Source organism: Salminus brasiliensis, chromosome 16 (assembly GCF_030463535.1).
Source record: "Salminus brasiliensis chromosome 16, fSalBra1.hap2, whole genome shotgun sequence".
NCBI classification, from domain to species: Eukaryota; Metazoa; Chordata; class Actinopteri; order Characiformes; family Bryconidae; genus Salminus; species Salminus brasiliensis.
This window is the reverse complement of record NC_132893.1, coordinates 34,406,656-34,549,430: the sequence shown is the minus strand read 5'-3', so window position 1 is coordinate 34,549,430 and position 142,775 is coordinate 34,406,656. Positions and strand designations below refer to the sequence as shown.

General features: G+C 41.6%; 10 protein-coding genes across 15 annotated transcripts in view; 5 read left to right on the top strand and 5 right to left on the bottom strand.

Annotated features, from left to right (window-relative positions):
• Window positions 1–540, bottom strand: part of ggcx (gamma-glutamyl carboxylase) — a 13,494-nt gene extending 12,954 nt beyond the window's left edge. Inside the window, exons 1-2 of the mRNA XM_072659196.1 lie at window positions 361–540; window positions 1–37 (exon numbers count right to left, since the gene is read on the bottom strand). The exon at window positions 1–37 is cut by the window's left edge and continues 179 nt beyond it. Coding sequence (XP_072515297.1) covers window positions 1–37; window positions 361–394 — 71 coding nt within the window. The 5' untranslated portion in view covers window positions 395–540. The remainder of the gene's footprint in view (window positions 38–360) is intronic.
• Window positions 541–2,137: 1,597 nt separating this feature from the next.
• gmcl1 (germ cell-less, spermatogenesis associated) lies at window positions 2,138–12,235 on the top strand. 2 transcript variants are annotated; one of them, XM_072658498.1, is made up of 15 exons: window positions 2,138–2,441; window positions 3,739–3,935; window positions 4,536–4,659; window positions 5,485–5,581; window positions 5,792–5,889; window positions 6,677–6,789; window positions 6,879–6,944; window positions 7,069–7,153; window positions 7,944–8,034; window positions 8,131–8,271; window positions 9,015–9,084; window positions 9,690–9,765; window positions 9,873–10,018; window positions 10,167–10,254; window positions 11,448–12,235. In XM_072658498.1, exons 2-15 carry the CDS (start codon window positions 3,760–3,762, stop codon window positions 11,586–11,588), a joined length of 1,512 nt encoding a protein of 503 aa, XP_072514599.1. In that variant the 5' UTR covers window positions 2,138–2,441; window positions 3,739–3,759; the 3' UTR covers window positions 11,589–12,235. The 2 variants fall into 2 exon arrangements, with proteins under 2 accessions (XP_072514599.1, XP_072514600.1); XM_072658499.1 differs by having other exon boundaries at window positions 2,138–2,480.
• A 476-nt stretch (window positions 12,236–12,711) lies between these two features.
• On the bottom strand, window positions 12,712–15,597 carry fam136a (family with sequence similarity 136 member A). Its single transcript, XM_072658931.1, has 3 exons — window positions 15,257–15,597; window positions 13,890–14,030; window positions 12,712–13,077 (listed from the first exon to the last, which is right to left on the bottom strand). The coding sequence occupies exons 1-3, from the start codon at window positions 15,341–15,343 to the stop codon at window positions 12,889–12,891; spliced, it is 417 nt and encodes a 138-aa protein (XP_072515032.1). The 5' UTR covers window positions 15,344–15,597; the 3' UTR covers window positions 12,712–12,888.
• A 1,513-nt stretch (window positions 15,598–17,110) lies between these two features.
• Window positions 17,111–26,573, top strand: pcyox1 (prenylcysteine oxidase 1). Of its 2 annotated transcripts, none has more exons than XM_072658597.1 (7): window positions 17,111–17,178; window positions 18,170–18,305; window positions 21,126–21,332; window positions 22,315–22,489; window positions 25,197–25,408; window positions 25,524–25,676; window positions 25,820–26,573. In XM_072658597.1, the coding sequence occupies exons 2-7, from the start codon at window positions 18,203–18,205 to the stop codon at window positions 26,488–26,490; spliced, it is 1,521 nt and encodes a 506-aa protein (XP_072514698.1). In that variant the 5' UTR covers window positions 17,111–17,178; window positions 18,170–18,202; the 3' UTR covers window positions 26,491–26,573. The 2 variants fall into 2 exon arrangements, with proteins under 2 accessions (XP_072514698.1, XP_072514699.1); XM_072658598.1 differs by having other exon boundaries at window positions 17,117–17,211.
• A 6,181-nt stretch (window positions 26,574–32,754) lies between these two features.
• LOC140537002 (prenylcysteine oxidase 1-like) lies at window positions 32,755–45,204 on the top strand. Of its 3 annotated transcripts, none has more exons than XM_072659143.1 (8): window positions 32,755–32,842; window positions 32,971–33,014; window positions 35,601–35,736; window positions 36,676–36,882; window positions 39,954–40,128; window positions 40,917–41,119; window positions 42,531–42,674; window positions 42,787–45,204. In XM_072659143.1, the coding sequence occupies exons 3-8, from the start codon at window positions 35,634–35,636 to the stop codon at window positions 43,455–43,457; spliced, it is 1,503 nt and encodes a 500-aa protein (XP_072515244.1). In that variant the 5' UTR covers window positions 32,755–32,842; window positions 32,971–33,014; window positions 35,601–35,633; the 3' UTR covers window positions 43,458–45,204. The 3 variants fall into 3 exon arrangements, with proteins under 3 accessions (XP_072515244.1, XP_072515242.1, XP_072515243.1); XM_072659141.1 differs by having other exon boundaries at window positions 42,531–42,677; XM_072659142.1 differs by lacking the exons at window positions 32,755–32,842; window positions 32,971–33,014 and having other exon boundaries at window positions 33,156–35,736; window positions 42,531–42,677.
• Window positions 45,205–48,360: 3,156 nt separating this feature from the next.
• On the top strand, window positions 48,361–61,610 carry LOC140536994 (uncharacterized). The gene is made up of 17 exons (XM_072659128.1): window positions 48,361–48,496; window positions 49,867–49,920; window positions 50,050–50,079; window positions 51,237–51,290; window positions 51,402–51,431; window positions 51,726–51,779; window positions 51,906–51,935; window positions 52,712–52,753; window positions 52,873–52,902; window positions 53,862–53,903; window positions 54,014–54,037; window positions 54,491–54,523; window positions 54,650–54,673; window positions 54,832–54,942; window positions 58,304–58,336; window positions 59,346–59,381; window positions 61,485–61,610. Exons 1-17 carry the CDS (start codon window positions 48,442–48,444, stop codon window positions 61,496–61,498), a joined length of 696 nt encoding a protein of 231 aa, XP_072515229.1. The 5' UTR covers window positions 48,361–48,441; the 3' UTR covers window positions 61,499–61,610.
• Window positions 61,611–64,069: 2,459 nt separating this feature from the next.
• slc20a1b (solute carrier family 20 member 1b) lies at window positions 64,070–86,595 on the bottom strand. The gene is made up of 11 exons (XM_072658433.1): window positions 86,330–86,595; window positions 80,711–81,469; window positions 80,210–80,350; window positions 79,949–80,034; window positions 79,536–79,632; window positions 72,902–73,021; window positions 70,566–70,784; window positions 69,814–70,360; window positions 69,160–69,345; window positions 67,932–68,016; window positions 64,070–67,136 (listed from the first exon to the last, which is right to left on the bottom strand). The coding sequence occupies exons 2-11, from the start codon at window positions 81,057–81,059 to the stop codon at window positions 66,978–66,980; spliced, it is 1,989 nt and encodes a 662-aa protein (XP_072514534.1). The 5' UTR covers window positions 81,060–81,469; window positions 86,330–86,595; the 3' UTR covers window positions 64,070–66,977.
• Window positions 86,596–92,374: 5,779 nt separating this feature from the next.
• stard7 (StAR related lipid transfer domain containing 7) lies at window positions 92,375–105,724 on the top strand. The gene is made up of 8 exons (XM_072658972.1): window positions 92,375–93,477; window positions 94,209–94,375; window positions 95,132–95,181; window positions 95,477–95,587; window positions 96,491–96,573; window positions 97,004–97,103; window positions 98,822–98,906; window positions 100,928–105,724. Exons 1-8 carry the CDS (start codon window positions 93,029–93,031, stop codon window positions 101,089–101,091), a joined length of 1,209 nt encoding a protein of 402 aa, XP_072515073.1. The 5' UTR covers window positions 92,375–93,028; the 3' UTR covers window positions 101,092–105,724.
• Window positions 105,725–126,270: 20,546 nt separating this feature from the next.
• Window positions 126,271–135,305, bottom strand: drg1 (developmentally regulated GTP binding protein 1). Its single transcript, XM_072658500.1, has 9 exons — window positions 135,108–135,305; window positions 133,478–133,601; window positions 132,030–132,205; window positions 130,622–130,691; window positions 130,367–130,536; window positions 129,778–129,908; window positions 128,884–129,051; window positions 127,690–127,812; window positions 126,271–126,697 (listed from the first exon to the last, which is right to left on the bottom strand). Exons 1-9 carry the CDS (start codon window positions 135,144–135,146, stop codon window positions 126,598–126,600), a joined length of 1,101 nt encoding a protein of 366 aa, XP_072514601.1. The 5' UTR covers window positions 135,147–135,305; the 3' UTR covers window positions 126,271–126,597.
• Window positions 135,306–140,288: 4,983 nt separating this feature from the next.
• kcnn2 (potassium calcium-activated channel subfamily N member 2) overlaps window positions 140,289–142,775 on the bottom strand; it is a 73,338-nt gene continuing 70,851 nt past the window's right edge. The window contains exon 9 of one of the 2 annotated variants that reach the window (XM_072659032.1): window positions 140,289–141,263. In XM_072659032.1, coding sequence (XP_072515133.1) covers window positions 141,003–141,263 — 261 coding nt within the window. In that variant the 3' untranslated portion in view covers window positions 140,289–141,002. The remainder of the gene's footprint in view (window positions 141,264–142,775) is intronic. The other variant, XM_072659031.1, reaches the window with a different exon arrangement.

Below are 142,775 nucleotides of genomic sequence, written 5' to 3'. Positions count from 1 at the left end.
CTTCTCACCTTTTTGGCCTTCTGCACATACGGAGCACCTGTGAAAGTGCTGAATATCAGTCATCTTAAGCTTCAATTCAAACTATGCAAACAAAATAAAATAAAATATATAAATATTCAATGTGATTGATCAGCTTCACCTCTCCAGTCACAAAGCCCACCCTTACACACCTGATTCAGGCCACAGGTATCTGATCATGAGTTACTGTGATGCTTTAGGTGCTAAGAGATCACATATCAGTATATTTTACTATTTCAGGTAAGAAGCTAGACACACACACACACACACACACACACACACACACACACACCTATGCACGTTACCATTATTAACTGGTGGATAAGGTGCGCTGCTGTTTACCTGCTGCAGCTGCATCGCACGAGCCTCTTTCCATACTTCACAGGTATGAAGCTCTGCCCCAGACGTCTAAGCAGCAGTGTCCCCTCACTGCGGACAGGGTGGACGGGGTAGCTCTGGACACGTAAACAAATGGATACGTGTCAAACACTGGCACACCGATTTCAGCCAGCACACTGGAAGTAGAGGGGATCCATTTCTAAACGCTCATTGGCTGATTCAAGCCACAAGATGACGCCCACTCTCTCTCAGCAGCGCCTGCTATTGGCTGAAAGAGGTAAATAAATATACTTATATATATATTTATAAAAAATAAAAAATAGATTACATTAATATCCAGAATACATCTTTGTTCTCGATGTATCAATAATTGAATTATTGTCCCCAAAATATATGTGCAATTTATACAGTACTATAATACATAACAAGTGATTCCAGACTTGACCATAATTTATTATTATATTAATAATTATATGAAATAAATTCATTAATTAAATATATTTGCAGGGTGCTTCAGTGATTTTGGTTCTCTAAACATCTCCTTATGATATTATACATTATTACAGAATATTATAGAATTAAATATTGCATCATACATATTTATATTACATCATCGTACAGTTTTATATACAATAGGTTGACATAGATGTGTAAATAATATTTTTTGTTTATCTTAATATTGATGTATTTTCAATAATGTTTTATTTATTCATTTATTTTCAAATATTACTGAATATAGATTTAAAAGGTATGATTAATTATTTTGCAAATTCTTCTTGTTCTTAAAATACCATGGAAAAAAATAAATATATATACATCTCGTCGCTGTACATATAGTCATCGACTCATTTATTTTATATTTATACATATTTCTAATTTAAATAAACACTGTATGTAATCGTTGTGTGCACAATAAAATTATTTAGTAGTAATTTAGTACCGGTCCATAATTAACATTATATGAAATAAATAAATTAATTAAATATATTTGCAAGGGACTTTAATGATTTTGGTTTTCTAAACATCTCCTTATGATATTATACATTATTACAGAATATTATAGAATTAAATATTACATCATACATATTTATATTACATAATCTGACAGTTTTATGTACAATAGGTTGACATAGATGTGTAAATAATATTTTTTGTTTATCTTAATATTGATGTATTTTCAATAATAATTGTTTTATTTATTCATTTATTTTCAAATATTACTGAATATAGATTTAAAGGGTATAATCAATTATTTTGCTGATATATATATGTATATATATATATATATATATATATATATATAGTCGACTAATTTAAATATACACTGTATGTAATCGTTGTGTGCACAATAATATTATTTAGTAGTAATTTAGTACCTGTCCATAATTTACATTGCATTAAATCAAATAAATCAAATAAAATCCATACTATATATTTGCAATATATGCACATAATTATTCAGTATTGTCATCTGTGTGCTGATACCCACTCCTCTGGCATATAATAAATTCCTCCTGGTTCAAATGCAGATTGATGACTTTTATTCTATATATTGTTATTATTGTAATTATTGTATCGCATTGATGTGCTGTATTGTGGAATTGCTATTATCTACCAGTTGCTTATGCTGTGTATAGCTATATAATATTGTTTAGTTTGTATATTATGATCAAGATTTATTATTAATCGTTATTAATCGATCATAGTAATATTGAACATAGCGAAGCTCCAATACAACAGGGGGCAGCACGTGTCTAAACGCAGCTCTACAAAATAAGAGTTCGGAGCTGAGGCTGAAAGCACTGTTCCGTTTGGTGTTTTTGGTGCAGAAAGCGAGATTTGATCTTTCAGACCTGTTTGTTTAAATAGACAGAGAGATAAACATGTGATGGTGTGATCGCAGGCGGCTGTGTGTGCGGGGAATGGGTAGCTTTAGCTGACAGGGTGTGTCTTCGTGTTTTGGGTCTTGTGGGGAAAGTCGGTAGATTCGGCTTGTTGGCTCGGTTGGTTTGGACGAAAGCCGGGTTGTTTACCTCTCTGAGATCCTCTGTGAAGTGTGGATTAAACCCCGGTGGGTTAAAGAGGTGAGAGTGGCTTTACAGCACAGTGTAGTCCTTAGCCAGGTAGGTAGATGGCTACTGTTTACGTTTCGGAGGGTAGACAGTACGAGATGTGTCCACCTATGGGGGTAGTAGCTAAATATAGGTGATTTTAGTGTTGTAACTTAATATAATTTAAGGTACAAATGTAATAATCCATGTTTCTTATATGTAATATTAATTTTCTTCCAAATATAATCTCTAAAGAAGCTGGAATTGACATGTTTTTGGAATTGTCCGTTCCACCTTAAATAGTGCAGCAGTTACATTCGGGCGCCCCTGGCGCCCGAATGTAACTGCTGCACTATTTAAGGTGGAACGGACAATTCCAAAAACATGTCAATTCCAGCCTCGTTTGCCATCAGATAGAGCTCCTGGACGTTGGTTAAAAATGATAAAACAGCGAAACACCAACAATTAAGTTAACCTCGTCTTAACACACTATTAAGCTCTTATTAAGAGATGTAAGCTCTTTATGAAGGAGGCCTGTGCGTCATTAAAGGGGCCATATGCAATATTTTTCTTTTAGTTTAGTTTTGTTATTTTCACTTTTTATAATTGTGTGTTTATTCCTGGTGCCCGAATGTAACTGCTGCACTATTTAAGGTGGAACGGACAATTCCAAAAACATGTCAATTCCAGCCTCGTTTGCCATCAGATAGAGCTCCTGGACGTTGGTTAAAAGTTATAAAACAGCGAAACACCAACAATTAAGTTATTTAAAGTATTTAAAATGCATACATATCTCTAAATATATGCTATCTTAAGTAGCTAGCTAACCCTACCCCTCAGAAAACGGTCGACTAACTAGCTACCTAGGGCTATATCGATGTTTTCTAGTAATATCACACCTCTTCTTCAATTTGATCAAACTAGGCTTTTAACCTCGTTTTAACACATTATTAAGCTCTTATTAAGAGATGTGAGCTCTTTATGAAGGAGGCCTGTGCGTCATTAAAGGGGCCATATGCAATATTTTTCTTTTAGTTTAGTTTTCTGTTATTTTCACTTTTTATAATTGTGTGTTTATTCCTCATGTTTATGACCTTAATAACTCAATTCATAAAAAAATGGCAGCTTAATTTTCATGTATACAATATAGACTGGGTGTGAAATGTGCAGGGACTCCACCCCTCAGCCAACTCCTGAATGAGCCTGACATTAACCCCAGGATGTAAATACTATGGAATATTATTTTTGTAGATGCTGGCTATGTTTGAGAGCTTTGTGGTTTATACAGTATGTACGGGATTGCTCAGTAGCTGTTATTTGTGTTGACCAGGCTGAAGGGAGCTGAAGGGTGATGGGGTCTCTCGGAACCCGTTTCCAGGCTGCTCCCCAGAGCCCAGAGCCGGCTGTGGAGGGACATTGTTCGGGAATCAAACACAGCTGCGAGTGCAAAAAGAGGAAAAGAGTGCCACACTGTGAGTGTGATAGTGAGCCAGAGGAAGACGACAGCCTTCTGGACACACCTCGCAGGTTAGGCTCACACATATGTGTATACATGTGGACCTCCCAATAAACCTATACCTACCTAACCTTAAACACTAATAATAACACTCCTACAGAAAGTGGTGGTGGTTCTCCATCACTGTGTTCATCATTAGAACATCTCCAAAGTTCTCCTCTCTCATGGAGTCTAGTATTATTTAGAGTTCTCCTCAGATCAACACCTGGTTTGGTGGTAAATCAGGGCTTAATGATGGTAAATCAGGTGAGCTGCTGCTGCTGCTGCTGCTGCTGATGGAGTTGAACACATCCTCCACGCTGTGCTGGCTGGACTGGGGGGTGTCCAGGAGAAACCTGGAGGAACCGAGCTCTGTTCTTCAGATTAGCTCACCGACAAGATCTCACTACTTTCTTTCTTCAGAATGAGAAGCTCTTGTTTCTCCTTTTTACTGGATTTATGTTCTCCTGCTTTATCTGATCTGATGAGATCTGGGGCTTCTGCAGTAAACTCTCTTACTGCTGAGAGACTGGGTTTGGAGGGATGGGATCAGGTGTCTTAAACATCTTTATGTAAAATGCGATCCGGAGCCGAAAAACCTGAGTCATACTTTTCTTGATTTTCTCTTGCAGGAAGAAGCTCAAAAGCACCTCTAAGTATATCTACCAGACTCTGTTTCTGAATGGAGAAAACAGCGACATCCGCATCTGTGCGCTGGGCCAGGAGTGGAACCTGCACAAAGTTTACCTGTGCCAGGTAGGGCTCCACATGTCACACTGGATAAACATAAGGACAGTTGTTGCCAGTGCAGTTAGTAATAATTGTCAGAATAGGCAAAATAAATAAATACTCAATTCTTTATTTATTATACAAAACATCACTTTTTTTAATGTAAGAGATCATGCAGAGCTATATCAATGTTTTCTAGTAATATCACACCTGAACTTCTTCAATTTATTTAAACTAGGCGTTTAACCTCGTCTTAACACATTAATTAAGCTGCCAAATATGAGACATGTAAGCTAGCAGGTTTATTTTGCATCAAAATGCTGTCAAGATTCTTTGTGAAGGAGGCATGTGCTTTATTAAAGTGCCCATATGCAACATTTTTATTGTATAGTTTTCTCAATTATTTTCACTTTTTATAATTGTGTGTTTATCCTTCACGTTTATGACCTTAAGAACTCAATGAATTTAAAATGGGCAGCTTAATTTCCATTTATACAATATAGACTGGATGTGAAAGGTGCAGGGAAATAAATAAATACTCAGTTCTTTATTTATTATACAAAACATCACTTTTTTTAATGTAAGATCATTAAAATGCTCAGTCTGCCTCTAATAAAGCACCACTGTTTCTATAGAGCATGTTTTGTGTTTGTGCAGTAAAATATCCTTATGCAAATGACTTTGAATTATGATTAAATTATAAGTCAGTTGATTAATAACCACACTCTCAGCATATGATATAATATGTCACAGTTATGCTGTTTATGCTCAAATTTGCAGAGTGAAAATGTTTTCTGCAGAATAAACATATATAAAGTGTGTGTTCTTTTCCGTGTTGTTTGGTGTGTGTAGTCGGGATATTTCTCCAGCATGTTTAGTGGCTCCTGGAAGGAATCTAATATGATGGTCATCGAACTGGAAATCCCTGACCAGAATATTGACACAGAAGGTAAGACTGTTTAAAAGGTACAGAAAACATCTGTATTCATTCATTTGATCCCTTTTATTAAATGTCATGAATGACTAGCATAATAATGCCAATACATTATCCCCACTGGTGGCATTTAGCTTGGCACGTCTGACTTAAGTATCCCTGTAACCTATAGCCTATATGTTCCACACCCCCCCCTTCTATTTTGTAACGTTTTTGTGTGTGTAGCCCTGCAGGTGGTATTTGGCTCCCTCTACAGAGACGACGTCCTGATCAAACCCAGCAGAGTTGTCAGTATCCTGGCTGCTGCCTGCATGCTTCAGCTGGTCAGTGCAACAGCTAAGGCCTAATTTTCAGACTTCAGATATATAGATCATTACCATATTACCACCAACTTCTACACTGATTTCTCGGTCAGGTACTTGACTTTAGCACTGTTCCCATAGGGCTGAATGCAATCAAATCCTAACGTTTTGTTCCACAATCATGTGGAAAGCCTTCCCTGAGTAATAGAGAAGTTACTGTAGCAAAGGGGGGCAAGCTTATTTGTTGTAGTACAAATATAGGTTCTGGGGGAAACACTGGATGCGCAGGTGTCCACATATTTTTGGCAATATTATGTGCTTATATGCAGTTTGGTTTCTAGCAGATAAAAAGCAGCACAGTCTTTTCAGTCATGTCCCAATGCGTCCGTAATCACTGAAGCCCTGATAATTAAATTACCTTATAATGACAGAATAATTACTAATTACTGTATAAATGCAGTATATTAAAAACATAATAAATTGATGAAGGCTTGATTCGTTGGTAAATATTGCTGAGTTTAAAGATTTAGTCTGCATTATTTAGACTAAAATTGAGTGCCTTGATTAGTCTGTGGCAGAAAAGTGATGTGATTGGTCAGAATTTGGTCAGCAAAAGGGGAGAAAACTTGCATTTCAATGGAAGTCATTATCATCACTTTATCATCACTCCAAGTCATTTTGGAGCAATTTCTAGTGGAGCTATTTCTATTAAAATGTCATTGATCATGACATGTAGAAATGTAAAAAGGGACAAACTAGCTACTAGGGACAAATCACAAATCAATGTGCTGTGTTTGTGTTTCTGCAGGACGGACTGATCCAGCAGTGTGGAGAGACCATGAAGGAAAACGTCAGTGTTAAAACCGTGTGTGGCTACTATGCTGCTGCTAACATGTACGGCCTGGACTCCGTCATGAAGAAGTCAGTGTGTTTTCTCTCTCTTCTGGCTGTGACGAACTGCTGGTTTTGTCCTGCATCGTGATTCCTGAGTGTTTCTCTGGGGTTCACAGGTGTCTGGAGTGGCTCCTTAATAACCTGATGACCCATCAGAACGTGGACCTGATGAAGGAACTAGGGTATCTCTCTCTCTCTGTGTCTCTCTCTCTCTTTCTCTCTCTGTCTATTGATCTCCCTGAACGGTTCTTCGGAGCGTGATGTTGAGGATCTGTGTTGACTTTTTTGTTGTTTTTCTGTTTAAAGAGTTGAAGTCATCGAACAGCTGATTCAGTCGTCCGACCTGTTTGTTATGCAAGTGGAGATGGACGTCTACACTGCGCTGAAGAAGGTAGCTCATCTCACAGGGGTGTAAAGATGCATTGATTTGGGTGATTGATTGAAAAATTGATTTTTTAAAAAACTGATGCAGTTTAAACAGGCTTGCTGTGTTGTTTCCTGGCATATTTGTGGAAAGTTTATATATATTATTATTATTTATTTATTTATTTATTTAATCGGTGATTGACACCAAAAGAAGCAAATTAAATGGGCCGAGGCTTGTATTTATTACAAAGCTGCTGAAAATGTACCCCATGCTAAACTTTCTTGTAGCACAACTACTACTGAAAGTGACCGTCTGATCACAAAGAATAACAAGATAAGACAATATAAAATGTACAATAGTTCAAAATAGAAAAAAAATGTATATGAAAAAGACCTATAGCTAGATGGATAGAGAGATTCATAGAGAGCGAGAGATACAAATAATATACAGAAAAACACCCATCAGCATAACATTAGTACCACCTGCCCCCCTTGTTTCACCACAACAGATCTGGCCATTCGAGGCATGGAGTCCACAAGACCCCTGAAGGTGTCCTGTGGTATCTGGCACCAAGAATAACGTTAGCAGCAGATCCTTTAGCGAAGTCGCCCATGAGGATCACCAAAACATTAGGTGCACATGACCCAGTCACCTTTTCACTGGTTACCCTTCTTTGGAGCATGATTGGTAGATACTGATCACTGCATATGAGGAACATGTTTTGGAGGTGTTCCTCATGTTTCTGACCCAGTCGTCTAAAACATCACAGTCTGGGTTGATGTACACTACATGTGCTTCTGTCTCTGTCCTGCAGTGGATGTTTCTGCAGCTCAATCCATCCTGGGACGGCCCCATCAAGCAGCTTCTGGTAGATGCGGACACGTGGCTCTGTAAAAGAAGAAGTGGTTAGTTCTGGAAATAATCAGTTATCTAGATATGTTCCATTTTTGGTGCCTGGGCGAAGGGGCATGTGTGACCGAGCCTGTGTGTTATCAATGCAGAGCTGGGAGAAGATGAGCCGTTTCTGTGCACAGAGCAGGGGCTGCCCTTCACCCCCGTCTTCAGGCACGTTCGTCTGCAGTACATCATCAACGACCTGGCCTCTGCCCGCATCCTCGAACGGGACAACATCATTCCTCCGGGTGAGATGCTGCACTCAGATCAAATGAGCCAAGGTCTTAGTTCCTTTATTCCTTAGAAATAAACAGGCTGTTTATGTCCAAATGTTTGTGGACACCCCTTCAAACATTTGGACATACAGCTGAATGAGGTGCAAATGCTTGTCCAGTCCCTGTAGAGAAGTACTGCCAATAGAATAGGACTCTCTGGAGCAGATAAATAAACATGAACCTATTGGCACCATGCTGCCTAATGCCAGGCGTGGGCTAGTAGAGGGGTATAAAGCCCCCCAGCATTGAACTGTGGAGGAATTGTGTTCTCTGGAATGATGGAGCTGCTCTGTCGTACTTTTGGGATCAGTTTGGGAGTTGGGGGTGGGGTAGGGTGGTGATCATCCAACATCCTAACCTCCCTAAGGCTCCTGTTTCTGAGTGCAATCAAATCCCCACAGCAATTCTCCTCCAAAATTTAGTAAAAAGCATTTATCCCTGGACAGTAGAGACAGTTACTCCGACAAATGCAGGATAAAGCCCTTGATACCTTTGCGGTCAGAAGAAACGGGCAGAAATGAGCAGGTGTCCCAATACTTCTGTCCCTGCTGTGTATTGTTTTTCTTACTTAATCAGAGAGTTCTCACTTTATTCATTAAGCTATTTAGTTTAATTGAGTGTGGTTCTGCATTGTTAGAAAGTGCCCTGAAGGGTTTTCTTGAGGCTGTGCTGTGAATGACCTCCTGTTTCTGTCTTCTGTGCTTCTGTTTCTTCAGACTGGTTGTCTAGTATATACAAGCAGCAGTGGTTTACCATGCTGAGGACTGAACACGACAATGACAACGGGTGCGTGTGATCAGACCCTGTCATTTTCTCACACAGGGAATTGGATCTGTGTACAATCATTCATAAGTTTGGAATCAACAGAAAACCATTTTATTTCATGGTTTAAATGATGATAATATGATGTTGTGTGATGTTGGTGCTCAGGAACCAGGAGAGCTACTGTACCTTCCTGCAGATTTCTCCTCCAACCCAAATCTAATACCTCATTAAGTCAATCAAGAACCTCTGAAGGCAGTACTTTCTTGAATCAGTTAGAGTGGATTAGGCTTGGATCCTTTCTGCTGGAAGGTGGCTCTACAGGAGCAGGGGTGGATACCAGTGCTGTAGATCAGCGAGTCCCAACAATGCTCCTGGAGGACCCCTTGTCCTGCACATTTTGGTGGTTTCCTGCTCCGACACACCACCTTCAGCTCAGGAAGGGCTTTTTAATTAGCTGATGGGTTGGATCAGGTGGGTTGGACGCAGGGTAAGCGGGTAAGTTCCTCCAGGAGCAGGGTTGGTAAGCTGTCATTGAATTCAATAAATAATAAATGTGATCAGTAATTGATTTTATGCAAGACGATGTCATTATGTCTGATATGTCTGTATCTCTGGTCATGTGTTAGACCGCAAGAGGCCAATAAGGATGAGTTTGAGCGGAACAGCATGCGCTGCGGCCGAAAGCTGAACAAAGATGGAGACGTGGGTCTACTAGTTATTAATACTTCATCCTTTCTGACTCCGTGTTGCGCTCACTGGCGCAGGCTGCTCAGTGCAGTGTGTGTGACTGTTCGTATGTCTTCCTTCAGTACTGCTGGAGATGGACCGGCTTCAATTACGGTTTCGATCTGCTGGTCACCTACACCAACCGCTTCATCGTCTTCAAGAGGAATACCCTCAGCCAGCCATGTGGGGGCGCTGTCAGCTTACAGCCTCGACGACACCTTGCATTCAGGTGAGCCACCTTTCACTATGCACTATGGGGTCACACACAGGGTATTGTAATGCATATATTCCTAGGACAATACGTCCTGCTTTCAGCCGCTCGCTTATTAAAAGGATCTGTGCTGTCCTCCTGGATTGTTTCTCCTCCTGGTTAACAGGTTACGGCTGGCTTCGTTTGACAACAGTGGAAAGCTGATTTGTAGCCGGTCTACAGGCTACCAGCTTCTGACTCTGGAGAAGGACCAGGTCTGTAGTTTAAGTCATTGCTGTTTTCAATTTTTTTTTAATGGGTATTGATGGGAATTCATGAGTTGTGGCATGGCACCACAACCAAGACTGGAGTGCATTATTTCTAATAAACCTACAAAATAAATAAATAATAAATACATAAATATGTATTAGTAATATTTAATTATGTATTATTAATATATATTAATCAAGGTCGCTGATGGGTGAACTCACTATTTTACCTAGTTGAAATAAAATAATAAGGCTGAGAGTTAGAAACAACTCCTTACATGGTTATCTTTTCGGCCGTTTTTAAAATTTTCGATCTTTTAGGAATGGCTGGTTATGCAGGTGCTGCTATATGATCATTACATATTACATCTAATGTTTTAAAAATACAATCACCTTATTAGAGCAAATGAATATAGATTACTCTTATATATGTGAGAGCAATTTATATTTTATAATCTATTACATTATATTATTTATTTTATTTTATTTTTTTTTTTTGTTGATAATTCAGTTTTTGTTAAAACAATAATGTAATAGTAATGTAAAACTGCAGAAATAATATAATGGTCTGATACTTACGTAGTGTAGTTTCTGCAGTTGTATTTGGGGGGTGGGGGAGGACCCTTGTAATCTGCCATTTTAAAGACTTAGATATTGACTTCAAAAAGTAAAAAATAAACAAATAAATACCGTATTGCTATGGTTACATAGCTGTCTTGTATTTTTGTCCAGTATTTCCCAGTTTACTTAGATAACCAAGCTCATAAAACTACTAACACCTTGATCCTCTGAGCAAATGCAGCACCTTTCACAACCTTCCCTGCTGACCGGCCTCTGCTTCACCAGCAGACCATCAAGCTCTTTAATGAGGCGACTCGTACTAACCTGACCAGCCCCGTCATAAATGACCTACTCACTCCTGATCAGCTGACACGCCCACAGATTAACATTGAGACATCAGCGTTTCCACCTCACACACTTTTCCCATTTATTTATTTATTTATTTATTTATTTATTTATAATCTACACCCTGGTAAGCGTCCCTGGTAAGCTAGTGGCAGTTACTGGGTCAGTTGACTGATAGATGCCCTTGAGAACGACTACTGAGTCCAAGTCGATCAGTTGGATCACCTGAGCTGACCTCTGTCTGTCTGTCTGTCTGTCTGTCTGTGTGTGTGTGTGTCTGTGTGTGACTGTAGGAGTATGTGGTGATGAACCTGGACAGCCGCCTCTTGTCCTTCCCGCTGTACGTGTGCTGTAACTTCCTGTACACCTCGCCCTCCGCCGAGCGGCGGCCCGACGCCGGAGAACCGGAAAGCAGCGCCCGCAGCGTGTCGTGAACCAACAGCCACTGACCTCCGTCTTCATCCTGTGACATCATCATCACTTCCCACCAACTCGGCAGCCCAGCCTTGAAGAAGCCTCCTTCTTTTTACTGTCCATTTTTGTATGCCTTATTTTTTTACATGTATATTAATTATTAATTATGTTGTTTTTTTTTATTTTACTCCTCTATTTATTACTGAATAGTAGAGTGAGACTTTTTTATGATTTTGCTGTAATTTTCCACAGAACACATCAGCACAGAGACGGTGTGAGCAGCTGTTATGGTTTTACTGTTTTTGTGAAATTGATGACATTTTATTTTGTATAAAAGTTCATGTTTAGTTTTTTGGTTTCTGTATAGTCTCGTTTTGGCTCATACTGTACACTGCTCTGATTGTCATGCATTCCTATTTATTCAGTGTTTTCTACTCTAACAAAACTGGTGCTGGCTTTTAAAAGGTCGTCTTGATTCCTAACCAGTGTTCGCCAGTGCAGCTCCATTACCGGGGCAAAACTGACAGTATTGGTTTTGAGCAGCTGGGCATTTCATATACATCATGGATCCATAACTGTAGTATATTAGATTTAGAGTATTTATACATCAAAGAAGAATTTCATTTTGGACCAAAATGACACGGAACAGAAATAAAACGACGCAGAAGAAAGACTCACTCTGATGTCCCTCGTTTTTGTCCTTGCTTTGAGTTGCGCATTTAAAGAGTGTAGATGCTATGCGTCCAAATACTTGTGGACACCCCTTCTAATGAATGCATGTAGCAACTTTCAAGTTGCAGCCATTGCTGATGCAGCTTATCTAGTCTCAATTTTAGGATGAATTGAGGATGAACTGGGAATGGAAAAGGTGCATGGGAGTGATCATCCAACATCCTAACCTCACTAATGCTCTTATGGCTGAATGCAATCAAATCCTCCTCACATTTCAAATCCAGGAGAAAACCTTCAACCTTTTTTTTTTGTGCCCTTGATTTTAGAAGAAACCATGAATTAGCAGGTGTCCCAATACTTTTGTCCAAATGCATGCAGTGATCAGCACATTTTTGAAGCTTTACCCATGTTTTCCACGCTCACTGCAATTAAGCGCCCCCTCCGTGCCGCAGCAGAGGTCGAACAGGACAGTTTTGTTTGATTAATGGTTTTATTTCCGTACAAAAACAGAAACAGCAGTCGAGCAAAGACAAAATCACATCACAAATAAGTCACAGTACGGCGTCAGTGATGAAGGGGACCGGCTTTACCAGATGAACAGAAGTCAGAGTCCATCATGAATCTCCAATGGTATTTCGTCACGTGTGATCACTGAGGTATAGACTGCAGGCTTTCCTTCAACTTGCGGGTCATGCTGGGCAGCAGGCTTAGGTGGTCGTCCACACAGCTGCCCACACACTTCTCCATCAGCGAGCGCACGGCTGCCTCCTTCCCCCCGGAGTCAAACAGGTCTTTGGCCTTGTCGTTGCAGTGCATTGTGCATCGCGTCAGGCGATCCTGAAAACCAATGGTAACTGCAGCTGTGATCACATGATAAGCTTTCATTTGAATTAAAAACACATTTAACCCAACTGTGGCAGTGAACACACACACACAATCCGAAGTCCTAAGCCTAAGCCTAAACCGTTCACTCAGGGGCTCTGATAGTCTGAAGCTCTTCCGACTGAGCGATCACTGTTCTACCTGAGCTACCAAGCTTTGTAGGCCAATCAGAGCAACATGAACCAGTTGGGAAGTTGGGGATGATGAGGCGGTGACCATCACCCAACATCCTTGCCGTTGAATACAATCAAATCTAGTAGAAAACCTTCTTCTCTGGACAGTAGTGACCGTTACTCCAACAAAAGCAGGATCAGCTCTTTTTAATACTCTTGATTCCAGAAGATACAATAAATGAGCAGGTGTCCCTTTACTTTTGTCCATTTAATGCAGGACCATCATAACCCACCAGAAGCATGGGCCTAGGAACTGGAACTCTCAAATCCCCAGTGTTTAGTCCTCTCCATCTTTCCAGAACGACTTACTGGGAGGGTAGCTCCGGTCACACAGCCCTCCCAAGTTAAGAGGGTCATAAGACTGTTAAGCTGTCATTAGTGACCCCTAGGCTTTGAGGGTCCAGCTCAAGCTTTCTCCTTCTTAACCGACCCCACGGACATAAATAAGCACTAATGCTAACGACTGCAGACATGGAACTAACTAACTAAATAAATAAATAAATAAATAAACAAATAAATAAATCAAATTAAAATAAAATAAATAAAAATGCCAAACCGTGGCCGAATCAGGGAATCAGGGACGAATCTACTGACCTGAAACTGTTCCAGCTCGTTGGTGACGAGGCCCTGGGCCTTGGCCAAAGGTGTGTGGCAGACTTCTATACACTGGTGTACCTGACTCATAGAGTCAGTGCTGCGGTCACAACAGTCTGCACTGCATCGGAACATGCGTCCCTAAAAAGGACATTAAAAGACAGTATTAATTGGACAGTATTAATTACCATAAAGTAGTACATCAAAGTAATAATGCCCATCAATAATAACCATTAATACCATAACAACCACACAGCAACCCCTTAGCAGCACTATAACACCCATAACTGTCACCCTGCAGACCATGTAGGAACAACCTGGGAATATATTCATATTCATATTAATGTTTATATGGTTACATGATTGCATTCAAGATGATAATAATAACAATAATAATAATAATCATCATCATCATCATCACAACAAACTGTATATTATATAATTAACCTTAAAATATTAGGTTTTATTTAAAAGAACAATAAAACAGGCATAAGGAAAAAAGAAAAGTAAATATAAAATGATGTGTTTTGTTTTATTGTATTTTCATATTTTTTTATTTGTATTTCTATATTTCAAATACATAAAAAATTAATATATATATATTTATAAATATTCTCTATATATAAGCAGATATATATGACATACTTAGATAAAAACGTTATACATCTGTAATAATAATAATAATAATAATAATAAAACGTTGTTATACAATTAAGCTTACAGCTTATTTAAAATAATGTATAGAAAAAATACAATGATAAAATATGTATTTTCATAGATTTTTTAATTTTGTATTTCTATTTTTCATAAACATATAAATACTCTCTGTATATATAAGCATATATATATGTACTTACTTAGATATATAAAAAAACAGTAATCATAATTATAATAATACACTGTATTATATAATTAAGCTTAAAATATGATGTTTTATTTAAAATAATGTATAGAAAAATACAGTTATAAAATTATGTTTTTACTATGAAGTAGTACATCAAAGTAATAATAACCATTAATACCATAACAACCACACAGCAACCCCTTAGCAGCACTATAACACCCATAACTGTCACCCTGCAGACCATGTAGGAACAACCTGGGAATTTATTCATATTCATATTAATGTTTATATGGTTACATGATGGTATTTAAGATGTTTGAGGGCATAGATTTGACTTTATTAATATCTGTAACTAGTGCAGCATTAAAAATAAGCCAAGTTGGGCTGTTGTTGGAATTGTCCGTTCCACCTTAAATGGTGCAGCAGTTCCATTCTGGCGCCTGAGGCGCCAGAATGGAACTGCTGCACCATTTAAGGTGGAACGGACAATTCCAACAAGTCAACCCCAGCTTTACGAATTTACCTGCATTTTTCGGATATGCTCCCTCTCCAGACCCTGCACCATCTCCTCCACCGCCTTCTGGACCCTACCCTGCTGAGCTTCTGCCATCTGTCCTGGACTTCAACCACAGTTACGAGGAAAAAACACCGGAGGAGGAAAGACTCACTAACTGACCACAGCCTTAATCAAAGCTACCAGGCCATAATCAACCCCACACACAACCTACGGGACAGGCATCCTCCGTACACTCGCTTTTAAGCCTGTGTGTGTGTGTGTGTGTGTGTGTGTAACTGACAGCAGTGTGTGAGATGCGTGTGGTGGTGTGTAAGGTGACCCTCTCGCAGACACCAGAAGCATGGGAGACGGAGAACACACGCCGCTTCCGCCTCCGCGCGTCACTTCCTGTGAATGACGTGCGGACTTTTATCACTTTTATTTAGTTTTTAGTTTAGTTTTAAATGTGAAAATAAACAAACAAATCAATAAATTAATATATTTTTTAAATACATCTAAGTATGTGCGTATTTATCTTATAATATTTTAAATATTATAAGTTAAATATTGTAAACTTAATTATATGACATAAAGTTTATTATTATTATTATTATTATAATGTATAGAAAAAAGATTTTTTAATTTTGTATTTCTATTTTTCATAAACATATAAATATTCTCAGTATATATATATAAGCAGATATATACGTACTTACTTAGATATATAAAAAAACAGTAATCATAGTAATTATAATATTATTAATACACTTTATATTATATAATTAAGCTTCAAATATTATGTTTTATTTAAAATAATGTATAGAAAAATACAATTATAAAATTATATGTTTTTACTATGAAGTAGTACAACAAAGTAATAATAACCTTTTTTTTCAACTATTATTATTATTATTATTATTACCGTTTTTTATATATCTAAGTATATACGCATATATCTGCTAATATATACAGAGAATATTTATATGTCTATGAAAAATAGAAATACAAATTAAAAATATATATGAAAATAGATTTTAAAAGTGTATTTTTCTATACTTCTTTTAAATAAACCATAATATTTTAAGCTTAATTATATCAAATAAAGGTTATTAATATTATTATTATCATTATTACCGTTTTTTCTATATCTAAGTATGTACGTATATATCTGCTTATATATACAGAGAATATTTATATGTTTTATATATAAATTTAGAATTGTATTTTTTTACCTTCTTTTAAATAAAACATAATATTGTACGCCTAATTGTATAACATAAAGTTAATTATTATTATAAGTATTATTACTATTACCGTTTTTTTATATCTAAGTATGTACGTATATATCTGCTTATATATAAAGAGAAAATTTATATGTATTTGAAACATAGAAATACAAATTAAAAAAATTATGAAAATACTATAAAACACAACACATATCGTTTTATATTTAGTTTTCTAATTTCCTTACACCTGTTTTATTGTTCGTTTATTATTATTATTATTATTATTATTATTATTATTATTATTATTATCACCGTAATTATTAATAGTAGTAGTAATACTTATAGACGTAGGATTTATATAAAACTGTTTCTGCTTACAATGTAGATAAAAGTCCTGTGCAGATATTTGGCTTCATTTTAGCAGAAAGCAGATGATGCTGGTAGCTAATTAGCTATTTTCCCTCAGTTTAATTAAAGCGTCTGAACTGAGGGAACACTTTATTAAGTTGGTGTCTAAAATCATTTGCTACATTTCTACTCTCATAATTTCTAAATAATGTCAATGTACGGCCGGAAACCTGGCAAAGAAAAAACCTTTATTTTGAAATCTAGAGTAAAAGTCTCCAAGGCTGCTGCTGCCGGATTCAGAGTGCTGTGGCAGGCAGGGTGGAGGAGCTGAGCTACAGTCTGCTAACAGCTCCAACCTCTACATCTCTGAACACGGTGAGATTATCTCCTACAGCACAAGAACTGAGGGTGAGGGTGAGGATGAGGATGATGAGGGTGGTGAGGATGATGATGATGATGATGATGATGATGATGATGGCTTCTGCATGATGTTAGACAGGTGATTTAATAGTTAGATGGTTTAAAGTTTGTGTTGTTATTTAATATTATTATTTACAGGGTTTTAGTCATAGTAATATTAGTAATATTTAGTAATATTGATTACTGTAGGTGTTTATGGTGACAGTCAGTGTTTGCATCTCTGTTAAAATGATAAAATTAGTTTCTCAACAGTTTGATATTTTAACGAAGTGTAATTTACAGCGGACTAAATTATATTTATCATTTTTAATTATGCTTTCCCTGCAGATAGATTAATAATAATAATAATAATAATACTTTGGCTATGTAACATCTTTGTAATAAAAACAATACAGGAGAAGACAAACAGCTCCTTCACTTTCAATGGAGTCAATTCTGTCACTTATTCCAGGTCATTTTGGAGCATTTCTATTGGTCCATTCATCCTTAAACACAGATACAGTATAAAGAACAACTGACAGATTTACATTTACAATAAAAGTGAAAAACAGCAAAAATGGAGATGCAAGGTTTTTGCAGGTAGGCGACGGAAAAAAAAAGAGGAAACATTATTACAGTATGTTCTAAGAGCCACGTGCAAAAGCCTGGGTTTAGGCTGATTGACCCCATTACCTGACCCTCACCTGAGGCATTTCAGCATATGGCTGGACATGAGTTACTGTACGTTATACTGTACGTCTGTGTCTCCTTGTTAGGTGACCTTTGGATTGATCTAAACAAACATTAGCCTGCAGAGATAGTGTGTGTGTGTGTGTGTGTGTGTGTGTGTGTGTGTGTGTGTGTGTGTGTGTGTGTGTGTGTATTTTTGTATTTCCCAGCAGACACTGCGTCTGACTCCTGAGCTGCACGGCTGTAACTTTGCTTTGTTCATTTCCTTCCTTTCCAGATGTCCGAGCCTGTGAAGAACTGAGCGTCCACAATGTCTCTGAGTAATCTGTCAGTCAAAGCCCTTCTGGTCCTCGGGATCTGTCAGGTCGGACGTAGGAGCCTGACCTCTGCCTCCGAGCCGCCTAAGAAAATCGGTAAAGTCAGATTACTGTCTGATCGCACAGTCCAGTGCGCCACAATTCACAACACACACACACACACACACACTGTCCGGTTCGATATAATATCTTCCTAGTGTTAAAATACTGCAAGGACGATGCCACAGCCATCCGTCTGGATTCCTAGAGAGCATAAGCAGATAGCCCCTCCCACCCCTCCTCAGCATCTGTTAAGCTGGAGTTACACTATTCCACCTTAGCCCTGATTCTCAGTCTGGATGAGTCTGTGCTGGTTGGCTCTAGAGTGCAGATGTTTCATCAGTCAGGGTCGACGGTTGGAGCGGGTTAGGGATGGAGTAGTGTGTATGTGTGTGTGTGTATGTATGTGTGTGTGTGTGTGTGTGTGTGTGTGTGTGTGTGTGTGTGTGAGGAATGCAGACTTAGATTTTTAGCCTCCCGATCACATCTCGACCCGACTCTGAGTGTAATCTAGTCGTGTTTACTGCTGTTGGGTCATTTTCCACAGCATTACTAACGTACACCCATGTGAAGACTCCCGGTCCTAATGGATGACTGTAAAATCTTCAAAAGATGACCCGTCATAAATCTAAAACATATTAAAATGTACTTGAGAGTTCCCTCTAGCAGGGGACGGGCATCCTCCATACACTTGCTTTTACTGACAGCAGTGTGTGAGATGCGTATGGTGGTGTAAAAAAATTATTTATATATTTTTTTATTACAATTTGTTTGTTTATTTTCACATTTAAAAACAAACTAAATAAAAGTGATAAAAGTCCGCAGTGCATTCACAGGAAGTGACGCGTGGAGGCGGAAGCGGTGTTGTGTAAGGTGTTGTTGTTGTTGTTGTTGTTGTGGTGTGTAAGGTGACCCTCTCGCAGTCACAGACACACGCCGCTGTGAATGCTGTGTGGACTTCACGTTTGTTTTATTTGTTTTTAAATGTGAAAATAAACAAACAAATAAATTGTTCTTTTATTAAATACATCTAAGTATGTGTGTATATATCAGTTTATATATACAGATAATATTTATACATCTATAAAAAAAAAGAAATACAAATAATAAAAATCTATGAAAAGACTATAAAATAAAAATACATAATATATCATTTTTTAATTGTATTTTTCTATACTTAAAAATAAAACATAATATTTTAAGCTTAATTATATAATATAAAGTTTATTATTATGATTACCAGACACGCAGAGGCATGGGACACGGAGAACACACACCGCTTTCGCCTGCGCGCATCACTTCCTGTGAATGCTGTGCGGACTTCACTTTTATTTTGTTTGTTTTTAAATGTGAAAATAAACAAACAAATACATAAATTGTTTTTAATACATCTTTTCAATACATTTTCAATGCATATTTATCTGCTTATAAATACAGAGAATATTTATGTCTATGAAAAATAGAAATACAACTACAAAATAAATATATGAAAATATGATAATATAATTGTATTTTTCTACACATTATTTTAAATCAATCAATATTTGAAGCTTAATTATATTGACAAGCTTATTATTATTATTATTACTTTTATTATTATGTATATATCTATGTACGTATATATCTGCTTGTATATACAGAGAATATTTATATGTATTTGAAACATAGAAATACAGATTTAAAAAAGTAAAACAAAAAAATTAAAACAAATAAAAAAATAAAAACAACTTTTTAAAAATAAAACAAAATGTTAAGCTTAAAGCTAAAGTTTATTATTATTATGATTACCGTCATTATTAATAGTAGCAGTAATAGTTATAGTATTTAACTGTTTCTGCTTGTAGATAAAAGTCCTGTGCAGATCTTTGGCGTCATTTTAGAAGAAAACAGAGGAGCAGGCCGATAGTTTAGGCTTACAGAGATTAAAAAGAACCAGAAATAAAAAGAGAAAGTAAAATCGAGGAAAGTTCAACAGGTCAGCAGAGAGCATCCCCTCCTGAACCAACACACACTTCGCCCAGGCCGCTGTACCTTTATGTAAATTATATGTTAATCAAAGTGATCAGATACACATCTCATTAGTTTGAAAAGGTGGAGGAGGCTTTGAGGAACCTTTTTCTTCTAAAAAAACTTTTCTTGAAGGTTCCTCAAAGCACCTTAAGCACCTCCATAGTTCCTCAAGAATCGTACACTTTTAACAGTGTGCTTCCATGTTGAATCTACGGCTCCTAGGTAAGGTGAAGGTGTGTTTTAGGGGCGGCTTCAGCAGCATTTTATCATTCACCATAAAAATCAGCCGAACTCCACCAGGAGCATAATCGGCAGTAACTGTTCTCCTTCAGGCGTGTTGAACCTTCCTGCTAGCCTTCACCTTCTCAGTGCTGGTAGCATGGGGGAGTCCTTGCTAGAGGGTGGGAAATGGAAATGACTAAAATTGGGGAGGAAATTAGATCTTGGCGTGACTAAGCTTACAACAGAGATCAGCATTGCAGGGAAACTCCATGTCCATGATTGTGAAACGCAGATCCTGATGACTAATCTGGGTGGAGTTTCAGAGAACCTGGCCCGTCAAGGCATGGACTCCACAAGACCTCTGAAGGTTGTAATGTTATGGCTGATGGTTATGGTGTATTCTTTACATTTATAAAAGATTTTATTTCAGCTAGTTTGACACCATTTATGTTGGGCCTTTCATCGTGAGTGAAAAGAGCAAATAATTAAATAATTAATAATAATTAAATAAATTAAATAAGTAAATAAAAACTGTATGAAATTGTTAATTTAAAAATTATGACCACGTTTTACTGGGACACTCAGAATTTAAAATGATTCATGATACAGCTAAAATGTTCACTATTCTATTCTTTACCCCTGCAGCCGTCATCGGAGCTGGAATCGGAGGATCATCAGCCGCGTATTTCCTCAGGCAGGAGTTCGGGCCGTCCGTCAAGATTGATGTATATGAGGCAGGAACTGTCGGAGGACGTCTGGCTACTGAGAACGTTAAGGGTCATGATTATGAAACTGGAGGATCCGTAATACACCCCCTTAATTTGCATATGAAGCACTTTGTGGACAGACTAGGTGAGTTTCTGTATGGCCAAAAAAATATTCAAAAGTATTGGGACACCTGTTCATTCACTGTTTCTTCTGAAATCAAGGGTATTAAAAGAGCTGATCCTGCTTCTGTTGGAGTAACTGTCTTTACTGTCCAGAGAAGAAGGGTTTCTTCTAGATTTTGGAGCAGAGCATTGCTGTGAGGATTTGATTGCATTCAACAACAAGAGCGTTATTGAGGTCAGGATGTTGAATGATGATCACTACCCCACCTCATCATCCCCAACTCACTAGCTCATCCCAAAAGTACTGGATGGAGCTCCCCCACCATCCATCATTCCAGAGAACACAGTTATTCCACTGCTCCACAGCTCAATGCTGGGGGGCTTTATACCCCTCTACTAGCCCATATAACCTGACATTAGGCAGCATGGTGCCAGTAGGCTCATGTTTATTTATCTGCTCCAGAGAGTCCTATTCTATTGGCAGTACTTCTTTATCTACAAGGACTAGACGAGCTGTGTGTGTGCATTTACACATCTGTATCAGCAATGGATGCAACTTAAAATAGCTGAATGCATTTATTTGAAGGGGTGTCCACAAACATTTGGACATGAGTCACAAGGCCAAGAGTCTGGAGGTGATGAGCTGACGTCACTGTTTTGCTTTAGTGGGCGTAGACTCTGCCCATTTTCCAGCTCTGCTTTGGTTCTGCTGGCTGTTCTTTGGACGGAGGAACAGCAGTTACTCACAGTCAGCAGTCTGCAAACAAAACATACTGTAACTGCAATATACCCAAATGAATCAGTACTGAATTGAATTGAATTGAATTGAATTGAATTGAATTGAATCAGAATCGGAATCGAATCGATCCAGGAAATCAGTGGTGATCCCCAGCCCTAGTCGGACTGTTCCCACAGCGCGAACAGCTCCTGTTTTTATCTGCTGATTAAAAAGTTCAAAGGTTTGTGATGATCTTTGGGATTTTTTGTGTTGTCCTCTCCATCAGGTTTGTCCGTGCGTACTAATGTCCCCTCCAAAATGGCCATCTTCAACGGGAAGGAGCTGACCTTTGAGGAGAGCGACTGGTTCATCGTCAACTTCCTGCGCATGTTGTGGCGCTACGGCCTTAACTCCATCCGCATGCACATGTGGGTGGAGGGAATTCTGGACAAGTTCATGAGGTGAATGCGACTGTTACAGGGTAAAGGGTGGATTCTGACTGTGCTGATATTGGGGGCTGTGGGACGAGGATGTTTGCCAGTTGATGACACATAAAGTTATATAAACTTGGGACCAGAAATTGGGAGCAAACCCTCCTGGGTCAGATTTATATGGAAACAGAACATGTATAAGTATTGGTAGACACTCTGCTCTTCTGGACTTCAGTAAGCACATCAGCACACATCAGCTTCAGATTTCACACACGTCATTTTAGTTTTTTTATTATCACTTATTTGAAACTGATATTACTCTGATATCCTCATGCTTCACTGAGGGTATGTTCTGTACTGGGATTCCAGTCTTGTCTTGTCTTGTCTGGCCTTGGGAACATCATTTGTCCTTTATTAACCCGTATTCCCACCAGCTCTGCGACTTTGTAGCTATATTTAGGGACTTTTCAGCCTTTTTTTTTTTTTAAAGCGACTAGAGACAAATCTAGCAACTTTTTTTGGTGTCATTGGAGACTTTTGGAGACGCTTGTTTTTCAGTTGCTGTCCTCAGCAGCGGGTGCTGCCGTGAGCCCCGTCCCACAACACTCACAGTGCTCGGCCTCACAGTCAGAGCCGACCCACACCGCTCCACGTCCACACTGCGTATGAACTGCGCAAAGCCGCCGCTGACCCCGCCCCCTATTTACAGAGCGGGGTGTAAATATAAATGCGTCTTCAGAGAGACACGAAAATACATCTGCATTTATCTAACTTTCTCAGACACTCACTCACCTCAAAACTAACAAAAAACTCGGAACTCGGCCAAACCGTCTCTTTTAGGGTCACATCGCCGGTCCCAGGCCCGGATAAAAGAGGAGGGTTAAGCGTAGAGTAGCAGTTCCACCCCACATAACAGTCTTGATTAAATTTGATATGCTAACATTTAACAACACAGGACAAAATTGATTTATGTAATTTACGTAAAAATGATTTATGTAATGTGGGTCGAGACGAAGCATTAAAGTCATGAAGTTATTTTGAGAAGCGACGGCCTATTTCAAAGGAAAAATTATTAAAAAATAATCAACAGAAGAATTTATTGATTTATTCATTAATTCAGTTCATTTGTAGTTCTACCACTTTTAGTTATCTCTTTATTCCACAGCTTCAAATACAAGCAAATGAACAGTTATGCAAATTAGGCGATGATGTCATTTAGCGACTTTTTGGACAGCCAATAGCTACTTTCCTTACTGAGGAGTTGGCAACACTGATTGCCATAACTAGCAGAGTCTGTTGGTGATGAGCTGACGTCACTGTTGCGCTTTACCGTTTCACCAGCTTTGACTATGGCTTTCTGTAGTGGGCGTGGACTCGGCCCATTTTCCAGCTCTGCTTTGGTTCTGCTGGATGTTCTTTGGACGGAGGAACAGCAGTGTTTGAGTGTTTCACAGTTTTGCTCACATCTTCTCACCTCTTTATTATGCAACCATACCAAGATAAACACAGTTTAACATCCTGACACCTGATTTTATTCTAATTCATGTTTGTATTTCATCATTAAGTCCTAATTCGATGGTGATTTAATTGGGGCAAGGCCTAGTCAAGCCATATCTGCTGTGGCATGGCTGACCCTTTGTATCAGGGCTCTAAACATGTCTGTAGAGGACCTTTCTATGCTGATTCTGTATCGGATCGGTGCTCATATACCAGCACCTAAAACCAGTATCAGTATCGGCAGTGGACACCTTATCAGTATCGGTACAGTATGATGCATCATCGACAGAGATCACGATACATCGAAACGTGTGGGATTATTTTACACTTGAGCCAAGCAGGAGCAAAACTGCTCGCAAAAAAACTGTAAGTCCGGTATAGTGAGGGTAACTGACCTGAAAATGCTGTTAAACGACTGCAGCAATCTGGCTGCTATTCTCACATATTAATTGGTGGTGTAGCTTAGTGGGTAACAACGGCGTTGCCTTCCCTGAGGCAGCCCAGAGCTGGATTAAGCCCACCAATCTACACCAATGACGACTCCTCAGGCAAGACCTCCAAATCTACATTCTCTCACTAGCTGCTGTGCTAACCCGGCTATTTCGAGCATTGATTTAGAGCAACCCTGGTCCTGGAGGCACCCTGCCCTTTGCATTTTAGTGGACATCCCGCTTTAACACACCCCTCTAGCTCTGAAAGCACTGACTCCCTCAGTTTCATCAGGTGTTTTGGGAGCAGGAAAAGTCCTGAAATGTGCAGAACCAGGGCTGAGAGTGTTGTTGGGCTCCACATCCAAAGAAGAAGAGCTGTTGTGTCTATGGTTGAAGGTGCTAAATTTAAAACATCCACCCAAACTAAACTAAGTGTCTCAGTGGTCTGCTCTTACCGTTTTGGGAGGAGAAACTCCAGTGTTATGAGGCACCAGTGAAGCAGGCGCTCCATGTGTTCGTTAAGACTTTAGCCTAAGAGTTAATTTCGCTAAGATCCTCACTAGCATCCACTGGAGCTGCACCTGAGGCTGAGGCCTGTCCTATTGGGTAAGGATGTTCTAGCGTTGGCTTCCCCTCCACAGACTGATAAGAGCAGATGCACGAAGCCACAGGTGCAGGTTGACTACGTCGGTCCCACAGCACTCCCATCTTCTTATGCTGTGTTAATCACGCTGTTGTTGTTGTTGTTCAAGCTAAGTTCTCCTCCTCTTCCACCTACTGTGACTAACCTAACCGGATTTATCTGACAGGATTTATCAGTACCAGCAGTTTGGGTACTCCTTCTCAAGCGTGGAGCAGCTGCTGCATGCCATGGGTGGAGACGGCTTCCTCACACTGCTCAATCAGACACTGGAGGAGGCTATGCTGGCCGATGGCTTCTCCCAGGTCTTCATCAACGACATCGTGACCGCAATCACACGTGTTAACTACGGCCAGAGTGTTCGTCTGAGCGCTTTCGTGGGTACGTTTCAGCAGTGCTTCTGTTTACATATTTAATTATTTAATTAATAATTAAATAAAATTTAACTGTTGTTGTTATTATTATTATTATTATTATTATTATTGTTTATCTACAGGTGCCGTATCCCTGGCTGGGGCTGACTCGGGCCTGTGGGCGGTGGACGGAGGTAATAAGCGGGTTTGCTCAGGGCTTCTGTACAACAGCAAAGCTGAACTCATCCAGGCCCGAGTGACTGCAGTTTCTACAAAGACAAGGCCGTCCAAAAGTGGTACAGCATTCCTCTATTAGCTACATAATCGCTGCATTATGTGACATCAAATAATAAGTATGACATCAAAGCTACAAGATCTGAAGTGATCATAAATATATCTCTGTCTGTCTGTGTCTCTCCTCTCCCTCCGTGTGCATCAGGCACTGTAGCGAACTTTTACGAAGTGAACTACATTGGTGACTCTGGCCCCGCCCACTCTCTGTATGACATTGTGGTTGTAGCCACACCCCTTCACCAGGGCCTCTCGGACATCAACTTCTCTGGATTCTCTCCTCCGATCCCATCTCACTTCCCTGGCCTCTACCACCAGACGGTAGCCACGCTCGTCCTGGGCCGGCTCAACGTGTCCTACCTGGGGACCAATGTCAAACCGGCCGACATTGTCGTGTCGGAAATTCTGACCACTGATAATGAGGCGCTGGCTATCAACAGCCTGAGTTTGCTGGACCCGATCAGTATTCCCCTGGACTACAACCGGCCACCGGCCGGCGAAAGTAAAGTGTGGAAGATATTTTCTCCAAAGCCGCTGTCCGAGGAGCAGCTGGGGGCTATTTTTGAGTCACGGGAGAGAGTTTGGGTGAAGCCCTGGCTGGCTTACCCTTCCTACACCCCGCCGCAGCGCCGCATGCCTCCGTTCATCCTCCACGACCGCCTTTTCTACCTCAACGCCATCGAGTGGGCTGCCAGCTGCATGGAAATGAGCGCCCTCGCTGCTCGCAACGTGGCACTGCTCGCCCACCATCGCTGGCACGGCCAGACGGCCAAAATCAACCAGGAAGACCTGCACACCCGCCTCCGCGGAGAGCTGTAGAGGCCGGTCCTGGAGGGTCACAGCACTGCAGAGTTTAGCATCCTACCTCACATTGCACTGATTTCTGCAACACGTCTACATAATGCCCGTCATTCGGGGGGGTGGGGGGGTAGACCAGCTAAGCTCTTGACCAGCATGGTGTACATATTGTCATTCATGTTTGATAAACTAGTCTACCAACCTGAGCAATCTGGTAGTACAGCTGGTTGACCAGTTGGGCTGTAATCATTCTGGTCATGGTGGCCAACCAGCTTGGTTGCCTGAGCTTAGTCAGGTCGACCAGCCTTAGGTCTTCAAATCTGGACCTTGAACCCAGTTTCCATCCTTTTTTTTTTTTTTAGATCTTAGGGCCAGATTTGAAGACCTAAACTATCAAACTCACCCCAAAACACCCTATGCTGATCAAAAGCTCAGATGGTCAACCAGTTTAAACTATCTTACCTAGTTGTACTAGCTATATCTGGCCAGGCTGTCCACACAGTGTAAAATAGACATTATGTGAAGACAGATTTAATAAGAAGTGATCTTAATACAAGATGGTGCGGTACATTAAAATTTGCAAAGCAATGTGGGTTCGTATGTCCTTTTACTTTAAGGACCATTTTGCCTAAAAACATCCCACACAGCTACCACTCCACTATTGTTGGACTTTATAAATACATTTTGGCCCAAAAGCCCTATTATTTTTTTCTTAAGCACCAAGAAGTGTATTTTTAAGCATCCACTAAGGGACCTTTTAGAGGCCTTAAACCCTCAGTTTAAACCCTCAGTCTCACACCTAACCCCCCAAACCCACTAAACCCCCACTCTGAATCACTCTGGTCATTTTTAACCCTGTTTTTATGCAGAAATGTTGGGAAATAAGCAGAATTCCCCCTTTACACGACTTTTATCAACGTGTCTGGGAAGTAGTATTGCGTCTGTCATCCTAAAATCGTTCATGTTGACGTCTGTTATAAATTAAGAGTCTTTTCTGCTTGAAGTTGTCTGTATTCTGGAGATACAGGGTTTGGATATAGGGTTTAGGAGAGGGCAAACACTACCCTTCCTGTCCACTTTATTAGAAGACCCCGGCTCTAGGGGTTTCTGAGGGAGTGTAGCAGAGACATGGATGGACTACAAAGTTGGGGGTTCTAATAAAGTGGCCAGTGAGTGGAAGTACAAGGTAGGGGTTTGTAATGAAGTAAAATCTCTGTAGGATTATGGCCTTCCAGGATCTGAGTTTGAGGTGTTCACAAAAGGAGAGATGGAGGACAACAGATTTAGCAGTGGCCGTTTGGGAAAAACAATATTTGGTGGATGGATGTTATTAATTCATTGATAAGGTAATGCTAATCTGGGTCTTTAGGTTCTAAAAAGCTTTGTGGTAGCTGCCGTTTAATAAGTTAGTGCTTCTTAACATTCTAGACATTTATTTTCCGATACTTTCTTAATTATCTGATCTTTATAATTTGAGAGCACATTTCTGACACCACAAGCAGGATAAGAAATGTAGTGAAGGCCAATAGCTGCTACATAACATGCTTGATTTGCTCATTAATGCTGTACTCCGACTCTGTGCCCGAATTGGCACCATTCAGTGTTTTTGTTAACTTGTTACATCAACCTAAGCTGGTCTTTGTTGGCCAAGGTGGTCTACCAGCTTGCCAACCACTTTGGTCTTCAACGCTGGTAGTCCAGCTAAGTGCTTGACCAGCATGCTGTATATATTTTCATTCGAGTTTGATAAACTAGTCTACCAACCTGAGCAATCTGGTAGTACAGCTGGTTGACCAGTTTGGCTGTAATCATTCTGGTCATGGTGGCCAACCAGCTTGGTTGACTGAGCTTAGTCAAGTCGACCAGCCTGAGGTCTTCAAATCTGGACCTTGAACCCAGTTTCCAGTCAGATTTGAAGACCTAAACTGTCAAACTCATATGATGATTCTGATCAGGAGCTCAGATGGTCAACTAGTTTAACCACATTGGCCATCAAAGCTGGTAGACCAGCTAAGCTTCTGACCAGCATGGTGTGACCATGGTTGACCAGTTTGGCTGTATTCATTCTGGTCATGATGGCCAACCAGCTTCGTTGACTGAGCTTAGTCAAGTCGACCAGCCTAAGGTCTTCAAATCTGACCTCTTAGGGCCAGATTTAAAGACCTAAACTTTTAAACTCACCCTAAAACACCCTTTGCTGATCAAAAGCTCAGATGGTCAACCAGTTTAAACCATCTTACCTAGTTGTACTAGCTATATCTGTCCAGGCTGTCCACACAGTGTAAAATAGACATTATGTGAAGACAGATTTAATAAGACGTGATCTTAATACAACATAGTAAATTTGCATCCCATTAAAATTTCATTTTCTTTCACGTGTTTGAAGAAAAGCAATGTGGGTTGGTATGTCCTTTTACTTTAAGGACCATTTTGCCTAAAAACATCCCACATAGCTACCACTCCACTATTGTTGAACTTTAGAAATACATTTTGGGCTATTATTTTTTTCTTAAGCACCAAGAAATGTATTTATAAGCATTCACTAAGGGACCTTTTAGAGGCCTTAAACCTTTTAGACGTCTTCAGACATTCACCAACACCAGCACTTTGATTATGCAGTGGAGTGCTCTTTTAAAATGAAGGCGAACAGCAAGCAATAAACACATAAGGTTCACATTTGTGTAGCTAGCATCAGCTTTGTGCCTTTGGGGAAGCCTAGCAATAATTAGAGATGCGAGGAAGCATCTGGAAAGACCAAAGAGGGATCAGATGGGAGAGGTTTTGATAAGGTTCGAGACTATAAAACTTTTAGTTGGGCTGGCGTTTCTGTGCAGGGGGTTGGTTTTGGCTTCTTATTCTAATTTTCCGTTCCACCTTAAATAGTGCAGCAGTTCCAGCACTATTTAAGGTGGAACGGAAAATTAGAATAAGAAACCAACGTTAAAGTTTTGTACTAATTTAAATTAATTATTCCAACCCAAAATAATTTAAGTTTTCTCCCCTAAGGATTTAATATCACCAACAAATCGATATTTACTCCAACAAAATCTGAGAAATGTAACGTTTTTAAGTCTCAGTTCATTTTCAGTTGATCATGGATGAGCAGTTTTGACTGTGTTTATATTTTTGTGAGATTTGTACTAATTTTGCAACCTTTTTGACTTTCTTAGAACTGAAAATGTGTTGAGTGTTGTTTACATGCAATAAAACTGTAATGTGTTTGTGTGTTGTGTTTTTAGGACAGATGTGATGGTTTTGCTGTGTGTATATTGATCACTTTCACCATATCCACTCTGATCCCAGACCTGATACTACTGTGCACCGTTTAATTCAGCGTAACCACAAATAAAAGAGCTGAAACTGTACTATAGTGAAAGTATGGTACTGTACCCCAATCTAACTCAATTAAAAGAGCTGAAACTGTACTATAGTGAAAGTATGGCACTGTATCTCAATCTAACTCAATTAAAGAGCTGAAACTGTACTATAGTGAAAGTATGGTACTGTATCTCAATCTAACTCAATTAAAAGAGCTGAAACTGTACTATAGTGAAAGTATGGTACTGTATCTCAATCTAACTCAATTAAAGAGCTGAAACTGTACTATAGTGAAAGTATGGTACTGTACCCCAATCTAATTCAATTAAAGAGCTGAAACTGTACTATAGTGAAAGTATGGTACTGTATCCCAATCTAACTCAATTAAAGAGCTGAAACTGTACTATAGTGAAAGTATGGTACTGTATCTAACTCAATCTAACTCAATTAAAGAGCTGAAACTGTACTATAGTGAAAGTATGGTACTGTACCCCAATCTAACTCAATTAAAGAGCTGAAACTGTACTATAGTGAAAGTATGGTACTGTATCCCAATCTAACTCAATTAAAAGAGCTGAAACTGTACTATAGTGAAAGTATGGTACTGTACCCCAATCTAACTCAATTAAAGAGCTGAAACTGTACTATAGTGAAAGTATGGTACTGTATCCCAATCTAACTCAATTAAAAGAGCTGAAACTGTACTATAGTGAAAGTATGGTACTGTATCCCAATCTAACTCAATTAAAGAGCTGAAACTGTACTATAGTGAAAGTATGGTACTGTATCCCAATCTAACTCAATTAAAGAGCTGAAACTGTACTATAGTGAAAGTATGGTACTGTATCCCAATCTAACTCAATTAAAAGAGCTGAAACTGTACTATAGTGAAAGTATGGTACTGTACCCCAATCTAACTCAATTAAAGAGCTGAAACTGTACTATAGTGAAAGTATGGTACTGTATCCCAATCTAACTCAATTAAAGAGCTGAAACTGTACTATAGTGAAAGTATGGTACTGTATCCCAATCTAACTCAATTAAAGAGCTGAAACTGTACTATAGTGAAAGTATGGTACTGTATCCCAATCTAACTTAATTAAAAGAGCTGAAACTGTACTATAGTGAAAGTATGGTACTGTATCCCAATCTAACTCAATTAAAGAGCTGAAACTGTACTATAGTAAAAGTATATGTGAGGTGTGTGTGTGTGTGTGTGTGTGTGTGTGTGTGTTTGCAGGTAGTAGCACTCTACTGGCTCTGCTGGCTCAGTTTCACTCAATGTGTGGACTTGTTAATAATTAACCCACATTGGGAAACAGCCCAGTTTACTCTATATTGTGGTATTGGTTCATCCGTCTCCTCATTAGGCGACCTTTACCCAGAATTACTTTGACCTAAATGAACTTCAGACAATAGTAATACAGTGTAATTAAACTCCGCCTACTGAGTTCAATTACAGATTAAAGCCGGAAGCTAAATTCCATCTGTATCCAACACTGATGGTAAATATCAGGTCAGGATGCTGGATGATGATCAACATCCCACCTCATCCCAAACTTCCCACCTCATCCCATCCAAAGTACTGGATGGAGCTCCACCACCATCATTCCACAGAACACAACTCTTCCACTGCTCCACAGCTCCTCAATGCTGGGGGGCTTTATACCCCTCTACTAGCCCACGCCTGGCATTAGGCAGCATGGTGGCAATAGGGTCCTGTTCTTTTATCTAATCCAGGGAGTCCTAATCTATTGGCAGTACTTCTCGGCAGGAACTAGGCAAGCTGCGTCTGCAATGGGTTCTGCGTAAAGCAGCTGAATGTGTTCATTAGAAGCCTTCCTAACGTTCAGTAGAAGGCATTTTGGAGCATTTCTATTGGCCCATTCGTGATAAAGGTGTCACTTAATGTAAAAAGTAAATAAATAAATAAAAAATCAGATTCTAATAAAGTCAAAAAGTGCAAAACTGCACATCTGATGAAATACATCATGATGATCACAGTCTATTGTAACAACCACATCCACAGCTACACTCCTAGGTTTTGTAAAAGCCAAAGGGGTCAAAAGTATTGCCATTCATCACTCAGGTAGAAGTGAGTGGAGATACGAGGGTTTAAAAGACTTCTATAGAAGCTGAAGTATCAACTGAAGCTTTTTACTCCAGTAAAAGTGTAAAAGTACTGGTTTCAGAACCACTTCAAGTAGAAAAGTAAAAGTAATGGAAGGAGAACAAAGGCCGAAAGCTTAGGCCGCACCACAGGGGTCTATAGTGCACTACCCTACCCTACGTGTGCAGGTGTGATGGATCTCTTATAAACCAATAGGGAGTCAGAATGATGTCTGTTTATACTTCTCATCCAATCAGGATCAGACTCTCACTTTCCGGATGGAGAGATTTATCTGGAGAGGGTTTTTATTGATGACGAGCCGGAATGAAATCAAAGGGAAATGAAATAGGAGGAACGAGGCTGATTTTAAAATGTAAGGAGGAGAAAGTTCAGATAATTGGGGGAAAATTTTAGATAACCAACATTTCTACTTAATTAAAGTAACGAAGTATTTGTACTGCATTACTTCACACCTCTGGAATAAGAAACAGCACTGCAAAGGGGGGGCTATAAAACATGGTGTTTCTGACCTGACCAGTTTAGCTATATTAAATTCATTAAAAAAAGATTAGTCCATTTAACACTAATTTTGACTCTGCATTTGTCTCCTCTGGTTTGCTTAGGACACATCCTGATGATTTCACAGTGCTGATGTGGATTTAATACTTTGGCTTCATATTAAAATATATATTCCAGGAGACTAAAATGCAAAAATAAATAAATAAATAAAAATATCACATCATGCTGACTCACTAAATCACCTTGAACACGTTTCGTATAGGACAAAAAAAAGGCTGATCTTTGAACCTTTATTTTGATATGTGGTGTTTATATGGCCCAGCCTGCTGCTGCTGCTGCTGCTGGATTCACAGTGCTGTGGCAGGCAGGGTGGAGGAGCTGAGCTGCAGTCTGCTAACAGCTCCAACCTCTACATCTCTGAACACGGTGAGATTATCAGGGATTATGATGATGATGATGATGATGATGATGGCTTCTGCATGATGTTAGACAGGTGATTTAATAGTTAGATGGTTTAAAGTTACTTAAGCTGGATTCTGTGTGTGTTTTTGCAGGTGTGTGTGTTTTTGCAGGTGTGTGTGTGTGTGTGTTATTGCAGGTGAGTATTATTTACAATTATTTACTTTATTAATTATAGTTTAATTATTATCTTCAGTATGTAGTGGTGGCTGCTTCTCTGGTCTGAGGTTCCAATGATCTGATGTTGTTGTTGTTTATTTTTACAGTTTAACGTTAAATTTTTTAATAATTACAGCAGATTTATTCATCTAATTTAATTAATGAATGCACTTTTATGCATTATACGTTCTCTCTAGATTAGTGCTATACTAATTTATGCTACTTGCTGTAGTTTTAATAAATCAGTGGCAGTGGCAGGCTGCCACTGTTGGGCCCTTGAGCAAGGCCCTTCACCCTCTCTCTACTCCCCGGGCGCTGGGGTTGGCTGCCCACTGCCCTACTTTATGTGTGTGTGTGTGTGTGTGTGTGTGTGTGTGTTCACTACCACAGATGGGTCAAATACGGAGGACACATTTCGCAGTACACAGTACAGTGACAAATACTTGCACATTCACCCTTGCAGTCATACCTTGTATCTCCAAAATGCTTCACAGTAGAAGGGAAAAATTGAATGTAAACAAGCTGGAGCATTTCTATTGGTCCGTTCAAAGGGAGATGCAAGGTTTTGCAGGACAGTGACAATATGCATTAGAACTGTTACAGTCTAGGGCTGCACAATGTATCGTTTCAAAGTTGATATTACAGTGTGCGCAGTAGTCGCACCGCAGGATGTGCAGTGGTGTTGCAATTTCCAATTAGATTCAATATTTATTTGTCACACATTTTAATAATTATAATAAATTTAAAGCGGGCAAAAACTGCAAAGGTGCGTCCCTGTGTGTGAAGCAGTGGTCCTACACCGCGGGGCAGTAGTTAGTTTAGTGCATTAAAACTTATAAAAAATGTCCTGCCATGGTGCACTTTCCTGACCACTGCATACCGGCAACACCCCGCAAGACCTGCCTGATGTTTTGGAGATGCTCTGACCCAGTGGTCTAGCCGTTCTTGCTGCCTAACATATCCACCCTTTGACCGGTGCCAGTGGAACCTTTGGATAGCACTGGATCAATGCTGTTCACTTCACCTGGCAGTGGTTTTAATGTTATGGCTGACTGGTGTATTTTAATTGGTCTGTACTAGTTGTTTATTTTGAGGTTGAGGTTATTTGCTTCTCACACACACACACACACACACACACACACACACATCTCCTTTTCCATGATGGATCTATGAAACAGAGTGCACTCTTAATATCTTAATATCTTAATATCACGACATGTTGAGTGAGTAAAAGATCGCAGAACAACAAAGTATCGTAAAGTCAATTTTTTCCAACATCGTGCAGCACTATTACACTCTATTATAACATGTAGTCTAACATCCACTCCTATAAGCCCAGGTCTAGCTTAGGTTTAGCCTAATTCACCCTGAAAACCTGAACCCCAGGCATGACCCTGTACAGCTGGACATGTTTGTCATACGGCCGAGAAAAATTGTTGACCTTTAAACCTTTATTTTGATAAGTAGTGTTGAATCATTCTGACTGTTGCTGCGTCATTTAATAATGAACTGGTATTCAGGAAGATCCCAGTTTGCTCTGTATGATGTTATGGGTTCATATCAGGTCAGCAGGTTGTAAATGAACCACATTAGATGACCTTGGCATGAATTCACCGATCTAAATATGCTGCAGTCTTCAGTTATACAGTGTAAATATGCTCAGCCTTCTGTTCCACTCAGAGGCTCGGTTGTCCCGCTTTAGGGGACGGGTTTGGAGATGTGGGGGAGAGGGTTTATTGGGTTTGGAGATGTGAGACAGGTCTTGGAGAACCTCAGCCGGGCAGAATGTGCGGAGAGTTCTGGGTGGTGTTACAGCTTCAGTGTAGTGGAATTATTTGAAATTTTGAGGGAGAATCAGTAACTACAGATGGCTAAAACTGATGAACTGATGAACTTTGTAATTCACAGCAGCTTCATTATTGTTCAGCTTTGTGCGTAGTTCTGCGTTCTCTGTGTGATGGATATGATCATATAAGCTATGTAATGTATTTCTAATGAAACGACGCTGTCGCAGAATAAACCTCGCATCTCTAAAACAGCAGCTTTACAAGAGCAGGAAAAACCTTCTTAACTTTCAAGGGAAGTCAAAGGAAAAAGAGCATTTCTGTTGGTCCGTTTATCAGGAAATAATAATATTGATATAATATAAAGAACAGCTGCTGGATTCACATTATAGAGAAAAATAATGAAAAATGGCCAGATTTGAGATACAAGTTTTTTGCATGACCGTGATTATATGCATCAAAACTATTAAGGTCTATGGTAACATGTAAAATCCACACATATGAGTGTTTATTATATTATATATATAATTATTTACTGTATATTGTATTAGTGAGTCTTGTCACTAACCCCATTAGGGAAATAATCTGAATTTGGCCTAAAATAATCTGAATTAATCATCTAAATTAATACAGATCAGAATGAATACAGTTAAACAGTGTAAATACACTCTGTTTTATTACAGTTAAATATTCTGTTGTCTCACTTTAGAAAATATTATATTGTGGAACAGTCCTGAGCTGCACGGCTGTAACTTTGCTTTGTTCATTTCCTTCCTTTCCAGATGTCTGAGCCTGTGAAGAACTGAGCGTCCACAATGTCTCTGAGTAATCTGTCAGTCAAAGCCCTTCTGGTCCTCGGGATCTGCCTGGTCGGACGGAGGAGCCTGGCCTCGGCCTCCGAGCCGCCTAAGAAAATCGGTAAAGTCAGATTATAGCTCTTTATATCTCTTTTCAACTGTAGTCTGATCACACAGTCCAGTGCTGCCCAGTCCAAACACACACACACACACACACACACACACACACACACACTGTCAAGTTTTTACAGTATCTTTAATCTCAATATATATATATATATATATATATAGGGCCTCAGTGCTCTCCTCCGAGCATGTTGAGCTTCAGGGACATTTTGGACACTTGAAGAAGGCATATGCTAAGCCTTCACTCGCTCAGCCCTGGCTGTGTGATGGCGGGAGTCCTTGCTATGGCTATGGTGGGGATGTAGTACACAGACTGGCTTGGTTCAGGTAAATAAATAAATAAATCAATAAAATATATTATAAAATAAATATTAAATAATTATAAAAAATTTAAAGCGAGCAAAAAACTGCAAAGGTGCGTCCCTGTGTGTGAAGCAGTGGTCCTACACCGCGGGGCAGTAGATAGTTTAGTTTAGTGCAGTTTAGGGTTCGAGTAAACAGTGATCCAGATGGCTACTCTAAGGTAAAGCCTGGGAGTCGTCTTAAAGAGAACCTCACAGTTCACTCAGGTCACCTCTAAAAGCTGAATTACCATGATAAGGTTTTAATATAACCATATATAACTTGTATGGCGTTTTAAATATGATCTATTTGTGTTTCTAATATATAAAGATAAAAATAAAGACAGATCCAAGATTTTCTTAAGTAAAATCTTACTTTTTTTTTTTTTACTACATTTATGAACAGTGTGAATCTGGCTGTTGTTCTTTACCTTGTATGAGGTAGAGGTTTTTACATTGACTTCCATTAAAAGTTATTATGGTGAAAAATACTTCAGTAATTAAACCTGAGAAAATGGGTAAAAATAAGAGGAAAATTAAAAAGTAAACTTTTCTATTCCTGACTGAAAGTGGCTGTGCTCTGACCCCTGCAGCCGTCATCGGAGCTGGAATCGGAGGATCATCAGCCGCGTATTTCCTCAGGCAGGAGTTCGGGCCGTCCGTCAAGATTGATGTATACGAGGCAGGAACTGTCGGAGGACGCACGGCTACTGAGAACGTTAAGGGACATGATTATGAAATCGGAGCTGCTGTTATACACCCCCTTAATCTGCATTTGAAGCACTTTGTGGAAACACTGGGTGAGTTTCTCCACGTACACATGAGTCACAGGTCACTAAAACACTAACAATGATTGGACAGTCCTTAAAACATTATTCACAAGTAAGGAGGTTCTGGGTGAGAGTGGCGGATAAACGCTGTAAATCTGAACGGAAATATGATGCAGCACGTTTTGCACATCCACAGATATTACAGATACAGTGTTGAGTGAAGGTTGGATGTAATAAACCCCTTGGGATACCATAGGAACCACCTAGCAACTCCATAGAGGCCTTATAGCAACATCATAGCAGCCACCTGGGATCATGCACTTAGCAACGCAAGCTAGCAACATAGTGCCATAGAAACCAAAACCAGCTTGCAACACCATAGAAACCCCTTGGGATACCATAGCAACCACCTAGCAACACCATAGTGGCCTTCTAGCAACATCATAGCAGCCACCTGTGATCATGCACTTAGCAACACAAGCTAGCAACACAAGCTAGCAACATAGTGGCGTTAAAACCACAACCAGCTAGCAACACCATGGAAGTCCCTTGGGGTACCATAGCAACCACCTAGCAACACCATAGTGGCCTTCTAGCAACATAATAGCAGCCACCCGTGATCATGCACTTAGCAACACCAGCTAGCAACATAGAGCCGTAGAAACCACAACCAGCTAGCAACACCATGGAAACCCCGTGGGATACCATAGGGACCACCTAGCAACACTATAAAGGCCTGCCAGCAACATAATAGCAGCCACCTGGGATCATGCACTTAGCAACACAAGCTAGCAACATAGTGCCATAGAAACCACAACCAGCTAGCAAAGTGTCAGTGTCACTCTAGTGACCACATGGCAAACAGCCTAGCAACTTCCTGGAAGTGGGAACCACTTACATCAGGTCTCGGGTCTCTGATCGTCCAGACCCCAGTAGGGTTTTTCTACCTCTGTCTCCTACTTTAGGAGCCCAGCCCAAACGAGGACTACCAGAACCTGTGAAGGTTGAATGTGTGAAGATGTAATTGCTCTTTATCTTTATTATTAGGAGTTAGCATAGCATGCTGCTCTTATCTATAGCTTAGAATAATAAACAGTGCAGACCAGTGCATTCAACTGCAGGGTGGTTTAAGGTCACTCAGCTACTCCGTGTCCTGAGTGACCGGATACAGTTGGACAGTGAATAAAGAAATGAGGGTAATGAGGGTTTTTTAAACACAAGCTGATCTGACCCGAATCATCTTAGTGTAAAATCCTATAGTATTACTCTACCGCCTCAGTCCACATGCTTCTCAACCTAACCATGTACGTGTACAGCTAGCTGTCCATGAGGGGGCGCTCAAAGCATGATTTGTATTCACTGCAGTGGAGTAAAAATTAATTACGTTTAGCCCAGGAGCAAAAAAATAACAATTTTCACATACTGCTGCTTTAAAAACACTATCCAATCCTATCCAGAGTGCCCATATGATGGGGCATTTGAGGTAGGAGGCTAAACAGGGTAGGAGTTTATGAATTGCCCCACACCCCAACAGAGCACTCCAGCAGCTGAAGCCAAGTCTGCAGTCGGGAGCGGCTCTTGGGCAGCGTGCAGCACGACTGCAAATGAGGAGCTCAGAGCACGGCTGCCAAATATCTTCGCTGTCCTTAAAGGGGGGTCAGTATGAGCAGCAAATCCGTTAGCATTCCCAGAGAGCTCATCTAAGAGGACGAAGTGATGACCGTTTGCACTTTTAACCCTGTGGTCATTCTGTCCTCTTAGGCCAGGAGTGTTGAGCCAGAAGCACAGCAATGAGGAGTCTGTGTCTAAATACTTCTGGAGCTTGTTGTGCTCGCTGGCTTCTTGGGCTGATGCTATTTAAAGAGCAGAGGCCTGTCAAGCTTTCCGCCCACTGTACATGACCAAAAAGGGACCTGTGCATTCTCTCACTCCCTCTCCTTCTTTTGCAGTGAATTTATTTAAACATGCATCATCGCTGTTGTAACTTCATGCATTAAAGCAGCATTATGTAGATATTCTACCTTAAATCAGCAGCTTCAGGAACATGCTGATGCTCCACTGACTGTAACAGGGAGAACGGCGTCTCCGTCATTCCCACTCCGGGCCGGAGCGCTGCTGCTGCTACTGCACTATGGAGCTTTGGTGGTGGAGCTGCAGGAGGAGAACCTCTCTCCAGAACTGCTGCTGTGTAACACTGCAGAACCCATGGAGTCATATTAGTGTAAAATCCTGTAGTAGTACTCTACCACCTAAACTCACATGCTGCTGGGGTTCACTTCATAATCAGAGGAACAACAATACAGTCAACAATACATTTATGTTTATATATGGACAAAAATATTGGGACACCTGCTAATTTAATGTTTCTTCTGAAATCAAGGATATTAAAAAGAGTTTCTCCTGCTTTTGTTGGAGTAACTGTCTCTATTGTCCAGGGAAGACGGCTTTCTACAACTGGAGAAGCATTGCAGTGAGGATTTGATTGCAGAGATGCATCAGCATCCACTGATATATACATAAAAACCATCAGATATCAGCATCAGCCCATGTTATCTTCATGAACCTGTACTGAAGATGCTCTCAAGCAGGCAACATGACCTGTATTTCATACTGGGCCAGTTTCCAATACCTAGATTAAGTCTAGACTGCAATTTAATCCAAGACCAGGCTCAATCCATGTCTGGGAAACCACCACACTGCGTATTATCAGAGTGTATCCAGCGACACCTACTGGTAAATGTTCTGTTTCTCTGTAATGCTGATCCAGGTGGTTCCAGTCCCAATTTCTACACATCATCAATGTCCTTAGTAGTATTACTCTACTGCCTCTGTCCACATGCTGCTCTTACCCTAACTTTAATTGGACAAAAGTATGTGTACAGCTAGCTGTCCATGAGGGGGCGCTCAAGGCATAATTTGTATTCACTGCAGTGGAGTAAAAGTGAATTACTTAACACAACAATTTTCACATACTGCTGCTTTAAAACACTAGATTTTACTCAGATTCGTCCGTGGAGGAACATGGCTCTCGTGTTTAAGCGCTGTTAAAACAGTTACGTGGTGTTAATGGTTGGGATGTTGGGATATTTCCTCTCCATCAGGTTTGTCTCCGCGCGCCGAGGTCAAGACTAAAATGGCCATCTTTAACGGGAAGGAGCTGACCTTCGAGGAGAGCGACTGGTTCATCGTCAACTTCATCCGCATGTTGTGGCGCTATGGCTTTAACTCCTTCCGCAAGCCCGGGTGGGTGGAGGGAATTCTGGGCAAGTTCATGAGGTAAATCCGACTTCTTTTCTGTTCATCAGTTAGAAGATAAAGGATGATTCACAGTGTGTTTTAAAGCAGCAGTATGTGAAAATTGTTGTGTTAAGTAATTCACTTTTACTTCACTGCAGTGAAAACAAATTATGCCTTGAGCGCCCCCTCATGGACAGCTAGCTGTACACATACTTTTGTCCAATTAAAGTTAGGGTAAGAGCAGCATGTGGACAGAGGCAGTAGAGTAATACTACTAAGGACATTGATGATGTGTAGAAATTGGGACTGGAACTACCTGGATCAGCATTACAGAGAAACAGAACATTTACCAGTAGGTGTCGCTGGATACTCTGATAATACGCAGTGTGGTGGTTTCCCAGACATGGATTAAGCCTGGTCTTGGATTAAATTGCAATCTAGGTATTGGAAACTGGCCCAGTGTGAAATACAGGTCATGTTGCCTGCTTGAGAGCATCTTCAGTACAGGTTCATGAAGATAAAATGGGCTGATGCTGATATCTGATGGTTTTTATGTATATATCAGTGGATGCTGATGCATCTCTGCAATCAAATCCTCACTGCAATGCTTCTCCAGTAGTAGAAAGCCGTCTTCCCTGGACAATAGAGACAGTTACTCCAACAAAAGCAGGAGAAACTCTTTTTAATATCCTTGATTTCAGAAGAACCATTAAATTAGCATGTGTCCCAATACTTTTGTCCATATATAAACATAAGTAGACTGTATTGTTGGCTATATTGTTGTTCCTCTGATTATGAAGTGAACCCCAGTCCTCTCACCCTGACAGTATCTATCAGTACCAGAAGCTTGGGTACTCCTTCTCCAGCGTGGAGCAGCTGCTGCATGCCGTGGATGCGGATAAGCTGCTCAATCAGACGCTGGAGGAGGCCATGCTGGCTGACGGCTTCTCTCAGGTCTTCATCAACGACATCGTGACCCCGAACACACGCATTAACTTTGGCCTGAACGCTGGCCTCAACGCTTTCGTGGGTAAGTCTCAAAGTCCACAATGCCTCTGTTAACATAGCCAAATATGTCTGGCCCCTCCCCCCCTCCCAGCGGCCTGTTCGGCAGGGGTGTAAATCTTTACCCACCCAGTGGTTCGATTAAATTACAGTCCTTTAACAGCAGTTGTCTGACACTTTTATTCAGAATAGGGCAGTGAAGTAAACAGACGAGGACGAGTAAACAGAATAAACAAATCAAATCAACAGAATAAACTAATAAAAATAAACAAATCAAATAAACAAATCAATGCAATTTGTTTATAAAACATTGAAGAATTTTGTGGGTGATTAGTGTGACTAGACTCTTATTATTTCTGAATTTCCAATAATGGAAATATGCTGCTTTAGAAGGTGTTGAATCATATGGCTGTTATATTAAGAGCAATAGCGCCATCTTCAGGATAGAACTGCACTTACGGTGTGTGTTTTTTTTTTTTTTTTTTTAAGCACAGTTGTAAAGGTACAGGTAAAGGTGCACGTATTTGTGGGCAGCCAACTCCAGCTCCCGGGGAGCAGAGAGGGTAAAGGGCCTTGCTCAAGGGCCCAATAGTGGCAGCTTGCCGAGCCCGGGAATCGAACCCACAACCCTGTTATCAATAGTCTGGCGCTCTAACCGCTGAGCCACCACTGCCCACCAAGAAATTGTTCCCATACCGGGAGTTGAACCCGGGCCGCCTGGGTGAAAACAAGTTGTGGATTCAGAGTCACAATAATCAAAAAAATTAGCCTGCAAGGTTTAAAATATATAAAAATATACACTACTATTCTAAGGTTTATCATATTTTACTTTTTATTCAATACAGTATAGATTGTAATATTACAACTGAGACATGGTGTACTGTTAGACATATAGACATTCTATATTTCCACAGTTTTGGGGACTGAAAATACATTTTTCTGCAGTAAATACACTATGTCCAAATGTTTGTGGACGCCCCCTCTAATGAATGCATAAGCTGCTTTTAAGTTGCACCCATTGTTGATACACCTTGTCTAGGTTCTGCAGAGAAGTACTGCCCATAGAATAGGACTCTCTAAAGCAGCTAAACATCATGAACCTATTGGCACCATGCTGCCTAATGCCAGGCGTGGGCTAGTTGAGGGGTATGAAGCCCCCCAGCATTGAGGAGCTGTGGAGCAGTGGAGGAACTGTGTTCTCTGGAATGATGGTGGTGGTGGAGCTCCATCTAGTACTTTTAGGATGGGATGAGTTGGGGGGGGGGGGGGTGTTGAGGTGGGGTGGTGGTGATAATCATCCAACATCCTGACCTCACTAACGCTCTTGTCGCTGAGTGCAATCAAATCCTCACAGCAATTCTCCTCCAAAATCTAGTAGAAAGTCTGCTTCCCTGGACAGTAGAGACATGGCTGATGTTGGTGTTTCTCCTCTGCAGGTGTCGTATCCCTGGCCGATGGTACCTCTGGCTTGTGGACAGTGGAAGGAGGCAACAAGCGTATGAGCGCTGGGCTTCTGGAACTCAGCAAGGCTGAACTCATCCAGGCCCGAGTGATTTCTCTGAAGACGAGTCCGTCAAAAAGTGGTACAGCATTCCTTTATGAGCTACGTAATCGCTGCATGGATAAATAGCTACAGGATTATAAATCATCTGTCTGTCTGTCTGTCTGTCTGTCTGTCTGTCCCCCTATCAGGCGCTGCAGCAAACCTCTACGAAGTGAACTACGTTGGTGACTCTGGCTCCTCCCACTCCCTTTATGACATTGTGATCATAGCCACGCCCCTTCACAAGGGTCTTTCTGACATCAGCTTCTCTGGTTTCTCTCCTCCAATCCCATCTCACTTCCCCGGAAACTTCCAACAGATCGTAAACACGCTGGTCCTGGGCAAGCTCAACATGTCCTACCTGGGGACCGACCAGAAAGCGTCCGACTTTCTCATGTCCGATATTCTGACCACTGATAATAAGGCGCTGCCCTTCAACAGCCTGGCCTCAGTGGGCCCGGTCAAGGTTCCCCAGGGCTATGCCCTGCCACCAGCCAGCGAAAGTAAAGTGTGGAAGATGTTTTCCGCACGCCCGCTGTCCGAGGAGGCGCTGGGGGCTATTTTTGAGTCACGGGAGGGGGTTTGGGTGAAGCCCTGGCTGGCTTACCCCTCCTACACCCCACCTCTGCGTCGCACACCTCCGTTCGTCCTCCACGACCGCTTGTTCTACGTTAACGCCATCGAGTGGGCTGCCAGCTGCATGGAAATGAGCGCCGTCTCCGCCCGCAACGTGGCACTGCTCGCCTACAATCGCTGGCACGGCCAGACCCACAAAATTGACCAGGAGGATCTGCACACCCGCCTCCGTGGAGAGCTGTAGAGTCTTTTCTTAGCCAATTTCTGTCCACTTTATCAGAAACACTTCCATTGCAACTCTGATGTTCAGTTAGAGGCTGTAGCTCGTCTGCTGGACTTGTGCTGGCCGTCCTGTCACCCAGCGGGCACCAGTTTTATCTGCTCGAGCAGAAACACTCCTGAGGTCAGCTCCTGCCTGGTTGGAATGAAGACCTCCAGCTGCAGTGGCCTTCTGTGGATAAAAGTGGTGACCCCTGCTAAAGCACTTCATGGGGGGTTTCTGAGATGGTGTACTAACTCTTAACCTAGCAGAGACACTGATGGGCTACAAAGTAGGGGTTTCTAATAAAGTGGCCAGTTTGTGGAAATGTGAGTTAGGGGTTTTTAAGAAAGTGGCCAGTGATTGTAATCTCAGCAGGCCTATGGTCCTCCTGGACCTGAGTTTGACCTGTTTAGGGGTATGGCTTCAGACGTGTTCACCAAGGGAGGGATGGTAGACACCAACTTCACTGACTAATTACTGGATGGATGTTATTAATTAGTAGTTGGTAAGGTAATACTAATCTGAGCCTTTAGGTGTGAAAAAGCCCTGTTCAAGCTGTAGTTATTCAGTTTGTCGTCATGCTTTCTAACAGCCTTTATGGATTTATTAAATTTGGCCTGATTTAATTTGCACTATATTGTTAGCATCCAATCAGAATTAGCATTTTTAGCATTTTCATTTGTTTTTTCTTTGCTTCTTCATTGGGGATAGTTCATTATGAATTAGCCTGATGTTGGATGGATGTTGGGAGATGGGGATGTGTTCCTTTCAGTGCAGCTATACTGGAAAATCCAGTGCCTCCTCAAGTAGTTGGTGGGTTTTTGGCTCCTATCAGTGCCAACTGTCCCTTCCACTGTCCGAAATGCAGCGTTGTAGATCTAATGCATTTATTGAAAGGAGTTTAGTGTTTGTTTATTTGGTTTATTTTGAGTTTTGTTTGTTTTTTGCTTCTTAATTGAGGATAATTAATGATGATTATGATGTTGGCAGGGATGTGTTTCTTTCAGTGCACCTATACTGGCTTACCTTATACAGAAAATCCAGTGCCTCCTCAAGTAGTCGGTAGGTTTTTGACTCACATAAGTGCTAACTGTCCCTTTTACCGTCCGAAATGCAGCGCTGTAGAGCTAATGAAAGGAGTTTAGTGTTTCTGATGAATTTTGTAGCGTTTTACTTTAGTTTGAACCTGTGCTGAAGGTTTTGCCCTACGAATGTGTAACATTTACCTTGCTGAAAATGTTGTTTCTTTTTAGTTTAGTAATTATTTAGGTTACCCATTTCACCCTAAGGGAATTAAGCTATTGTCCTCTAAGGATTTAATATCACTAATTTATATTTTATATCAATATTTGCCAAATATTTTGTAATTTTTAGGTACCAGTGAATTTTCAGTTGAAGTAGTTGTGGCGCCCTCTGCTGTTAAAAATGTATTGTTGACGTATTGAAAAATGAATAAGTATTAAAGCTGATGTTCAGTGTAAAATTGCACAAATGATCAGCTGTGATTGGATTTCTTGTTTGAAATAAGCATTAAGACTAAAAAAAATGTCGGAGCAGCTATAGCTGTGTTATGACTTGTACTATAATTCTGAAAATCTCTTTTTATTTTTGTGGATAACAAATGTAATTTGTATTAATTTTGCAGACAAAACTTTTGGATGATTCTTGGCTAAACTGTTTGTTGTTTAGATGCTACAATAAAACAGAAATGTCTGTTAATTATTTAAAAGATCTATTGTTTGTTCTTTTGCACTGATTGCCCTGCATATCCATTCTGATCACAGTGATCTACAACTATAGTACTTGTGATGCAGATTGTACTGTATCCCAATCTAACTCAATTAAAAGAGCTGAAACTGTACTATAGTGAAAGTATGGTACTGTATCCCAATCTAACTCAATTAAAGAGCTGAAACTGTACTATAGTGAAAGTATGGTACTGTATCCCAATCTAACTCAATTAAAAGAGCTGAAACTGTACTATAGTGAAAGTATGGTACTGTATCTCAATCTAACTCAATTAAAGAGCTGAAACTGTACTATAGTGAAAGTATGGTACTGTATCTAACTCAATCTAACTCAATTAAAGAGCTGAAACTGTACTATAGTGAAAGTATGGTACTGTATCTCAATCTAACTCAATTAAAGAGCTGAAACTGTACTATAGTGAAAGTATGGTACTGTATCTCAATCTAACTCAATTAAAGAGCTGAAACTGTACTATAGTGAAAGTATGGGTATTCTGGGATTATGGGATTCTTTCATCTTCAGTCTTTGGGTCGACGTTCAGTCATGCAGATCCGGCCCCCAAAACAAAGAGAACTAGAACAATGGCTTTTCTGCACCAGCACTGACCTCATGTCTCTGGCTGCAGATGCTAGCCTTTCCACTCCTGCTTTACAGCGCTTTGTCAATGATGCTCATTCAGGTCTGTAGTGGAGGAAGGGGTTGGGTTAGAGGGGTGTTTTTTTTTCTCAAATGTAAAACTTTTCTACATTTATTGTTGTTTTTATTGTTTTACTGAAATTTGGCACTTATTGAACTTCTATGTGGATAACCTTGGGATACTGATTTTATGGGCTATGCTCCACCCCTGTGTAAATATGTCCTGAAGTCCAGTGCCAGTCCTAGGCCTCCTGAGGCCCTGAGCAAAACTCAAGGCCCTTCCTCATCTAAACTACTAATATTACATTTTTCTCCTTGCAATTATCTGCTGTTCATCACCATATTCACCCAGTAGTGCATCTTGTATCAACTCAGATACTAATTCATCACAGATGTGATTGTTTGGTTGATTGATTAATTGATTGATAGGATATAGCTGTTCTACATTTTCTGGAGTTCTGCCTCTTTTCCGCCTGCTGTATCCCTCTGTTTTATCATGAATCAATTTGTGGTGAAATCTAGAATTCAATTGCTAAAGAACTGCAATCAAATTGAATCATTAGGTCAAAGATCTCCAGGCTTGCATCTGCCGAACACTGAGTTCTATTAAAAAGGGAAAGCAGGCAAACCTGGATGAGTCAGTTCAGTAAATGAGGCTGAAAACAGTGGAAAACACTCCTAAGATTATTCCTTTGCTCTCAAATATGAGGCTTTATCCTCCAAACAGGTGGATTTGAGCCTCAGTTAGGTGGAACACGGCCTGTGCTGCGGTGTTTAGCCTGCAAGCTAACTTATCTAAGCCTAAATAGCCGGCTATGAGTCCAAACACAGCTGAACCTGAACAGCTTTTAGCACCAGTCGCTCAATCTGAGTCGTTATCGTCTAATGACTGGGCTTTCAGTCAGCCAGACTTGAGTTTCCCGTAGCGACCCGTATTCCCATAACTAGCAGAGTCTGGAGGTGATGAGCTGCTCTTCAGTATCAGCAACACCGGATTCTCCTGAACTCGTCGTCGTGTTTTACCACAGCTTTGATGGGGTTTGTGTAAACTTTGAGGCTACAAATCTAACAAGACTGTGATGTAACAGTTTGGGGGGTTTGGAATTGGTCTGTTTTAAAGCTCTGTTTTGGTTCTGCTGGAAGTTTCTGAAGGAGGAACAGCAGTTTTTAAGTGTTTGAGGTTCACAGTATGTCCAACAGACAGTAAGGTAATACTAATCAGAGCCTTTAGGTGTGAAAAAGCCTTGTTCGAGCTGCCGGTGATCAGATGATTTGTAGTTACTCAGTTTGTCGTCATGCTTTCTAACAGCCTTTATGGATTTATCAAATTTGGCCTGATTTAATTTGCACTGTATTGTTAGCATCCATTCAGAATTAGCATTTTTGGCATTTTCATCTTTTTTCTTTGCTTCTTCATTGGGGATAGTTCATTATGAATTAGCCTGATGTTGGATGGATGTTGGGAGATGGGGATGTGTTCCTTTCAGTGCAGCTATACTGGAAAATCCAGTGCCTCCTCAAGTAGTCGGTGGGTTTTTGGCTCCTATCAGTGCCAACTGTCCCTTCCACTGTCCGAAATGCAGCGTTGTAGATCTAATGCATTTATTGAAAGGAGTTTAGTGTTTGTTTATTTGGTTTATTTTGAGTTTTGTTTGTTTTTTGCTTCTTAATTGAGGATAATTAATGATGATTATGATGTTGGCAGGGATGTGTTTCTTTCAGTGCACCTATACTGGCTTACCTTATACAGAAAATCCAGTGCCTCCTCAAGTAGTCGGTAGGTTTTTGGCTCACATCAGTACTAACTGTCCCTTTTACCGTCCGAAATGCAGCGCTGTAGAGCTAATGAAAGGAGTTTAGTTTAGTTTGTACCTATGCTGGAGATTTCCCCCTACGAATGTGTAACATTTACCTTGCTGAAAACGTTGTTTCTTTTAGTTTAGTAATTATTTAAGTTGCCCATTTCACCCTAAGGGAATTCAACTGTTGTCTACTATACTCTAAGGAGCACATGGTGTATCCAATCCACATGCTAAACTCTCATTATTCAACTATGCCAAGATAAATACAGTTTAACGTAAATACAGTAGGACCAGGTGCTGTTTTTGCTACAGAGAATTTCCGAAGAAGCAGCAGACTCATTAAAATGCAGATCTCAGCTGATCGCTGCAGATAATATCCAGTATTTTCCAAAGGCTTCCAAATCCCAGTGTTATCAGCTTCATAAAATTGAAGACGCATAGCTTTTTGCAGATGGGTGTGTTTGTTTACTTTGATATTTCCTCTCCATACGCAGTTCCAAAACACACACACACCCTTCAGTCACTGGCACGCGCAACCATGGGACATCTGACCTGGAGGCCCACAATGATGGTCATTCAGCACAGAGATAATAGCCGTCTGTCCGGAGGCCGAGATGTGCCACCCAGCTTCTGGCAGGTAGGAATGGAAGTGCCGGCCTGTTGATGCAAAACATGTGATTTCCTCCACAGTATAAGAGCCCGAGCTGACCGGCACAGCGCAGCAGATCATCCTCCAGTACCACCGCTCACTCCACCACAGCCTGACTGACCGCTCCAGGATGAGAGCCGGTGTCTCCGTACTGCTCTTAGTGGCGCTTGCAGGGTTGGAGAGTGGTAAGGACATGATGCACACACTCTGTCAGATGAGGGTAGGGGTATAATTTACTGGACCTGTTGCAGTAGATCAGTCCTCTCTCTCTCTGGAGCTGCAGGGTTTTAGGGTTCTACACCGGAAGAGAAGATTCAAAGATCCAAAGATCCAGATGCTGGATCAAAGAAGTTTTGGTTCTTCTTCTTGAGTTTTTTTTTTTTTTTTTTTGGAAGTATTTATTGTAATTAAAATTTAAATAATTTTTACATAGAAATATCATCACATTGTACCTGAGGGTGGGGTTAGGATGCTCTACACACCTGGATTTAAGCTTATTTGTGTTATTGGTCAGTTAGAATTACCTGCTATATGAGATTTTATAGAAAGTTGATATAGAGAATTGATGAAAATTGATACTTTATAGAAAAGTGATGTAATGTACAGATTGTTTTTGTATGTTACATTAATTGACTCCAACTTCTTATAGTTATAGCACTCACACTGCTATTATTCTGTGTAATTGATCTCAGATGGTCTTAGCTAAAAGGTTCTGCAGTACTGAAAATTTATTATTTTACTGGATAAATTGACTTTACTCAATTAAATCAGTATTTTACTACAATATTGGACCTTTTTGCTGCTGTAAAGAAGATTTATTTGGATTTGTTTTTTAGAGAAATATAATACAAAATGTATAGTAATGTAGAAGCTGAGCTGTACTGAACTGATTTTTGATCAATAATCAATTTATAATTATGATCAGAGGAGAATGGGTCGCCCTTGTGAGTCCTCCTAAGTGGTTCCTCCTAAGCTTTCTTCCTCCAGCTCTAAAGGGAGTTTTGGCTGTTCACTGGGGGTCTTTTTCTTTGCTCACTGGGGGTCACTGTTTACTGACTGAAGCTATATGCTATATAGCTGATGCTATACCAATCAATTCGATTTGATATAGAACCATTTAAAAGGTTCCTTACAGAACTGCGTACATGAGGTTTTCCCTTTTTCCCTATGCATGCAAACTGTACTTTGTCACGATTCCCTTAAATCCTTGAAGATCCCTCTTTTTTTAAAAGGACAGACCAGAAAAGAAATATTGGTCAAATTAAAAAGCAGACCCATGATATTGACTAGGACTAGGGTTCAGTGCCCTGGCTGGGAGAGGACAGTATACTCCAGCAATAGTTATTGGGTACATGATTGACATGTAAGTAAGAGATTCTGGATCAGAGCATCAGATGCATGCCGTGAACGTACTCATTAAACTGAGCTGCAGAGAGTGGATGGTAAATGACGAGTGTGAGGGGTGTATCAGTGATGGCCACACCCTTATAATGCAAAGTCTTGGACTGTGGAAAAGCACAGCAGCCCATTATAACCGAGTCTCTGTTATTTTCAGTGTTCTCTGCATCACTGGAGGCCGTTGGAAAGAGGGAAGCGCCCGATCAAACAGGTCATTTAACCTCTGTACCTCCAGTCTGATCTGTAGGATCGGATGTCTGCTGTATCCATACACTGTCCGTAATTACAGTACAGTAAGACACACTGCTGACCAAATGCCCCCACTGTTTTTCTTCTCCAGCTGAGGAGGACAATGACCCTCGGGAAAGAGGTACATCTCCATCATCTTACTGTCTCTCTCCCACACACTCTACACACTGCCTTTTGGTCTTACCCACCTCACCTTTGCTCAGAAAGGTCAGAAATAATGGGTCAGAAAGGGTAAAGGTCCAGCTGGGTGGAACAGCAGCTCGCCATGGACACAGCTGACCGTATTATGTCTAAGAAGAAGCACAGGCCATCCCGTGTCCCACTTATCGTCAGGTCGAGTTCCTAGAGTTCTCTGTGAATATTAGTTCGGTCCACAGTGATGCCACAGCCATCCGTCACTGGGAGTTGGGCTTTGGCGGTTTTAGTTACCCATGGTGTTGAGATCTTAAGCGTACCTAAACAGGAGCTAGAAACAGTGCAGACCACTCTACACTGAAGCAATCATCACTATCAATCCAAAATCTCAAATAGGAGAAGAAAAAACCTTCTTATCCTTCAATGGTGTCATTTTGGAGCATTTCTATTGGTCCGTTTATCATGAAATTCTGGTACAGTGTAAAGGACAACTGCCAGATTCACATTATAGAGAGAAGTGAAAGAAACAGGGGGAAATGAAGATTTCTGCCTGACAATTATACTACGCTAAAAGGACAAAAGTATTGGGACACCTGCTCTATCATTGTTTCCTCAGAAATCAAGGCTATTAAAGACTTTCTCCTGCTTTTGTTGGAGTAACTGTCTCTACTGTCCAGAGAAGAAGACTTTCTACTAGATTTTGGAGGAGTATTGCTGTGAGGATTTGATTGCATTCAGCGACAAGAGCATTGCTAGTGAGGTCAGGATGTTGGATGATGATCACCACCCCACCTCATCATCCCCTTATCCCCATATCTCTTATCAAAAGTACTGGATGGAGCTCCACCATCATCCATCATTCCAGAGAGCACAGCTCTTCCACTGCTCCACAGCTCCTCAATGCTGGGGGGCTTTATACCCCTCTACTAGCCCCTGCCTGGCTTTATTAGGCAGCATCCAGGGAGTCCTATTCTATTGGCAGTGCTTCTCCTATACAGGGACTAGACAAGCTGTGTGTGTGTCTTTGCACATCTGTGTCAGCAATAGGTGCAACTTAAAGTAGCTGAATGCATTCATTAGAAGTGGTGTCCATATGTATTTGGACAGATAGTGTACTTTTAACAGAGTCTCTGTTATTTTCAGTGCTCTCTGCTTCTTGGGAGGAAGACAGAGAGAGAGATGGTCTCGATCAAACAGGTGCCTTAACTTCTGTAGGATCTGATGTCTGCTGTATCCATACACTGTCCGTAATTACAGTACAGTAAGACACACTGCTGACCAAATGCCCCCACTGTTTTTCTTCTCCAGCTGAGGAGGACAATGACCCTCGGGAAAGAGGTACATCTCCATCATCTTAGCCATCGCCTCTCTCACACACACTCTACACACTCCCCTTCACTGATCTAATAATGAACAGATTACATGGCCTAACGATCTGCCTCGTCCACCCCCCCCCCCAAAAAAAAGGTCAGAAATAATGGCTCAGAAAGGGTAAAAGTAAGGCAGAGCTTGATAAATGATTAAATACAAGCTAGGTCCAGATATATCTATATGTCTATATGTCTTTGCTGACCTGTATGGACTGACCGAATGTGGTGAGCCCTCTGACTGAGTCTCTGTTGTTGTTTTCAGTGCCCTCTGCATCACTGGAGGCAGACGAAGAGCGGGACGGACTCGATCAATCAGGTACTTTTACTTCTGTATCTTTCCTCTCCATCCATTCTGATATACTGTCTGATCTCACTGTCCTAAATTACACTATTATAATCCACACTGTTCACCAAATGCCTCCACTGTTTGTTTTTTCCTCAGTGGAAGATCTGCGTGACCCTTGGAGAAGAGGTACGTTCATTCACTTTGTTAGAACTTCAGTCACACTGTCCTACAGCTTCAAAAAACACCTACAGCTGATTCTATTTTAGCTTTCTACTGGTTAATTAAAACATGTGAAGTTTAGCCAATATATTACACTTCTAATGTGATTCTAAACTCTATAATAAAACAAAATCTTTTTTATTTTATTAAACTTTTTTATTGAAAAACACTGATGTATAAAACATATAGCACTATTATAAAATATTTAACTTTTATTCTGAACAGAAAACACTGATTTCAAACTTTTATTGTGAAAAAACTTTGATTTCAAACTTTTATTGTGAAAAAACTTTGATTTCAAACTTTTATTGTGAAAAAAAACTGATTTCAAACTTTTATTGTAACAAAACACTGATTTCAAACTTTTATTATTAAAAACTCTTAATCACTCACAATCTTAAACATGCATTATATGCTCATTTTAACTCTTATTATTAAAAAACAGATTTCAAACTTATTATTACAAAAAAATCTAAACAGATTCTAATTGTTCATTATTTAAAAAAAAGCAAAATTCACATTTTTTATGATTAAAAAACAGATTCTAAACTTTTAGTTTGACTTTTCGCAATAGTTTCAGATTAATTCTGCCATTGTGATGTTTGACACCAATAATACTAAATGGAATTATAGAAACCATAATTAAATGCCAAAGGCCAATAAAGGCCAAAGAAGGCCTTTGCTGGCCTGAGTGGACTGACTGGACGTGGTGCACCTTTTGACTGAGGCTCTGTTATTTTCAGTGTTCTCTGCATCGCTGGAGGCAGACGGACTCGATCAGTCAGGTACTTTTACTTTCCTCCTCATCCAGTCTGATCTGCTGTCTGATTCATTCACTGTCCTAAATGACACTATTATAATTCACACTGTTCCAAATGCACCAAATGCTTTTGTTTTTCCTCAGTGGAGGATCTGCGTGACCCTCGGAGAAGAGGTACGTCGATTTTATTAGAACTTCAGTCACACTGTCCTACAGCTTCAGTCATTTTAGAATCACCTACAGCTCAATTCATCCTTCTGGATACTTCTTCATTCCTTTGCTGCCTTTTTCTAATTCTAAAATATGTTTAGTCAAGTGTAGCCAACAAATCAGCACATCAACATAACAACCATTTAATAACCAGATTGGTTTTACATTATTATTAATATAACTTTATAAAGTAATAACTTTCTGGGTGGGAGCTTTTAGAGGCATTAAACTCACCACCACTGTGATCGATTCTGATGGAGCGTTTCACCCCGAACCCACTCCAAATTAATCCTTAACAAACTAATATTATGAAAAAACACATTATTTATATTTTATTATAAAAACACAAAACTTTTCTTTTGAAAAAATTAATTATTTTTATATTTTTAAACTCTTTATGTAAAACAGATTCCAAACTTTTGTTATAAATTTTAATTTAGAAAAAAAAAACTGGTTCAAAACTTTTATTATGAAAAAGCACTAATCCATGGCTTTTATTATAAAAAAACTAAACTTTTATTTTGAAAATTATAATTATTTATATTTTTCTAAACTCTTATTATGAGAATTCCAAACTTTTATAATAAAAAAAAACACTAATCCATAGCTTTTATTATAAAAACAACTTTTAAAAAACATTAAAACATAGGAAAACAACAAATTCCAGACTTTGGTTCTAGAAAATGCTGTTTCCAAATTTTAATTAGGAAAAAACAACACTGATTCCAAACGTTTATTATGCCTTTCACTGTAGTTTGATTGACAAGGACAGGGCCCTTGTTGCTCAGGCACCCTAAGAAACATCACTTGTACCACTTATAGCGCCCCCTACCCTCACTGGCCATTATAGAAATGGCCTTTGCTGGCCTGAGTGGACTGACTGGACGTGGTGCACCGTTTGACTGAGGCTCTGTTATTTTCAGTGTTCTCTGCATCGCTGGAGGCAGACGGACTCGATCAGTCAGGTACAGTTTCCTCCTCATCCAGTCTGATCTACTGTCTGATCTTAACGTGTTAAAATCTATTATAATCAATTATAAAACACACTGTTCACACCTCTGTCCTCTTCCCTCAGATGAGCGAGACTTCCGGAGAAGAGGTATGTTACTTCATTTTGGATGTTTGGATGCTCATCCAGGCAAAACCATAACCGATACTGGTAAGCTCGCTGGTCGACCAGCTCTTGACCAGCATACTGCATTGAGTTTTGGTCAGGCTGGTCAGGCTGGTCGACCAGTGTGGTCATAAGGGGCAACCAGTATGGTCAAGCTTGGTCATACTGGTTGTCTAGCTTGGTCAGGTTGATCATGCTTGTACCCTATGCTGGTCAAGAGCTTAGGAGGTCAACCAGCTCCAGCGCTGGCCAGCCTGTTTAAATTTGCAGTAAAAGGAAAGAGAGAGGAGGTCAAGAGCCTGTGGTAGATGAGGAGGGGAGATGCTAAATTGTGCTGGTTTGTGGCTCCTGAAGGCCGGATTTGAGGAACACTACGAGCTGGTGATGGCAGTAAGACAAATATTCGAATATTAATTCAGTGTCCTAATTCACTTACAGAGGACATGACTGCAGAGGATGAGATCTTCATGGGTGAGAAAAGTTATTTTCTGCATTAATATAATAGTTTGCAGTGAATGAATGTAAATGAGGGATAGCACTGGTACATGGTTCAAACTACCCGGCTTATTAAAATGAGACTACATCCTTTTCCTACAGAGGCTGAAAGAGAGCAATTAGAGGGTAAGATTCGCCTTATTTTGTCATTTAGATTTAGCAGAAAACACTGATTTCAAACTTTTATTGTAAAAAACAGTTTATTCATTTTTAGGATCTGTTCAATTAATTTCAGTACTGATCTGTGCTCCATTTATCATTCCATATGTAAATGACACGAGAAGAAGAGGCAGAGGCTGCAGAACAGAGGCGAGAAGAGGAGGCAGAGGCCGCAGAACTGAGTCGAGAATGGGAGGCAGAGGCCGCAGAACTGAGTCGAGAAGGGGAGGCTGATGGTAAGAGAAGTCTATCATTCTCCTCCACAGTTCGCACCAGAAGCTAATCAGTAGGCCGTATATCAGATCAGCTAAAGTCAGGGTCTGTTTAGGGAAACGCAGAGTTGCGCAGGTCAGGCAGGTCTGAAGTGAACTGAAAAGATTCTTCATTTGACGGAAAGGAAGTCAGGTGAGGTGATATTCCTCTCTGAATTCTACCCAGTGCCACTAGAAGGCGATATGGAGTTACTGTAGCAGGGCTGAGGTCACTGAGGCTTGTTTGTGTGGGTTTATGTCAGTGGTCAAGAAAGAGTTTTAGTCATGATTCATTTCAATAAGTCAGTAAAACATGAACTGATTCATATCAGTACTTCAGACAGTCCCTTATTGATTCATATCAGTACTTCAGACAGTCCCTTATTGATTCATGTTAGTACTTCAAACAGCCCCTTATTGATTCATATCAATACCTCAGTTTTTGATTCATATCAATACCTCAGACAGCCCCTTATTGATTCATATCAATACCTCAGACAGCCCCTTATTGATTCATATCAATACCTCAGTTTTTGATTCATATCAATACCTCAGACAGTCCCTTATTGATTCATATCAGTACTTCAGACAGTCCCTTATTGATTCATGTAATTACTTCAGACAGTCCCTTATTGATTCATGTTAGTACTACAAACAGTCCCTTATTGATTCATATCAATACCTCAGTTTTTGATTCATATCAGTACCTCAGACAGCCCCTTATTGATTCATATCAATACCTCAGACAGCCCCTTATTGATTCATATCAGTACCTCAGACAGCCCCTTATTGATTCATATCAATACCTCAGTTTTTGATTCATATCAATACCTCAGACAGTCCCTTATTGATTCATATCAGTACTTCAGACAGTCCCTTATTGATTCATGTAATTACTTCAGACAGTCCCTTATTGATTCAAATCAATACCTCAGACAGTCCCTTATTGATTCATATCAATACCTCAGACAGTCCCTTATTGATTCATATCAATACCTCAGACAGCCCCTTATTGATTCATATCAATACCTCAGACAGTCCCTTATTGATTCATATCAATACCCCAGACAGTCCCTTATTGATTCATATCAATACCTCAGACAGCCCCTTATTGATTCATATCAATACCTCAGACAGTCTCTTATTGATTCATATCAGTATTTCAGACAGTCCCTTATTGATTCATGTAATTACTTCAGACAGTCCCTTATTGATTCAAATCAATACCTCAGACAGTCCCTTATTGATTCATATCAATACCCCAGACAGTCCCTTATTGATTCATATCAATACCTCAGACAGTCCCTTATTGATTCATATCAATACCTCAGACAGCCCCTTATTGATTCATATCAATACCTCAGACAGCCCCTTATTGATTCATATCAATACCTCAGACAGTCCCTTATTGTTAAAACTCAGTAGGGTATTATAATGGGTTGCCAAAATGTATAAATAGAGGATATTTTGAGGATGTAGGTCTATAAGCAGGAATAATTGAATATATTGTGCAGACAGGGGGCAGCACACTCCCAATTAACACAATTAACATTCCTTTGCTGTTAAGAAACCCTGTAGACTCAAAAACACAAGCTCTAATTAAAGGAGAAGTCTGCCAGCTTTCCACTGTTATATAGGCCGATATAAATATAAAGCTGTTCTGAATTTCAGATGTCAGCAATAAATGAGTGTGTTAGTTTACACACCACACGGTGGCCTCAATTCTGTACCCCTTAAGTCCCACTTCAGAGTGAAAAGGTCAGTGTGTCGGTCCACGTCAGCAATAAGATCAATAATGTAGCAACTCAGACTTGGGTTTAGGATACAGCTGCGAAATTCTGAAAAACGGTGAACTGTCCCTTTAAACTCTGCATTTATATCAGTACTCATTAAATCATTCATTGATTAATATGATTGATGTAAATAGTTAATTGGTAAATAGTTATTTAGTAAATTACTAAATGATTCATATCAATATCTGAATAAATTATTATTTTTTTTTATATCAAACACATTCGTATCAAATACATTTTGTATCAAATACATTCGATCCATTGATTCAATACAAATGAATGATAACAAAATCTGCATACAACATTCATTGATTCAAATCAATATTTAAGTAAATCATTAATTGATTCATATCAACATGTGAATAAATGACTGAATGGTTCATTTCAGTTTCTAAGTAAATCACTAATTGATTAATTTCAAAATCTGAAAAAAAAAACACTTTTCAACATTTAAGTAAATCACTAAATGATTCATATTAAATGCTGAGTAAACCACTAAATGACTCATATCAGTTTTTGAGTAAATCACTAATTGATTCAAATCAATATTTAAGTAAATCATTAATTCATATCAACATGTGAATAAATGACTGAATGGTTCATTTTAGTTTCTAAGTGAATCAGTAATTGGTTCATTTCAAAATCTGAATAAATCACTAAATGATTCATATTAGTTTTTCAGTAAATCACTAATTAATTCAAATCCATTTTGATTTTATCCATTGATTCAATCCAATTGATTCATATCAAAATCTGAAAAAAGACTAATTATCAACATTTGAGTAAATCACTAAATTATTCATATTAAAATCTGAATAAACCACTAAATGATTGATATCAAAATCTGAGTAAATCACCAGTTGATTCAAATCAATATTTAAGTAAATCACTAAATGATTCACATTAAATGCTGAGTAAATCACTAAATGACTCATATCAGTTTTTGAGTAAATCACTAATTGATTCATATCAGTTTTTGAGTAAATCACTAATTGATTCATATCAGTTTTTGAGTAAATCACTAATTGATTCATATCAGTTTTTGAGTAAATCACTAATTGATTCATATCAGTTTTTGAGTAAATCACTAATTGATTCATGTCGGTTCCTCAGTAGATCACTAATTTCAGATGTCAGAATAAATGAAACAGTGGCCTGAATTCTGTCCCACTTTAGAGTAAATAAGTCAGACCCAAGTCAGCAAATCAGACCAACGATGAAGTAGGTCAGGACTCATCAGTGAATCTGGTCAGGACTCATCTGTGAATCTGGTCAGGACTCATCTGTGAATCTGTCAAATTCTGATAAAAGGGTGAACTGTCCCTTTGAACTGCATCCTGTTGTCGTGACACACATCCTTAGAAAAACAACAAAAACAAAAAACCCCAAAGAAAAACCAGGCGGCTGCGATTGGGACAGTTTACTCCGTCTGGGCCAAACTTAGCTAATCAAACGTTGCTATTTACATAAGTAGGTCTGAACCGGCTGCTGCTGCAGAGCCTCTGCTCTGCTCCTCTGTCTGTCGGGTTAAGCTTCTGTTTCTGTGTTTTCAGAGCGCCGTGAACTCGAGGAGGGTAGAAATCTGGGTACGTTCAGTCTGTTCAACACAACACACACACACACACACACACACACACACACACACATCATCACACACCTTCACAGCATGTTAGTATAGGAGGCTGCAGCTGAAAGGGTTAAGAGCAGGGAGGAGATGGGAGCGTGTACCCTATCATTTAGTGTGTAAGCCCTGGGCTTTAGGACTTTTAGTATTATTTATAATGCAGGGTAACTAAAGTATTAGTGGAGTAGTGTATAGTATTATTGAGTAAACACTCTAAATCCTGTAGTAATTACTGTATACAGCGTCGAGTCGGAGGCCAAAGTTTAGACCCCCTGGTTCAGATGACGTGTCCTGTTGATTTTCTGAGAGTAAATAAGTGAATAAATCCTTAAATATAAAATACGCTAAAGGACAAAAGTATTTGGACACCTTTTTCATAGTTTCAAGGGTATTAAAGAGAGTTAATCCTGCTTTTGTTGGAGTAACTGTCTCTACTGTCCAGGGAAGAAGGCTTTCTACAGCGTTAGTGAGGTCGGGATGTTGGTAGTGAGGCCACCACCTCATCATTCCAGAGAACGCAGTTCTTCCACTGCTCCACAGCTCCTCAATGCTGGGGGGCTTTATACCCCTCTACTAGCCCATCATGTTTATTTATCTGCTCTACAGGGACTAGACAAGCTGTGTGTGTGCATTTGCACATCTGTGTCAGCAATGGGTGCAACTTAAAGGTAGCTGATGCATTTATCTGATGGGGTGTCCACAAACATTTGGACATATATATATATATATATATATATATATATATATATATATATATATATATATATATATATATGTATTGTAGCTCCACTCATTTGATGGAAGGGTACAAAGACAGGCCCACACAGCAGGACACACAGGGTCAGCTGTCGGTTACGTTGACCAGACATTCCTATAAAAACACAGATGATCTTTATGTATTTATGGAAAATATCTGAATGAAATATTACTGCATCTGAGCTGAACGGCTTCTGTGTGACTTCTTTCCACAGATGAGGACGCTGAGGATGTGGCTGAACAAGCAGGAGGTAGCTCTTTAGTTTAATGAAGGGGTGCCCAGCCCGGCTCCAGCGCTAATCCAGCACACCTGATCACCCTTATTACTGTTTTCTCCAACATCTAAATCAGTGGTTCCCAGTCCTGGTTCTGCAGAACCACTGCACTAAAGCATGTTGTTGTTTTCCCTGCTCCAGCACAGCCACTTCATCCAGGATGGGCTTGCTTATTAGCAGGATCAGGACTATTAGTAGGAATTCCAGGAGCGGGACTGAGAACCACCGGCCTAACTAGAAGATTAGAAGACACTGTCCTTTAGTCTGGATTGACTTTCCATGAGAAACAGATCAGATTTTACACTTTACATAAAAATTGATTTCACCTTCATGATAAAAGTCTTTTCTCCGTTTAAAGAAAAGTCGCAGTGACGGTTTATTAAAACAGTGTGTTTCAGATTAGTGCTGGAGGTCCCGCAGCTGGACTGGTTGGGTTGGGCTCCTCTGGTTTAAAATGCCCCCAGTTTTGTTGCCCTTCTGTTTATCTAGCAGTAGGTGATGTCAAAATCTCATATCTCCATTTTTCACTTGTTGATGTAATGTGAATCTGGCAGTTGTTCTGTATATTGCATCAGAACTTCATGAGGAATGGGCCAATAGAAATGACTTCCATTGACTTCTATTGAAAGTTTGGACGGGTTTTCCCTGCTGTTTTGGAGATACAGGGCTTTTGTATGATGGTTTAGCGAAACAGCTAGATTACTAGCCTGCCTATAATCCCCTAAATACTGGGGGGATAATGGGAAGATGCAGCAAATTGAACCAGAAGCCCAAATTCCAGACAATCAAGTCGTGTTTGATGTCTGAAGTTTAGCTGCTGTGGTTTTACACTGGAGGCTAATAGAGCCTTATAGCATATATCAGTTAGCATGGTGCTAACTGTAGGCCTAAATCACCACACACTGCTCTAAAACTGTGGAGTTCTGTAATCCGGTGGTTTCGGACATATTTTAGTCCACATTTATAGATAACAATATGTCACACAGCTACTACATACACTATGTGGACGAAAGTATTGGGACACCTGCTTGTTGAATGTTTCTTTTTCTGAAATCAAGAGGATTACAAAAGCGTAACATAAAGAGTAACTGTCTCTACTGTCCAGAGAAGAAGACTTTCTGTTAGATTTTGGAGGAGTGCTGTGAGGATTTGATTGCATTCAGCAACAAGAGCATAAGTGAGGTCAGCTCATCCCATCCAAAAGTACTGGATGGAGCTCCTCCACCATCATTCCAGAGAACACAGCTCTTCCACTGCTCCACAGCTCCTCAATGCTGGGGGGCTTTACACCCCTCTACTAGCCCACCTCTGGCATTATTAGGCAGCATGGTGCCAATAGGGTCATGTTTATTGGCAGTGCTTCTCTGCAGGGACTAGACAAGCTGTGTGTATGTGTGCATTTTCACATCTGTGTCAGCAATTGGCCTTCACTAGAAGGGGTGTCCACAAACATTTGGACATTCAGCGCAGCTTGAGAAGTAAAAGTAGCCGAATTCCTGAAGCCTCAGTTCTGTCCAGACGCGTCCACTTATTTGATTTTCAGTGGACTGTCACTTCGATGATGTAATGCTTCACACCCAGGATCACAAACAGGGTGTTTTTTACAGCTTCTCAGAAGCGACTGGTTACACATTGCTCGAGATTTATATTAAGAGCATAAACAAGCGCTATCGCTTCCAGGCTGGTTTGATCTGGTGGTTTGAGAGCTGCACAGAAGCCGTGTTTATTGGGCTGTAGGCCGCGCTGTTGCAAGCAAATCTGGGCCAGATATCCAGGCCAGCGCGATCACGCGTCCCCAGCTGCTCCGCTCGCCTTGATTTATCTCGTCTGCTTTGTCCTGGCTTATTTTTGGACCCGAGATGCATTGTCACAGCCACCGCCTGGCGAGCGCCGTACAGGCTTAGTGAAGGAACGGCATGTCAACAGGTCTCCTGGCAGAGGTTCAGAGCATCTGCTGTGGTCTCAGATGGCTCACCTGGTTAAAGCTGAGCTGTAGTGTACAGTGACAGTGTGCAGTAAGAGGATAACGGCTTCCTAAACACTGGGTATCGTTAATGGAGTCAAATGATCTATCCACAGCTTCGGAGGAATGAGCCAGAAGATGTTGTGTAGAAGAAGGAACGCCTATGCTCAGAGTCATGTTGTCCGCCACAGAAGAAAAGGAGGAACGTACTGTTCTCAATAAAAGAACCATTAAATACTGTACCACAGCTACTCGTTGTTATTGTTGTGTGATGCGGTGACTGGGAGCCAAGAGGGGTCAAATGGTAGAGGACAGTGGGCCAATTCCTTCAGCAATACCAAGATTAAGGACCTGGATATTTTCAAAAATGGAGATTTTAGGGGCTCGGAGTGGCTCAGAGTGGTCTAATGTGCTACCACCATGGCCTGGGGGTGGGTCGCGAGTTCGAATCTCGAGCCATGCTGCTTTGCCATCAGCAGCCGGAGTCAGAGAGAGCACAATCGGCCGTGCTCTCTCCTCTCATCACTCTTAAAGCGATGTTGGCCGGCAAAGGCATCTGTTAGCTGGTGGTTGGTGTGGCGCAACAGATAACACCACTATCTGCCAATGAGATATTGCACCATGTGGGAGATGGAGGGTTCGATTCCCAGTCTGGGTGACTATGCTGCGCTACACCAATAAGAGTCCTTGGGCAAGACTCCTGACGCTACCTTGACCCACCTCTGTAATACGACTAACCTTGTAAGTCGCTCTGGATAAGAGCCATAAATGTAAATGTAATGGTGCAGTGGAGCTGGGGATCCGGCACTTAGCCCAGAAATGTGTCCTCCACATTTGACCCATCTTTGGTAGTGAACACACACACACACTGCGGTGGGCAGCCAACTCCAGCATTCGGAAGCAGAAAGGGTGAAGGGCCTTGCTCATGGCAGCTTACCGAGCCCGGGTATCAAACCCACAACCCTGTCATCAATAGCCTGGAGCTCTAACCGCTGAGCCACCACTGCCCCCGGCCATGTTGGGAGCACTGCTAGTGCTAACTGCAAATGGGTGGGTTACCGAAAAAAAAATCTCCAGCTTGGAGAGCGTTTTCCAAAAGCCCTGTGTTCAGTGACCTTCAGTGCCTCAAATGCAAATGTTAACTTGTTTGCAGCCCCTTCTGTTTGTAACCAGTAAAACAAAGAGTTTAAATAGGGGGGTTTACTGTAACACCCTGTAAACAGGGTGGCAAATCCATACAAACACTATTAATTCAATACAGGGTTTGGAGCAGACCAGCTTTCCCACCTGAACACATTAAAATAGCTGCGTCCAAAACAATATGAGTGAAAAGAGGCTGCTGTGTTTGGCAAAATAGAACAGATAATAGAGGTCAGTCAGTTAGAAATACATTACTTTATATGTATGTTAATTATACAGCTCTGTGCAGATGTTTTAGGCCTCTAATCCCATTATTTAAGATCCTGTAAAAGAGTTTTTACTGCAGAAGCTCCAGATCTCATCAGAACAGATAAAGCAGCTGAACATAAATCCAGTAAAAAGGAGAATCAAGAGCTTCTCATTCTGAAGAAAGAAAGTAGTGAGATCTTGTCGGTGAGCTAGTCTGAAGAACAGAGCTCGGTTCCTCCAGGTTTCTCCTGGACGCCCCCCAGTCCAGCCAGCACAGCGTGGAGGATGTGCTCAACTCCATCAGCAGCAGCTCACCTGATTTACCATCATTAAGCCCTGATTTACCACCAAACCAGGTGTTGATCTGAGGAGAACTCTAAATAATACTAGACTCTATGAGAGAGGAGAACTTTGGAGATGTTCTAATGATGAACACCGTGATGGAGAACCTCCACCACTTTCTGTAGGAGTGATATTATTAGTGTTTATTACTGGCTAAATGTGATATGTCTCCTCTATATAAGGCTATACAGGGCATTCAGAGAGAAGAGGCTTGGCTCAGACCCCCATGTCTATAACTTGTCTGAGGAATTTGGAGCCAGTCGTCTAGTTTGTCACTTGCCCGTCATAAATCATCTCACATAAAGATGATAAAATCTTTATTTTGTGAATATGGGGTCAGCTGTAACGTGTTAAACTAACCCACCCCTGTGAAGACTGGCTGGATCCCTCTCTGGGAGTTATGTAAAAGCCTTTAGGTTCAATCTAGAGAAATGTTTAAAAATACACTATGGACAAAAGTATTGGGACACCTGCTCATTCATGGTTTCTTCTGAAATCAAGGGTATTAGAAAGAGTTGATAATCCTGCTTTTGTTGAAGTGACTGTCTCTACTGTCCAGGGAATTAGATTGTGAAACATTGCTGTGGGGATTTAACTGCATTCCGCAACAAGTGCATTAGTGTACTCAGGATGTTGGATGATCACCACCCTACCTCCCCCCAAAAGTAATGGATGGAGCTCCACCATCATTCCAAAGAACACAGCTCAATGCTGGGGGGCTTTATACCCCTCTACTAGCCCACACCTGGCATTAGGCAGCATGGTGCCAATAGGTTCATGTTTATTTATCCTATTCTATTGGCAGTACTTTTCTACAGGGACTAGACACACAGCCCGCACTTGTACAGTTGTGTCAGCAACAGGGGCAACCTAACTGAAGTAGCTGAATGTAGTGGTGATTAGAGGGGGTGGCCACAAATATGTGGACATTGTCCACTATTCTAATAAATAAAGCAAAGAGACAAGAAAATTCCCCAAAAAAAGCATCTTTATTATTATTATTTTATCCCCCTCTCCAATGTCCAGCAGGGACAAAAGAGTAGACACTTCCAATATACACACCAAGTTTTTTTTTGTGTTTTGTTTTCTTTGGTACCTAAAAAAAACCCAACAGAAAAGTTAAGGCAACTACAGCAACTCTAAAGGTCTAGATGGTTTAAGTGCGGTAGCAAAGTCGCCACTCTCGAACGGTGGTTTCACAGCAGCAGTTGCAACTGCAAGACCACCCAACAGTCCAGCAAGGGGCCCCGGATTACACAATGGAGCTACACAAGAGAGTGACTATACACAGACACCACTACTTGAACAAGAACCAAAAATGCCAACATTGCTAACCATTGATTAAGGGTAATACCTAAGCAACTGCTCAGCTGGTAGACATCTTGCATTCGTCATTAGCAACATTAGCATGTTTGGTGCAACCGTCTCGAAAAGTAGCCTCTCACACCTATCTAACCAAATCATTCACTTTGCTGGAGGTGCTAGCATGTGCGACCCTATGTGCACTTATATACATTACACTGCACGCGTGGATGCTTGCGTACATCCCATAGCAGTACTGACCACCTCCAGTGCTGTAGTCCACCTGCAGTGCTGAAGTTACAACACTGACTACTGATAAAGTCCCTTTGTGAAACGTCTGCATAAAAGTAAATGGTTTACTGTAGAGAAACCCAAGATATGGTGGTGGTGGAGGAAACCAGGTGCTGGAAACGTACAACACAAATATAGCCATTATTTACTATACAAATCCATCAATGAAACTACAAGTGTGAGTTTTATAGATAAACGTTTGTAAAATACAGGTAAATCCACAAAACTAGGTTTTCTTTGAGTGCCATTTATTCACAAGCCTTCCAACACCCAGCACATACTCCCCTGTGCATTTTTTTCTATCTCTAAATCAATTGTAAACCAACAGCTAAGGAATCAAAACCACCACCAGATTTCTCCAGAACAGAGACTTAGTTTACACTTAACCATTTAATTATGCAGAAATTTAAAACCAAGAATAGTCTTTAACCAGCAATGGTACTTGCAACATGGTAAAGAGCTGGAGAATAAAGTCTCCATATTTATGACCAGTGCTAGTACTCCTTTTAATGTGGTTGCACAAAAATACAGGTGTAAATTCATGCAGTGCAGGTGGACCTACAAGCCCGAAGCTGTCCAACACTGATCTACAGCGAACAGCGGGAACGTCAGGGTTTTAGCAGGCTGGAGCGAAGCATGATGCGCTGCACCGGCTGACTGAACGCGCTCAAGTTTCACAGGAAAATTCTTAAGGTCTCGTTTCCAGCATTACAAGTTTCTCGCCCTTCGATTCCAGAAAAAAAAATAAACGGTCTAACTTCAGTGAGTTTTTAAGATACTGGTCCTTTAGTCACGGCAACCGCCACAGCAAAAACGGTAACTAAAACATTCCCAAAAAAAAAAGAACTTGAACTGGCCTGTTCAAGTCACGTCTAAGGGAGGGTCCCTATAAATAAAATAAAAAAATACTGTGTGTTGGTCAAGCAGTTAAATGTGGCTCATCAACCAATTATGTCAACAGTGCATGACCATCTGGTCCACTATTCGTTTAGTGATCAACTTAACTGAAATCAAATCAACTGCACTGCTTCATGAACTGAGGTTCATGCAAACATCAATAAATGCCATGTCTGGCCTGGGAAGTTTGTTAAATCCATAAGGGTAGTTAACTGCCCAGAAAGGTTGCTGCAGTTTGTTAGGGCCACTGGAGAATAGAGTATCCTAGTTACACTTCATCAGTATTCAACAACAGTGGTACATAATCCACCATACGGTGATCAATTACCCACTGCAAACATTGGGGGACTGTTTCATTAAGCCGAGTGTGGTGCAACACTACACTGGTCTCTCTGTACTTACAGCCAATATAGGAACTGTTCACTGCCGTTGCGTAAAGCTTTGAGCTGCTGAAAACGTTCAAAAGCACTGGAATGATGACCTCAAATATACAGAGGAAAAGAGAAGCTGGCAAAAGAGGACAGTCCCAAAAACCCACAAATTAAACTGGTCTGTTGTAGTGTAAAAAAGTTAAACAAAATAATGAAGGGTGTGTAGGGGGGCAAGAGCTGAAAAGCTCCACATCATTAAGGAGGAGGACTTTGTTGAAAGCTAGTCTCTTGATAATTGGACCTCACAAGATGTCATGTCATAAGGCTGCAAGTCTAATGAACTGTTTGAGGAAAGTATATGACCAGAACATAGACTTACTGAACCTGTCAACAAGAGAGGACACGGTTTCTTACCCCTTACACTGTCATTTTAAGGTATAGAAAGAAAAACCAAACAAAACCCTCCAACCTCGTTTGCAACCAAATACTAAGTGAATGTTTTGTAAAAGAAGGACAGTGTAGAAACATTTCTCAGAAGAAGGCTAATACTGCACTGTAATTGTTCTGTCACCTAAAAAAAAATTAAGTTATATACATAATTACATAAAAAAAAAAGTTTTTTCTTTGATGATTACTTATTTACAAAGAGGTGAGTATATTTAGATGGCAACAATTCATCTAGTCAGAAAATGAAAAAGGAAAAAAAAAAGAAACCTGTTCCAAAGGCATGTGACCTGATGCAGACACAAAGAATGCACATCAAACAATAGTCAATGCAGGCTGAAATGCTGCAAGCCAAGAATCACAGGCTCTGGCTTTAAAAAAAAAACAACAAAAAGTCATATACAAGTGTCTCCATTACAGACTGAACTAGAGACTAAAAAAAAAAAAAAAAAAAAAAAAAAAAAAAGGTAGCGAGGCAGCAAAAGAGGGCAAACGGCACCTAGCATCCACCTCTCTCACGTTTCTAAGCTGCAGATGGCAGAAGGTATAGCAGTCTTGCAGCGTCGGGAGGTTTCAGACGAGGATGACGTAGGTGAAGAGAGCCATGATGGCAGCGCTGATGAGGCCAGAGATGGGCACAGTCACAAACCAGGCCATGAAGATGTTCCTGAAGAGACGCCAGTCTACGGCCTTCCGGGAGCGCATCCAACCAACCGCAACCACGGAACCCACCTAAAAACAGATTAAAGGTAATTAGACCATCATCTGCCCTGTGCTCAGGCTTCAGTAACCCAGATCACAGCACATACAAAGATAAGGGACCCAGTTTCTCTTATACTGTACATCATACAGTCACAGTCAAGCAAAAACGGCATACTATGTACACCATGTCCAAATGTTTGTGGACACCCCTTCTAATAAACACATTTAGCTACTTTAAGATGCTTCGCTCATCTAGCCCATGCGGAGAAGTATTGGCAATAGGACTAATGCCAGGCGTGGGTTAGTAGAGAGGTAAAAAGCCCACAGCATTGAGTTGTGAAGCAGTGGAACTGTGTTCTCTAGAATGATGGATGGTGCTCCATTCAATACTTTTAGGACGAGGTGGGCTGGTAATCATCCAACACCACCCCACCTCATGACACCCCTGACATGTTTGCACATCAGCTGCATTCTAGTGTTAACACTTCATGACTACAGGAGTGATAGAAATGGTCCAAAATGATGAAGAAATTTATACCTTTCTTAAATGCAAATTTAATGTACCAATTTTGTGGGTGCCTGGTTGAGTGACTTTGAATTGTTATGACTGTGACTTAAGTGGTTAATAGTATAAAAAAAAACTGAAAAAGGAACTGGTTCAAAACAAGGAGTGGGTGACTAATATGCTGAATTACAGTGGTAAACAAGAAGAGGGGAAAAACCTATTCAAACATCCACCCTATTCAAATTGGTCCTGGCATTCGCCCTGTTTTGCATGAGCATTAGCTCAGTTCTGCATAGTGTGGTCTTTGGACCGTCACTCACCTTGCAGTGGGTGGTGGAGACAGGAAGACCGATGTTGGAGGCGACCACCACGGTGACGGCAGAAGCCAGCTCAATGCTGAACCCACTGTAATAAACAAAACAGAGTTTATTCCTCCAAAGTCTTTAAAGGAACATCTGTACACTTGGCTGACAACACCCCAGGCAGTTATTTCCAGTCATACAAGACCAGGCTCCTCTACTTGAATAGGGAGACACATGAAAAAAAAAACAAAAAAAAACAAGGCTCAAAGCAAAGTCATTTCAAAAACAGATTTAGAAATAGCTGGTAAAATCTGACCAAAAGTGCATAAACCCCTGAATCCGACTCAAAAGTAATATGTTTATCGTGTTGCTGCAGCTGGTACACAGGCACACATCACCACAACACAGGAGCCTTTCCCTGCTTACACATTTACCAGCAGGGCAAGTTCTTTTTATTGGAGGGTGGGACTTCCCGTAACAGTCAGCATGCTGAGCATTATGAGCCATCCTTTTCATATTTCAACCAGTGCACTGCCTCTTCCTCCAGTAATGAGTACATTCCATTCTATAGCCCTTCAGCTGTGTATCTGCATTCCCTACACACTGATCAAGTCAATGTGGCAAGCCATGGTTGTGTAAGAGTTGCCATGAGGCTAATGTTACTTACGAGTGAATGTGTTTGAGGTAAGGAATCATTCCTTTAAGAAAACTCTGTTTAAAACATCACCTATAAAGGTCATTAACCAAACACACAGTCTACAAGCAATGGGTAAACTTTAACTCTTCAGAAAGCGTCCGTCCTCCTGAGTAGGTAAATAGTTCCCTTTAAACAAGGGATGTAAATGATGCATTTATAAGACTTGTGAAGAGTATAATACTTAGGTGATGCTTGGCTACTGAGCAATATCTGCATTTTATAAATTTTAACGCACACATTAATAGATCATTTTTTTCTGCATCAGCAGATATGTACATTAAAAAGCCCCGAAAATAGGCAACAGGCACCCAATTCCATTATCCCATTATGTTCTACAGAGCCCTGCAAAGCTGATTATCCTGCTCCAGGTGAGTAAGGAGAGCTGAATCAGATGTGCTTGAGCAGGAAAAACAAAACAAAAAAATCCCCCAGTCTGAAAACTCTGCAATTGCGTATTTGAAGAAACTACTAGAGACATGGACACACATGCAATTGCCTAATGAGGTAAAGCTGGTACAAAGTTTAAAAAAAAGGTTCACAGACACATACCTAGAGGGAGTGATGGGGGTCAGATCCTTGCCCATGGTCTGGATGACTCTACGGCCCCAGACCCAAAGTCCAGCGCAGATGCCCACTCCGCCATACAGCAGCAGCCAGATTGGGGTTGGTGCATTGGACTCCACAGATCCACTCTGATAGACCAGCCAGAGCGCCACCAGTGGACCAATAGCATTACTGCAGGAGTAAATAGGGGGGGAAGGAGTGAGTCAGAGTTACTCAAATGTCTTTCTCAGGAATATAAAACACCTCTAAGGCTGGATTAGTCAGCTGTCTAAACAGTTTAACACATGTTATTTGCCTCAAGGATTCAACTACCTTTAGCTTAAGACCATTAAAACCAATAAACACAGTTTGGATTTGTAGAACCACCTTTCGGTCTTTCAAGTGTCTTTGATTTCCTAACTTCTTTAAGGCTTTTAACAGTACTAAGATAAACCTGCTCTCTGAGAGCAGCACAGACATGACATTTCCTTTACAGCTGCACAACAGGACAGCATCTACTGATGGGCAAACCAGTTATACATAAATGCATTTTAGGTGCTTCTGTTAAAAGCTGGCACAGCAAGTGTAGTAAGTTTTATTAGAGATGTTTTTTTTATTTGAGCCACAACTTGAAAATGGTACACGCTGTAATTATCATACCTGACGTCGTTTCCGCCGTGAGCAAAAGAACCGAAGCAAGCCGTGAGAATCTGCAGGAACTGGAAGAGCACAGAAACTTCTGGCTTGTCTGCCTCGGCTCTGTCCTCCTCCAACGAGCTCCTGCTGCTCTCCCGGTCCTCCTCACCCACTTCTAGGGTCACCTCTCCTTCTCCAAGACCATCAGGGGTGCCATGCTCAGCCACAGCGTTGCAGTAGCTTGTGTAGCTGTCCATTCGGATCCTCTTCCTCTCCTGCGTGCCTGCCTTGTCCTTGTCTCCATCTTCACAGGCCCGGAAGTCAGAGTCGCGGGGTCTGATCTCGCCGTGGAGGCCAATGATGGCCATGGTGTAGGAGGTGTAGCTGTTATTTCGGCGGATGGGCCGGTCTCCACCTTCACCCATGCAGTCACCCACTTTGGCCAGGTGCAGTTTGTGGAGCAGATCTTTGTAGAGGCCAGAATCTTTGTGGACTGTGTGGTACTGGCTGTAGCCATTGCTGGGCATGTGTGTTGGGCCGTTGTTGAACTGAACGTGAACAGTTTTATGGGCTGGTGAAAATAAATGAATGTTAGTTTGCAAGGCTGTAAGAAACAAAAAAAAAAGCATGCTTTTCATCCAAAGTATTGGTTGGTTATTAGTTGGTTTCAGCCAACTAAGAAAATGTACTGAAATTCTAAACGTTTATATAAATAAATATTAGACCAAATTTAGAACTGAAACATAACACCAAGTGCTTCCCCTCACAGGCATTACCATTGCTAGTCTCACTCTCCTTCATCTCAGCATCATCCGAGTCCCCGATATCGAAGGTCACTCTGCGCTCCTCAGGAGGAGCCACTGCTTGGGGGTTATTTGAACTCTGTGCGGCTGTGGCCTCCTCAGGAACCGGTTTGAGGATTGGACAGTGTGCCTCCACCATCTCCCTCTTCTCCATTAAGGGGCTCTCTGAGGGGCTGGAAGACTTGATTTCACCTTCAGTGTGTTTAAAGAGAAAAAACATGTAAAAATAAAAACCAATAAAATAATCAATTACACTTCCAGTTCAAGTCCAAGCATGCCTGCAGTGACGTCAGGATGCGCTTCAGCAGCAGAACTGTACAATTTGCAACATTCAGATTTGCTACAAGAACAGATGACGCCAAAAGGACACTGGTACTAAAATCTGTTTTTTTTTTGTTTAGTTTTTCCTCCATAGGTTACTAATTTTTTGCTTGCTGCTTTTTAACATTGCTGATACAGCACTGTAAACTCTGTAGCAGGATAATATGTAAAAATACATAATCACCAGACTTTCAAGGAGGCAGTGACTGAATTTAAAGGTTCATGGACTTACTAATGCGATTAGACAAGCAGAAAATGGTAATCAGTCAATAAGGTGACAGGCGTGTAAGAACAAGGAACTTACTCCAACTGTTTAGTCAGAATTGTGCAACACTGCCATGAGACATTACTGAAATGCCCAAGTACTGAAATAATTATGGTGGCGTAAACACAGCTGTGTCAAACTTATTTTATTATACATTATAAAACCTTCCTACTTCAAACTTCAACTGCACTGCAATTTCATCCAGAGTCTAGAGAGGTGCTTTGTAAAAAGTAACTCTGACCCTTCAGCAAAGTTCCTGCTGGAGTGTTTGCCTGCTAACTTTTAGTGTTGCCTTAACCCATTTTCAAGGCCGGTTGAACAAGCCAACATAACCTCTGACCATCATTCTGCATCCTCGTGATTAAAGCCATGTTAAATAGCTTTGACTGCAAGGTTGGTTTGACTGAATTATTATTATTTATTTTTTTTACATTTCCTTGGAACAACTTTAAAGATTGTTAAAAAGATTAATCTATCTTTAAAGTACTGAATCAGTAGTAAGCCATTTATAACTTACAATTAACCAACATGATCAGCCTTATACTGGTCCGATATAATCAGTTGCGACATCCCTAATGGCATGTGGTCCATTTTCGTCCAGAGCTATGTCAACACTGTTCAAGTCTTAAGACAAATCCTTAACCTCAGACAGTACTGTCTCAGAGTCAGCGTGGGATCTCAGAGTCCAAAAGCCAAAAGATCAATTACTGGATCACTCTGACCCAATTACATCATTGGCCCAGTCTCCTACACTGCCACAGACAGACTGTCCAGATGGACAAACCAACAGGATTCTTTATTAGGAAACACAAGTGCTAGCCTTTTGATGACCAATTAACCTAAAGGTGGAGTTTCTTGAAGTTCAAAGCAAGTGGCGTCTTCATTAAGCAACCCTGACAATTTTTAATCCAGGGTTTTAGGACTGCCATGTGACTTGGCGGACAAGGAACCAGGACAAACGTCATAAGTGGGTTCTTTCCACCCCCCAGATAAGTTGGCTCAACAATAAATGAGAAATATGAAAATCAGTGATAAACTGCTGTAAGCAGGTCGTGGCAGTGTGTTTGGGATTATGACCAATCATAACTATGTGCGGTGGTGACATCAGGGGATGGGTGGGTGGTGAAGTGTGAGTTTCAGACCTCATTAAATGGTCTGCTGGCTAAACTACAGCCACAGACAGCTGTCAGAACTTAACGTCTAAATCCGTTCACTGTAAGCACTGAGCACAACGAGGGAGACTCCATTGATTTTTCAAGAAAGTGCTCCAACCCACCCCCCATCTGGCTACTGGGGCTAATTTTTTTAACAAGAAGGAACCAAAACTGAACTGGAACTAAAAAGGTTTTCATATTGTGGGTTCAACATTATGTTGATAACATGATATCCTCATGTCCCAAGGCCAGGTTAGAGGGGATGATGCATTCATTTTTATTGTATCATTTATAGCACTTAATGAGATAATGGGAAATCAGACTCATTTATCTTCACAAATGAGGCAGATGAAAGGAGTCGTAATTTAATCATTACGACAATCAAGTCTACGTGGCAGTCTCCTTCACAACACATGGCTCTTGTTGTAAACACTGTACATACATACTGTAAATACATTATGTCAGCAAACTTATCCATTTCAAAACTATTTGTATTTTAGCAATGTGGTATCAATCATTATTTTATTAAACTGTTTCCTAACACATAAACAAAGAAAATGATTACTTACGTTCAATCTTTCTCTTAAGGCAGGGGCAAACAGCAAACCAGACGATGATGCCAGTGAGGATGGCGCATCCAATGGAAATGAGGAGGGTTCCCCACCATGGCACTTTATCAAATCCCATCACTGCAGACCCAGCGTCCACAGGAGAGTGGGCAGAGGCGGGGGGGAAGTGGACAGAAACCAGGGGAAGAGAGGAAAGGCGGTTTTGAGACAAGAGGCAGCATGCGCTACCATTACAGAACCTACACGGCATCAAGGAACGGTATGGGGTCAATCTTGTAATTCCTGATTGTTAGTAGCGGCGGAACAAAACCATTAGGACTGGAGGAGTGTTTAGGAAATGCAAAAAAATAGGAAAAAACAAGCACAGGTTGAGCAACAAACTGTGAAACCTGAGAAAAACTGCAGGGACTCAAATGAATTATCCAGTTAAAATAAAGAAATTTTAAAAACTCAAACAAGAAATCCCTACCGGTTTCTCTTATGGTAAGAACAGAACCTTCATATGCTTTCTTTCACAGTAGTTTTAAAAGGAATCCTATTCTCGAAAAGGACTCAATCTCTGCATACTCTTTGTATGAATGTTTATATTATAATTTAAAATCACTATACATATGTAATGGCTTACATTACATATAGGACTGATATTAGGACTGATGTGAACAAGGGGCATTAAAAGCAAATTCAAACTAACAGAGGAATATCAAAGCCACGTCTACAGCCAAGTGGCGAATCTGTCAGGTAGGTACAGAATGCTGGCGCACGGCTTGCCTGCATGCTTACGCAATAGCTGGGGTGATGGGAACAGCTCTGAAACGCAACGCTACTGTGCACATGAGCGGTCAGCGTCACAGATGTGCACCAAGGACACATGCCTTAAAAGGCTTCAGCAGGGTCACAGTTCCCTGTAGTCGCCCCCCCCCTCCTCCCTGTTCAAAGTAATCAGGAGAGGACAAAAAGAGTGAAGAGGGGGGGGGGGTAAAGTCCGGGTGTTCATATGGAGCGAGAGGTCACTTCAGTGCCAAGACTGCAGAAAATGTGACCAGCATACTGAGGGATGAATGCTGGCACAGAAGGCAGCCATCACAGACAGTCTCCCCCGGGACCACAACCACCACATGTTGACAGAAAACACAAGTCAGCAAAGCGGTGGAAAAAAGGAATGAAGGGAAGAGGTGGTGGTAATGGAAATATTCAGGACAAAACCATGGCCAAAAACAAAAAGGAGATAGCAAGAGAAGGAGGAAATTAAAGAACAAAGATGGACAGGGAAAGAAAGAAAGAGGCAGTGGGGACCAGACACAGAGAAAGGTGGACAGAGAAGAAAACATTTTTTTTTTGTTTTAAATCAGAATTAAAAAAAAAATTAAATGAATAGAAATAAAGAAAATCAGGACAAGTTGGGGAGGGGGATTAGGGAGAACCGCTGGCAGCGGCGTGAGTGAAGTAGGTGGAGTGGGCAGAAGGGCAGCGTGAGCTGGTTTACTCTCCTCTGCTGCGCTGACTCACTCCGCCGCACTCACATGCTCCTGCAGCACACTGCAGTGCGAGTGCATGCCACACTGCTGCGACGTGCTCCAGTTACGCAACTCTTGCTCTACTCCCCTGGAGAGGAAGGAGAAGGGGGGGTGGTGACGCATTTTTCAGTGGAGGACAGAAGGGGAGCCATGCATGCCCCTTCTCCTCTCCACCCTCTTAACCAGCATGAATCAGTATCCGCTGGAAGGAACTAGACAGGTGCGGCATTTGGACATCGGTCTAGACCGGAGGGGCAACAGTGGGCAACCAAAAATAAGAGGAGTGCTAAAAGGGGCAGCTTTGAAAGACCATTTGTTAGGCCAGCTTAGCTCAATTTCAACAGGGAGTCTGTTCAGTGCGCGTTACAACTTGGACACTGCAGGATCAGAGTGAACTAGGGCTCAAACAGAAATTCTAGGTTTTGAGGAAATAATAATAATAAAAACATATATAACTTGGTATTTATTACGTTCTAAATCACTCCAGAAGTTTCATCTTTTAGAATTAAATTGGTTGCGTGTCAGCCTATACTTTAATTTCTCTCCCACAAACAGGCTACCCATTTGTTTTATTGACATAACTGAAGGTTTTAAGTTTTAAAATTAAAACTATGCCTAAAATGCATTTACAAATAAGTATTGCAATAAATAGTGACTTTTTTTTGACAGTCAGCTGTTAAAGCTCCTATTCCTTAAACTCAAGGTCATGAACATAAAGTAATTTTTGTTCCATTTCAGGAATTAAAAAACAAAACAGCATACCACGCTGTTTACACAGTGTTTCATTATATCAGTTTTAGTGTTATATCAGTTTTTTGTAAGACCGTGAGAATCACCTCCATAATATACATGTCCATAAAGTAAAGAATAAAAATGCATTCAGCATAAGGAGGGAAATGCAGTTCTGCCAGAAGTAGATCAACATTTTGACGTAGTATCTCAAAATGGTGGCTTATAACATTAAAATTATGAATTTTACTCAATGAATAATTAATAAAATTCCTAGTCATTATTTTGGTAAAACAAACTGTTTAAATATACTGCTATAAAAAAGAAGGCAAATTGTGTGCCCCCCCCAACCATTTTAATTTTGAATTATCACATTTTAATACATTTGGCCCCATTTGGACCAGACAGTTACTAAACTGATTTGTTAATAGTTCTAAATTAACAAAAATCAATAATAAAGAATGTGAACCTACTTTTTCTTAACTAGTCGATTTTCAAATATTCCAACACTTATGCTCAGAGTCTTTATACTGGCCACATTAAACATGTCAAAATATATAGGTCAGGTCCTCGTGTTTACTGTGGGCTTTGTCCAGAAGGCACGGACTGTTTGGATCTACGCAACACCTCTGAACAAACAGTCCCCAAACAAAAGAGGCGAGGCTAGACCGCAGGCATACTGTGGGATGAATGAATGAGAGTGGATTGCAGCCCAACTTAAATTCCACTTCCTGGGCCTAACCGCCTCCCATAAACCCCCGCTAACCCATGGTCTGCTTTACACAATAACAGGGGTTGTGTTTTTCCACAGAGAGTGAAGTGCCATTCTTCATTGCAGTGACAATCTGATGACTGTTTTATGATTCAGGAAGATAAGGGTAGTAACGTTAGACGAGGAGTTACAGACTGGATCACATGTTTCTGAAAGTATGTGTGTTTGCACTGCAGGACCTAAATGTTCCCAGTTTGGCAAGGTTTGTGTGAACATTCAAACACTCAACTTTGCCAAAGTAAACATGTTTACAAATGTATTTCTAATCCTATTAGGTGTGGTCAGAGTAACAATAGGTAATTTGTGGTTTGGCATGACAATGGGAAGTAATAGCCTATTAAATCAATGAAATTTGTTCTATGTAAGATCAGAGCTTAAAAACTGGCTGAGGGTTACAGAAGTGGCTAAAACAGAAGGGATATGTGCAGGTAGATTTGTTTTAACCATTTTAAAAACAGTTTATGATGTGTTAAGCCACCACATACCAATTTAATTACAAGACAGACATTTGAGATGCCCCAAAAGATCCCTAGTAGCCAAAAGTCTGGATTTGTGAAAACTAAAATTAGATCATGGTTAACTTGGCCAAGACTGCCAATTCTCCAAATCAAAATTTAACTGGTTTGAAGCTTGCAGAACATTTCCATGGTTAAAAGTACATTTTAACATTATTCAAAATACCACCTATGCCTTACTGCTGAAGCACCTTAATAGAGACTTATTTGTGTAGCGTTGAGCACTACGGAAGTTTAGGTTTGGTCATTATCAGACAGCCAAACCCTTCTTGGCATTTATATTTGGCTTAATATTGACACACCCAGAGTATATACTACAAAGACTAGTTTCAAGGACCTACAAAGTTAGCTCAGAGTTGAGCCTATTATTTTCCCCTCATGATTTTACAGCTTCATTGTCACAGAATGACTTTGTGGATCATCTCACTTTTAAAATGTAAGGTATCGTTTTTATTTTGATGAATTGCCTCGTTTCTGATTGAGAACTTGGGTCACCACAAACTTGTATTAGTTTGCAGTCACAATAAAGCCAACAAAACAGCAGACCATGAGGTCAGTCACCCCTGTTATTCAGTTTACTCTAGATCCTCAGTGTGGCCATGGCACCCTGCTGTTCCAAAGGGGAATCGGACTAGAAAATTTGCATTACAGCTAAAGTACACATTCAGATTGTGAATATGGGTGGTTGCTGAAGCCAATCTTCTTAAGAGAATTCGTCCTCCTTAAATGAATGATTACCAAGCTACAACAGCTATATCATTTTATAAAAGCATGCCTGGTCAAGCAGTATGCTTTACAATCTAAAAATCAAACAAACAAAGCACAAAATAAAGTTAAATAAACTTGGACACCAGTGCTTGTTTTGTTTCAAATGCTTACAAATGCAAAAGGCTTATTTGCATAATAAAAGAATGGATGGCATGGATGGGGAGAACGTTCCAGGCAGAAGGGCTGAATAGCTGCTTACCCATTCAGTAAAAGCAGGGCGGGGGTATTTCTGGCAGAGAGTTCACATGATTTACAAACGTGTTGAGTAGCAGTAAAGCCAGGAGCAGCTTTAGTAACTGTATATGGGTCTTAAGTAGAGGTCACTAGCCTTTACATGCCTGTCTCCTTCTGTATCCTAGTACAGCATGTCAGAGCTTCTTGTCTGAGGACTTACTTTACACTGTACTCCTACACTTCACCCGTTTTCTTCCACACAGGCCTGTTAAAATAATAAACCCAGAACAGGGAGGGGAGCTACAAGAAATGGGACAGTCTCACCACAGTGAGGAAACGCTGCCTGTTTATAACTGGGCTGAATTTTTATAGGTTCTGTCTGACTAGGAAGCCATTTTAAGCACAGAGTAGTCAAACGGCAACTGCTGGAACACAGCTTTCCTCATAGTAAAGCACCTACACTAATTCTAACCATATATTTGTATTGGAAAGTCTTAAGTAACGAAGAGATACAGAGATACTTGCTATTTGGGGGGGTCTGAAACTGTGTGACATCTATAACCATGGCCAAAATAACACTGCTACACAGCAGAAAGGGTCACCTTCAAGTCTGATTTGTCCATACTTCAAACATAATCTAAATGTTCAGTTGAATGTACCAGGCTATGCGTCTCAACTCTGAAGGGCAGCAGATGTCCAGGAGACTTGAACTAACCAATGGCCTGCAGTAGCCCTTGAGGTGTGGGAGTGAGGAACACTGTTCTTAGAACGATTAGACTGCACCCAAGTGAACTGTGCCTGGAGGCCATTTGAGAAGGAGGAGGAGGAGGGAGGGGCCGAGGGAGATCCATCAACTGCTCTGCTCTACTGCTCCTGAGGCTAATCCCAAAGCAGATGAAATGGCGAAGTCAGTGAGTGTGGCCAAAGCATGGGGCTAATCCTCACGGTAATCTGGTTCCATTATGAGCGACTACGTGGGCCAGAGACTGCGAACCCTGCAGGCATCTGGAGGAGAACACGTGTCTTTCTACAAATTAAAATATGTGCATGTGTGCGTGAGAGGGGGACAGACTGATTTGAATAGAGAGGCTGGCCTAACAGTTTTGCTTCATAAGTTGATCACGGTGTCGAACAGGTGATGAAACAGGAGTTGTGGCATGGATTGTATGGTGGAATGATTTCGCAATGTCTAAATGAGCTTCAGAAAACAGGCCTATTCTTTGTTTTGATGGATCTGCAAACCTAACAGCAATTACTGAAGTAATTACACTGCATTTTATGGCTTAAATTAAACCACACCAAGTTAAGATTATGTGGGCAGACCAAAATAAACCAATAATTTAGCAAGAATGTGTAGTCAACATGTTGGTCATGTGTCTGATTATGTGCAAATTCAGTAAGTTCCTTCTAGGACTGTTGACAGTCTTGGTCCACCGATATGTTCGCATTTCAGATGCAGCTGAGTGGAATAAGGTTTTATAGAATTTTCTTTCTGAAGCCATAGGACGTCTAACTTAACCTGAATTTGACAGCCTAGACACTAAGTGAGAGTGTGTGGGCCTAATGGGGTATGTGATGCTATGTGCACGTGCATATGATGCACCTTTCCGTGCCTACATGTACACACTCCTACGTGCGTATCTCTGGCCTGTAGCCTTCATATACGGCCCAGGCCAGGTGACTTCTTGAATTGCTGAGCCCTGTAGGTAGAAGAAAACAAAAGGAGCAAAAAATTGCTCATTTAATAGGGTTCCAAAAAATTTTAACTGCAAAAAAAAATAATAAAAAAAAATAAAAAAGTATGCACAGCCAACAGCACTCAAAAAGTGGTGCTTCAACACAGCTACTACTGAACTGACGAATGAAGATTCTGTTTGATGGACGACAACTCTAGTCCACTGTTTTTGTCTTTCCTCTGCGTTCAAGAAGGGCAGAAAAGGCTGATACAGAGGTCAACAATAGACACCACAAGTCCATCTCATTTGCTCTCCGCTGAGCTTCCCCCAGAGCCCACTGGTTAGACACTGTTAACTCCTAACACTTAACAACAGCCTGGTTTCACAGCCTGGCCTGAGGTGGGCATCAGGTTAAGGAAAAGGGGTTATTTACAAACACAGGCTGCTGAGGTGTGCAAGGTGAGACTACTGGAGAATGATACTCACTCGGTGCGCCAGTAAACATGATGGAGAACAGGTTGATTCCCATGGTAACGGCATAGAAGACAGGCAAGGCTTTCAGGCCATTGGGCACCGGATCCTTCTACAGAACCAAAACACACACAACCCCACTTAGAAACCAAACACTTGTCATAGATAAAGACAAAAGTACAGCCATTATCATATCAGGTTACGATGTGTGGCTTAAACTGAGGGAGTGTTGCTATAATCCTGGCATTACAATCAAAGACACTGACAAAGGGAGAGAAGAGGGCTCTCTTCCCAAAGAGAAAGAAACTGCTTTTTCCTCTGGCTTGAATGACCTTGTTGTGGCGTCTCAGCTATTACATTCATTCAGTGGCTCAGCATGACGCACAGATAGATAAAGGAGGCAAAGATTTGATGCTTCCTGTCCTTACCTTCTGCAAGATAAACATGCGGACAAAGTAGAAGAGAATAGCAGACATCAGGCCAGAGAGAAGAGGGGAGAGGAACCAAGAGGCAACTGGGGACAAAAAAAGAAAATGTAAGGGCACAGTAGTTAAGACACTGAAACTCCTCCTGTAATTTAATAATAAAAACACTACAGGAAATCAGGCTTCACTACCACAGAAAGGCAATGTATAAACCCAAGAACACTTCTAAATTACTTAAAATGTCAATATCCCCTATTGACTCACCAATTCGGAGAAGCTGAAACCACTGGACTCCCTGTTGGCCTTTCGCAACCAATGAATAGCCAATGGTGGCTCCCACAATGCAGTGCGTCCCAGAAATGGGGAGTTTCAGGAAAGATGCCACTAACTGCCACACAGCAGAGCCTGATGTGAAAGGGATGCAAATAAAGATCAGTCCAAATGTAAAGACACACCATTTAAGAGCATAATTTAGTAAAACAATGACAACAAATGAAAGCAACTTGGGTATGTATATATGCCTTAAGTCTCTCCCACATGGTGAGGTATACGGTTTATTAATTCAGCAATGGTATCGGACTGTTATCGGGTACCCATATGCAAAGTTTATGTATCGTATCAGAAAAAGAAAAAAGAAAAAGCGTATCGGTGCATCCCCAGTACCGGTGCTTCATTCTAGCCTTGTGGTTTGATGTTGGTACACCATGAATTATGGAAATAAGCTATAATATGTATAAAATGAATCATTAGAAAAGATCCACTCACCAACCATGGCGCTGACAGACCCAGCCATTAGAACATGTTCTGTTCCGTTGTACATGTTCACGTCGATGATTCCTTTCCGTATTGTCTCGCTGACCTTGGCTCCCAGCATCACTGAGCCCAACGTCTCAAACACAGTAGCAAGAACGCAAGCTACCTTTAGGGTGACCACGCCAGAGCCCACCGCAGTGCCGAAGGAGTTAGCGACATCATTGGCGCCAACGGAAAAGGCCAGGATGAAGGCTATGATGAAACCGACTATCAGCAGCCACATGTAGTCAGTCATTGGCATCTGGGCAGCCAGCCCAAGGGTGCTCACCAAGGTTACAGTGGCCAAAGTTGTCGACACCATTGTGTGCAATAGATTTTTTCTTTTTTCAAGTTATAAATTAAGTTTATACTTTACAATCTCAACACAAACAACTTTCAAATCTAGTAAAGCCCTTGTTTAAAGAAGCACACTAGAATTGCTTAAATAACTGAGGTACTAGTGTTTAAGTTTTGTTATTTTATGCCCCAAACCTACCTACCTTCGCCCTCGGCTAAAACAGCAATTTAAAGCAACACAGACACCAGCAAGAGAATCTGCACTGCCGTGTTTTAAACTGATGTGTAATGCTGAGGGAGAGGGTGGAGTGAGGGGGCTATTGCTATCCTCTGAAAAGACTAGTTCTGCTACAATGTGTTTTGGTTTGGGCGATTAGGCAGACGGAACGGACATCCATTGTGCAACAGACAGGATGGGTGAATGGAAGCTCATTCCTGAAAAGGAGAGAAAGAGGAAAAAATAGGGAAGGTTCCCCATGTTACATAACAGCTTACCCATGAGGACCAACTCAAGCTGTATTTAGTATTACAAGTGGTTAAAGCTTGAATGGATCTTTAAATTTAGTTTATTACTTTAAATGCCATGGGACTAGTAAGTCAATTAAAAGACATCAAGTAAAATGAAAGTAAGACAAATATCAAGACACAATGCAAAGTAGGGGTAGAAATACAATGAACACACATAGTTAGTGTGTAGGTTTAGGGCCAATCTTTTAGCTACTGGCCATTACAGGACAACACAAAGCATTGCTGTTGTTAAGTGTTTCCCAACATGAATGAATCAGGCAAAAACTCCACTGTGCTGTTCTTGCATTACAAATATTGTGCTTTTATGAGTGTCGAACTAATGTTAGAATAACCAATATACTAAAATGAATCTATTTGATTACAGCATATCAAATCAAACAATTACTTTCTGGAATTTACACACTTAAGTTTACAATGTTTATCTAAGCTTTAACACTGAACTCTCTCCACACAACAAACAACGCTACATTTACAGAAGTAAGAAGCAGCATTTCTTCATTTAATTTCTCAAATCTCTGGCCTGAGGTTGGTTGTGCTTTGATGTCTGCTTTCCAAAGCACCAGCTGTATCAAAAACAAGATTGAGCAACCAGAGCTTTGTGGGGCAAACTTGTATTTCCTGGCATTTCCGATTTGAAACTATTGCAGAGCTTTCTAAATATATTCTGAACAATTTGTAAACAGGCCTGGTAGTTGCTAATAAGCAGAGGTTCTGTTTTGGAGTGACTGTCTGATTGCTCTGATGTTGGGTCAAGTGTCAATTCATCACCCACCCCCCCAGACAAAAGCAGATCCCTTCCCCCAAACAAACCAGATGGGGGCACATGTTACCATTAGTTTTATGCAGGATGCTTGGACAGAACCTGTATCTACAGAAGCCTAAAAAATCTTTTAGGAAATGAATCAGCTATAAATGCATCAGTTTTAATAGTCCAGCAGTGAGCCGGTAACTTTCTACTAGATGGTGCACAGGCGCCATTCAAGACCAGCCTTGTACCAGTAATAGGAGGGGGAAAGTAAGCTCACTGACGCCCCCCCCCCCTCCACTCCTCATCATGTGACATTCCACACCTACCACTGTTAAATAATAAACAATTTCCTAACCTGTAATCTACCACAATTACAAAATCCTGGCTATTCATCTAAATAGTACGTCTGGGGCACAAACCGAGTCCAGAGAGAGACAAAAACAAACATGCTAAGTAGGAAATGTTCACAAACAATGAAAGTAAAAGGCATGTTAGTGTTTATTCTGCAACACAATTGTAGTCTGTAGTTTTCTGCTTAAATGGGAATCCTGCTGATTTTAAACCCCCCTGTATAATTCAGTGTTTGAGTGTAAACAGTAATTCAGACTGGGGGTTTATTGTGAAATGGTTCATTGTAGTGAAACCTGACTGATTTCTTTACAGTGGTGATTATGGGAACCAGGGCTCATCAGGATTCAATGCAAATAGTCATATAATTTACTATCCAAATTCTTCAGTGAACCTACACATCTTTTAAATGTTGATAGGCAATATAGTAACAATATGTTCAAAACATCTTTAGGAGCAACTTTGCCAGATTTAACTTTATAATGCAGGGCCCAAATGGGGGCATAATATTTTAGAAGGGCCAGGAGACCATATACACGCACACAGTATATATGTAAATAATAACAGTATAGTTTAATATACTGAATATGCCTTTAACCATATTAGCCTATACATAATTTGTAAAACACTAAAAGGTTCTATATTGTATAAATATGCAATTTCTCCAATTGGATGAGGGAGATTCTGGATGTACCTGTTTTAGAGATGCTTGGTGTTTTGTTCCAAATATCTTTAGAATGGCATGTTTCACATTAAGGTAAATCACATTAAACCAAATGTCCTGTTTGCATCTTAAAGATTCATGAATTATGAAGGTTTGAAAAAACAATGTGTAATTCCCCTTTAAATGGTGTCCAGCTCCCTGCCAAACCCAAACCACCAAGTCATATGACTACTTATTCACAGGGAGATCATTTTCCAGACTGCCCAAGTTCACCAAGTGCATCCAAATGATATTCTTTGCTACATGGAATTATGTTACACATTAAAATGATGAATTATCAGAGAACACAAAGAGCCGCATTCGATCAAGGCAGCCTTTGTTCTCTATAAAAAAGGTAACGTTTTTATTGTACCTGCATGATCATCTTTTCAGTGCCCTTGAGTTTTCCTTACAGTAACACATTTGTCACACGCTGATGGAAGTTACCACAAGAAACAGACCTAGACCTTTCTAAAAGCCATCTGGTTTGGAAACCAGATGAGCGATTAAGGCTTACAGTTACTCCTTAATGATGCAACAGTTCGCATCGTCACATATTACACAATACTGCCGGCATAAAGTGTTTCACCTACTCTTCATTCAAGCTGTAGCGTCAGCTGAGCTTGTGCAACTAAACCCTCTGGAATTTGCTAGCAGAATAAGTATAACCCCAGCCCATTTTCACTGCACTACGGACACACTTTGATGAGTCACGATTGGAGATCGGTTGTACTACAACTTAAAAGCAGACCGAGTCGATAACGCAAACAATCCTATTTACTTTGGTTTCCTAGTCCTGCGTCTAGTGTTTTCCTGTTAAAGAAAGACCTAGAGATAAGAAAGAGTACCAAAAAGCACAGCATACTGTTACCTGGTGTTTCCAAAACTACCTTACACTCATACTGAATTTCCTACCCACCAACTTCTATCAAACATCCCCGGTATAAACAAAACCATTGTTCATCAGTATGTGACATCTGGTACTGCCTTATGTCAAATTCCCCACTCCAAAGGCCATGCTTTTACACGATATTTAAACTTACAAGGTTTTACCCTGTGACGCCCAGATTAGGATGGGTTCCTCTTCTGAGTTTTGAGTTCCTCATTATCACATAACGATACACAACTTAAATTCGCATTAGTTGTAAATAATTTTATAATTATTACACACATTGCGTAAATATTTACACATACAATGCCAATACCATGCATCAGAGACACCAAGTCAGGCTTACATATTAGCTTATGGCCAGCGAATTAGATCAGCTTTTGTTTATGTAGCGTTTCTACATTCGCTTGCTGTATCGAACAATGTATTAAGATTAAGAACAGCACTTCTACTTTGAGAAGCTTTACAAACATGTGCCCTGCTTTTTTGGCAGTTTTACAATAAAGTAACAACACAAAGACATTCAACACCAGAATAGTTATCTTTCCTGACAATTAAGAAGTCAAAATCAGCCCCGTAGAAGCATATTTTTGACAGCTGGCAAAAAGATATGAGTACAATGACTAGTTCACAGACTGTGCTGCACTAAACCCAATTAAACAGCACTTATGAGGTACTCTCTGCTATTAGTTCAGGGGTTGGCGCTAGTATAGAGAACATTTACCACTGTAGTTATAAAAGCATAGCAAAGTTATTACAATGCCAAACAATGCCAATCTTCCTTCCTCAGTGGTTTTCTGAGGACTTGGTGTTAGCCCTAGTTGTGGCATATTTCACAGCGATTTAGTCCCAGACCGTTTCTTGTGATCGGACAGTTATTAAATGATATTTAATTCACTCGTGAAGCTTAATGTAGTTTTTAAAGAGGATAAAGGTGCACGTATTTTTGTCACTGTACAGCGAAGTGTGCCCTCCGCATTTAACCCATCTGGTAGTGAACACACACTCTCACACACACACGTTAGGGGCAGTGAGTACACACACACACTCCCAGAGCGGTGGGCAGCCAACTCCAGCGCCCGGGGAGCAGAGAGGGTAAAGGGCCTTGCTCAAGGGCCCAACAGTGGCAGCTTGCCGAGCCCGGGAATCGAACCCACAACCCTGTTATCGAGTAGCAAATGGATAAAATTGCATTACTACTATCCACTCCTACATCTTAGGGAGTGTTTTCTTCAGGGTCTTGGTTCCTCACTGCGGTTTCCTGACATGTGAGAGGTTGGTGCCAGCCTAAGTTGTGGCAAAGCTGTGCAGCTTTAGGAAAGTAGGAGCACAATGACTCTGCACCCGTTCTCCTCCTGTGCTGTGCTGTGCTGCACACAATGCAATCAAGGGGGGGTTAAATAGGGTGCACCTTTTGAGATTTTAGGCACAGTCAATACATACAGGACATCCTACAGCTTTGCAGCACGACACTGATAAGCTGTCATTGTTTCTGGCCGCACACACTGTTATTAGGAAGGGGTCTCCTCCAGGTCCTTGGTTCCTTCGGGGGCTCTCCTGCTGACACTGCCGACCTTGGCCAGCTGCTCTGGGCTGACAATGACTGGACTGGTCTGGTCTGATGTGCATTAAACAGCTAAACAGCAGCTAGCTGCCTCTTTAAACGGTCAGATAGCTGTTAAGCTAAAGCTAAGCTAAGCGCGAGACCGGCCGGCTCCTTCTTTACGCGCTGCACGTGCCGTTACCGAGCGACTCATTCAGAATTCCGCGCTTAGCAACAAGCTAGGCTAACCGTTAACGACACGAATCATCGAAACACGACGTAAAATCACATTTTAAGGGTTTAAAAAAACAAATTTAACGTTATTCAAAGGATTTAAGCAGAATTAGAGCAGTTTTTCACTTCGGTCTTGTGAAAGCCGTTAGCGGAGCTAAAGCTAACGCACGCTCGCGCCAACGCGGCGCGCCAAATCGCCGAATTAACGCACGAATTTCACACTATTTCGGTTCAAATTGAGGATAAATGTATAAAGAAACGCCTTTTAATAATAAATATAAAATATTTAAGGTGTTACTCACCACGCGGAGAGAGATGGTAGGTGGGGATTTTGTAGGTTTTCGATGTTTCCTGGTCAGAAGCCGCTCAAAAACGAGCTGGGCGCGAGACTGAATTTAAAATTTAAATAAAAGATTTTTTGCCCAGAAATCACAAAAACTGCGAGTCAAGTCGGACATAAATACGAAATCAAGTGGCTCACGGTGTCTGTGAGCTGTTAAACGCGCTCTACGACCTTAAAAATAAAGATAAAGCCCGTTAGTCAGACCGCCTCGCTCCGCTCTTATGAGCACCCTGGCCGCGCGTCTCGCGGAGGCGGATGTTCCTTTTTTTTCTCCTCTCTCTGACGTCACGCGTCCCCGCCCATTCTCCTTATATGGCGAACAGACATAAATAAAAGGAGAATGAAATAAATAAGTGCTGAACTGCACCCGACTGGTCCTGACTGGTTAGCTACGCCCTGCCCCGACCGCCTGACTGCCCGGCCTGCCTGCCTGCCTGCCTGCCTGCCTGCCTGCCTGCCTGTCTGTCTGTCTGTCTGTCTGTCTGTCTGTCTGCCTGCCTGTCTGTCTGTCTGTCTGTCTGTCTGTCTGCCTGGCCTGTCTGTCTGCCTGCCTGCCTGTCTGTCTGCCTGTCTGTCTGTCTGTCTGTCTGTCTGTCTGCCTGCCTGTCTGTCTGCCTGTCTGTCTGTCTGCCTGGCCTGTCTGTCTGCCTGCCTGCCTGTCTGTCTGCCTGCCTGCCTGCCTGTCTGCCTGTCTGCCTGCCTGACTGTCTGCCTGCCTGCCTGCCTGCCTGCCTGTCTGCCTGCCTGACTGCCCGGCCTGCCTGCCTGCCTGCCTGTCTGCCTGCCTGCCTGCCTGCCTGCCTGTCTGTCTGCCTGTCTGTCTGTCTGCCTGTCTGTCTGTCTGCCTGGCCTGTCTGTCTGCCTGCCTGCCTGCCTGCCTGCCTGCCTGCCTGTTTAATTGCCTCCCTCTCTCTCATTTCCTTGACTGTATTTATTCTCACTGAAATTATAAGTGTTAGGTGTTTTTAGACAGTATTCTTCTCTGTGTTTGTTTCTGTGTGTTTCTGTGAACACACCTAATCTACATGCACACATTAGTGTGTACTGAGCTGAGGCTTTAGGCACCTACAGCACATTGTCTAGCTAGATATTTACAGATATTTTGTTAGTTTTGCTAGCAGGTGAACATAAATCCAGTAAATAATAATAATAAAAAAAAAAGAAAGTAGTGAGATCTTGTCGGTGAGCTAGTCTGAAGAGCAGAGCTCGGCTCCTCCAGGGTTCTCCTGGACGCCCCCCAGTCCAGCCAGCACAGCGTGGAGGATGTGTTCAACTCCATCAGCAGCAGCAGCAGCAGCAGCAGCAGCTCACCTGATTTACCATCATTAAGCCCTGATTTACCACCAAACCAGGTGCTGATCTGAGGAGAACTCTAAATAATACTAGACTCCATGAGAGAGGAGAACTTTGGAGATGTTTTAATGATGAACACAGTGATGGAGAACCACAACTTTTTTCATGCATATATATATATATATATATATGTGTGTGTGTGTGTGTGTGTGTGTACAGTACATATAGAAACATCTTTTTTTCAGAATTTCCACTATTTTGCCATCACCCACATTACATCCACAAACTCAAAAGACACGTGTAGGTTCACTGGTGGGTCACCTGCTTTCTATCACCATCACAATCACCTCCACTGTAAAGAAATGTCAGTCTGTACGTCTTTCTATAATTAAGCATATCACCCCCCACTTTGAATGATAACTTCACAACCACTGATTTATGCAGAATTTGGGAAAACAAATAAGATAAGATAATGCTTCATTAGTCCCAAAGTGGGGAAATACACACAGCATCACAGCAGCAAAGGAAGAAAAGTAGATACATTAGCAGTATATACACAATATAAATAATACAAGTCAAAACCTTTGAGACAAACAATATTATTTAATTGCACATGGGGGGGGGGGGGTATTGCACATTGTAAACAACAACAGAGTCCAACTTTGAATGAGAATTAAAGCATAAATGAATTCATACATGATGTTAGATGTTCATCCTAAGTGCAACTTCACAAAGCGTTGTCACTTTTTAGGGGCAGTGGTGGCTCAGCGGTTAGAGCATAACAGGGTTGTGGGTTCGATTCCCGGGCTTGGCAAGCTGCCACTGTTGGGCCCTTGAGCAAGGCCCTTTACCCTCTCTGCTCCCCGGGCGCTGGAGTTGGCTGCCCACCGCTCTGGGTGTGTGTGTGTGTGCTCACTGCCCCTAGTTCACTAGTGTGTGTGAGTGTGTGTTCACTACCACAGATGGGTTAAATGTGAAATAGCTTTCACAGCTTGGTGGACTGGTACATAGGAAGGCCGACCCCTCTGTACGTGTACACGGATGGGCTGTTTCCGATAATAAGGACACACAGTTCCCTCCTCTCTGGCTGCTTTACTATCACTGCAGGTGCTGCGTTCTCCCTCCTCAGCTGAAAGTGAAGCTAGGAGACTGCACCCTCTGAACACACACACACACTTACACACACACACACACACACACACACACTAATGAGGAGCTCAAACACAGTAGACTACACTATCCACGCTGCTCCTGCAGCCTTCTCCTGAAACCAAGGGCATGAACAGAGAGTTGGTCACTGATTACTGCAATAACAGCCTGTACTCGTCTGGGAAGATCTTACACTACACCATGGAACATTAACATTGGTGTGAGGAGGATTTGATTGCATTCAGCCTCATGAGAGCATTAGTAGGGTCAGGTACTGATGTTGGATGATTAGTTCTGACTCTCCAACTCATTCCAAAGGTAGAGGATGGAGGTTTATCATCACTACAGAGACCTCACAGCCCAATGCTGGGGGGATTATTTATACCCTTCTAGCTCACGCTCGGCCTTGGGCATGGTGACCTTAGGGGTCACGTGCTCATGGCTGAGCATGTGACCCCTTCGAGAACATCCAGAGTACTTTTCCATTGGGATTGAACAAGCTGTGTATGTCAAACAGCTGAATTCACTCATTAGAAGGGGGGGTCTGGATACTTTTGGGCATCTTGCTCTCCAACCTCTCCTATATGAAAGATGTCCAGGAGAAAAGGCCTGCAGACATCTAGTTTGGACATCTAGTAGACCCCATTTTCTATATTTTCTGTGCGAACAGGTCAATCACTGACTGTAAACTGTACAGGCAGTAATCTACTATTAACTACATCTATTGCCTTAAGGCATTATGGATGACTCACTGCAGCTTATGTGTGCAGTACTGCTGTGTTCTCTGGTAAGCAGCACTGGCTGTGCCCGGGACAGACCACGGCACAGAGGGGAACAGTGTTGGGCATGAGCTGAGACAAAAGTGTCGTACCTGCAGTGAAATAATGACTGCAGTAAAAGTGTCCAAAAAGCAGCTCACAAAAGAAAAAAGTCCAGCAGTGGAGCTTCTGAGTCCATCCAGCGTCTCTCAGAACAGGAACTGAGCACTTCACAATAAAGCTCTGCAGCTCCAGAGGGAGAGGATAGGCTTTATACCCCTCTAGCCCACGCCTGGCATTAGGCAGCATGGTGCCAATAGGTTGTTGTTTAATGCTCTGCTCCAGAGAGTCCTATTCTATTGGCAGTACTTCTCTACAGGGAGTAGACAGGTTTTGTGTGTGCATTTGCACATCTATGTCAGCAATGGGTGCAACTTAAAATAGCTGAATGCATTTATCAAAAGGAGTGTCCACAAACTTTTGCACAAGTAATGTATTTCTCCCACCGCCCCAACCAGTCAGGGAGAGAAAGGGAACTGGCTACAACTGGCCATTAAACTGCTTATCAGTAATTTGTCCAATTACTTTTGGCAGGGATTTCTGTTAGCCGCTGAATTACACTTAAAACAATTAAAACTGTCCAAATACTTTTGATCTGACTGTAAACAAATATTGCCTTTGCTAAAGAACACATTTTAAGGATGTACACTATACATACTAATGGAAGAGGTTCTTTAACTCTTTTGGTTCTGTATGGAACCATGTTCTCAAGCAGGCCTGGCTTGAAGAGGGTGTTAAACGTGTATTGCATCACAGCCCCCTCTAGTGGACATGAAGAACCATTGCTTGTAGGATTTCTAATCCAGGACCATCTGCCATCTTCTGCAAAGTGGTGTTAATGCTGTAGGTGGGATTTGAGGAGGGGGCTCACCTTCTTTCTCCCTCTTCATTCGTTTCTTTACAAAAAAATACACCAACATTTCCAAAGGAGGCCTCGAACCAGCGCTAACAACAGAATCAAACCAGTCCCATCCGTGGAGGGAACAGACACCCCCAAAGTGGTGGGCAGCCCGGGGAACAGAAAGGGTGAAGGGCCTTGCTTAAGGACCCAACAGTGGTAGCTGGCCGAGCCCGGCTATCGAACCCACAACTCTGTCAACAACAGCCCGGAGCTCTAACCGCTGACCCACCACTGCCCCATTTGTGGCCTGGATCAGCATCTAACTACCATCTAACTACATTTTCCGGATGCAATCAAATCAGAATGCCTAAAGTTTTGTGAAATACTGGTAGTCATGTGACTAAAAGACGATGAAAAGAGGAATTTAAAGATGCATCAAATGAGCAAATATATATTTTTAGCCGCATAGCTTGATCGATGACCAGGAACCTGAACCCAAACCCAAACCCAACAAATGTACTGTTAATATGTGTGTGAATATAAGCCACACTGTAGGTCTATGGTAACTTTAAATGATGTTTAAAAGAAGGCGTGGCCACTAGATCACATATCAATCCCCCAAATTAAGTTGAATGTTGGCACAAAACAATATCATGAGACCATTTGCAACCTTTTTTTTATTATTATGATTTTGTGGCCTCAATATATATTATCCTGTAGCCACACCTTATTAAAAACAGCCACAGTGTCACCTTAGGTGCTCCACAGAGGTCAGTGAACAACACAGGCCTAACTAGCGTGAGGAAGATCACGTTTCAGCCTTTAACCTTTACAAGCAGTGAAGGACCTTCATCAGTGAGCAGGAAGAAGCTGATCTTTAAGGCTGATCTGAAATCAGCCTCGCTGTTTTCTTGTGCAACAGCTCATGCTCAGATTTCCAGCACACTGCTGGCCCAAAGTCAGCCATTGATGAGTCACCTCAGCTTGCTGTTACATTGAGCAAACGCCAGGGTGCGTCTCAAACCAAAAGAGAAGTGCCCTTCGTAGTGTGTCAGCATTCTGCAGTGCAGGTTGGGCCTCTCTGCAGTAAATGTGGCCATCTACGGTATGTAGTGGATTATGTAGCCCCCACAATTCAAAATAGCATATTATTAGAATTGAATAATAGCAAAAATAGCTAGGACAGTCATTTCAAAATATAGGTGTAGGATAGCTGGCTTTCTACACTGATCAGCCATAACATTAAGACCACCTGCATCATATCGTGTAGGTCCCTCTTATGCCTCTTATACTCCATAAGACCACTGAAGGAGTCCTGCGGTATCAGCAGCAGACCCTTTAAGTCCTGTAAATCGAAGGTAGGGCCTCCATGATCATCCATTAGCCTTTGGGTGACCATGCAGGAACACCCACAAGGCCTACCCCAGTCATCTGCCCATTTCCCCTGCCTCACCACATCACCTTCAATAATCTAGTGTTCACTTGCTGCCTAATTTATGCACCCTTCACTGATGCAACTATGGATGAAGATAATCAATGGTACTCACGTGGCAGTGGTGAGTGGTTTTAATTTTATGGCTGATTAGAGTAGAAAAAACTAATAACACAACATATATATTATACATAACACATAATGTGATTATCCTGCACCGTTAGAACGTCGCTACATTGGCTTAATTTCTTAGAAATGGACAAATAGCACAAGCGACTGTAAGATTTAGGGAGCGAACGAACGAGTGCCCTACCTCGAACATACGCGGAACACCCCGGATAGCCTGTAAAGTTGACTGACACAAGAGAGAGCCAATAGGAGTAGAGCAAGTGACATGCGCGGACCAATACGAACGTTCTAAACAAGGTGTGGGCGGGGCTTGAAGGTCGCAGACCTCTCTGTCGCTCTGAGAGCATGAGGACGGCCAACATAGGCTTGGGGTAGAAAGTAGGAGCAGCTGGTGAGGAGGACCGTTTAATGTGCGCTGTGGACAGAAGACAGACGATCTGCAGAGCTGGAGTGCTGTGTGTTAGTGACTGTAGATCGTAGCGTAGTTTTTTTGTATATAAAGTGGCTGTTTGTGTCTGTATTGTTGGCTAAGCTAAGCTAGCTAGCTAATGTCAAACCGTCTATTTGCCATTTCTGACTTTTTATATTCCTTCTCGCTTTATGGAAATGTTTAACACTAACTGTAGATATTTAGAGAGTATTTAGTGAGTATTTTTATCATCTGTCTTCGAGCAGGTCGTGCTAGACTTCCTTGATAGCTAGCTAGCATATTAGCCTGTCCATGTGGTTTGATAGAGTGACATTGCATGCTGGTTGCTAGCTGGAGAGCTCTGCTACTGCATGGAGATCATCTGGCCAGGTGTGCCCACACAGATCAAGAGCTTTTGCATCAGATCCAGCACCATGGCCATGCTCAGGTGCTGATGCCTGCCTTCTCATAGCTGCTGCACAGAGGACCTCCGTTGTATTCAGATAGCAGGGTCTCACAGCTGGTGCTGGTGCTGGTGCTGGTCCTGGTGCTGGTCCTGGTGCTCCACACACTTGCATTGGACAGTCATGTTCCCCTCCATCCACCGCCGTCCAATTTGCACTATTGGTGTCCGTGCTGTCCGCCTGCAATGCTCCAATGCTTCTAGAGAAGCCCATGGTGTTGGACCTGGCCAGGCTGGGCCTGCTGCATGGCTGGGTGGACGAGTAGGCCTGCTGCTTACTTGGCTCCAGAAGGCAGGAGAAGGTGGCAGTGGGGTTGGGAAGAAGAAGAAAGAAGGCCTACTGTCCATTTTGGCCAATCAGTGCAGCTTTGTTACTGGTCAGAGACTGAGAAGAGCTTTCCAGATCGCAGAGTTGTACTCCAACCTCTACTCGGAGAGGACCAGGTGGACCCTCGTGGGCAGCATATGGCGCCGGCTGCAGGGCAAGCGCTCTCCTGCTGGAAAACTTGTGGCTGCCCTGGCTGGGGTGTTCATGTGGGAGGATGAGAAGATAAGAGATGACGAAATGAGAAGGTTGGTGGCTTTTCTGCAACCAGGATGGCAATATCGCCATACTTCCTCAGCCTGGGACTTAACAGAATATTGCAATCAGTTCTGAAGGCCCTATCTTTTCTTCTTCTACTGAAATCCATGTGACTACAGAATTCATTTAGTGTGGCTTTAAAACTGATCTATGGAGGTAATCTGTGTGCTAATCGGGGTTCAAATTACAGTCTGGTCTGAAACACTCCTTATAACTTCACCATGAGTGGATGAGCCTAAACCGCTAGGCTAAATCGGCAGATATATGTAAATGTGGTGGATTTTGTGATCTCACAAAAACAAAGATTTCAAAACTGCCTGTTTTAGCAGCTTAATGTCCATAGACAGTACTGTGACAAAGTATTCACCCCCGTTTCATTCTAATTTCCTCTGTTTTTGCATATTTGTTGTATTTAACTCTTTCAGATAATCTTAATAATGTAAAACAATCATTCCATTTATTGAAGATCAAGATTTATTCTAATGCTATATCCCTCATGTGACGCAGTAATTGCTCCCCTAAGCCTAATAATGTCCTGTATGTACTGTGGAGTAAACGGTCCAATGTTAAGCTTGTATTAGTTTGCACTTGTCAGTATGTGAAAGCAATTCTAATTCACTTTGACCTGCTATTATATGTCAGTTGTAGGTGTTAGGAAATGAGTGACACTCCGCCCTAGTCCCATGCATGTACATGACTGTGTGGTTTTGCTGGTGCTCAGGTGTGCGTGGGAGCTGCAGGCACTGGATACTGCAAAAAAGCAAACTGCAGTTGCAGGCCGCGGGAACTCTGCACAGGCCGAGACTGGCTGGGAAGTTGTCATCGAGAAGAAAACCTTCAAAGTGTGGAGGAGACCCATTGAAGGAAGCCACCTTTTCGAATATAGAGGTTAGTTCCTACATTGTAGCTCTGCAGCAGTAAAGACCGAGCTCATTTATATAACTTCAGGGCTGTGAGGTACCCGGTCCTTAAATACCCTAAATCTACTTACATGTTGTGTTTGAAACTGCTGGTGATGCCCATGTTCTGCCCCCCATAAGTATGTTCTTTTGTGGGAACTTTTGCTAAGTTTGTGATCTGTTACACCCATTCAATCCTAATGAGAGGCTGTAGCTCCGCCTCCTCGGTGTATATCACAATACCTACATTTAGAGCGTTATTAATTATTATTCACCCTAATGAGAGGCTGTAGCTCCTCCTCCTCAGTGTATATCACAATACCTACATTTAGAGCGTTATTAATTATTATTCACCCTAATGAGAGGCTGTAGCTCCTCCTCCTCAGTGTATATCACAATACCTACATTTAGAGCGTTATTAATTATTATTCACCCTAATGAGAGGCTGTAGCTCCTCCTCCTCAGAGACTGATTAAATGGTATTACTTTCGGCTGGCTCAGAGAGCCTCCCTGATGCAGTGATACTGGGAAAATGCATTATGGCATCTTTACGGTTGAACGTGGTTGTTTTGCCACTGTATCAGTTCTAGTATCAGCAGTAGGATTGGATGATCAGTCTTTGAGGTCTGGAGGTTGAATTAAACTGCTCTAGACTGTCCAGCACCTCCAACACGGTCATACAATTTTCCAGAACGTCCCGGCAATACACACTGACTCTCTTTCTGTTCCTTATTTCTGTTTCCAGTATTTGGTTCATACACTGATATTACCCCCAGACAGTTCTTCAATGTGCAGGTACTGAGAACCTTTCTCTTTTGATTCATTTAGTCTTAATGATTCCTTTAACATGTTTAACGATCACACACTGGTTTGTTTTGATTATTGTAACTGACACAAGAACCATGTTGTTAATGGAGATGTGTAATGTGAGGGTGAAGAATATTTTAATGTTCTAAAGAACCGGATGTAAAGGTTCTTTGCCGTATCTGTATAGTGTTCTTTAGTTGAGTTCAATAATAATAATAATAATAATAAAACAACAACAACAAAAAAAACATACACTCACCCGTGTGTTTTCCCTCTGATCTAGTTGGACACCGAATATAGAAAGAAGTGGGACGCACTGGTCATCAAACTGGACGTGGTGGACAGGGATTTGAACACAGGTTCTGAGGTCGTCCACTGGGCCACACACTTTCCAGTAAGCCTTTACACCATTTTCGCCTTTCCCCTGCAAATGTAGCACAGTGCTAACTGCTGGCTAAATCATCACACGCTCTCCCGAAGTGTGTGGAGGTGTTCAGTAATCACTAATTTGGTTGTGTGGTTATGTGGTTTCTGGCCCTCTATGACTCATATTACAAGTCTACTAGAGATAACTGAACACATTCACATGGTTTGAGGAGAGTGTGTGATGGCCTAGGCCTGCAGTTGGCGCTATAGCTCATTGGTGGGCTGTAAACCACTCTTGCTTATTAGCTACATTAGCTATTAATAGCTGTAGCAGCTGTAGTGTGGTGTAGAGGTGGACAATGACCATTTTACTGTATTGTGGTAAAGTTTATTATCATATGCAACGTATATTTTTGATTGTACTGTTTAATTGTGGATGACCATGTGGATGGCAGATAGATCCGTCTTTAAAGCAACATTCTGCAGCAATTCTACCTTAAATAGAAGCTTCAGGATCATGCTGATGCTCCACTGACTGGAACAGGGAGAACGGCGTCTCCGTCATTCCCACTCCAGGCCGGAACGCTGCTGCTACTGCACTATGGAGCTTTGGTGGTGGAGCTGCAGGAGGAGAACCTCTCTCCAGAACTGCTGCTGTGTAACGCTGCAGAACCCATAGAGTCATATTAGTGTAAAATCCTGTAGTAGTACTCTACCGCCTCAGCCCACATGCTTCTACACCTTCAGATCTGCAGCTCTCAGACTGTCCAGAAATGCTTGTGTACAGCTGTCCTTCAGATTTACTGCAGTGGAGGCCGATCTTGTCTCTCACTTAAGCCTCTTAGATGTTGTCGTGGTCCAATTATAGGCTGTAAACAGAACATGCAGGGATTTGAGTGGAAAGCTTATGTTCTCGTTATCTCCTGTGCAGTATCCCATGTACTCCAGAGACTATGTGTATGTGCGCCGCTATGACGTGGATGTGAAGAACAACTTGATGGTTCTGGTGTCCAGGTGAGCTCTCTTAAGTCAGTCAGTACCATTTATTGCACTTTTATCCCCTGGTTTTAACCTAAAACAATAGTACAGAAGTTAATTATATAGTTAATTAATGAGTAATTCAATTAATAAATATTGGGGAAAAAATGAAAATAATGAGGTAAGGACTGGAGAAGGACGGAAATTTAAAAATGAATTATTTATTATTATTATTTGTGATGATGATGATGATGATGAACTAAACAAGGGACTGCTGTTAAACTGTTATTAATATAGAAAAAAGTGAGTAGAGAATCCCAGAGCTTGCTGAACTGTAGCTTCCCAGGACCCGAATAAAGTATCTGTGTATTGTTCAGTGTTTGTAAGCTCTGTTTATGTATACACACACACACACACACACACACACACACCCACACACCTGCTGACCTGTAATCACTCTGTGCAGAGCTGTGGAACACCCTGGGGTCCCAGAGTCACAGGACTTTGTCAGAGTGCACTCATACTGCTCCAGGATGGTCATCCGTCCCCACAAGTCCTTTGATGAGGTGAGAACAAGGATTTGGTTTGTTTGGTGGCTCAGCGGTTAGAGCACCGGGCTATTGGTGCCAGGGTTGTGGGGTCGATACGCCGGCTCTGCGAGCTGCCACTGTTTGAGCAAGGTCCCCCTACTCTCTCCTGGGTACCCTCTCATCACCGTCACTTTATTTGATCACTAGTGTTTGTGTGTTCACTGCATAGACTGTATGTTCACTGAATTGGTTAAATGGAGAATATTATTGTCTTGTCTAAAAGTGGAGCATTTAATGACATGATTGTGTTATTAGATTATATTTAAAAATATGTAATTAATTAATTAATGAAAAAAAGGAAACTTTTAGTCTATCTTTTTTACCTCAGTCTATTAGGTCAGAAATCTCAAAACATTATTGCACTAATGTATGAGTAGTTTTTCCATTTTGTAATTTGTGTATTTTTATAAACGAATTCTGAACCATAGCAGTAAGAATAAGAATAATATTATATAATATAATAGTTCTGGCCTGTGACTACAATGGATCCCTACTCCCTTAAGTTAAGTAAATAGAGGTAGAACTCACAGCTCCCATCAGATAAACAAACACATGGTTGGCTGAGCTGTATTTAAACCTTGTTGCTGTGTTGACTGTTAAGTGTGGGGCTGTTATGTTGTTGAGCAACCTAAACCTACTGTTACCAAACTACATGGGGGAGGAAGTGAAAATTTCAGCATCCAGTGGCTTGCAACTATCACGGCTTATATAAGCAAACATCCCCGTTTTGTTCCACTGTCTGTTGCACAAGTCTGCAATGCATTCTGGTCGGCATTTAGATCATGCAGTGAGCTACTCTGATTGCTAGAAATTACTGGTGCATTGTGGGAAACTGTAGTTTGCTCAATCACACTGTAATTTGCTTCATGATTCAGAGACTCTGAGAAAGGCAGACTCTGTAGTCACATAGTCGTATAATAGTCATTTACAATTACAATTAAGGTGTTTAGCAGTGGTTCTTCTCCAGAGCGACTTACAAAAGAGCTTCACTGTTTACTGAAGAAAAACCTCAGCTAGTTTAAACAGACTAAAATTAAAGATCCTCTAATCTTAGACTCTACTAAACACAAGTCAATATGCAGACCATAATACTCTACTCTGCACCCAAGTCCTCTCAGAAGAGGAGGGTCTTCAGTCTGGGTTTGAGGACAGCGAGTGTTGGACTCTGCTATTCGGACACCCAGGGAAAGTTCGTTCCACCACTTCGGTGCAGGACAGTAAAAAGTCTGGACGCTCGTCTTCCGTGAATCTTAAAGGATGGCGGGTCGAGCCGAGCCGTACTTGGGGTCTCAGTGCAGATCGGCTTTTGACCATCGCCATCAAGTACGGAGGGGCTGGCTGGTCCAGTCTTGGCTTTGTAGGCCAGAGTCAGGGTCCTGTATCCGATGCGGGCAGCAGCTATAGGAAGTCAGTAGAGAGAGAACAAAGCAGAGGAGTTCGGCATTCTGCATTAGCTGGGGGCCGGAGTATTAAGTACTAGAGGTCAGCCTTTTAAAACATTTAATGGTGTTATTCACAGCAGTGTTCTGTGATTTAATTAAGATTAATTAGAAAATTTGGACTAAACAGTTCTATAAACAATCTATAAACAATGTTTTAGGTTTGTTTTAAATCTTCAGGAAATGATTCAGTGCATCATTTCAGATTTGATTCAGTTTGATTCGATTACTGTCTGGTCTGGTCTGATCCGACAGAATGGTTTCGACTACCTGCTGACCTACAGTGATGACCCACAGACGGTCTTTCCTCGCTACTGTCTGAGCTGGATGGTGTCCAGCGGTGAGTACTGCTTCCTCTTCCTCTTGTTTACTGTTCCTCTTTAGCTTTGCTGTCACGTGTTTCCATTCAGGGACGTTCAGAACGTCACTAACCTCCACTAACCACTAACTCCTCCTCCAGTAGAGGTGTGGTTACTCCAGCTCACAACTAAGCTAGTTAGTGCTAAGTAACTTCTGGAGCTGCAGTGGAGCATCTCTCAGCACAGGAGCTGAAGTGTGTTGGACTCTGTTCTGTGCTGGTTTTCAGTACTAGTGTGACCGGGCTGCCCTGTGTTTGTTGGCAGTGTAGTTAGAGCTATGAGTTATGGCAATATTTTATCGTATCGTGATGAATGTTATTGTCGTGGAACGCTGTATGCTTTTATGAGTGTATCGTGGATATCGTCAGTGCTCATAGAAAAAAAATCAGTCTTATTATATATTTATATATTTTATTATATTTTGAGTAAAAAAATCATGGTACTCGGTATGGGACAGTATTTGGATAGCAATTCTTAAATATTTTACGCTGTTGGTGCATTTTTGTCTACATGACGAAATATTTCTTGTGAGAAACATCATATATCGTAAGAACTGTCTTTAAATATCGCCCAGCTCTAAGTGTAGGTCGTACACGTCCTCGTGTATCAGCATAAACAGTGGAGGACGTTTACCACTGGGGGGCGTTATTCCTGGTCAGTTCTGTATTTGTGATTCTCGCGTCGCCAGGGGATGTTTCAGCCCTGACCCGCCCCCTAATGGACATATCTTTTAGTGCTCTAGATAGACACAAGATATACACATGAGTGTGTGATCAGTGCTGCTGATGTAGCTGCTGTGTATGTACACGTTGGTTAACAGCAGGTACATGATTGCTGTCCTCGTCCAAAAACCTTGCATCTCCAAAAGGTCAACTTTACAGGAGATGGGGGGAAAAACTCTGCTCAATGCTAAGGCCTTTCTAACTGCTGACTGTTGCCTCCAGCTGTCAGGCTCCTTTTAAAAAGTGTTGAAACTGCAGTGTGATCCAGCGATCCGGCGGTTCGGGGTTGGGGCGGTGGGGCTTCAGCAGAAACGGCTCTGCAGCTTCCACTGTTTATCTTGTTCTGGGCTCTGATAACAGCCTGCTTTCCATAGTCTTTACATAATGACGTCTAACGTTGCCGTGGCCACTGGCTGCAGCTGCCGTCCATAAAGTGAGTTATTTACTTTAGATCTACTACTGTTATAGATATTATAGGATTTTATGGCCCATTTTTAATTTCTTATAGAAGTAGCAGCAGTCATTCAACCACGTCCTGATCTCCAATTCCAGACACTTGCTAATATAGGGCTCACTTTCTCGCTCTCTCTCTCTTTCTTTTATTCTTATTCTTTCTCGTTCTCTTACTCTTATACTCATTCACTCCTACACTCTCTCTCTCTCTCTCTCTCTCTCTCTCTCTCTCTCTCTCTCCCCCCGTCTCTCATTTATTCACTTATTCTCATTCTCTCTCTCTTTCTTTTTCTTATTCTCTCTCTCGCTCTCATTTATTCTTTATTCTTTCTCGTTCTCTTACTCTTATACTCATTCACTCCTACACTCTCTCTCTCTCTCTCTCTCTCTCTCTCTCTCTCCCCGTCTCTCATTTATTCACTTATTCTCATTCTCTCTCTCTTTCTTTTTCTTATTCTCTCTCTCGCTCTCATTTATTCTTTATTCTTTCTCGTTCTCTTACTCTTATACTCATTCACTCCTACGCTCTCTCTCTCTCTGTCTCTCATTTATTCACTTATTCTCATTCTCTCTCTTTTTCATGCTCTCGCGCTCTCTTTCTCCCCCCCTTTTTTCCCTTTCTTGCTCTCTCGCGCACCCTCTTTCTCTGTCTCTCTCTTTCACTTACTTATTCTCACTCTTTCTCCCTCTTGTTTTCACTCGTTCGCCTCTTCTCACTCTCTCACCCCCCCTTCCTTTTTCTTTCTTGCTCTCTCGTTCACTTATATATATTTTTTCCCCTTCTCTCGCGCACTCTCTCACTTCTGCTCTTTCTCTCTGCCTCTCAGGCATGCCCGATTTCCTGGAGAAGCTGCACACGGCGGCTCTGAGAGCGAAGAACCTGGAGGTTGATATCCACGACTACGTGGGCGTGACGAAGCTGCAGCAGCAGCCGTCCGCAGATCGTCGGGAGGACGGCGTTCACTCTGCCTCCGCCCACATCTACGCCTGAGCACCAACGCCGGGCCTCACATGCTCACAGGGGGGTGGGAAGCTGATGCTTCTGGGTAACCTGACCTGGGACGACGCTGGATTGCTCAATCTTACGGTGACCTAGACTGGCCAAACGGACACAACACACAGACTGGCCCTGCAGGAGGAGAAGAGCTGCTGCAGATGAGGGGAGGGCGGGGCTCCTGGCCATGAGAACTGGAACAAGCTGAAACCTGAACTTGTCACAGTCCGAGTCTTTTAGAGAAGACTGTGAGGAGCCTGTTGTTTAGACCTGCAGTTCTGAACTGCTAAAGCACCTGTTTACACTCTTAAAGATAAGGGTTCCTAAAGGATTCCTGGCTTGGACACACAGTTGTAAGAATATCCTTCTGTTGGGACACAACTTTTGCGCTATGTGGGGGTTCTTTAGGCTTTGAAAGGTTCTTCACACTCACACATACAGCAGTCTCATACAGCAAAAGTGGATCCTAAAGTGGCTCTTTTGGGGCGAGAACCCTTGTTGGCACCTTTATTTTTAAGAGCGTACACACATCCGTGTGTGCAAGGGCTCATGTGGTCATCATCTCTTCTCAGCGTCCGTTAGGACTGCAGCTCTGCCTTTAGCCAAGCAAAACTTAACACACTGGTCCTCAATTTTCTGTGTAAGTGTGTGTGTGTAAGTGTGTGTGTGTGTGTAAGTGTGTGTGTGTAAGTGTGTGTGTGTAAGTGTGTGTGTGTAAGTGTGTGTGTGTAAGTGTGTGTGTGTGTAAGTGTGTGTGTGTGTGTGTGTGTAAGTGTGTGTGTGTGTGTGTGTAAGTGTGTGTGTGTGTGTGTGTGTGTGTGTGTGTAAGTGTGTGTGTGTGTGTAAGTGTGTGTGTGTTTAAACCACACAGCCTCGTCAAGCTCACCAGCTCCTCTTAAGGAAGTTGTGTTTTTGTTTTTTGTTTTTTCTGGCTGATAATTGGTTGAGCTTCACTGTAAACAACAGCATTTCCTCTTTTTTGGTGTGAGGCAGTGTGGTTGTTTACCCACAGCTCTGTAGCAGTTAATACCCTAATAATACTCTGAAGTGTAAGTAAAGGGCAAGTTCAACCAACCGGCATAATTAAGTAGCTGGAAACAGTCATCAGAATGGGGTTTGGTGTAAATATTGGTTCATTGTGACTTAGATTTCGTTACAGTGGTGGTAAATAGATGTCACCTAGGCGTCACCATGACGACACAAACAGCCGCTTTATTTACCGTCAAAACCTATTGGTGTACCTACACGCGTCCGCTTACTTTTTTGTTTGTCGAATTTTTCCTTTTTCCTCCAAGCTTGGAAGCTACTGCCCATTAACATACCCGTTCGCAGCTCCCCCTAGCACTACCAATGCTCCGACACTGGACGGGCAAGGACTTCACACAGCCGCCACCTCTTTTCAAAAACAGCCGACACGCTCAGAGAAAAGGGCCGGGTCCTTAGCTCCGCCCCACCAGCTAACAGATGCCTGTGCTGAGCAACATCACTTTCAGAGTGATGAGGACAGCACGGCCATGGTGTCCATTGTGCTCTCTCTGACCTCGGCTGCTGATGGCAAAGCGGCGTTGCTCGGGATGCCCTTCATGTCCCTCCACTATGAATAGATTTTAGCAACATGTTCAAGACTGGCTGACATCTCAGAATTCAAGGTGGGAGACATTTCTGTGAGGAGCTTTTATTAGAGCTTCAGACGTCTGCTTCCCTTCACCTCACAACCACAGCTCTGACTGGGGGAGGTTATCTAGAACTGAGCGTTTCACACCAAACCCCCACTCTGAATGAGGTGTTTACATCTTAACTGTTTAATTATGTAGGAATCGGTAAGATGGGAGCTTAGTTTGAGGACACTTTAGAGCACTGTCCCAGCCTTGGCTGCAGTTTAAAGGGACACTCCAGCATTTTCAGCCTATGGTCTGACGACTGTCTACTGTAGCTTATCATCCTTTACCACTGTCATCATTTTAACACGTTTCTATGTTGGTAGAAAACAGCAGAAAAGCTGCGGATTCAAAATGCACTTATAATGGGAGCCAGGGGCGGTTGCTGAGTTCTCCTGATAAACCTCTATTTAATGTTTAAATATTACTATTTCATCTGAATGTGAATCGACAGGCAGACTGGCTTACTAAAGCTTTCCAAGGCTGAAGGTCCAGCCACTTTCCCTAAGGTTGTAAGGTCGTACCATGGTAATCAGGTGCATCCTTGAAATCCAGATCTTTCCAGGCGTTAAATAAATGACATAGGCAAAAGTATTGGGACACCTGCTTATTTATTGCTTCTTCCGAAATCAAGGGTCGAGTTGATCCTGCTTTTGTTGTAGTAACAGTCTCTACTGTCCAGAGAAGAAGACTTTCTACTAGATTTGGTAGGAGCATTGCTGTGAGGATTTGATTGCATGCAGCAACAAGATTGATAGTGAGGTCATGATGTTGGACGATCACCACCCCACCTCATCATCCACAGCTCTTCCCAAAAGTACTGGATGGAGCTCCACCATCATCATTCTAGAGAACACAGCTCTTCCACTGCTCCACAGCTCAATGCTGGGGGGCTTTATACCCCTCTAATGGCCCACGCCTGGCATTAGGCAGCATGGTGCCAGTAGGTTCATGTTTATCGGTCTCAGAGAGTTGAATGCATTCATTAGAAGGGGTGTCCACAAACTTTTGGACCTATAGTGTATCAGGGACCCTGATTAATCTTAATTCAGGCTTGAAAGGCTATTGATGGTGCAGTTTAGTCCTAGATTAGGCTTAACCCATGCACATGAAACTAGGCCTAGATGTTCTCTGTATGCTCTAAGCAAAAAGACCAGGTTCTTTGAATCACCAGTAGTAGAACCCTGTTTGGTGTCCTTTGAGGCTATAAAGAACCATGTAAGCATTGTAGGTTATGGCTGCTGCAGAACCCATGAAGAACCCCTTATGTTTTGCTCAAATGTTTACTGATTGAATTCAGCAACTGCCCATTGACTCCACTTGCACATCAATCAGCCAAAACATTAAAACCACCTGCCTAATATCGTGTAGGTCTTCTTTATTCTGCACACCAGCTCTGACTCATCGAGGCATGGACTCCACAAGACCCCTGAAGGTGTCCTGCTGTGGTCTCTGGCACCAAGTCTAACGTTAGCAGCAGATCCTGTAGTCCTGGAAGTTGTGAGGTGGGCACTTGCAGGTTGGTTGAAGCCCGAAAGCGTTTCCGACCTGCTTCACAGCTCGTACAGGAGCGCGTAAATGATGCTGTGTCTATGTGAATAGTCTTGTATGAGGAACTCTGATGCAGCAGCTTAATATAAGGAGGAATTTTCCAGCGATGGGGAAACTGTGAGGTGTGTATGCATGTGTGTCAGTCGGCCTAGATGCCGTTTTTCCAGCCGTGGCCTGAAATTTCATATAAATACAAAATCTCCACATCCTCAGTGTTGGATTAACGGCCTGAAGTGACTGAAATTAAACTTTTATTTTCTCATAAATAAATAACACACAATTCTGAAGGACAGTTCTGAGATGTATTTGCATCTTTGTGGTTAATAGGTCATTTCAAGTGTGGTTGGAGACTGTAGAGCTTTGTATAAATAATAATAATAATAATAATAATAATGTGCCGTATTCAGCTTTTTTATTTTCTCAGTTTTTCTCCTATTACATATTTTTGTGTATTTTTTTTTTTTTTCTGAGGCTCAACTTCCAGTTTTGTTGACACGGCAGAGTTTCCGGTCAGAACAGCCGTTAAGTACGAGTTCCTCAACTGAAAAACGACCCAGAACCCTGAGTTTTGAGCTGCACCTTTACCTTTATTACAGCTTCCATTCGTCTCAGGAGACTCGCTTTCAGCGTTTCTGCAGAAATCTGCAGGAGATCTTTCCTCCCCCTCAGAGTCCTCGCCAGCCCTATTCAATAATGTTGAGGTCTGGAATCTTCTGAGAGCAGCAGTTCGTTTTTCTCAGTAAGAGCTTCTTCTTGATCAGCTCCACAGCGCTGGGTCATCTTCTCACAGTGGAAGGACGGACACAGACACTTGTAGATGCTTTCAGATTTCAGATCTCCAGTCTTCGTGGTCTGCCAGGTCTCGGGGTCTCATTTTCTCTGAATCGGACATCCAGTATTTTCCCCTCTGTTGTTTTTTACTATTTCTGATTTTTTTGGCAGTTCTACAGTAAACCCATCCTAATTACAGTAGCGTTCCAGCAGCCCAGGTCTATGACCTCCATGTGTCCAATAGTTCCGCCAGCATTCCTTCTGAAATCAAGGGTACGATTAGGTCATTTGCCACCTTTACTGCAGTAACAGCCTCTGCTTCCCTAGAAAGGCTGTATGCCAGAGGACCCATCCCAAAGGTGTTGGATGGAGCTCCATCATCACTCCAGGGAACCCCACAGTTCAGTGCTGGGGGGGCTCTAGTGCTTTTCAACTCTAGAGGCCATGTCTTGGGCATTGGGCACTATGCTGCTCCTGAGAGTTTCGTTCTATTGGTCCGTGCGTTTCTATGGAGATAATGGAAAAAAGTTGGTGCATGTAAAGTAGCTGAATTCAGTATGAATTAAAGGGGTGTCTGGATACTTTTGAACATGTATATAAGAGATAGTAGGAGTATAAAAGTTTTTGCATATTGAAAAGTTGGCCAACCACCCCCCCCCCCCCCCCCCCCCCCCCGCTAGAACAGCTGAGGGGTGACGACGGTTTTGCACTTACTGATCTGAAATCAGTTTTGTAGTCTTTGTGTATATGGCATTAGTGTGCGTGAGCCAACAGTACGTCCAAGCGCCATTTGGTAAAAAGCACTTGCGTCATTTGCTTGTACAGACAGTACGATCTCTGTAAGCCCTGTGTTGCGTAATCTACATGTTGGGGAATGTTTGGGTGGTGACCAGTGAGCCAGAAGTGAAGAGTATGGTCTGTTATTTAGAATAGACTGCTGATTAAATTAGGGGCTTTATGTGATTTTTGAGAGATGAAGCACAGGTGACCACTCACTGTCCTTCACACGGGAGCGTACATGGTGTTTTACATCAGTGTGAATTAGAATTGAGGGACTGTGATTTTTTTCTTTTGTTATTATTTTTGTCCTTTTGTTTCTTCAGATCTTCTTCATTCAAATAAATATTCCTCCATGATTTATGTTTACACCTGCCCGCTTCATCCGTCGTGAGGATCAGGATTAAATCCGGATTAGGCCGAGCCACATAAAGCTGCAAATGTGAACGCACCCAAGACTCCTTAAGACCAGATACTAATCCCAACACTCCAACCACTTCAGGAGAAGCCATGTAAACACACCAGCCTCTCCAAGACTCATTCCACAACCGAAACCCCTCCTAGTACAACCCAAACACCTGTAATAATTGCTGTGCATCAAGCAAATTAGCATATTCCGTCCCACACATCAATCAGATTTCAGTCTGACTAACCGGAGCTGCATTTGACTAGCCAGTGTAAACACATGTGGCGAAACCTGATCAGGATACAATCCAGATACTAGACACACGAAGTGGCCGGGTCTAAACGGGGTCGTAGGGTTCTATGTAGTACTGAAAATGGGTTGTTTGACTCATAACTGCAGCAGAACCCTTTTTTTTGGTGCTATAAGCAACCATAACATCAGCATTAGAGCTTCCTTGTAGAGGGAGAACCATTAAAGCATTGTTCTTGGAGAGTTCTTGGAGTTGTGATGGTTCTGTGTGAACTTGTGAAGAACCTCCTTTATATGCCGTATTACCTTTATATCATATGAAGGTTCTTTAAATGTTGAGGTTCTTCACAAGTGATTCCTTAGGAAACCACACTGAAACATTTGTAAAGGAACCTTCTGGGCGTCTTTATTTTGAAGAATGTTCTCGTATTTCTTTATTGCATTATTCTTCTATTGTACGCTCTGCTCAACAGGGTTCTATGGGGTACTAAAAAAAGGTTCTTTGGCTCATAGGTTGGTGAAACTACCTTTTTGGTAAAATATATTTAAAAAAAATCTTTTTTTTTATTTTCACTAAGCTGAAGAAAACTTTAACCATGGAAAGAACCATTTAAGCATCCTAATGGTTCTTTGAGGTGCCATTGTTTGCTTTAGAACCCTTGAAGAACCCAATTTTTGAGTGTATTTGTTAGAAATGGTATCATTTGTTTTCTCAATCAGAGAATTATTAGATTATTCATGATTTTGATTATTTGTGTTTTGTGATTGATTTAATGTCTGCTAGTTTTCCTGTCTAAACACACAAGCCTCACTTGTGTTGGTGTGTGTGTGTGTGTGTGTGTGTGTGTGTGTGTGTTTTATGCAGTTTTGTTACTGAAACTCCTGATTTCTGTCAGTGATGATGAGCTGATGTTTGGAGCATGATGTAAATATGTTTGCCTGTAAGGAAAAAAAAAAAAGTGCTTGTCTGCAGATTGAAGTTTTCCTAGAAAGGAATTCACACACGTGCATCTTTACCGCCACTGTTCCTCTCAGTTCAGCATCTAAACCGCAGCAGAGTCGGAGTTACGCTGAACGTTCACTCCTAACACAGCGGCCTGAACCTAACACACTGCTCAGCTTCTGAATGTAAGACTTTCTGCTGTTCGTGGTTCTGCGCTGGCCTGACTCTTTTTCATGAGGAGAAAACAGTGAAAGTGTTGCCTGGATGTGGATTTATTGTTTGTTTGTTTGTTTGTTTGTTTTTTGTTTTTTAATTGACGTATATAATTAATTCTGCAATTAGTGTTAAATAAAGTTATTAAAGTTCTTATTTTCCATGTCTGATGCAGTTCTTCTAGTGAGATGTGGCTCTCCTCTTAACTCACCTGCTGCTCAATTTCCAGACCAGTGGCGGGGGGGTTAGTATAGCACAGTGGATAACACCGCATCCCTCTCTGTAACAGACCTACACCAAAAATACACACAAATCACAGGTCAGGGTGTAGGATTAGACTCAAACACCAAGACAAGACAAGATGACCATATTGACCATTAGTGTCTTTAACACAACTAATGTGTTCAATCAGGCAGGTCCTGTGGGGTGTTCTCGATATGCAGTGGTCAGTACCTACCGAGAGTGCTCCGCGGTAGGACAATCGGTGAACCAGTGACCCGGGCATGGGAGTCCAAGGCTCACTGATGCTCAGGAAGTTCACACCTCAGCACTTTTGGCAGGTATTGAGCACTGCGGATCGGAAACAACCCCCCCAGGACCTGTCTGATTGAACACACTAGTGATCGTGACTGTGAGCACATGTGCCCGGAGCAATGGGCAGCCATTGCTGTGCTCCCCAGGAAGCAGAGAGGGTGCAGGGCCTTGCTCTAGGGCCCAGCAGTGGTATCAATGACCCGGTGCTCTGACCGCTGAGCCACCACTGCCACCTAGTGGAGCCACCATGAGAAGAAGATTGTGAGTCGTTTTAATGATTTATTTATTTTTAAATAGTGATACTGTTAGAAAGGTCAACCCTGGTACCCACATTATAGATTGATAATACATAAAATAATACATTTAAAGTACATGATGCTTTTAATATTCCATTAACATGGATGCTAGTCAGGCCCATTTTGTAAATCTGCTAATGCTGTGCTCAAAACTGTTTAAAAAAAAGTAGTATTGATATTATAAGCCCTTTTCTGCAAAGATCCCCTGAAAAATGAGAGATTTAATTGATGGGTAATTTTTCTTTTCTTTTTTTTTTTTTGTTGCTGTTAAAAGGGACAAAATTAAGGTTTTCGCATCCTGAATCCTGGACCTGCTGACAACCTGCTGAACGCACATCAGATATTAATGTGTAATGCAGAACATAAGCAACACCATAAACAACACTGGACTAAGATACTGTCCTGTTAGGGATCAGCTTCTCCAACAGGTGTCCCAGACAGGTGGGCTAATGTTAGCATTAGCATTGGTCTGTTGGCTTTGTTTGGATGAGGAACAAGGTCGTATCTGTCAGTTGGATGAATAGTAGAGGAGGAGAGGGCTGTAATGGATCTTTGCTTTGACAGCACTCTCACCGTTCATCACGTCTCTGCCATTCAGAGGCCTTTCCCGTAGCTCGGTTAGAGCTGCTGCAGCTGGGCTGAATTAGCCGACTCTCTATTTTGCTAATTGAGTCACTGGGCATAGTTTCCAGAAAATGATTGAGATGGACTGTACTGACCCTAAGAAACGTCCAGTATTACGTTCACATGTTTGTCTTTCTTTAGAAGTCTCAGCTTCTTTACAACCACACAGCTCAAAAATGAGTTAGCCATAACATTAAAACCACCTGCTTAACATCGATTGAGGCAGCTCTGACACATTGAGGCATGGACTCCACAAGACCTCTGAAGGTGTCCTGCTGTGGTATCTGGCTCCAAGACTGACGTTAGCAGCAGATCCTTCAAGTCTTGTAAGGTATGAGGTGGCCGGGGCCTCCATGAGCATCATTGAGCCTTGGGCGTCCATGACCCTGGGTCATTGGTTCACTGGTTGCCCTTCCTTGGAGCACTATTGGTAGGTACTGACCACTGCATACTGGGGCGACCCCACAAGACCTGATGCCTGATGTTCTGGAGATGTTCTGACCCAGTCGTCTATCCAGAACATCACAGTTTGGTTCTTGTCAAAGTGGTTCAGATTCTTACGCTTGTCCATTTTTCTGCTTCAACACCTTCATCACCTTCAAGAACTGACTCATCATATCACCAGATCATCAGTGATCACCAGTTCACTTCACCAGGCAGTGGTTTTAATGTTGTGGCTGATCATCGGACTGTAGTAAAAGCTGTGACTTATACAGGATTGTTTGTGGTTTAGGTGTAAGTCAGCAGCCGCAGAAAACATGTCTGTCACAAGAATATGAATTATTCTATATCCACATATGAATCATAAAGAACTATTTTGAAATATTTAGTATGTATTATGAATTATTACTGTTCGCTATGAACTGTTCAGTATTTACTATGGCTTATTCAGTTGCTACTACGCATTACTCACTATCCACTGTGAATTATTCAGTAACTCTTATGAATTATTCAGTATTTACTGTTAATTATCCAGTAAAAATTCTGAATTATGTAGTAACTACAATGAATTATTAAGAATAAACTATGAATTATTCACTATCCACTATAAATTATTCAGTAACCACTATGAATTATTCAGCATTCGCTATGAATTATACAGTAACTAACATAAATTGTTCGGTATCATAATAATTATTGAGTAACTATTATGAATTATTTAGTAATACTTATGCAACAATGAATATGCACTATGAATTATTCAGTAATTATTCTACATTATTTAGTAACTACTTTGAACTATTCAGTAACCCCTATAAATGACTCAGTATCCACTATGAATTATTCAGTAACATAAATTTTATGGTGTCATAATATTTATTGAGAAAGTATTATGAATGATTTAGTAATAACTATGAAACAGTGAATATGCACTATGAATTATTCAGTAATTATTTTTAATTATTTAGTATCTACTATGAATTATTCAGTATATACTATGAATTATCCAGTAACCCCTATAAATGACTCAGTATCCACTATGAATTATTCAGTAACTAACATAAATTTTATGGTGTCATAATATTTATTGAGAAATTATTATGAATGATTTAGAACTATGAATGAACTATGAAACAGTGAATATGCACTAGGAATTATTCACTAACTACTGAATTGCGCGGTTGCTACTATGAGACTACTGTGTAAGCTCTCCTATGAAGTGTGGATCTACACACAGCATCGGTGAGAAATGATATATCGTTCCACCTCAGTTTGATAAAGCTGAAACATGTGTACAGTAACTTGTGGTCTGGCAGGATTAGTTTGATGAAAGCAGATGGATTGTGAAATATCGATTCCTCCCCGTAAAATCTGCTTCAGCGCAGAAACAAAGACATCCATATTCACAGCAGTAACGGAGCTGCAGCTCGGCCTGCTAATGCAGATTGCTTTTTAGTTCAGGCCAGGACAGCAGACCGCTATCAATCATCATCTTAACTCCTCACTGATTGGCTGCCAGGGAATCAGCAGTGCGTTGCCATTGGCTGGCGTCACAGATACAGATGACCATGTATGGAGAGTGCAGCCAGTGTTTTAATGTTATAAGGAAATCAAAACTTTTAAATAAATGTCTGAACCACTTTATATACTTTATATTTTGGCTGAAACTGAACTTGGGGTGTGTAAAGTGGGGGTTTTAGCTACCAGTTAGCTTCTTCTACAGTATGGGGAGCAGATACTGAGATAGAGGACATGAACATTCCCAGAAATGACAGACTTCTAGTACATGCCAAGCAAATTAGCAAATGACCTTTATGGCTAGAACCTCTGTAATACACTACATCTGATTCAGGTTCTTTATATAAAACAACCCTCAAGCTTTGCCTTCTTGTGCTCATAATGCATCATTTAGTTTTCATCTCCGACGACACACGCTGTTTAATGTGCTGGTTCATCAGCAGCCAAACTGCAGCTTCTGTAAAGTGGAGCAATAAAAAGCGTCTGGTTTGGCTCCAGTCTTGGGTGGAAACTGCAATACATCAGTGGTTTAGATTACAGCCAGACGCTGGAGCCGACATGATGAGCTACCGTGTGACCTCTGCTGGTACTGTAGGGAGAAATAACCCTCACAGAGACTCTTAAACTCTGCTGTCTGTGAAGCGGCTGACTTCTACCCAGCGTACTGTCATAACACACGTCCCTGGGAGACTGTACGGCCTTTCTTGCATCACACTGACATTCGCTTATTCATTGCAAAGCTATTTATAAGTGCAGTCCCAGTGTCCGGCTTGAGAAAGTGGAACATCAGAGATGAACAGCTGGTCACCTTCTATCTTTCATAGCATCGGTCATGCAACCTTATGTCATTGTATATAGTTTAGTAGGGGGGATTCCTCGTTCATGTGAAATTCTGAAAATCGGACACTAATATCTGATGCTGGTTGGGTACCACAGCTTCACGCCTTATTGCAGATTCAACCATATCTCAGTCAGAATCTCATGTGGTGTGATTTCATGTTGGACACAAAGGAACATGGACTTCCAGGATTACTTTTTGCACGAATCCCACACAGACAGTTTCATGTTGGACATAATGAGATTTATTATCATTTTTAATTCATTATTTTTTTCATTTTTTATTCATTGAAACAAAAAAGGCTGATCCAGAGCCAGACTGCACCCATCGGCCTCCTCTTTTTTTTTTTTATTATATTATTCGGAGGTCAACCAGCTCTTCACCAAGGTCACCATGATGACAGTTGAGACGTTGATCTACGCAAAAAAGAAAAGTAATGTATTCTGACCAGCAGAAACAGCAGCTTTAATGTATTAGTGGTAGTTTTCACCCCTTTCTACATTTCTTTGACCAATAGAGCGTGGCCGAATGCAGACCTTATAGATTTCGTTTTACTGGTTTCGGTAAACACTCGCAGTGTAATTATGATGTTGTAGAACTGATGAATGAATGGAAGGTCAACAGGGTCAAATCTGCACTGCTGGTTTCTTTTAAGCTCGGATTAAAACAGCAACAGCAACAATATTTCACTCTTTATTTTTCTAATAAAGAAGATTAGGGACATCCGGACATATGGAAGTGAACCAAGGGCATTACAATTTGGTAACTCTGTGGATGGAAAAATAAATAAGCATCTCAGAGACAATGCAAACATTTGAAAGTCAAAGAAAAAACATCTGAGAGTCGAAGAAATCTTCGGTGTGGCGCAACAGATAACACCACTACCTGCCACTGAGCTACCACACCATGTGGGAGACTGGGGTTCGATTCCCGGCTCGATTCGACTATGCTGCACCAATAAAAGTCATTGGGCAAGAAGACTTCTTACACTACATTGACCCACCTCTGTAATATGAGTAACCCTGGAAGTCGCTCTGGAGAAGAGCATCAGCTAAATGCTGTAAATGTAAATGTAAATCTGGAGTCCGAGATCCGAGAAGAATGCTCTCAAGTCCCCAAAGTGCTTGGCACAACCATGGACCCGAAAGGAACTGCATGGTTAGATCAAGCACAATGGTGTCCTGAGCAGAAACCTGAGGCCGGATGACCTCCGATCCAGAGAAGACGAGCGTCAAACCGGAGAAGAATTCCCATTCGTACCATACGCTTTAGGTTTCATGCACATGAGAATGGCTGAAGACTCGGAACGAATCCACGGAATGAATGGCAGATGTGTGATATCCATGAAATAGTGACAGAAATGGATGAACAAGACAAGAAAACAGTAAACTCAGACATCACTAATTGGACTTGAGATCCTTGACAATTGACCAGTTGCATCTCCTTGCAAGTTCTGGCCAGCTCGTCGGTTCCCTTCAGGTTTTACCGTTCATTGCCCAGCGGTGGCCCTGGACCAAGCTATGGACCAAAATGGGCCAAATGTGGAAAAAATCATTGGAAGAGTTTAGAAGAGTTTTGCGGAGAGTCCTGCCAGGTGATGGACCAGAGATGTTCTGTCCCAGCTGGCGGAAGACGGTGAGGAGGAGTTCAAGAAACAGTGCGACTCAGGACATCTGCACAAAAAAAGAGAGATTAGTCATAGGTCGTACTCTCACTGCGGTGAGATTCGGGCACCGCCCTTTCTGCGCCAAAACTGCGTCAAACCCCTCCCACTCCTTCCTAACATCTCTCACCCCCCGTTATCTATAATACCAAAAAACCCGCAGTGAATCAGCTAATTACAACAAATCTGTAAAAAAATGAAAAATATACGGTAGAAAATCTGAGATGGTGTCTTAATGAAATGACTCTGCTGCCCAAGACTTAGTCGACTAGTTTGTCCTTTGGGAAAAGTCAATAGGAATCGAGTTAGCCGGAGCTATGGTGGTCTCGTTAAGCGACATCGCAGGGCTCCTCCACTAGAAGAGACTCTTCTCTAAGCTCTAAGCACTCGAGGGCAAAGATGGATTAGGAAGGACCCATCATTTCCAATCAGAACAAATGCAGTGCCCAAGCGTACCAATGTTTTTAGACCAGAAATGGGGATCATCACCCTAAAAGGATGGCACATCTGCATGCACAGTGCCTATTGTGAAAGACCCAAAGCCTGTCTGGTCAGTCTGACCATCCATCTGGGTGCTAATCTCGTTATTCCCATACTTGTCAATTCCCTGGAGACGTTTTAGTCAGAATGGGGTGGATGGGAGCGCTAATCAACTCTAAAATGTCTGGGCAACTGGACCACTTAGTATGATGAAAAGGGACAAGGCGGACAAGTGGATGGGGATGATGGCTTGAGATATGAGTGGGAGAGAAGAGGACCTTCTCTCAATGAGGTGGAAAGGTGGAAAGCGGCGGTCTAAAAAAGGAATGGACAATGGCTCGAATGACTGAATGGCAGAAGCTCTTTCCAAGATACCTGATCTTACCATGGTACTGAGGATGGGTGGGGATCGTCTCGTGGCCCATCCTGTTCCATCTACACCTGTAATCGCACATTACCCACTTGCCTTGCTTGCCTCAATCACCACAGTGATAGTGACTCTACCTGCCTTCGGATTTTTCGACCCACCAACTTTTGCTGGCTCGCAAGAAACCAGCAATCAACCGTCTTCTGGAACCATCTTCTGGATCCGGCAGAACCGCCTGAAAGCCCACGCAATCCTGTGAAAAGAGGAGCGAGACCGGTTAGGCATTCAACAAGTGGCCCCACATTTCTGATTTCGTACCTTTTCCTGCGAGGCCATCCCAGCCGACGGGTCCACCAGGACGAGGGCGCCTTCCCTCTCTCAGAGGGTCTTAGGCACGGCCGCTTGTTCTCAGCTGGACGTCCGGAGTGGACTGTCGACCCAGACTGAAGACGGACTCTTCTGGACGTCTCATCACCAACACCTCCTTCATGGCCCGCCCCGCCCCGCCTACCGCTTTGAGGAGGGGTCAATCAAGACCTTCTGGGATAGGTGGGCTGCCCAAGTGGAGTTGGATGGGGCGGGGCAAGTTGGGGGCCACTTAGAGGGAGGGAAAGGAGGGGTAGGGTGTGTGGGTGGGGGGGTGTATGAGGGGTCTCGTTCCGCATTTCATAAATATTAATACAGAGTCCTCCCTCTTCATGAGGGGGGCAAGATTCTTTAATTTTGTTAGAGGGGGAAGTGCTTTATTCACTTAATGGCTTTTATTAGTGCCCGGACTTCAACTCTTTCATTAGCTAAAGTGCCGCCATAATTTACAGGAGAAAGTGCAGCAGGGTGGGGGGTGGAGGGGGCGGAGCCAGAAGAGTGCTGCATTTGCTATCTGATGGAGTGGGGCTTGTCTACCACACACACACACATACACACACTATATGTCCGACGTCTTTCTGCCTCCATTTCATTCTGGACGAACCCAATAACCCCCGCTGGGAGAACGGGACGCATACAAAGTCCTGCGCTTGCCGTGTCCTGCTGAAAACATGCAGCAGGTTTGCAGTTGCAGTTTTGCTGCCAGGCTGTTGCATCTGATCTCAGCATAAGCAGGTACAGACAGATTCAGCATTTCCAGGCTTAAACTATTGGTCTGAAAGCTGTACTGCAGTGAAAACCGCAGCAATTACACCATTGTTTGGTGGATTACAGCAATACATGCTTCCCCTAAACAGAATCCAAATAAACGAGTAAAATAATTCCCGTTGGGAAGCGTGCCAGAAGCCCAGTTTCGGATTTGAGGCCTTTGCACACTTCCCTAAAAGCCCTGTTCTGTAGACTCACCATGAGATCACTCACGAATACCTCTGGATCACTTCCCAAAGTCACCACAGTCATCCATCTGCACCATCCACAGCATCTACATCTACATCTACACCTTCTTCTGTCCACTTCTTCTACATTTCAAGCAAAAAGGGTTCCATAGAGTACCGAAAGTGGGTTCTTTTGAGTTGAAACAATGGTGGTTCCTTAAAGAATGATCTACAAGAGCCTAGAAGAACCTTTTAATTGGGAAAGGAACAGTTCACATACTCCAGCGGTTCTTTGGGTTGTCATAGTTCCACATAGAACCTTTATTTTAGCTGAAGAACTTGTGAAGAACCTCTTTTTAGGAGAGCGTCGTTTGTAAAGGCCTTTTTTTATTGTCTTGTGCAGTTTGGCTGATATTTATAAGCCCAACAAATGAAACTATAGCAACAATTTATTATCATTAATAACAGCATTATTAATGGCATAGATACAGTACCAGTCAAAAGTTTGGTTGAATGTTTGGTTGGTCATAATCTTAAAGACATCTGATCCGAGTGCTAGAGTGAGCATGTTTTTTGGTTTAATAAAGGGAACACTGGGGACTCATGGGTTAGGATGTCATTGGTCAGGGCTGGGTCAGGGAGGGGTGTGTATGTGTGAGAAAGTATAAGAAAAGTATGAGATCCTTGAAGAACCTTTGGAGCTGTGGAGGAACCACTTCAGGTGCTTTGAGGAACTTTCAAACGGTTCCTTGAAGGTTCCTCAAAGCACTAGTGATGTAACTGAAGTACCTCCAAAGGTTCCTCAAGGATCTTATACTTTAACACTGTGCAGCTACAGTAGGTTACAGAGGATGCTCATTAATACATACAGATTTCCAATAAATATGGACAAAAGTATTGGGACACCTGTTTATTGACTGCATCTTCTGAAATCAAGGCTATTAAAAAGAGCTGATCCTGCTTCTGTTGGAGTAACTGTCTCTACTGTCCAGAGAAGAAGGCTTTCTACTCAATGTTGGAGGAGCTTTGCTGTGAGGATTTCCTTGCATTCAGCAGCAAAAGTGTTAGTGAGGTCAGAATGATCCTTGGATGATGATGATCACCACCCCACCTCATCATCATCCCCAACTCATCCCAAAAGTATTGGATGGAGCTCCACCACCATCCATCATTCCAGAGAACACAGTTCTTCCACTGCTCCACATCTCAATGCTGGGGGGCTTTATACCCCTGTATAGCCCACGCCTGGCATTAGGCAGCATGGTGCCGATAGGGTCATGATGTTTATCTTCTCCAGAGTGTCCTATTTTATTGGCAGTACTTCTTTATCTACAGGGACTAGACGAGCTGTGTGTTTGTGTGCATTTGCACATCTGTGTCAGCAATGGGTGCAACTTAAAGCAGCTGAATGCATTTATTAGAAGGTTTGCAGTTGCAGTTTTGCTGCCAGGCTGTTGCATCTGATCTCAGCATAAGCAGGTACAGACAGATTCAGCATTTCCAGGCTTAAACTATTGGTCTGAAAGCTGTACTGCAGTGAAAACCGCAGCAATTACACCATTGTTTGGTGGATTACAGCAATACATGCTTCCCCTAAACAGAATCCAAATAAACGAGTAAAATAATTCCCGTTGGGAAGCGCGCCAGAAGCCCAGTTTCGGATTTGAGGCCTTTGCACACTTCCCTAAAAGCCCTGTTCTGTAGACTCACCATGAGATCACTCACGGATACCTCTGGATCACTTCCCAAAGTCACCACAGTCATCCATCTGCACCATCCACAGCATCTACATCTACATCTACACCTTCTTCTGTCCACTTCTTCTACATTTCAAGCAAAAAGGGTTCCATAGAGTACCGAAAGTGGGTTCTTTTGAGTTGAAACAATGGTGGTTCCTTAAAGAATGATCTACAAGAGCCTAGAAGAACCTTTTAATTGGGAAAGGAACAGTTCACATACTCCAGCGGTTCTTTGGGTTGTCATAGTTCCACATAGAACCTTTATTTTAGCTGAAGAACTTGTGAAGAACCTCTTTTTTAGGAGAGCGTCGTTTGTAAAGGCCTTTTTTTATTGTCTTGTGCAGTTTGGCTGATATTTATAAGCCCAACAAATGAAACTATAGCAACAATTTATTATCATTAATAACAGCATTATTAATGGCATAGATACAGTACCAGTCAAAAGTTTGGTTGAATGTTTGGTTGGTCATAATCTTAAAGACATCTGATCCGAGTGCTAGAGTGAGCATGTTTTTTGGTTTAATAAAGGGAACACTGGGGACTCATGGGTTAGGATGTCATTGGTCAGGGCTGGGTCAGGGAGGGGGGTGTATGTGTGAGAAGGTATAAGAAAAGTATGAGATCCTTGAAGAACCTTTGGAGCTGTGGAGGAACCACTTCAGGTGCTTTGAGGAACTTTCAAACAGTTCCTTGAAGGTTCCTCAAAGCACTAGTGATGTAACTGAAGTACCTCCAAAGGTTCCTCGAGGATCTTATACTTTAACACTGTGCAGCTACAGTAGGTTACAGAGGATGCTCATTAATACATACAGATTTCCAATAAATATGGACAAAAGTATTGGGACACCTGTTGTATTGACTGCATCTTCTGAAATCAAGGCTATTAAAAAGAGCTGATCCTGCTTCTGTTGGAGTAACTGTCTCTACTGTCCAGAGAAGAAGGCTTTCTACTCAATGTTGGAGGAGCTTTGCTGTGAGGATTTCCTTGCATTCAGCAGCAAAAGTGTTAGTGAGGTCAGAATGATCCTTGGATGATGATGATCACCACCCCACCTCATCATCATCCCCAACTCATCCCAAAAGTATTGGATGGAGCTCCACCACCATCCATCATTCCAGAGAACACAGTTCTTCCACTGCTCCACATCTCAATGCTGGGGGGCTTTATACCCCTGTATAGCCCACGCCTGGCATTAGGCAGCATGGTGCCGATAGGGTCATGATGTTTATCTTCTCCAGAGTGTCCTATTTTATTGGCAGTACTTCTTTATCTACAGGGACTAGACGAGCTGTGTGTTTGTGTGCATTTGCACATCTGTGTCAGCAATGGGTGCAACTTAAAGCAGCTGAATGCATTCATTAGAAGGGGTGTCCACAAACATTTGGACATTTAGTGTATGTACAGCAGTGTCATTTGTGGTCTTTTGTAAAGAACCTTTGAAGATGGTTCTTGTAACAGGGGCTTCTAACAGTAGTGGAACCACTGTTTTGGAGCTACATAGAACCACTTTAAATGGTTCCTTACCCTTTAGAACCCAACACTGTCTGCACGGCTGTCTGTCAGGCTTCAGGACTAATAAAGTAGTTCCACCTACAGACGTGAGCCATGATACACAACCCCAGGGGAACCCTTTTAGGTGCTGTTTAGCACCATATACAGCAGCATCATAGAGAAGAACCCATTCTCCAACATTCAAATGGTTCTAGTTGTTCTTCACTGGTTCAGTACAGAACCACCACCTTTACTAAAAATCTGTGAAACAGTGCTATAGACCCGTCATCTGTAGGAAATGCTCCTGAAGCATCCAGTGGGTCCTTTGAATAGAACCTCAACACCTGACGGAGATCAGGGTCTTTTTTGTGGTAAACTGTACGACAGCAGAGAAAACGCAGACCTGTCCGAACACAAGTTAAATAAAATCTATATATTGAAGCTATATATCTAGTTGCAGTTCTGAAGTGTTTTCTCAAGCGTGCTCTTAAGCTGATGAATCGGTGAGGCCGCTCGAAGAATGCCTCGTATCACAGCTCCCTGAACGCTGACTGGGATAATAAAGCACATCTGTGCCTTTGTGCTGGTGTCGATCATTTGCTCTGCGTTTCATTCACTAAGTGGCCTGGTTATCCAGAGTGACTTACTGCCAGACAGAGGCGGAGGGGGGGAGGGAAGCTATCTGTGACTAAAATCGGACGACCGGCACACAATTAAATCAGCTGAGAGGGTCTGACTGCTGCTTCGGCACTATGATTTGGGTCTGCACATAAAATACCACTCATGAAATTCTTCAACTCGTTTAGGTAACGATTCATATTCAGTTTCATTCTTCTGATGTCAGTAGAAAAATAAATAAATAAATAAAAAATAAATAAATATATATATATAAATGCTCTTTAAATAACTCATGATGAACAGAACAATAGAAATACAGGCATGATACATAACCCCAGGGAACCCTTTTAGGTGCTGTATAGCACCATATACAGCAGTATCATAGATACATATAGATATATAAATGTACATATATATACATATATATATATAACGTGTATATATGTATGTATATATATATATATTTATATACACTTATATGATTACATACATACTTATACTTATATACTATATATTACATATATACTATATATACACACACATGTATAGTATATATGTAATATATAGTATAAATATATATATAAGTATATATGAGTGCGATATATATATATATATACATATACAGTGGGGAAACGTATATACATTTTAGTGGGGAAACGTATTTAGTCAGTCACCAGTTGTGCAAGTTCTCCCACTTAAAAAGATGAGAGAGGCTGTAATTGATCATCATAAGTAGATCTCAACTATGAGAGACAAAATGAGAAAAAAAAATCACATTGAAAAGAAAATCACATTGTCTGATTTTTAAAGAATTCATTTGCAAATAATGGTGGAAAATAAGTATTTGGTCAATAACAAACAAGCAAGAATTCTGTCTGTCACAGACCTGTAACTTCTTCTTTAAGAGGCTTCTCTGTCCTCCACTCATTACCTGTATTAATGGCACCTGTTTGAACTGGTTAACAGTATAAAAGACACCTGCCCACAACCTCAAACAGTCCCACCCCAAACTCCACTATGGTGAAGACCAAAGAGCTGTCGAAGGACACCAGAAACAGAACTGTAGACCTGCACCAGGCTGGGAAGACTGAATCTGCAATAGGCAGCAGCTTGGTGTGAAGAAATCTACTGTGGGAGCAATAATCAGAAAATGGGAGACCTACAAGACCACTGCTAATCTCCCTCCATCAGGGGCTCCACGCAAGATCTCAGCCCGTGGGGTCAAAATGATCACAAGAACCATGGGGGGACCTAGTGAATGACCTGCAGAAAGCTGGACCAACAGTACAAAGGCTACCGTCAGTAACACACTACGCTGCCAGGGACTCAGATCCTGCAGTGCCAGACGTGTTCTCCTGCTTAAGCCAGTACATATCCGGCGCATCTGAAGTTTGCTAGAGAGCATTTGGATGTTCTGGAAGAGTTTTGGGAGAATGTCTTATGGTCAGATGAAACCAAAGTAAAACTGTTTGGTATAAACACAACTCGCTGTGTTTGGAGGAGAGTGCATGCTGATTGCATCCAAAGAACACCATACCAACTGTGAAGCATGGGGGTGGAAACATCATGCTTTGGGGCTGTTTCTCTGCAAAGGGACTAGGACGACTGGTCCGTGTACATGAAAGAATGAATGGGGTCGTGTATTGTGAGATTTTGAGTGCAAACCTCCTTCCATCAGCAAGGGCATTGAAGATTAAACGTGGCTGGGTCTTTCAGCATGACAATGACCCCAAGCACACTGCCAGGGCAACAAAGGAGTGGCTTCGTAAGAAGCATTTCAAGGTCCTGGAGTGGCCTAGCCAGTCTTCAGATCTCAACCCCATAGAAAACCTTTGGAGGGAGTTGAAAGTCTGTGTTGCCCCCCGACAGCCCCAAAACATCACTGCTCTAGAGGAGATCTGCATGGAGGAATGGGCCAACATACCAGCAACAGTGTGTGCCAACCTTGTGAAGACTTACAGAAAACGTCTGACCTCTGTCATTGCCAACAAAGGATATATAACAAAGTATTGAGATGAACTTTTGTTATTGACCAAATACTTATTTTCCACCATTATTTGCAAATAAATTCTTTAAAAATCAGACAATGTGATTTTCTCATTTTGTCTCTCATAGTTGAGCTCTACCTATGATGTCAATTACAGCCTCTCTCATCTTTTTAAGTGGGAGAACTGGCACAATTGGTGACTAAATACTTTTTTCCCACTGTATGCAGCTCCGGGAAAAAATGAGAGACAACCCTACATGATCAGTGTCTCTGGTTTTACTAGTTATAGGTAATGTGTTTTAGGGAAATGAACATTTGCGTTATATTTCATAAACCATGGACAACATTTCTCCCTAAAATCCAAATAAAAATATTTACTATTTACAGCACTTATTTATTTATGTATTTATTTATTTGCAGAAATGACAACTGCTCAAAAACAGCTGCTCAAATAATGTGAATAAATGATGATAATAATTATAATATAAAGAAGTTATTATTCAGATTTAAACACAGTGCTAATATCTGAGCTTTGAGAGCATTCAGAATCACTATGCTGAAATAACCTCGACCTCCAATCACAGCTCTCATGTCTCGGCCGGCTCTCCACTAGTCTTTCACATCTCTGTTGGGACTTTATATCATTCATAGTCTGCAGATTCAGACAAATCAGCTCTGTTTGATGAAATGTCTGTAATAAAATGACTGCCAGACACGTAGAGATGCAGATTTACTAAAAAAATGAAGTGGTCTACAGTGGCTCCTGTCAAGGAGTGGCTCTACATATCAGATCTACAGATCTACAATCTGAGACACTTTGACCAGAACCGAACTGTGAGGTTCTAGATACATGACTGGGTCAGAACCTCTCCAGAACATCAGGCATCAGGTCTTGTGGGTGTTCCTCCTGGTATGCAGTGGTCAGTACCTACCAAAAGTGCTCCAACAATGGGCAACCGGTGAACCGGCCTAAGGCTTACTGACACTAATGGAGGCCTCACCTCACAACCTGAAGGACTTAAAGGATCTGCTGCTAACGTTAGTAATGGAGCTGTTGTGGAGTTCATGCCTTGACCACCCAGATCTGTTGCGGCGACACAAGGGGGACCTACTCCATACTTTTAATTTCATGACGAATGGACCACTGGAGCAGTTCTTTGCATGGTACCACAGAAAATGGAAGGTTCTTTAGGGAACCACTTTCCTACACATTATATATGTATGGTAAAATGTGTGATACGTCCCATCCTAACCTAACATTTTAAACGAATTTTAATTTCTACATTTAATTATTAATAAATACATGAATAACCCCCAGCCCCCTCACCCTCACCCTCAACCCCCCACCCAAATCACTTAAAGGAAAAGCTCATTAAGGTAACATGATTGATCGCTGACCCCAGATGCGGTCGATCACCCAGGGCCTGTACTAATGCCTGGTATCTGATGAATGCCTTATTAGCACAGCGAGAGACGCTAGGCTTAGGCTGCTAGCACCAGTGCTAAGTAACGCTAGCTAGCTAACAACCCGTCTCTCCAAACTGCCCCGGAGGTTCACTGGTTTAACTGGACGTGGTTTGGAGATGGAGTGACTTACAGTCCTCTGTAATTCTGACATTTAGGGTTTATACAACAGCGTCCTGGAGATCCATCAAAGATCAAAGATCCCTTTGATTTACGGCCTTTTAAAGGATAAAGGATAAAAAGGATAAAGGTGCACGTATTCGTCACTGTACAGTGTGGACTGTACAGCGAAATGTGTCCTCCGCATTTAACCCATCTGGTAGTGAACACACACTCACACACACACATGTGTTAGGGGCAGTGAGTACACACACACACCCAGAGCGGTGGGCAGCCAACTCCAGCGCCCGGGGAGCAGAGAGGGTAAAGGGCCTTGCTCAAGGGCCCAACAGTGGCAGCTTGCCGAGCCCGGGAATCGAACCCACAACCCTGTTATCGATATCCCGGCGCTCTAACCGCTGAGCCACCACTGCCCCTTAAAGAACCTTTGAAGATGGTTCTTGTAACAGGGGCTTCTAACAGTAGTGAAACCACTGTTTTGGAGCTACATAGAACCACTTTAAATGGTTCCTTACCCTTTAGAACCCAACACTGTCTGCACGGCTGTCTGTCAGGCTTCAGGACTAATAAAGTAGTTCCACCTACAGACGTAGGTGCCATGATACACAACCCCAGGGGAACCCTTTTAGGTGCTGTTTAGCACCATATACAGCAGCATCATAGAGAAGAACCCATTCTCCAACATTCAAAAGGTTCTAGTTGTTCTTCACTGGTTCTGTACAGAACCACCACCTTTACTAAAGATCTGTGATATAGAACAGTGCTATAGACCTGTCATCTGTAGGAAATGCTCTGCATCCAGTGGATCCTACGAATAGAACCTGAAGCTCTGACGAACCCGAACCCACTCACAACCACCGAACCCGCCGGACCGCGACGCTGCGGAGGGTTTTCAGCCGGAGCCGGCTCTACTTTCTGTGCTGCGGCTAAGGCTTATACGAGGAGCAGCAGCACGCTGACTGTAGAAACGCGAAGCTGAAAGGCGGGGGAGTGACAGTGAGGACTTTACAGACACGTTTTGCAGATGTTTATTAAGTTTGTCCAGATGTTTCTTGGTCGAGGTGTAGCTTTCCGCGGAAGCGCGTCCACCTCAGCGCAGTGTGTGTGTGTGGTATCACTCCGCGCGCCGCGCTGCCGTTTGTAAGCGGAACAGTACTAAACAGTGGGGCGTTATGAGGACGGTAATGTAGTTCCAGTTTTGGATTAAGATTTTAACCAGGTCCATCCATGCTGTTTTGGTATACATTTTTTTTACGTAACTACGTAACTAAATGCTAAATTTCTGAAGGCTAGATTTTACACAAATAATCACATTTAAGATAATTCTCACAATGGGGACATTCACATAGTCACAGCAGCAAAGGGATAGCAAGACACTCAGACTCACAAAAAAGTAGACAAATATAGCAGAATATATATATATATATATATATATATATATATATATATATATATATATATACAATATAAATAATAAAAGTCAATATTATTTACAGGTAATTATACATTGACCCTTAAATGCACATTGTAATGTAATATTGAAGGAGCTCTATTTCTTTTGCTGTGTGTGTGTGTGTGTGGTCCGCTGGGAGCAGTGCTGCAGCAGGAAGGAAGGACCTACGATGCCGCTCCCTCACACACTTGGGGTGTAGCAGCCTGTCCCTGAAGGAGCTGCCCAGTGCTGCCAGGGTCTCCTGCATTGGGTGGGAGCTGTTCTCCAGCATGGGTGCCAGCTTGGCTATCATCCTCCCCCCTCCCAGAAATGAGACTGGTGACCTTCTAAATCCAGTGACTGTTAGCAGCTTCAGTCCTTTAGTGTATTCCACCTCCTGTTATACACTAAAGATGCACGTCAGATACTGAACAGAACTAGTGGTGGTGTTTGTCCCAAAAATAAGGGCAAAAGGCCTCTGTCCTGCACATGAACCAGACCTTTACACACTTTTACATCCATGATCAGAAAGACTGTCACAGACACACAAATAAAAGCAGAACTTCAGGGCTTTATTTAGCATATTTAAACCTATAGACTGGGATTGTGTGTGTGTGTGTGCTAGAGAGGGAACACATTTGCATTCATACTAGCCCCCATTGTCACAGTGGGCTTTGAAAGACTGATACTGCTGTCAGTTACCGTGCTTTGGGAGCAATCCTGATGTATAGGTCCAGACGAGCTTCTGAGGCTCTGTAGATTAATGTAGATTAATTCATCTGAGGCCCTTCAGACTGTATACTCTCAATCCGCTAGTCCTAGGACAGTAAGTAAGACTACCCCATACACACCCATCACACACAGGACAGGACTGCTAACCTCATATATACACATACATACACACACACACACTACTAAAACTGTTAACTGTCCTTAATATCTGTATATGTATGTGTACACATCCATCACACATAGGACAGGACTGATAACCTCATCTCTACATAGCACTGGTAAATTCTTAATTTCTGTATATATATATATATATATATATATATATATATATATATATATATATATATATGTACGCACACACACACACATATACACACATACATATACTAAAACTGTTATTCTTAATTTCTGTATATGTATGTACACATATATATATATATATATATATAGAGAGAGAGAGAGAGAGACAATGTGTGTACATACATATGTGATCAGTGATATTGATCAGTGATCACAGATCATTTACATTTACATTTATGGCATTTAGCAGACGCTCTTATCCAGAGCGACTTACAAGGTGACTCGTATTACAGAGGAGGGCCAATGTAGTGTTAGGAGTCTTGCCCAGGGACTCTTATTGGTGTAGCGCAGCATAGTCACCCAGACCGGGAATCGAACCCTGGTCTCCCACATGGTGGTGTTGTAACACAATGGTAGGTGGTGGTGTTATCTGTTGCGCCACACCAACCACATATTGATCAGTGATCAATCCTTTACTCTGATTTTAACCATTTTGGTAATTGTGGCCAAAGCATTAGAGACTTCCAATTCATCCAAAACTTACCCCTTGCCTTAAAAATAAACAAACCAACAGTCTTGCAGAAGTGACCATAATAATGACCCACACTTTTAGATCCATATGCAAAAATGCTGTCACAGACAGACACAGGAGAGAAGCAGAATGTCAGGACTTTAGTTAAGACTTTTATTTAAACCTATAGACACATGGGTGTTTTTTCTTTCTTTTATTTTATTTCAATTTTTTAATGGCATTCTACTCATATGTGGCTTTGTGTGTGTGTGTGTGTGTGTGTGTGTGTGTGTGTGTGTGCTGGAGAAGGTAAACGGATTTACATTCATATATATTTCTATAATGTCCAAAAGAACGAAATAATCATCAGAAAGCCAGAGTGAGATGCTGACATCTTGGAAATACCATTGTGGGCCTTTGGAAATGTCTCAATGCTCGGTGAAAAGAGCGGGGCGTTCATGCAAAGCTTTAGAGTCTTTTACTTCTTGACCAGTTGAATGACGTCTTCATCGTCCAGCACGTGGTCCTTTCCCACCTTCTGAGGGTTGTGTTTGACAGAGGCTCCCCACACTAAAGCACTGCGGAGAGAAAAGGGGAGAGGTTAGAGCTCAAAGGTCAGCCAACAGTTTCAAAGGCAAGTTTCCTTATGAAGAAGCATAAACTCATCTGATAGCAAACCATTTGACCAATATATCGATGAGACATTTTTGTATGTTTTTTAAAAATAAGCTATGGACACACTTTTAGGGCTGCATGACATTGGAAGAAACCCTGCTATATATATTGCAATATTTAAAATAAATAAAAACAGTAATTTTCTAAAGAATTCACAGGTCACACGATATCAATGATCAGGCATGTAATTAAATATTATTAAATGTTCATTAGAAATAAGTAAATATTAATAATGTACTCTGTGTGATCATGACTGGAAAATGGGGACAGTGGGAATCTTCCTTTTGTATCAAGCAGAAAAAAGCTGACATCTTATTTAATTTGCCTTATGGGACGTTGCACACCATGTGATGGGACTATTGAGCTTGTGCACATTGTGCTGACGTTGCTGAAACGCTATATAGTGCAGCTCTACACTCCAATCCCATACCTACTGCAGTTAAACCAGGTCACTGTTTTGGTCTCTCAGTATAAATGACAGCATTTCTGAGACGTTATATAATTACTGCAGGTTTAACATATTGGATATATCTTAGATAAGTAAATATATGCATTATTTAGTATTTTGATTATTAAACATCCTAACTAGGGCTGCACAGTATACACTATGTGGCCAAAGGTTTGTGGATCGCCAATTAACCCACACATATCCCTCCCCCCCTTCACATGCAATGCTCCAGACACTGGTAGGATGAAGACCAACACAGGTTTTCTCCTACATATGCACAGCCAGCCAGCAGCTCTTTTTATAACCTGCCACCAGGCTACCAACGCACTCGGAAGAGTTGCCACAGATGTGCAAATGCACACACTCAGCTCTGATGCTTCAACCAGCATCCCAGTGTCAGGTGTCAGTGCTGGCCAGGGCTGCACTGGAGTGGTGAGAGATACTTACTACTTGAACTCCTTGATGAGGCTTTTGTGGATTTTTAGACAGAAGTCTTCAACAGCTGTCCGTCCATCTGGCAGAACCACTGGGGATGTGTAATCAGGGAGCTGACCCTTCGGTTTGGTGTATCTGAGGAATTTAAAAACAAGACGTTCATTACAGTCGTCAACCAGTGAACCTTAAACAGGCGACAAGAATATGGTTTACAACAGCAATTGAGGGACTCTTTTCGCTGAGATATATTTTCCTTATAGAAAAAGCTACATTTATGGTTATATGACTGTTATAAGGGGTTATAATTCACCTTCACTACGATACAGTGGCAGTACTCTCGCTACGACTGACTGGTGGATTCATGTGTTGTCTGTGGATGTGTGTCCGTCAATGTTTTTGTGTGAAAATGACCAGTGGACACTCAAAGACTTGTCTCCTGTCTCTCGCTGTTTATGTACTATTGTATCCATATTTTACTACACCTGTGAAGCTGAGGCTCTGGTGAACTCGTTTCAAGCCCCAAATCTATTCGTCCACATGAGTAAAGGCATGTTTTTACAGGAAATGTGAAGAATTTTAATAAACAGGCCTTAATTATTCAGGTTTAGGGCCAGTATCTTGGTCACATGGGGTTGAGATTGGTTATGGGGTTGGATATATAAAACATAAGCCAAATGTAAGGATCCAGACTATAGATTAAGTTTTTATCCCCCGGTGTATTATGTGGATCTGGCAGGGCATACAAACCTCGCTTTGCAGCCTTCTGTCATACGTGCGCCATATGTCACCTTTTTTTATTTATACACTCATAAATAATATACTTCTCTGTTTCAGCAAGCCAGAGGTTCTCCACTAGTCATGATCCAAATCTGAACAAGTTTTAAGCGTCAGAATTTTGTTTGCTAATTATCCGTCATACAAAACAGGACTTTTCTGTCCTGAACGTTAAAATAAATAATAAATAAATAAATAAAATCAACTCTGTTAGATTTTAGTTTTGAGACCCTGCTGTAACAAGCTGCTCAAGGCCTACGTTACTGTTTGGTGTCCAATGATCGGTCTCAGTCAGAAGCGGAGAGTGGGACATACTGGACGCCTGTCAAGACACCAGAGGCTCAGCCCACCAGCTCAGCTCAGCTCAGCCCAGCAGCTCAGCTATCCTAACACATCTGGCTAAAGGGAAGTTGTGTGGTGTGGATTGCCTACATGCGCACTAGGTGCAGGTAATCCCAGATCTTCTCCAGCAGGTCATCAAAGTTCCAGCGGTGGTGGGCAGAGATGGGCACGCAGTGGGGAACTTTGTAGATGATGTCCAGCTCCTCGATGGAAATCTGGTCGATTTTGTTCAAGACGTAAATGCAGGGGATGTAAACTCTGTGTGAGAGAGAAAAGGAAACACGTCAACATCTGCAGAGAGGAAAACAATGAGCATCATTTATCAAACGCCTCAAAGAATGGGGGCTTATCTGAAAAATGACTCACTTTATTCACTCATTTTTTTTAGGCACAGTGACAAAACTCTGAATAGCAACACTGGCTGAAGTCCAAGATGCATACCGTACACTCTAACTAGAGCGCTTACTCAGCTTGTACAACTTTACGTGTCTCACAAGGTTAATATTCCAGTACAAAATATAGAATTTCTTCATTAGAGATTTGACTTGTAACCTAGAAAGAATGCAAAAGCAGTTTGAATAAAGTTTATATCTCCATTGTTCATGTTTTGACACAAAATAAAACGTGTTCTTTACATGGTGTAAAAATGTCACGATGAATGGACCAATAGAAAAGCTCCAAAGTTAAAACACCGGGCTGGAGCGCTGCTGCTGCTGCACTATGGAGCTTTGGTGGTGGAGCTGCAGGAGGAGAACCTCTCTCCAGAACTGCTGCTGTGTAACGCTGCGTAACCCATAGAGTCATACTAGTGTAAAATCCTGTAGTATTACTCTACCACCTCAGTTCACATGCTTCTACACCTTCAGATCAAGCTTCTGTTCTCAGCTTGCCCAGAAATGCATGTGTACAGCTAGCTGGAGCTCAAAGTGTGATTTGTTTTTACTGCAGTGTTGTAAAAGTGAAATACACTCCACAGCCCTTTACCTGTTTCCCTCCACCACATCGATGAGGTCGTCAGCTGTAGAGTCGCTCCGCAGGGTGATGTCAGCGTTGTGGATTTTATACTCGGCCAGAATACTCTTCACTGTTTCAGCGTCCAGCTCACTCTGGGCACACTGTGAGACAACAGGAGACAGAGAAACTCCAGTAACTCTGAGCCTTCTGGAGACACAACACGCAGGTCTGAGTGATTTTACCCCCCAAAAAATGGTAAAAAAGATGTGGGAATTTGTGCCTGAAAAATTTACATATTGACATAAAGGTATAAAAGAAATAATTTTATATTCAATGAAGCAAAACATGCAGGAAATCACATCATTATATCAATAAAAGTCAAGCTGACAGGTTTACTGCTTGCAAAAACACAAGCAGCGCACAAAAAAACATCAAAAGGGAAGAGAGAATGACGAGCACACAGGGGCACATTTATCTCAACTAGGATCAGATTTTGCCTTCATTTGCCTAATGAACACACAAACCAGATGGGACCTGATCCCAAATCAACACTCATTCAGTTATTAGATAATTACTGGCCAGTGAGAGCTCCAGGCCAAGGCTGTACTGTGACACTTACAGTCGCAGTGAAGTTGATGCCTCCTTTGTCCTTCTTCTTGAAGCCGATGTTGGGGGGTTTCTTGTTGAGGCGGATGCCGAAGCCCTCCAGCTCGTGTTCGATCAGCTTCTTGTGCCCGAGAGGTTTCAACACGTCCAGAACGATCAGGATGAGATTACAGGTACGGGCCACTAAAATCACAGCATGAGCAATTAGAGGTCAATAACAGCAGGTGTCATAAGGTCTTATGTAGCTGTGTTTTTTTTTTTTTTTTACCTGCAATGACCTGCCGTCCTCTACCCTTACCATCCTTGGCTCCCTCAATGATACCTGGGAGATCCAGGAGCTGCAACACAGAGGCAGAGAGATGATATTTTGTGTCAGCAGCATGAAAAAAGAGCAATAAATAGTGATTTAAAGATTTAAATGCAGAAGATAAGCTTAAATTAAGCAAGTTAAGTAAATTTAAATTGGAAAGATGTTCTAATATTTGCAGGGGTGCCCAAACTTTTGGTTTTGGGGTCTAAAATGCAATGTTTGTAAAGGGCTGAGGACGAAACAGACAGAAAAGGACACAAATAGAAAAAGAGTGGTTACACTGCTCCTTATCTTAATGCTGGGGGGCTTTAAACCCCTCTAGCCCATGCCTGGCATTAGGCAGCATGATGCAAATAGGTTCATGTTTGTTTATCTGCTTCAGAGAGTCCTATTCTATTGGCAGTTCTTCTCTACAGAGACTAGACGAGCTGTGTGTGTGTGTGTGTGTGTGTGTGTGCGCATCAGCAATGGATGCAGCTTAAAGTAGCTGAAAGCATTCTATAGAAGGGGTGTCTACAAACATTTGGACATATAGTGGTTGAGAGGGTGGATTTTTCAAGCAGGCCAACTTTTACAGTCCTGACATCAAAAAAATGAGCATTTATAATAAATTTAAACGATAATTTGAGGAAAAAAATAACACAATCAACCTAGTCAGGCAGCCAGGTCACACTTCCTGTCTGACGTTTTCTGCACTGGAGCGACGGGGCTGACGTCGCTACTGATGGAAGGTGTAAACTACAGGCCTACAGGCCTACATCTGAGGTGTTCAGTCATCACTAATAGACTTGATTATGTGGTTTCTGACACTGTAGGACTCCCTGTTATCTGTTAGGCTGGTCAGATGTGCTGGGTCAATGGTTGGTGTAGAACTGGACTGTGTGGTTAAGGGGGCAGAGAGGAGAACGCTCCACAAACTGCTCTCCATCATGGATGATGATGGTCACCCACTGCACACCATCATTATAGACCAAAGGAGCCAAAGTTCAGTGGCAGGCTGCTGTCACAGAGCTGCTCTTCAGACAGACTCAGGAGATCATTCGTTCAGAGAGCCATCAGACTCTTTAGCTCTTCCCAGTGGTGCCGGAAGAGGGAGGAGGAGGGGTGAGGACAAAGTCTCTAATGTTTAATCTGCACTATTTACCCTTTACTGTACATTTACATTTATTCTATTGAATGTTATTATTGTATCTAAGTATCTATCTAGCTATCTGTCTAACATGGTGTAAAGTGTGTTGTGTAGTATATAAGAACAGCAATAGTATAGTAATATAATAGTAATATAATGCTGAAGCCAGAATTTGATCTGTATTTTTGTCCATTTGAAAGTTCTGAGTATGCAGATAAACGACTGCCTTAAGAGAACCTGGATTTTGGCTCCTTTGTAGCGGATGACTCCCGGCACTGTAGTCAAGGTGGTGAACTCGTAGGCGGCCACCTCGGAGTAGACTCCAGCCAGGTTACTCAGCAGGGTCGACTTGCCCACAGATGGGAAGCCCACAAACCCGATACGCGCATCTCCCGTCTTCGCAACGTCAAAGCCTGAAACAGAGAGTGTTTCACTGACGTCATTATTTTTTATTTTCAGTCTTATTTCTAATTTTAGCATTTGGATCAACAATTACCCAGCACATACATATGAAGACTGACACACGCCTGCCTGCCTGGAGAAAGCAAGGTCAGTTGCGCTCTCTTGGGGTCCTGGCAGCCGATGGCTAGCATCATGATCGGGATTTGAACCAGGGACAGTGGTAAATGGCCACCCAGCCCCACCTGCTGGAAGACTGCCCGCTGAGGTCCCCTCTACCTGCGTCAGACCAGCTGCCACCTACCAGTCTGACCATCAAGCCCCCCACCCACCACCACCCATAACAGACCAGCTACACACCCTCCTACCACTGCTACCTGTTTAATGACCATGTCAAACCTAAATGGACTCTTAACTATCTGCCACTGTTAATATCACCACCAACTATCTGCACCATGATTATTATATTATGATTATGATCAGAGTAGTTCAACAGTTTAGATGGTTTGGTAACTTTTATCAATAATTTATAAATAGTTCTGATCAGAGGAGGATGGGTCGGGTCCCCCTTGTGAGTCTTGTTTCCTCCCAAGGTTTCTTCCTCCACTGTCATCGTTGGCTGCTCACTGGGGGTCTTTGATCCTTCATGTCTTGTTATTTCTTTTTTTCTGTCTTTTATTAATAACTAATTATGTAAAGCTGCTTCATGACGACAACAGTTTTAAGAAGCTATACAAATAAATTGATGAACTTGGTCACAACTCCGCTGGACCACAACACTTCTATTTTTCTATATTCTATTTTTTATTTATTATATTATTAATTACTGTATTACTCAACATAAACATCGTCAAAACGAAGTCTGAATTTGACACTTTCCCTTTTTTATCACTTTCAAACGGCAGCTGGAAACGGCAGCCTGTGATTGTCTGGGTGTTATTAGCTGGAACACAAACACTACTGCTGTATTCCCTTCATAGGAAAATCAGAACCTCATCAGAATCAGAATCTAGAACCTTATTCTAGGGGACAGAAATGACCCCTGATCACAACCTCCTACATTAGAAAATCAGGCCAAACCTCATATACGCCACTGAGATACGCCACAGAGCTGCATGGGATGTCCACTAGGGTTCACCATTTGCACACTCTGAGACTTTAAGAGTGCACTGAATGTTCTCCACAGTATTTTCAGAAGGACACATCCGTTCTCCAAACAGTGCACTACAGTATGAAAACTTCCACGTTTGGGGGGGAAAAGGCCTATAAAGCCTTCCTTCTCGTACCTTCTCCAGTGCCTCCGCCGCCGCCTCCTTTCGGCGTGATGAGCTCTCTCCGGAGCTTGGCCAGCCGAGCCTTCAGCAGCCCCAAGTGATGCGCTGTGGCCTTGTTTTTTTGAGTACGAGCCATCTGTAGCACAGGACAACACACAGCGCAAGAGTTACAGCACCACTCTGAACAGTAAACAGCTCAAATTATATAAGTTCATTAAAATATTCACTTCTAATGAGGTGGATTTGTTTGAGCCCGTTATGATAGAAGACACCCTGGCAGGCCTTGAGACGGTTCTATCTGGGGATCCTTCGTTTTCTTAGACAATCAAATCTGTGTATTTAATTACTGCTATGTAAAACCAAGACAGCTGATTTGGATTTCTGAGCTTGGAAATACATCATAAAAACCGATCATAACAGGGGATGCACTACAACATCAGGATCATAGACAGTTCTAAAAACCCAGATGTTCTTGGCATCAGACGAATGACTGAATTTGCCCATGGAAACGCTCCATCTCTGTGCTGCTGCTGCCGGTGGGTACCATTCCTACATTACCGTGCCTTTCTAACAGCAGTCATAAGCTATATGAAGGCACTTTGATACTTCAGCACATTCATATCTAACCAAGGTGGCTCAGCGGTTAGATATATGATATTGATGACAGGGTTGTGGGTTCGATTCCCGGGCTCGGCAAGCTGACACTGTTGGGCCCTTGAGCAAGGCCCTTTACCCTCTCTGCTCCCCGGGCGGTGGAGTTGGCTGCCCACCGCTCTGGGTGTGTGTGTGTGTGTGTGTGTGTGTGTGTGTGTGTGTGCTCACTACCCCTAGCTCACTAGTGTGTGTGTGTGTGTGTGTGTGTGTGTGTGTTCACTACCACAGATGGATTAAATGCGGAGGACACATTTCTGTACAGTGCCGAATACCTGCACCTTTACCTAGTCTGATCTCCTGAGCCAGCAGCTTCTCTGGAAGTGGATGTAGCCTCACGTCCTCATCAGCACAGAGATTTAGGACATTATTATTATTGTTATTATTATTATTATTATTATTATTACACTCCCATGTGTAAAATGGGAGTCTGTTCTCACAACTTCTGCTCTCTCTGCTGCTTTTCCTATGGGTTTAATACAGTCATCTGTCTCAGAGCTTGTCCAGAACCGCTGTAAAATACGTGTCCCAGCTCAAGCCAAACTCAAATTAAAGTACACAGAGTTTATTTACCCCCTAAAAGCTTTACTGTAATAAAAGAGAACATGTTCATGTTAATGTCATGTATTGTACCCCCCCCTCCTCCTCCCCCCCTCCTCCTGTACTGTACATGTGTAACTTACTGTACATATAAGCATGTAATACCATCATTTCTGGTGAATATTTGGAGATATTCGCATGTGTTTGCAGCTGATTATATTTGATATAAAAGTTATTTATAGATACAGGTGTCCCAGTAATGCTGGTAGTGGTCTGTAACAGGTCAATATCATCAAATGTATAAAAATATCGCATCATTAAGACTAAAATAAAAGAGAAAAGGCCAGATTTCTGCTGTTATTTGAGAATAAAGTGCTAAACTAAATCCCACCATATGAATGGATAGCTAGCAGGCTAACGGCCCGGCTGCTAACATGCGAAACACACCAACCTCGTTCTCAATTTCGGCAATTTTGGCGAGTAAACTCATTTTTGTGGCGTTGGGTCGTTCCGAACCGGGTCAGAGAGAGGTAAATCAGGAGGAATGGACACTGTTCTGGTTCTGGTTTCGTCCAAAACGCTTCTTTTCTGGGTTTTAGCTCGGCTCTGCGCTCAGACTGTCATGCTGTCGCTCCTCGCGGCTTCGCGGGGCTGAACGGAGGGGCGCACAGCGCCGCCTGCTGGAGAGGAGTAACCGCCACGCACATTTTTATAATTTTTTATAGTTTTATAAATGTTGACCTAAATAAAAATATATATAAAATAAAAACCATATTTGACGCGTTTTTTTCACTTTATCTCAAATGTAGACTAATTTGTGTTTGCTGAGCTTTACTTTTACACCGGAGCTAACATTGCTAATACGCTAATATACACCAAGGTACGTGGCCAGATGTTTGTGGACACCTCTTCTAATTAATGCGTTCAGATGTGCAGCACATGTCTGGCACAGGTATACAAATGCACACACACACAAAGCTTGTCTAGTCCCTGTAGAGAAGAAGTACTGCCAATAGAATAGGACTCTCTGGAGCAGATCAATAAACATCATGACCCTATGGGCACCATGCTGCCTAATAATGCCAGGCGTGGGCTAGTAGAGGGGTATAATAAAGCCCCCCAGCATTGAGGAGCTGTGGAGCAGTGGAAGAACTGTGTTCTCTGGAATGATGGTGGTGGAGCTCCATCCAGTACTTTTGGGATGAGTTGAGGAGGTGATGATCATCATTCAACATCCTGACCTTACTAATGCTCTTGTTGCTGAATGCAATCAAATCCTCACAGCAATGTTCCTCCAAAATCTAGTAGAAAGTCTTCTTCAACTAAAGCAGACAAACTCTTTTTTAAGACCCTTGAGTTCAGAGTAGAAACAATGAATCAGCTGGTGTCCCAATACTTTTGTCCATTACATTCTATTTAACAGGGCTGCCACTCTTACCATTTTGAGAGGGTTTCGCACTCACACACTCGCACCTAGGGGCAGTTTAGCACAGCCGATTCCCCTTTCTACTAGGATTTGGAAGAGCATTGCTGTGAGGATTTGATTGCATTCAGCGACAAGAGTGTTAGTAAGGTCAAGATGGTCCTTGAATGATGACCACCATCCCACCTCATTATCCTCAACTCCCCAACTCATCCCAAAAGTACTGGATGGAGCTCCACCACCATCATTCCAGAGAACACAGTTCTTCCACTGCTCCACAGCTCAGTGCTGGGGGGCTTTATACCCCTCTACTAGCCCACGCCTGGCATTATTAGGCAGCATGGTGCCGACAGGTTCATGTTTATATATCTGCTCAAGAGAGTCCTATTCTTTTGGCAATACATTTGCACATCTGTGTCAGCAATGCATTAATAAGAAGGGGTGTCCACAAATATTTGGACATGTAGTGTATTTTGGCCCACATGCAGCCTTCCATGTGAAATTTTTTGGACAGTATTTCTACGTTGGCCCAAAACTGGCCCCGGTAGCCAGTCGTTTCCGTGATTCCAGAGCCGGGCCAGGACTGGGGCATGGCTTATTGGCTGTGTGGGACTCCTAATATCTGAAATGTCAGATATTACAAATATTATAATACTTGCAGACTAATATAATGACTGCGTATTTTATACCGAGCACCCTGAGTATGTATTTTATACGTCCGCAATGCAGGACAGTAATTAATCACATTAATTTATTATTATTAATTCATATCATCACAGAAACCACCAGAGCTGCTGTTTTGTTTTTTTGGTAAATAGTTTCTTTTTATTGTTCATATTTACTTTGCATACAGTATAATCACTCAAATGTTGGTGAAATTGCTGGATCCACCATCGGTCTCAAACATTGTGTAACCTCATACACCTGACAGGACAGGGCGGGGTGTGTTTTTGCTTCGTCAGGCTACATAATGCACTGGTCTCTCCAGCATCAGGCCATCAGATGAGTTGGGCATCCAAAAGAAATCATAGATCAGTCCAGAACATGCGAGCAACTGGCAACAAATCACCAGGCATCAGATACACGTCACAGGAGTCTCTAAAAGAATCAAAAGAAACATCCTTTGAAGCTGCTGTACTGTACTGTACTGTACTGTACTGTACTGACCCAGCCTACGCCGGAGACTGAGCCACGGCCTTCAGCTCCTACAGCTGCTGTGTGCAGGTGAAGCTTAGTCTTAGGCTAATACCGCTCTCCAGTGTGAGGGCTATGTAGTCTAGGCCTAAGCGTAATCAGTGTGGTAAATTGCTCATCTCTGTCTCTTTGGTCAAACTGACCCACAGCCATCCCGCAGCCATCCACCAATTCCAACATTTAAAGGAAAACTCCAGTGTTTTTTCCACCTGATCTCTATTAGCTGCGTCTGTAGTCTACAGTTCATCACCACAGACAGTAGGTCCATCACGTCTCCCTGAACTCGTATAAGAGCAGAAAACCTGGTAACTCAACACACACTGATAATAGGCGTCAATGGGCAGCTGCTGAACTCCGCCTCGAATTACAGTGTTTTGCTCTTATTTGTACATTATGTGTGAATTTATGGGACTAGTTTAAAAAGGGGAAGAATTTATGGCTTTATCACGCATGTATATCACGAAACACTGCAGAAACCAAAAGTAACCGGGACTACTTTTTTATTTTTTACATTCTCACAGGTCTCAAATTGGCTTCTATTATACGTTTGTTCTGAGCCAATCAGTTTTTTTTCAGTTAGCAATAAGCTAATAGCCATATTTTCTTTTTTTTTATTTCTATTAATACACTAGAATGTATTTCTATTTGTCCTTATGCTTTTATTATATTTTTATAACTATATTTTATTACCTCTTTATTGTTTACGAGTCTTATTTCGGTATATATTTGTATATGTATGCAGTTTTCTGATTATTTGTGTCTTTAAAAACCAGGTGTTTTTTAATTTTTACAAGTAGGAAAACTGGAAATCCAGATGATATACGAGTTTAGATCTAACATATATCACAACCTTTACCTTTTTTATGTTTTAAATTGAGTTTTCAATTATTTTTATATATACATATATATATAAATATTTTTCACTCCAGCGCTTAGCTGACTAATAGTAATTCTGGTTTGATATTCAGTGTTTGTGACGATTCAATGTATCAGCTGTTTTCTGATCTCCTACTGATCTCCATGTTTAGTGGGCGGATCTTCCGACAAGCACCCGAACTCAGTGCCGTTGTAGTTGAGCACTGGAAGGCAGCATTAGAGCTGGGCCTTCAGTCCTGTGGGCCCACACCCACTGGAAATCAGAACCTGATTGGTTGGTTCTTCTGTCAGTTGGTGGTTAATGTGACACATTAGGCCTTCAGTTGTGCTTGTAAAGCCCCAACCAATGGGAGAGCTTGTGTAGCTGTATCTACCCTGATAGCACTGCGAAAAAATCCTAAAAGTCCCTCCTGACTACAGCACGCACTGGCCAGGCCTCAGAAAGCGTATGGGTGGCCTTACAGAGCTTTACCCCATGTACCACATTTCCCCTGATAGTGAAGCAACTACCATATAATTACCGACATGGCTCACTTGTAATACGCCATCAGCACCGTTACCATCCAGTACTGCAGCATAATACTGCCGTAGCACTTCTGCTGGACGTATGTCACTCTCCCCAGGACGGCAGAGCTCACCGCTGCCATCCCAGCACTCTTCACCCGGATGAAGGTCTACATTATAATCCTTCCAGGTGTTCGGTTTGTTAAGTGTAATCTGGGCCTAAACATTGAAATTAGGCTCAGATATGGAAAAATATCACTGAGGTATCTTCAGACTTCAGCACTTATTGGCTAGGCTTCAGGAAGCTTACAGGTGGCCCTGGTTAAAAGGGAGAGCATGTGAGTCTTACAGAGCTTCATCTTATATCTCACATTTGCCCTGAAAGTGATACAATTACCATATAATTACCAACTGAACTCACTTCTAATGTGACTAATATGATAATAGGAGTCATTTCTAATCATAACTGCATTCTGTGAAAACATAATCTTGCCAAATTGGTTTGTTGAGATTTCATTTGGTCAAATTTGCTCCTAAAATGCAATTTTGTATTTATTATTATTATTATTATTTTTTTTTTTTACCAGAATAAAAGTCTATATGATAATGTGATAGTCTATACGATATGTTAATTATTGCATGGTAACCTTTTTGATTTTATAAAGACCAATGATACTAATCCTAATCAATAGTAAGAATTCACACAATTGCGATACTCGATAGACGCAGACCAGGCTAAAAAAAAAAAAAAAACACTGGAGCATTCCCTCCACACCCATTAGCAGTCTGTCCCAACACCCAGCTCACAGTACCAGGCCAACATTCCCGGAGAACACCGCTGTACTGGGACGAACGCAGCGCTGGAAGGTCCTCCAGGGGCCCCAGACGCCAGCACAAAGGTCAGACACGTTCCCCTAGTTTAATAGCTATGGTTCCACACACCCGGGCGCAGTTACTCTCTGTTACAGCCTTGGAGAAAGACATGGTTTAGGAGGTGTGCTTGTCCTCGTGAGTACAAAAATAGGCATTTCCAAACATATACAAGTTATTATTTGCTGCTCTTAAACAGATGTGATACATCCATAAATAGCATCCAGTGGATCTCTGCTGAGTGACATTGGAGGGTCATGTGTGGACGGAGCGCAGAGCTGACCCTTTGCTCTGAGCTGTTCGGATAGAGAGTGGAGAGATATGTGTAGCTTTTGCCGTTAAGGACAGATCGGAGTTGGAAAAGGAAGCAGCAATAATAGTAGCAGTCTAATATCTAGGAAGTAAGCACAGTTTCAGGTTGAGGTCCCTTTTTTAAATTTTAGTCCGTATGAGGACGGGCGCTTCGTCGACAGCTATCCTGCTCTTAGCCTACACAGTCAGTTTTGTACATTCTGGCCGTTACCTAATGACTAAAGGTGGATTTATTATTATTATTATTAGTATTATTATTTTTTTATAGAACTTTTTTCAACTTTACTTTAATGAGCAACACAAATTCATATTATAGTCAGTCAGTACTGAAGTGCATAAAAGTGCAAGTATAGCTTTAGAGGCATTCATTTCCAGTAGAGTAAATTGTTTTGCAGTACGACCCCAAACCCACCCCCAATCCAACCCCCCACAACCCACCCACCCACCCCGCAAACGAAAACGCTCACTTCTGAAGGGGCTCGGAAGGAGGACGCTGTAGCTTATGCTGTTTCTAACCTAAAGATATACGTCTTTGTCTTCCAGTCCAGCCCATCTATATGTTAGCTCTGCGGGTTGCCAGATTAATCAGCTATTAATCCTCATGTACCCATGGATTCAGACACACTCCATCATCTCCTCAACAATAACAATAACAACAAAAAAAGTAACAGAAAACAAATAAACAAACAAACAAACAACAACAACCAAAAAAATAAATAAAAGCAACACCTGCTGGTTGAAGGAAGAAGTCAGCCTCATTTGTCTAAGCAGAGAGAGAGAGAGAGAGAGAGAGAGAGAGAGCAGGGTATCCGTTAGGAAGCACTATTCTGGCACAGTATTATTTTGTGCCATGGGAGGTCGTGACGCTGCTCTCTGCTCAAACGGCTCGGTCTGGTGATAGCCCCTTCTTTTACTGAGGAGGAGAAGTTCTCTGTGAACCCGTCAGCAGAGGAAAGCTAACGTTCGTGTGTTTGTTTGTTCTATTTTGAGGTAAAAATAAAAAAGAAATCAAATATGAGGACAGTTTTACGCCATTTCGACCGCGTTATCCCCCCCTCCCTGCTCGCTCGGATAACTGCGGACATCACGTTATTGAAACCGTAAGGCTTTACAGTAGAGTGTGTGACTTGGCCGGCCATACGATGGCGAGGGAGTCGCGGGCGGCCTCTAGCTGCTCTCCGAGGAGGTGGGGGGTGCGGTGGAGGACGAGCGGCGGCGGGACACCGACTGCGAGCGCTCGTACGGCTGCAGCTGCACCTCCAGGAAGTCGCGGTGCTGCTGGCTGATCAGCTGGCTGATGAGGCCCGGCAGAGCCTGCAGGTTGCTCAGCAGCGTCTCCAGCTTGGTCTCCAGGACCGCAATCCGCTTCTCCGTGTCCTCCCCACGCTCGTTCAGGTCAGAGATGAGGTCGTACATGATGTTCTGAGTCTGCAGGACCACGGCCAGGGACAGAGAGAGAGAGAGAGAGAGAGAGAGAGAGAGAGAGGGAGGGAGGGAGGGAGGGAGAGAGAGGGTCAGTGAGAGACATGGGAGACCGCAGACAGTTCTCATTGATTAGAGAATATAGAGGAACTACAGCACTGCTACAGTGCACATGCAGACACATCTGAATCCTAACTGAACTGGTTCTCTGGTCCACACTTCAGGTCCTCACTCTCATAACGACATCAGTTAAACGTTCATCTAAAAAGTAGATCCTCAATATTTAAGAATGGGCATTTAATTTATAGTGAATACAGAATAATTCAAAGTAAATGATAAGACACTGTTTATATCATAGTGGCTGCTAAATCATTAATAGTGGATACTGAACAAATCAAAGTAGATGATGAATAATTCATAGTGGATACTTAAACACTCAAAGTACATACTAAATAATTCATTGTCGACGCTGAATAGTTCATAGTGGCTACTGAAAAAGTTATAGCGGATACTAAACAATTTAAAGTAGATACTAAATAAATCATAGTACACACTGAATAATTCATAGTAGATACTAAACACTTTATAGTGGGTGCTGAATAATTTATACTGGGTACTAAATCATTCATAGTACACACTGAATAATTCATAGTGGATACTGAACAAGTCAAAGTAGATGCTGAATAATTCATAGTGACTACTGAATATATTCATAGAGGATACTGAACAATTTAAAGTAGATACTAAATAAATCATAGTACACACTGAATAATTCATAGTAGATACTAAATACTTTATAGTGGGTGCTGAATAATTTATACTGGGTACTAAATCATTCATAGTAGATACTGAGTAATTCATAGTGGATGATGGATGATTTATAGTAGATACTGGATATATCATACAATTTAAAGTATACTAAATCGTTTATAGTAGATGCTGAATAATTCATAGTGACTACTGAATATATTCATAGAGGAAACTGAACAATTTAAATTAGATACTAAATCATTTATTGTGGATGCTAAATAATTTATAATGGGCACTAAATAATTCATAGTAGATACTAAACACTTTATAGTGAATGCTGAATAATTTATACTAGGTACTAAATCATTCATAGTACACACTGAATAATTCATGATATAATTATTCAACTTATAGCAGATACTCAATAATTTAATAGTAGATACTGGATATATCAGTGGCTACTAAATCATTCATAGTGGATACTGAACAAGTCAAAGTAGATGCTGAATAATTCATAGTGACTACTGAATATATTTATAGAGGATACTGAACAATTTAAAGTAGATACAAAATAATTTATAGTGGATACTGAATGATTTATACTGGGTACTAAATCATTCATAGTAGACACTGAATAATTCATAGTGGATGATGGATGATTTATAGTAGATACTCAATAATTTAATAGTAGATACTGGATATATCTTACAATTTAAAGTAGATACTAAATAAATTATAGTGGATGCTAAATAATTATACTGGATACTG

Coding starts and splice junctions, on each gene's coding strand:
- gmcl1 (XM_072658498.1), top strand. CDS start 3,760: ATGGGGTCTCTCGGAACCCGTTTCCAGGCTGCTCCCCAGAGCCCAGAG. Junction 9,085..9,689: donor GAACACGACAATGACAACGG/GTGCGTGTGATC, acceptor GTCATGTGTTAG/ACCGCAAGAGGCCAATAAGG. Junction 10,255..11,447: donor TGACTCTGGAGAAGGACCAG/GTCTGTAGTTTA, acceptor GTGTGACTGTAG/GAGTATGTGGTGATGAACCT.
- fam136a (XM_072658931.1), bottom strand. CDS start 15,343: ATGGCAGAAGCTCAGCAGGGTAGGGTCCAGAAGGCGGTGGAGGAGATG. Junction 14,031..15,256: donor AGCATATCCGAAAAATGCAG/GTAAATTCGTAA, acceptor TGTCCTTTTTAG/GGACGCATGTTCCGATGCAG. Junction 13,078..13,889: donor ACGAGCTGGAACAGTTTCAG/GTCAGTAGATTC, acceptor ATTGGTTTTCAG/GATCGCCTGACGCGATGCAC.
- pcyox1 (XM_072658597.1), top strand. CDS start 18,203: ATGTCTCTGAGTAATCTGTCAGTCAAAGCCCTTCTGGTCCTCGGGATC. Junction 22,490..25,196: donor ATTCTGGACAAGTTCATGAG/GTGAATGCGACT, acceptor TTTATCTGACAG/GATTTATCAGTACCAGCAGT. Junction 25,409..25,523: donor TCGTCTGAGCGCTTTCGTGG/GTACGTTTCAGC, acceptor GTTTATCTACAG/GTGCCGTATCCCTGGCTGGG.
- LOC140537002 (XM_072659141.1), top strand. CDS start 35,634: ATGTCTCTGAGTAATCTGTCAGTCAAAGCCCTTCTGGTCCTCGGGATC. Junction 36,883..39,953: donor GCACTTTGTGGAAACACTGG/GTGAGTTTCTCC, acceptor CCTCTCCATCAG/GTTTGTCTCCGCGCGCCGAG. Junction 41,120..42,530: donor TGGCCTCAACGCTTTCGTGG/GTAAGTCTCAAA, acceptor TCTCCTCTGCAG/GTGTCGTATCCCTGGCCGAT.
- LOC140536994 (XM_072659128.1), top strand. CDS start 48,442: ATGAGAGCCGGTGTCTCCGTACTGCTCTTAGTGGCGCTTGCAGGGTTG. Junction 49,921..50,049: donor GGAAGCGCCCGATCAAACAG/GTCATTTAACCT, acceptor TTTCTTCTCCAG/CTGAGGAGGACAATGACCCT. Junction 54,038..54,490: donor GCGAGACTTCCGGAGAAGAG/GTATGTTACTTC, acceptor ATTCACTTACAG/AGGACATGACTGCAGAGGAT.
- slc20a1b (XM_072658433.1), bottom strand. CDS start 81,059: ATGGTGTCGACAACTTTGGCCACTGTAACCTTGGTGAGCACCCTTGGG. Junction 73,022..79,535: donor CATGTTTACTGGCGCACCGA/GTGAGTATCATT, acceptor CTGGGTCTGCAG/TGATGGGATTTGATAAAGTG. Junction 67,137..67,931: donor TCTCCACCACCCACTGCAAG/GTGAGTGACGGT, acceptor ATCTGTTTTTAG/GTGGGTTCCGTGGTTGCGGT.
- stard7 (XM_072658972.1), top strand. CDS start 93,029: ATGTTCCCCTCCATCCACCGCCGTCCAATTTGCACTATTGGTGTCCGT. Junction 96,574..97,003: donor TTGATGGTTCTGGTGTCCAG/GTGAGCTCTCTT, acceptor CACTCTGTGCAG/AGCTGTGGAACACCCTGGGG. Junction 97,104..98,821: donor CCCACAAGTCCTTTGATGAG/GTGAGAACAAGG, acceptor CTGATCCGACAG/AATGGTTTCGACTACCTGCT.
- drg1 (XM_072658500.1), bottom strand. CDS start 135,146: ATGAGTTTACTCGCCAAAATTGCCGAAATTGAGAACGAG. Junction 130,692..132,029: donor ACAAAGGAGCCAAAATCCAG/GTTCTCTTAAGG, acceptor TCTGTGTTGCAG/CTCCTGGATCTCCCAGGTAT. Junction 126,698..127,689: donor CTCATCAAGGAGTTCAAGTA/GTAAGTATCTCT, acceptor TTCTCTCCGCAG/TGCTTTAGTGTGGGGAGCCT.